General features: G+C 35.7%; 11 protein-coding genes and 1 long non-coding RNA gene across 15 annotated transcripts in view; 7 read left to right on the forward strand and 5 right to left on the reverse strand.

Annotated features, from left to right (window-relative positions):
• Positions 1 to 2085, forward strand: part of LOC132284663 (probable serine/threonine-protein kinase PBL7) — a 4107-nt gene extending 2022 nt beyond the window's left edge. Inside the window, exons 5-6 of the mRNA XM_059786786.1 lie at positions 1 to 39; positions 1455 to 2085. The exon at positions 1 to 39 is cut by the window's left edge and continues 109 nt beyond it. Of these exons, the coding sequence (XP_059642769.1) occupies positions 1 to 39; positions 1455 to 1799 (384 nt within the window). The 3' untranslated portion in view covers positions 1800 to 2085. The remainder of the gene's footprint in view (positions 40 to 1454) is intronic.
• Positions 2086 to 3772: 1687 nt separating this feature from the next.
• LOC132283181 (GDP-L-galactose phosphorylase 2-like) lies at positions 3773 to 15315 on the reverse strand. The gene is made up of 5 exons (XM_059785105.1): positions 14700 to 15315; positions 5315 to 5742; positions 5023 to 5208; positions 4653 to 4913; positions 3773 to 4439 (listed from the first exon to the last, which is right to left on the reverse strand). Exons 1-5 carry the CDS (start codon positions 14824 to 14826, stop codon positions 4107 to 4109), a joined length of 1335 nt encoding a protein of 444 aa, XP_059641088.1. The 5' UTR covers positions 14827 to 15315; the 3' UTR covers positions 3773 to 4106.
• An 8684-nt stretch (positions 15316 to 23999) lies between these two features.
• Positions 24000 to 25861, reverse strand: LOC132286072 (uncharacterized). Its single transcript, XR_009472665.1, has 2 exons — positions 24765 to 25861; positions 24000 to 24632 (listed from the first exon to the last, which is right to left on the reverse strand). It is a non-coding gene; the product is annotated as an uncharacterized LOC132286072 (long non-coding RNA).
• Positions 25862 to 29966: 4105 nt separating this feature from the next.
• LOC132284610 (double-stranded RNA-binding protein 4-like) lies at positions 29967 to 36921 on the forward strand. 3 transcript variants are annotated; one of them, XM_059786726.1, is made up of 7 exons: positions 29967 to 30190; positions 31986 to 32248; positions 34236 to 34455; positions 34556 to 34675; positions 34768 to 34975; positions 36528 to 36614; positions 36726 to 36921. In XM_059786726.1, the coding sequence occupies exons 1-6, from the start codon at positions 30103 to 30105 to the stop codon at positions 36583 to 36585; spliced, it is 957 nt and encodes a 318-aa protein (XP_059642709.1). In that variant the 5' UTR covers positions 29967 to 30102; the 3' UTR covers positions 36586 to 36614; positions 36726 to 36921. The 3 variants fall into 3 exon arrangements, with proteins under 3 accessions (XP_059642709.1, XP_059642708.1, XP_059642710.1); XM_059786725.1 differs by having other exon boundaries at positions 36528 to 36921; XM_059786727.1 differs by having other exon boundaries at positions 29968 to 30190; positions 34236 to 34332; positions 36528 to 36921.
• Positions 36922 to 39377: 2456 nt separating this feature from the next.
• On the forward strand, positions 39378 to 41002 carry LOC132282152 (transcription factor RHD6). Its single transcript, XM_059783774.1, has 5 exons — positions 39378 to 39878; positions 40044 to 40151; positions 40273 to 40338; positions 40455 to 40520; positions 40623 to 41002. Exons 1-5 carry the CDS (start codon positions 39378 to 39380, stop codon positions 40743 to 40745), a joined length of 864 nt encoding a protein of 287 aa, XP_059639757.1. The 3' UTR covers positions 40746 to 41002.
• Positions 41003 to 63866: 22864 nt separating this feature from the next.
• LOC132283959 (protease Do-like 7) lies at positions 63867 to 93266 on the forward strand. Its single transcript, XM_059786011.1, has 24 exons — positions 63867 to 64486; positions 64787 to 64857; positions 65869 to 66003; positions 67478 to 67536; positions 69412 to 69448; positions 70636 to 70761; positions 71087 to 71176; positions 72589 to 72654; positions 72758 to 72814; positions 72904 to 72969; positions 73817 to 73924; positions 74685 to 74765; positions 79002 to 79051; positions 79335 to 79500; positions 80979 to 81497; positions 84071 to 84253; positions 84325 to 84427; positions 89884 to 90054; positions 90260 to 90339; positions 90413 to 90640; positions 90888 to 91103; positions 91320 to 91477; positions 91916 to 92027; positions 92787 to 93266. Exons 1-24 carry the CDS (start codon positions 64201 to 64203, stop codon positions 92961 to 92963), a joined length of 3345 nt encoding a protein of 1114 aa, XP_059641994.1. The 5' UTR covers positions 63867 to 64200; the 3' UTR covers positions 92964 to 93266.
• Positions 93267 to 98711: 5445 nt separating this feature from the next.
• On the reverse strand, positions 98712 to 99608 carry LOC132283266 (uncharacterized). The gene has a single exon (XM_059785199.1). It carries the CDS (start codon positions 99335 to 99337, stop codon positions 98861 to 98863), a length of 477 nt encoding a protein of 158 aa, XP_059641182.1. The 5' UTR covers positions 99338 to 99608; the 3' UTR covers positions 98712 to 98860.
• A 2811-nt stretch (positions 99609 to 102419) lies between these two features.
• On the forward strand, positions 102420 to 102961 carry LOC132283182 (uncharacterized). The gene has a single exon (XM_059785106.1). The coding sequence runs from the start codon at positions 102572 to 102574 to the stop codon at positions 102794 to 102796; it is 225 nt and encodes a 74-aa protein (XP_059641089.1). The 5' UTR covers positions 102420 to 102571; the 3' UTR covers positions 102797 to 102961.
• A 4368-nt stretch (positions 102962 to 107329) lies between these two features.
• LOC132285897 (uncharacterized) lies at positions 107330 to 108366 on the forward strand. The gene has a single exon (XM_059788126.1). The coding sequence runs from the start codon at positions 107838 to 107840 to the stop codon at positions 108180 to 108182; it is 345 nt and encodes a 114-aa protein (XP_059644109.1). The 5' UTR covers positions 107330 to 107837; the 3' UTR covers positions 108183 to 108366.
• An 865-nt stretch (positions 108367 to 109231) lies between these two features.
• On the forward strand, positions 109232 to 113368 carry LOC132282154 (uncharacterized). Its single transcript, XM_059783775.1, has 2 exons — positions 109232 to 109295; positions 113055 to 113368. Exons 1-2 carry the CDS (start codon positions 109232 to 109234, stop codon positions 113366 to 113368), a joined length of 378 nt encoding a protein of 125 aa, XP_059639758.1.
• A 1205-nt stretch (positions 113369 to 114573) lies between these two features.
• LOC132282451 (uncharacterized protein At1g66480-like) lies at positions 114574 to 115373 on the reverse strand. Its single transcript, XM_059784142.1, has one exon. The coding sequence runs from the start codon at positions 115280 to 115282 to the stop codon at positions 114683 to 114685; it is 600 nt and encodes a 199-aa protein (XP_059640125.1). The 5' UTR covers positions 115283 to 115373; the 3' UTR covers positions 114574 to 114682.
• A 1099-nt stretch (positions 115374 to 116472) lies between these two features.
• Positions 116473 to 118461, reverse strand: LOC132282450 (MYB-like transcription factor 4). Of its 2 annotated transcripts, none has more exons than XM_059784141.1 (3): positions 118205 to 118461; positions 117895 to 118024; positions 116473 to 117084 (listed from the first exon to the last, which is right to left on the reverse strand). In XM_059784141.1, exons 1-3 carry the CDS (start codon positions 118302 to 118304, stop codon positions 116715 to 116717), a joined length of 600 nt encoding a protein of 199 aa, XP_059640124.1. In that variant the 5' UTR covers positions 118305 to 118461; the 3' UTR covers positions 116473 to 116714. The 2 variants fall into 2 exon arrangements, with proteins under 2 accessions (XP_059640124.1, XP_059640123.1); XM_059784140.1 differs by having other exon boundaries at positions 118175 to 118456.
• Between the last annotated feature and the right edge of the window lie 17177 nt (positions 118462 to 135638).

A 135638-nucleotide genomic window follows, 5' to 3' on the forward strand; every position in this document is an offset into this window, starting at 1 on the left:
GCAAAGAGAGGACCAGGGGAGGAGAACTTGGTTGTGTGGGTACGTAACTGTTTTAAATTTTAGTTAACTCTGCTTCAATTCCATTAACCTTCTGATAGTTGAATCAGTGGTCCTCCCAACCTTCAGAAAATAAAAATGTTAGTTCAACTCAGCTTCAATTTCATTAACTTTCAGAAAAGAAAAATATTCCCTTTATATACTCGATGATAACCAAAATGAAAGAAAACCAGTATTCTCAATCCCATTACATTTTTATCAGTGAATACTTTTCAAGGCAATGGGTTATACCCATCATTCCATAATAGCTAATAATATATGAAACATATACATCTCATTCAAAAAAAAAAAAAAAAATCTTCCTTCTTTTTTTTTTTTTTTTTTTGGTGATAACATTTCTAGCCTAAAGTTCACTAATGTATTTTTTTAGGATGAAGGGGAATAGATGGAAACGTGTGCATCAGTGTATTGTATATATCAGCATAGATTCGTTACTTAAATTCTAGACTTAACTATGTAAGTATTTTATTTATCAAAAAAAGAAAGAAAAACCCCTATGTAAGTATTTCTTAGAATTTGTGAACTTTTGAAACCATTTGGGAATGCAGCGTTAATAATGCACTATTGTTAACAAGAATTTAAATGAATTAATTTGGTTTTATTTTTATTTTTTTTGCTGTTGAAATAAATTTTAAAGACTCAAAAAATTACATTATTAGAATTTTATACTATCATTTTCAGTGATGATTCTTTTCCTATCTAACGTTTTTTTTACGTCAATGACTCTAATGGTGTGGATTTGTGCCTTCAAACAGTACAATGAACAATAGTTTCAATCATAATTTAGTTAAGAACTGACAGCTAGACCTGATTTTGTTATTTGACTTTAAGTAGATAATTGAGATAATACAGTGTTTGGCATAGGGAAAGCAATTCTCCAAGGTGAATGTGCCTTGATTTTATTTTTATTGAAGTAAATGAAGCCTTAAATTCGAGGTTGTTGTTTCCTTTTCTATGCTCCATGTGAAAAATAAGTGCCACCCAAGTAGTATTCACCAACGGTTAACACAAGGAGTTTGAACTAAATCTCTAAATTGAAGTCTTCTTAGTGCCAACCTCATCAAATAAAATCTTGACTGGAGGATTCAAATTATTGGTTCCAAATGTTGATTTGGAGAATTTCAAGATCTATAATGATGTGGGTAATAAAAGGTAGGAAAATCAAATGGTTTAGAGTGCATTGTTTTCTGTTGGTCAAATAGGACTGAGTGAACCAACAATGGCATAATTTTTGTTGTAACAGGATCACTGACTTTTTGTTAATTTGGGCTACAATATGACTGAAGGTGGCTAAGAGAGTATTGGAAAAGGATATCTAAATTTTTTTGGCCTGTGCTTCTGCCAAACATAGTTGTGGAAGTGAAAATACTAAACACAAAAGTTCCTTTCTTTTGCAGGCAAAGCCATTATTGCAGCAAGGAGAGATTGAAAGGTTGCTCGATTCACAGCTTAAATTCACGCCAAAAAACTCAAATCAGATAGCCCGGATGGTTCAAGCTGCATCTGCTTGCATAAATAGCGAAGAATCTCGAAGACCAGGAATTGATGAGATTATAGGAATACTGAGAGGAGAGGAACCTAATTGCTCTAACAGGAAGAAGTCCAGCTTTCCCGGTAGTGGTTTTGTTATAGATTGTTATCCTCAACTACAACGGACAAGAAGCGAGATGAGGAGTCATTTAGCTTTGGCCATGCTAGGTGTTTCAGAGTTTGAAGATGATGATCACCTTTATAGTCGTTGAAACACAAATACATTGAACTATTTTGATCTTTTTGCCTTACTCCTTTTAAATGTTGCTTTGCTTATAGAGAGTGGTGAACTGAAAAGAGTTTTGAAATTGTACAGAGAAAAAGGTTTCTGATGGGCAATTGCATATGTACATATTTCCATTTCTGTGTCCCTGCTTTTAGAGTGAATGGAAACATAGAATACATGTAGCCGACCCTAAGTAATTGGGAAGAAGGCTTTATTGTTGTGGTCGTCGTCCTGCTTTGGGAGTGAAGGATTGAAGTAGATTTTCATTTTTACTCTGATAATATTGCTGAATGTCTTTGATGGTGATCTTGTCAACTCATGTTCTTCTAGGTGACACAATAATGCGCATGGTTGCTCTGTATGTATTGCATGTTTGTATGGAAGCTACGCTGAATAAGGAAATGCAATGCAAATACATTAAATACTTATTTTGATTGATTGACACTCATTGTCTCCAATACATGTGTCTATGCACATATAAGTGATATGAATATGATTAAACATAAAATGAACCATATATTGCAATTTTAGATGCTAGTGCAAACATTTTGAATGTAACCAAAGCTCTGTTCTCTCTCAAATGAGGTTGTTGAACCATCATGGAATATAAGTATTATTTTACCTAATCCTATTCAAGTGGTACTATTTTAGTGACTTTATTTATTTATTTCATTTTTTTTTTTTTACTTTTATTGATTGGCTTTACAGTGGTCCAAAGGCAAATTCTCAAACTTGAAACGAAGAACGTGGTCTTCCCAGATCTTTCTAACTTTCTTTTAGTAATAAAATCAAGAGACCAATATTTATATTAAAAGAATGACCAACCAGACATATATTATGTTTGGAGCATAAATACATTGCTCATATAATGAATCAAGAGGCCAATATTTATATGATAAGAATGACCAACCAGACACAACTCCATGGTTGGGGCATAAATATTACAGAACAGGCAGATAACGTAGTAGTGAGAATTTTCAATGCAATCAGGGGTTGATGGTGACCATTTAGCAACCCTTGTGTTAACTGACAACAATTTCAAATACAGCAGACATATATGCATGCGTACATATATATATATATATATATATAAATGATATATGGAGATTACAGTTAAGCTGTCAAGCTTCTATTATGAGGGAAAAAGATTGACCCATATGACTTGTGGGCCTTAGATTTAACGTCAGACATAGACAGACCTCTTGGATTAAGTGATAGTGCTGAGCAGCAAACTTGATGAAACTATTTATTTTTTAATCACAATTAATAACCTAAAACATATTTTTTAGGTATGACAATTTATTAAAAAGCCCAAACCATCTTTTTTTCATTTAAAAATTATGAAACCAGTGAATGCACTCTCAAATGTGCTTTGGGCTGGATGGCTTATGATGGTGATGGTGATTTTACTTGGGATTTTGCTTGACCTGCTTCAATTGGTATTGCAAGATTTGTCTTCTAAAGGTTATTTGATATTCTTCTCAGCTGGTTTAAAATATCCTAAAGTTCTGTTTTTCAATATATATATATATTTATATATTTCACGAGGAAGGCCTTTATCATACAACAAACAATTACCGGGAAAATAAAAAATAAAAAATAAAATCAACAGAAAAATCCATGGACGGAATGGAATATAAGGGCATGAGAAATCAATTTTAGAAACCTGAAGGCTTTATAATATGGCTTTGTTAGTTTGGCAATGGTGCAGAATTAGGCACTCCACTGACATTAAATGTCGCTGATCTATTTAATTTCACAGCGGTTAAAAGACCCCAAGTTGGTCACATTATGACTGCCGTAGCTTCTGAGTGGACCATATGCCTGCCTAGAATGTGACATACAAAAAAATTGCATTTAATTTCTAAAATGTTTTTACATAAATATGACTACATATGAGATTTATAATGAGTGGAGAAAAAAGAACCGAGTAGTAGGAAACAGGATATACCAGTTGGGTTAGGGTTTCAAAAAGCTGCAATAACTGAACCAAACACCATTGGATCAATCACAAACAGTTGTAGACAAGATAGCTAGACATGGGAATTCAAACTAAGCTTAGGTTTCGACTTTCCAAAAACTTCAGCTCAGAATATTTGGCACTTACAGCTCTGATGCCAAATATAGATCATAATAAAACACAAATAGAGGTGCAACACCCGAGAGAAACAGATTTCAAACAACTGTTAACTGGAAGAAACAAGATCCCATTGCAACGACAAAATTGGTTTCTAATGAACTACACCAATACAGAGCATCACACAACTATCACCTTCTACGGTAGAAAACAAGCTCAGTGCAGAACCATGCAATCTTGAGGTAAATGTGAGGCAACTTGAGATGCGTGAGGATTGTGTAGAGATTCCTCCTCACTCATTCTGTTTTCCTCAGACCCCAACTCCTGCAAACCAGCTGCTTCCAAGATATAGGACTTCACCTCTTCAAACCTCGCCTCTGACAGAGAAACCTCAGCAAGAAGTCTCCACGCATACTCCTCTGATGCATCGTTGTAGTCCTTCCTTCTCTTTAGTACCATATGTCCACTGATCTCCCACACAGCAGGGTTCACCTGAGCATCCAAGAGTTCCTGGTTGATTTCTCCTAGAGCTTGTTTTTCCGCATAGCACTGTTCCATTCATCCAGAAGCAGTTGATCAATTTTCTTATGAGAAGGTGTAGCAAGAAAATATCAAATAACACACTTCCAAGAGAATATTAACAGTCCCCCTCCCTCACAAATGCATATTTGTAATTGTAAATTTTATAACAGCACTCCAAAGAAATGAGGGTGAGTGTGTCCATGTGTTTCTTACCTACCAAATAATAAAATAAAAATTTACCTGAGGGAACAAAAAGATTCTTTTCCCACAACCAGCAATGAGTACATTGAAAGGAATGTTTTTCTTTTGAAGGCAAATGCAAGAATTGGCAACAACTTCAGATAAATCTTGAATTGTATTTCCGCCCTCAAAAACAAGACCTTGCACAGGATAATCCAACAACCGTGAAATCTTAACTTCAATATCGGCTAGTCCATTGCCTGTCATTATTTTTTGAGTTGGAGCTTTCTCAACAGGAAAGGGCGCTGATAAATAATATGCCTGCAATCAATAATATAGAATTCAATTATGACTGATAACAAACAAAAATATCAGAAATCACTAATGCCATCAACCATATTGCAGAAGGAACTAGTGAGTTATAAACTACCTGAAAGTGGAGGTGATTAATAGTGGCAAAGCCACCCAAGCTATTATAACCCAATCTGAAGAAGGGATCTGCAGCTTCTTTAGCCATATGAAGGGCAAGCAAGAAGCTGGCATGATCAATCCTCTGAGGCAAGCAGTCAAGAACACGGGGAATCAAAAGCACGTGTCCATACTCAATTGGGCTCACCTGATAATAAAAATTAGAACACCTTAGCTACCAAATAAAATCCAAATATTGATGTGAGTGAGTGCAACAACCTCAGAGATCAAGGAAAAACATCAAATGGTCTTACATTAATAGCAACAACACTTGGCGAATTCACATCAGCATTTACTGGCATGCTGGTGAAGAAAAGGGAGTTGTTGGCTTCACTTGGTTCAAACCTAAAAAGCACTTCTTCCTGGCCAACTTTGGTAAAATTAAACTTGTTCTCATCAAAAGGTTGAAGAACCCTGTCGACCCGAAATTCAGTCGGTCTTTTCTTCAGGTGGCGCCCCTCGTTCAGCTGCGCAATAAATCCATATTTTCCAGCAAGAACCTTTGTCTCACAGGTGGTTACATCATATCGAAACAGCCCTCGGCTCACCCTGTCCTCCCACTGCCCCAATAAAAGATTGTTCAAGAAAGTTATCGGTGAACATCCATCAGAAGAACTCACAACATCGTAATCAACTGGCTTATCTTCATCTTTCTTGAATGCATATAAAGGAAGCTTCGACACTGAAACCATCAATACATACCATATAAGAAATAGTAAGAAAACAGGATATTTGGAGTGTAAATATATTTAAAAGGAGTGTCTAGGATTTGTGACCTGGCAAAGCTAGGAAAAAATACACTAAATAAAAATCCTAATTTAAAATTTCAAACAAAAATCATACACTCGATTTTTCAATTGTAAATCTATGGAGAGGAATAGAAGATCGTTTGATGGGGTAAAGACTCCTTGGGGGGTGTTTAGATATTCTATGCTTAGTTCTTATTTTTGTTGGGTTCCAGGTTCCCATTGTTAATCAATGGAGATTCTTTTTTCTTTTGTGGATAGCTTGAGGCTATGGTTTTTGTGCAGTTGTTTGGGCTGCATCCCCCTTTTGGGTGCTCTTCAATGAATTCTTATTTATAAAAAATAAAAATACACTTGATTTTTCAATCTCCAGACAACTCCATCCTAATACTAATAAATATATTTGGCTAGTGGATTGGTGTAACGGACCGGGTGCTTCGCGGTCCAACCCAAAAGCTTAAGCTATAAGGTGGTGCTAACGAATGATAGAATCGGGATTCTAAGTCAGATTGATGAGGGGTCCTGTAACGACCCAAAATTTTAAACATTAATGCTCCGTTTGTTTCGACGTAAAATATTTTATTTGAAAAATATTTTTCTTTTTCGGGTAAAATATTCTTTTATTTTTACTTTGTCAGTGTTTGGCAAATGTCTACGTCGAAGTTGAGGTCAAGTCCATCGGGCACGGTATGTAAAATAACTTGTCGAAAATTGATGAATAAATTATTTTTGTTAAATTTTAATTTTTTTTTTCTTCGTAAATATTTTACAACAACCAAACAGCAGAAAATAAAAAAAATAGTTTCTGAAAAATATTTTACGTCCAAACAAACAGAGCCTAATAATCCTCAATTACATCCAAAAATCTCCTAGGAGTCGGTACCATTGTGCTTTCACACAATTTGGTTGAAAAATGAATTTACCATGAATTTATGAAGTTGGAGTCATCTTGCATTTACTGTCTCATAATGCTCTGCATGTGTTTTCATTATCCAAATTCTAAAGTATATGATGGACAATTTTGATGCCCCCCCCTCCTTTTATGTGCTTACTCAATTAGCTCTGGGAGTTGTATTAGTCACTCCTTACCAAGCAAGTGGTCGCTCACCCCTTTTTAACAATTTCAGGAAATGGACCAATTGTGGAGGAGCTTGTGTTACAGATCTATTTTGCCACTTCAGAGATTATTTTGGACATGTATTTTTTTAGTGTTGATCTATGTATATTAAGGATATTTGATATGGTCCTAGGAGAATTTTGGATGTAATTGAGGATTATTAATGTTTAAATTTTTGGGTCGTTACAGGTCCATAGGATAGGAATCGTAGGATCGGACTGAGAATCATAAGATTCAATAAAACTATTAGAAAAGTAATTCAAACTAACTTTCTAAATCAAAAATTTTCGATATAAGTAAATAATAAAGCTAAATAACCAAATGAGACACTCTAGCAAAATCAACTAACATTAAAAGATACTAAGACACATGACAAACACTCAAAATTAATATCTTGATTTCAAAAAATAAAAATAAATAGCATAACAATAAAGCAAAATCTCAGAGAAGAAATTAAATCCAAGCCTAGCATATAGAGAAAGTACAATTTAGTTGCCTAATTGTCCAAGCAATTTGCTTGAAAAGTTTACTTTTTCGTTAGAAAAAAAGGGAACAAAACAGAGATAGAAAGAGCAATAGAAAAAATGAAAACTTTCTTTATATTTGTTTAAGCATTGACAAAGAATAATAGGTGGAAAAATAAAATTCTTTATGTTCCTTGCACTGAAAAGGAAAGAAAAGAGAAATTAAGAAGAATAAAACAAAATAAAGGAAATTTTTGAAATTTTAGACCATTCCTTTGAAATTCAGAGTTTGATAGTCCGTTTCTTTGTTTTTTTTTTTAACTTTAATTTTTTAATGTAATTAGGCTAAAGAATTGGACTTTATATTTAAAATGATTAAATTTATTAGTCCAAAACTAATTGTAGGCCCAAATAAATTCAGAAGAAGAACAAAATAACACAATTTAGTAGAATCGATAGAATCGTAAGATCCTATGAAATTGTATTATCCTACTTCCGATTCTATAGATTCTACTAAGATTTTACTTCCCAGAGATTTTAGATGGGATCGGGATCGGGATCGGGGTCGGGGTCGGGGTCGGGATCGGGATCGGTTTGGCAATTTGGGATTGTGAAATCGTAAGATTCTAATATCTAGAATCGGGATTTTAACAACTATAGTAAAGATCATGTATATAGCCATATATAAATACATGCACTTTTTCACACAATAATCATGTTTAAACAAGGGTGAAACAACAAATTACTTACAAGGATTACACAATTTAGACAAACCCTAGACCATACAAAGTGCACATAGTCCATAAAACACATGCTTCATTCACAATTAACCATGATTTTTTTTTTTTTTTTTTGATAAGTCACAATTAACCATGTATATCATCTTTGGTACAAGTATTCATCTAGAATTAGTAATACAACATGGAATTTGACACTTCAACAGTCAAACTCTCACATTTAGCATATCATCCATACTCCTCGCATGTAATATCGTGTTAAACATACAATTTATTCACTATAACTTACGAAAACGTGGGTGGGTTAAGCACCCCTACCTCAATTGGAATGAAAATACCAATTACCACCGAAATGATAACGCTCCAAATTTTCAGTCCGCAAAAACAGATTTTTCAGCTTGTTACCTTCAACTTTGACAATTCATAGCAAATTCAATTCTTAAGTAAATTGAATGATTTCAAAGGCCATTGAAAGCTTAAACACTATACTTTGAAAATATCAATTTAGTTTAACCAAATCCTTTCCCGATTGAAACAGTTTTGACACAAAAATTTGAAGAAAATTCTGCCCAGAAAACAGATTTTCAACACATAGCTTCCAACTTTGAAAATTCATGGAAAATTCAATTCTCATCCAAATTGGGTGAATCCAAAAGTCAATTGAAAGTTTAAAGACTATAGTTTAAAAATATAAATTTATTTTACCAAAATACCTTACCATTTAAAACAGTTTTGATGAGAAAGGTCGAAGAAATTCTGCCCCCTAAGCAGAATTTCCAGCAAGATGACTCCAACTTCCTAAATTCATTTTTCAACCAAATTGTGTAAAACCAAGTCTCAATGGAAGATAATTGACTATAATCATGCTGAAATTTTAGTTTGGCAAGATTCCTTACCAATTAAAACAGTTTTGATGAAAAAGGTTCAGAATAATTCAGTTCATAAAACAAAATTTCAGCAACTAGCTTCCAACTTAAAAAATTTATATCTAATTCATTTTAAATCCAAATTGCATGACACCAAAAACTAAATGGAAGTTAATTGACCATATTTTCTTACAATCAATTCATCTCAATAAGATTAATTTCGGATTTAAATGATTTTGGGCAGAATATAAGTCCTATTCTTAAAAAAAAATATTTAAGTATCCTTGACATCAAATAATCACATAAAAACACCTGGATAACATAGATCAAGAGGTTAGCATAATCATACCCAGACCAAAGTTCTCCAAATCCGAATTTTTCTTCTATAGGAATGGAGAGGGGAAGAAGGGGAACAAACTGCCCTTCTTTGGCTTCCTCCAAATCCTAACTTTACAAATCACCCGAAACTCCAAGTTACTCCAAATGCGAAATAAAAAGAGGGGTTTTGTTGCTCTTGTAGTCCCCGACGTTTTTCTCTTGTATGGTGAGTTGAAAATCACAAGGGAATGGGAAGGAAACCAAGCTTGAAAACTTGAAGGAGGAGGACAACAATGGAGGAAAGAGGAAGAAGGAGAGATCCGGCCAAACAGGGAGAGAAAATATGATTTTTCTCTCTCTCAACATATATATAATCTACCACAAAACTATGCCATAATTACGTCATTCAACCCAAATGTTTCTAAGTAATTACTCCCTTCCTCCGAGCAACTTTCACTTAAATACTCTAAGACAGGTGGTTACTCCGTTCAAAGAGTCATACTTTAGTGGCTGGATTTTGGGAACGAAATCCCTTTAAGGTGGGTGGGAAGGTTGTAGTGACCTGGGATATTTTTTTTAATATTAATATTACTGATTATTATTTTATTATTCTATTTAAATGACTTCGTTACGGGTGGGAGTTGATTTTTGTCATAAGGATTTGGTCCTTAAGTTTTTGGAGTTGTTATTTCCATGCCGAGTATTACCGGAGGTAATTCTTTTCTTAGTCCAGTTCATTTATCTTGGTTCGGGTCATTTGAGTCCGGGTTGACTCAAGTATTCCAGAATTTACGGGGACCTAATGAAGAGTCATTGAAAACTTAATTGATATATTTGCGATGGAATGTTGCCTTAGAGTATTTAAGTGAAAGTTGCTTGGAGGAAGGGAGTATTTACTTGGAAATATTTGGGTTGAATGACGTAATTATGGCATAGTTTTGTGGTAGATTATATATATGTTGAGAGAGAAAAATCATATTTTCTCCCTGTTTGACCGGATCTCTCCTTCTTCCTCTTTCCTCCATTGTTGTCTTCCTCCTTCAAGCTTTCAAGCTTGGTTTCCTTCCCCTTCCCTTGTGATTTTCAACTCACCATAGAATAGAAAAACGCCAGGGACTACAAGGGCAACAACTCTTTTTATTTCGCATTTCGAGTAATTTAGAGTTTCGGGTAATTTGTAAAGTTAAGATTTGGAGGAAGCCATAGAAGGGCAGCTTGTTCCCCTCCTTCCCCTCTTCATTCCTATGGAAGAAAATTTCGGATTTGGAGAACTTTGGTCCGGTGGGATTTGGGGGGATTTTACTCTTCTTAAGGTATGATTATGCTAATCCCTTGATCTATGTTATCCAAGTGTTTTTATGTGATTATTTAATGTCAAGTATACTTTAAAAATAAAATTAAAATTAAAATTAAAAAAATTAAGAATAGAAGGACTTATATTCTGCCCAAAATCATTTATATCTGAAATTAATCTTATTGGGGTGAATTGATTTTACGAAAATATGGTCAATTAGCTTCCATTTAGTTTTGGTTTCATGCAATTTGGATTTAAAATGAATTAGATATGAATTTTTGAAGTTGAAAGCAAGCTGCTGAAATTTTGTTTTGAGAACTGAATTATTCGAAACATTTTACATCAAAACTGTTTTAATTGATAAGGAGTCTTGCCAAACCAAAATTTCAACATGATTATATAGTCAATTATCTTCCATTGAGACTTGGTTTCACACAATTTGGTTGAAAATTGAATTTACTATGAATTTATGAAGTTGGAGTCATCTTGCATTTACCGTCTCATAATACATTGCATGCGTTTTCTTTATCCAAATTCTAAAGTATATGATGGAGAATTTTGATGTGTTTTGAAATTCCTTACCATGATCCCTCTTCATTCCTTTCCCCTCCTTTATGTGCTTACTCAATTAGCTCTAGGAGTTGTGTGTTAATCACTCCTTACTCCTTACTGAGCAAGTGGTCGCTCACCCCTTATTTAACAATTTCAGGAAAAGGACCGATTGTGGAGGAGCTTGTGTTGCAGATCTATTTTGCCTCTTTGGAGATTATTTTGGGCATGTATTTTTTTAGTGTTGATCTATGTATATTGAGGATGTTTGATGTAATTGATATGGTCCTGGGAGATTTTTGGATGTAATTGAGGATTATTAATGTTTAAATTTTTGGTTCGGTACAGGTCCATGGGATCGGATCGAGAATCGTAAGATTCTATAAAATTATTAGAAAAGTAATTCAAACTAACTTTCTAAATCAAATACTTTCGATATAAGTAGAGAATAAGACTAAATAACCAAATGAGACACTCTAGCAAAATCAACTAACATTAAAATATACTAAGACACATGACAAACACTTAAAATTAAAATCTCGATTTCAAAAAAAAAAAAAAAAAATAGCATAACAATTAAGCAAAATCTCATAGAAGAAATTAAAGCCAAGCCTAGCATATAGAGAAAAGTACAATTTAGTTGTCTAATTGTCGGTGCAATTTACTTGAAAAGTTTACTTTTTCGTTAAAAAAAAAAAAAGAAACAAAACAAAGATAGAAAGAACAACAGAAAAAATGAAGTCTTTCTTTATATTTGTTTCAGAATTGACAAAGAATAATAGGTGGAAAAATAAAACTCTTTATGTTCCTTGCACTGAAAAAGAAAGAAAAGATAAATTAAGAAGAATAAAACAAAATAAAGGAAATTTTAGACTATAACTTTGAAATTCAAAGTTTGATCGTCTATACATTTTTTTTTTTTAACTTTAATTTTTTAATGTAATTAGGCTAAAGAGTTGGACTTTATATTTAACATGATTAAATTTATTTGTCAAAAACTAATTGTAGACCCAAATAAATTCAAAAGAAGAACAAAATAACACAATTTAGTAGAATCGTAAGATCTTATGAGATTCTATGATCCTACTTCCGATTCTATAGATTCTACTAAGATTCTACTTCCCAGAGATTTTAGAGGGGATCGGGATCGATTTGGCAATTTGGGATTGTAGAATCGTAAGATTCTAAGATCTAGAATCGGGATTTAACAACTATGGTGCTAACACCCAACCCATATATACCCATTGCGCTTCCCATCCAGATCCGATGTGAGACACCTGTAATATTCTCCCCCATCCGAACTCGCAACGCCCCCATTGCTGTCAGGCCACCCTGCCTACCCAGGTGGAGACTCAGAACTCCTCCAAGCCGGGAGTTTGGTGTGATCAGTTTGGCAATTTGAGATTGTAGAATCGTAAGATTCTAAGATCTAAAATCAGGATTTTAACAACTATGATATTAACACCAACCCATATATACCCATTTCGCTTCCCATCCGGATCCAATGTGAGACACCTGTAACAATTTCCCTCGTCCGAACTCGCAATGCCCTCGTTACTGTCAGGCCACCCTGCCTACCCGGGTGGAGACTCAGAACTCCTCCGGGCCGGGAGTTTGGTGTGACACCGGATAAAGGACTGGGTTTGGCTCTGATACCAATTGTAACAGGCGGGTACTTCGCGGTCCGACCCAAAATCTTAAGCTATTAGGTGGTGCTAACATCCAATCCATAAATACCCATTTCACTTCCCATCCAAATCCGATGTGTGACACCTCTAACAATTAGCCTACTAAGAGGAGCTTTTTGAGGCCTTTAAACGGTCTTCCAAGCCCAAGAATCACTCGTATGATACGGGCATGTTGTGAATACTCGTATCAAGTAATCTTTGCTATTTTTGAGGAGTTAGATAGAGGAGGGATTATGGATTTGTAGAGTTTGTTGAGTGCTCTTCCATTTCTATTCACGTATCCTTCTCTAATTTCATGCAAGACCCATTGCTCATATAAAACTATAATCTGTAACAAACTGAAATTGATACACTAGCTACAAGCACGTGCTTTTGGTAGCACAAATGACACTACCTTGAGCAACATGATCTCTATTTGAAGGTTTTGAAGTAACTTGGCATTTTAGCATTAAAATTGCATATAGCAGAGGTTGATCTTTTCAGGCAAGGCTCATGGTTGCTTTCTCAATTATCACACAAGGATCATCATAAGTTCTCCGTGCTGATAATTAATAACTACAACGCTAAAGAACTTCTAATTCTCAAAGCTTCACAACTACTCTCTCTCAATTCATATCACAAAACGACATGTTAATCTTCTTATTCAGAGTCCAAAACTATATGAAACTTCTACTAAATGAAGTTATCTATGAGGATATCAACTACAATTTTCAAAGTACTTCAAAATCTTGAAGCATCACAACCAATTCTCATCTCTGTCAATTTCTTTCACATGAGAGCAAGTTTATTTCTCCATCTGCAAGTTCTTTAAACAATTTTGACGTTCTTTCAGCTCCTTTACCAGATTACACGCAAATCACTGTTTCAACTGGAGCTAATTTTTGTGTCCATCTGAAAAAAAGTTTCCGACTTTCACGTTCACAATGAACCAAGAAAATATTTAATTAGTGACTTCCATGTTCACAATGAACCATGAAAATTATGTGGTGATTATTTCCATATATATATTTTTTCCTTCTTATCTTCCATTGGTTGCAAGTAGAAGGCAAAACAAACAGTACAATAACTCTAAAATTTAATGTTCTTTAAAACTGTGCTCGACCAAATTGTCTGTATAAAAGCCTTTAAATTCACGTTTTGAAGTTTACATGGTACTTGATGCTTGGGATATGGCATCCAACTCCCTAAAATTATCATGGTCAATCTACAAATTCTTTATATTAAGTTTCAGCAAAAATACGTATTCATAGTTTCATACTCCTTCAGTGTGAATTGGGTTTGTACGGTTATATTTCTTTTCCAAGTTCAGTATTGAATTAAAGTATTCATAGGTTTATTTAGGGGTAAAAAAAAAAAAAAACTTAAGTTCTCATAAATATTATTTGTGTCATGTGCTATATATGTTTTCATGTTCACAATATATGATTGGAAACTAATTTATTTTTCTTCAAATAATATTGATATATTTATGTTTTATTTTATAAGTAATATATATTTATGGTCTTTGGGACTTGTTTTACATATTTATGTGTCTTCTTTTTATTAGTATAAAGGGTTCTGGCGTCATCTACATCATCAAATTAAATATGTTTAATAGGGTTTCCGCCTCAAAGATCTAAGCCGTAACCAACATGATAATGGTTGCCAAATTTTTCTTTTAAATGTGGATTTCTTCAAAAAAGCAAATTGAAGCCACACCAATAACAAAACCAGTGCTAATTATGAGTTTGTTTTCTTTTGCTCTGCATGTTTTCTATATGGTTAAATATAAATTTATTTGATCAAATCAAATGTAATGTAGGAAAATTTATTTGATCAAATCAAATTACATAATTCAAATATAAATGTAAATAAACGTACCAGGTAAGCAGCACTTGCCGAGACAATTGCGTCCACAACCCAAAGATCGAGTATGAGTTTGGATATCTTCTGAAACATCCTCTTGATAGTTGGAAACAACAGTAGCGACCCTTTTTATAGTCAACATATTCTCTTCTTTTGTATATATTAATATATGGAATCAAAAATGTTAAAAAATAATACTACGTAATATATATACAATTAGGGTTAAGAACAGAGGGAAAGGTGGTGGTGGTGGCCGCCGCCGCCGGCGAGGAAGAGGAGATCGGAAGGGCAACCGCCTTCGGAAGGAAGGGCACCCCTGCCGCCGTGGGGTGAAGGTGTCCGCAGTTTATCGGCCGCAATGTTAACTCTTTTCTCGACGTGTCTCAGGATTAGGGTTCTTGATGGCCTCGGTGGAAGATGATCCAGCAACATAAAGGATTCGATTTCAGTTGAAGCCGTGATTTGATATGAATGGAAATGGAAATCGGAAGAAATTGCTTCGATGTACACGCACAACCGACTTCTTCAATTGTACGTGTTTGATGTGTACTCTCTAATTAGGGTTTTCTATTCTCCGATTGCTTCACTCCTTCTCTGATTTGGTTTTTGACATGAATAGGCAAAAAAGAAAGGTTGGTTGAGGTTTAAATAGTTGTTTGACGGTCAATTACGAATAATCGTACTCAATAATTAACCCTGTATTGTTTGCAAGTTAATTAGTGGTGACGCGTGGCTTAGGAAGCACGCACAGTAAAGAAGGAATAACAGGTGAACATCATCATTATTATTATTATTATTTTTTTTAAAAAAAATTTATATAATTTGACAAGGAATTCATCCACATCGTTCTGTTACTTTGAAGACGACTCGGCACAACCACATGTCATCACATTTTTTTGTTTTTTTTTTTTTAATCGCCGAACATTTAAAATTTAGTATCAGATTTTTTTATCAATTTTTTTTTGGAGAACTATGATAGTTCAAGATTTTTTTGTTCTTATCACGTCACTTAATTAGGTAATTTTATGAATTATTTATTAATAAGTGGGTATCATTTGAAAATGTTGGATACATCAAAAAGATTTTTTTTTTTTTTTTACACTAAAATAAATTATATTTTCTTGGTAATAACAGGCATAATATATTATTAATAGCAGTACTCAATATAATGTATTAGTAATATATATTTATATTTTTTTTTTTAACTTTGGCCAGAAAATACACTCACACCTACTTATTCTGTATTGTTAAATTAAATAGAAAATATATCAAACACACACAACAATAAGGATTCACAAATTTTTATTAAGTTCACTCAAAAATTAGGGTTACATTACAAAAATTAGGGTTGTGTTGTTCAAGGGTTATAGGGATTTCATTATGATGATTGTTGAGGGTGAAATTCACGCGATTCGATACGACACCGTTTTCCTGCAAGGAAGAGAAGAGAAGAGAAGATCGATGAACCTTGATAGCACCGGTATGGTGCCTGCCAAGAGCTCTCCGACGATCAAGTTAGTCCCCGGAGGTCTAAAAAGAAGACAGGGATTTAATAATAGTTTTTTCATTGTAACTTATTCCCAAGTCGTCTTCTTATTTATCGTCACTTCCCTTATTCTTGATGAAGGAATCTCATAATCCTTATCACATGGAACTTATCACATGGAAATCTTATCCTTGATAAGATTTGTTATTATCCCATGAAATTTATCCAATGGAAATCGTTATCCTTCATAACGAAATATTATCTTTCGAAAGTAGAAGAGATTTGGCATCTGGTCAATACTTAGTTGCCTCTATCATTAGATCAAAATAGGTTAGGTTTATTTTTCCCTATCAGTTGCCCCCCATTCCCAAGTTTGCTCGTCTAGCTTTGGGATTTTTTTTTTTTTTGCCCTGGGAACAGTACCCACAGGTACTATTCCCGCGATACTGTTCAAATGAACAGTAAATACTTTTTCTTTTCTTTTTTTCCCTTGCCCTGGGAACAGTACCCGCGGGTACTGTTCACACGAACAGTAACTTCCTTTTTCTTTTCCTTTTTCTTGCCTTGGGAACAGTACCCTCAGGTACTATTCCCGCGGTACTATTCACATGAACAGTAACTTCCTTTTTTTCCCCTCCTTGCCTTGGGAACAGTACCCGCGGGTACTATTTTCGCATTACTGTTCATATGAAGAGTAACTTTTTTTTTTTTTCTTTTTTCCCTACCCTTGGGTATTTTTCCCTTGGGCACTCTTCCATTGGGTAATCTCCCCTCAGGTAGTCTTCCCTTGGGTACTAATTTTAGTACCCTTGGATAATCTTCCCTTGGGTACTAATTTTAGTATCCTTGGGTGACCGTCCCTTGAGTTCTATTTTTGGTACCCTTGGGTACTATTTTTAGTATCATTGGGTATCCTTCCCTTAGGTACTATTTTTGGTACCCTTGGGTAATCTTCCCTGGGGTACTATTTTTAGTATCCTTAGGTACTCTTCCCTTGGGTATTATTTTTAGTACCCTTGGATATTCTTCCCTTGGGTACTATTTTTGGCACCCTTGGGTAATCTTCCCTTGGTAAGGGAATAAATTGTACGAGTTTCACTCAGGTCGCCACTCCTTTAATAAGGGTATTAAATTTTACGAGCTTTACTCAGCTCGTCCCTTTAGTAAGGGATTTTTATTTACTACCCCTTATAGTAAGGGGATAATGATTACGAGATTCATTCAGCCTGGGTACTTGTAATACAGGACACTCATTTACTATCCCTTATAGTACGGGGATATGGATTACGGGATTCATGTAGCCCGGGTCCTTGTAATACAGGACACTTATTTACTATCCCTTATAGTACAGGGATATTGATTACGAGATTCACTCATCCCGGATCCTTATAATACAGGACACTTATTTATTATCCCTTATAGTACGGGAGGTAGTCGTCTTGTCTCTCTAGTAAATAAAGGAAGCTTTAATTATCTCACCTTTCTGTGCAGAAGGAGTAGTCGGCTTCTTGTCCCTTTAATAAGGGAATAATGTGTTGTTGGCCCTTTAAAAATATAAATAGATTATTTTGAGCTTGATATTACCACATAAGTATGTAACTGAAAACATAATATTTTATTGCGTAGAAATTAAGGGTGATCCATCTCATTGGTGATGGTGACTTTATTATAAAATGAAATAACATGTGAAATGATGAACTGAGATGCCCCCAGTCCTTATTTTGAATGACTTAATAAGGTTAATTCCAACTGTGAGACAATTGTTAGTCGGAATGCTTATCTGAGTCTTCCTCACTATATGTCCTATCGCTTTGGCTGAAGAATGATCTCTTATAACTGGTATCATTTTCATCCCTGGTGAGAAGGGCTGACCTCTTTTCGTCATTTCCTTCCTTTCTCTTCCGTGCATTCATGGCGTCTTCAGCGTTCATGTGTTTCTGAGCTCTGATCAACAACTCTGTCATGCTGGTGGGAGGTTGTTTAGATAAGGCGAACAAGAATCTGGAGGTTTGGAGCCAGCCTATGAAAGCGGTCAAAGCCACCTTGTCGTCCATCTCTTCTGCATGCAACATCTCTGTGTTGAATCGGGTGATGTATTCCCGGATCGACTCGCCCTTCTATTGGTTCACTGTAAACAGGCAGGTGGCCGGCCTCCTATGCCTCTGACCTGCAATGAAGTGGCTCACAAATTGTTTACTCAGTTCTTCGAAGGTGTTGATGGTTCCTAGCTTTAACTTATTGAACCAAACTCTTGCCGATCCCTTAAGTGTAGTGGGAAAAACTGGGCACATGATTGCATCTGGCACGGCATGCAAATGCATAAGAGCTAAAAAGGTTTCCAGGTGATCGAGGGGATCATTGGTCCCATCGAAGCTCTCAAACGAGGGCATTCTGAACTTGCTAGGCAATGGATATTTCATAATGACGGGGCTGAACGGTAAGTTGGTCCTTTGTACCAGGCCGTCTATGGCGGCAGGACCTTTTCCTTTCATAGCCCGCATTACATCTTCCATTTTCCCCTTAAGATCCTCGATCTGCAGGTCGAAATAGGTAACTTTCTTTGTCTTTTCCTTAAGACAAATATGGGTGGACCACCTCTTTATGTCGGTTTCCCACCTGGCTTTGTTCCACTTCGGTCTCATTTTAGGGAGGATGATTATCCTACTTTTCAAGATTCTCATTACCTCCGTTTAGATTTAAGAGATCTTGTCGTAGCAAGTTTTGTTGAACCGGTGGAACAAGATGTTGCAGGAGCGCTTCATTTTGCTGGATCAACTGGTCTATACCCTGACTCAGAGTTTGGACCTGCAGTTCCAACGCTGCAAGCCGTGTCTAGTCATTTGGGACGTCTAGGTTTTCACCCGACTGTACCCTTTGACCAGATCCTTACGACGATGTTCCTTCGGTAACCATACCGAATCGCAGACGTATATACCCAACTGAGTAATTAATTGATTCGAGAGAATCGTCGTTCCCACAAACGGCGCCAACTGTTGAGGGTGAAATTCACGCGGTCCGATACGACACCGTTTTCCTGCAAGGAAGAAAAGAAAAGATCAATGAACCTTGACAGCACCGGTGTGGTGCCTGCCAAGAGCTCTCCGACGATCAAGTTAGTCACTGGATGTCTAAAAAGAAGGCAGGGATTTAATAATAGTTTTTCGTCGTACCTTATCCCCGAATCGTCTTCCTATTTATCGTCACTTCCTTTATTCTTGATGAGGGAATCTCATAATCCTTATCCTATAGAACTTATCCCATGGAAATCTTATCCTTGATAAGATTTGTCATTATCCCATGGACTTTATCCAATAGAAATCGTTATCCTTGATAACGAAATATTATCTTTCGAAAGTAGAAGATATTTGACATCTGGTCAACACTTAGTTGCCTCTATCGTTAGGTCAAGATAGGTTAGGTTTATTTTTCCCTATCAATGATCAAAACAATATCAGATACCGAAAGTTCAGAATGAATAAATGTCCTCGCACTAGAGTAACATAACAAGTGTGAAAATTATCAAAATGCCCTCAAAGAATTTGTGAAGTGAACATTGGTATACAATATATATCAAGCAATTTTTTTATGAAAAATTGAGAACAACTATAAAGCACTATTTATAATTTCTTTTCATAAATAAAAATCATTCTCTATATATTTTTATATATACTTGCAAAAAGCTTAAAACTTTTTAGTTTAATTTAAAGGACGAATTGCAATAATAATAAATAAATAAATAAAAAAACCACTCTTAACTATTACCCATTTGCAAGAAACCCCTTGTGAATGTTTTTGGCAAGAAACCCCCCTCAACTATGAGGAGGGGGTGATTTAACGTACCTCCGTTTAACAATTTTGTAAGGTATTTTTTTTATACCAAATTATCCTTATATCTGAGTTAGTAGCTTTAGTTGCGTCTTCATCACGTGAGGAAAAAAAATAAAAAAAATTGGGTCTTCTCCCTCACTTTTTAAGAACTGTGTAAGAAAAGAGAGAACAATATATAAAAATATATATATACACATAGAGGTAGCTCAAAAAATCAACCAAATGGAGTGCAGTTCAATGACCTAGCTTAAAAAATCTTGAATGAAGAAATCCAACAATTCACTTGCTTATGTTAGGAAAATTACACCCACCCTAAAAACAAAAAACAAAAAAATGTGAAATACAGATTAACTAAAACTTATATTATGATTGCAATTGAATACAAATTTTGCTGACTAGTCCCCGGCGTTATAAAAGAATCATCTATTGAGATCATTTGTTTCCATCATTTAATAGCCACGTCTATTAAAACAAGAATAAATAAATAAACAAATACCTCTAACAAAGAACACTATTACTTGTACCGACTCAAGATGCTCTTCCAGACTATACAATATATATATATTATGACCAAAAATCATCAACAAAACTCCAGCGTTGAGTCGAGCACAATCAACAAAAACAATTAAAAAAACCTACCCACTTCCAGTAATTTATTTGACAATTGAAAGCTACCTGTGAAGAGAGATTTATGGTGCAGGAGGAAGCTTTCATCCTATTAATTTATTCCCCAATTAAAAGCACCTTCTTCTATGCTTTTCATTTATCTGTCTATCCCCTCATCATTCCTTGCTTCTTACCTCAATCAAGAACAACAATTGAAAGCCTACCCACAAAAATATCAAGAATTTCATCTTCTTCTACTCTAATAGTTCTCTTCTTCTTTTTTCATTTTTTATTTTTTTATATACTTAATATTGTTTTGGGTCAATGAAAAACAATCAGTTTCAGCAACTCTCATTATATTGATAGAGAGCAGAAGAAAGATGGAATTTTGAAGAATCAATGAAATAGTTTGGTCAGAACTTATTTTTATTTTTATTATTATTTTTTTTCAAGTGGTGTAGACCCAACTAAAGTTACTGACACAAGTGTAAGGGTAATTTGGTCAGAACAAATTGCCTCACAAAATTGTTAAATGGAGGTTAGTTAAATCACCCCCTTCTCATAATTGAGGGGGGTTTCTTGTCAAAAACATTCACAAAGGGGGTTTATTGCAAATGGGTAATAATCAAGAGGAGTTTTTTACAATTTGCCCTAATTTAAATAAAAGTCTACCAAAAATACCTATATCTAAAAAGTATTTTTTTAAATACTCTGTATTATACTAATTAACCCGTCCAAAAAGACAATTTTCAAAGAATAGAGGAGAATGATAAAAACCACTTAAAAAAAAAAAAAAAAAAAAAAAGGTAACAAATTGAGTCATTATTCGTGGTCATAACCCTTTACTTGATCATATTCCAAAAACTATATAATAAATTGGGTAGACTGGTTAGCTCCATATATATATATATATATATATATATATATATATATATATATATATATCAAACACTTAGTTTCTCATCGTAATTGATTGATTGTGATTACCACAAACGAACCATGACACAAATAGCTAACCTTGAAGTGAATGTAGAGATGAAGACCTCCCGAAATAAGTTTTATGGCTTCTTTTCTTTAGGAACAATATAAACTCTTGGTGCAGTTGAGCTCGCAGTGAAATATCTTGGAGTGCCACTCATTTCTACCTGCTTGAAAGCCTCACATTGCAGCCAACTCATCAATAAAATCACACACAGAATCACACACTGGTCATCAAGGTCTCTCTCTTATGCTGGCAGATTATAATTGATCAAGGCAGTGTTGGTTTCAACCTAAATCTATTGGAGCAGTATCTTTGTATTTTCAAAAGGTATAATTGATGAGCTAAATAAAATTTTCAAGTCATTCCTTTGGTCTGTAGCTGAGATGAAATTTACATGCTCCAAAATTGCTTGGCACAAGGTATGCAGACCTAAATAAGCTAGTGGTTTATGTATCCCTAATTTGGAGCAATCAAATAAAGCAGGCATTATGAGGTTCATTTGGGACATACAGTGTGGTGATATGGACAGAATTTGGATTAAATGGTGTCATACACATCTTATTAGAAACATCTAGACACTGAAGTATCCCACTCTTGTACTTGGAGTTGAAGGAAAATACTGCAGTTAAGGCATCCAACAAGGTTATTAATTAAGCATAAGGTTGGAAATGAAGCTGGTACCTCATCTTGGTAGGATGATTGGACTCCAGGAGGACCATTTTGCACCAAATTTTCCACATATGTGCTAAGTGTTGCAGGCATTAATGACAATACCAAACATCACTCAGTCATTGACAGCTCCTCTTGGTCTTTCCCTCAAACCATCACTGCTCAAATCCCATAATTAATGCCCATTCAGCCCCATGTCTAGCTATCATTGACAAGAAGGTTTGGACTGCATCTAATACTGGACACTACTGCTTCAAACAAACCGCTGCCCACTTAGCAGGACAATTTAGTAAGATTCCATGGTATAACTTGGTATGGAAATCCCCAATTATACCCCGCATGAAATTTAACTTGTGGTTGGCAGTTCAATCTAGACTGCTTACTCTTGACAGCAAATCTATGGCTAAACACCAGAATCTGTGTACACTGTGCTCCAACTCATCGGAATCACACGACCATCTCTTCTTCAACTGTCCTTTCATTTCACCATTATGGAGGTATATCAAGGTTAAATGCCACTTCTCAACTGTAATCACGAACTAGAGCAATTTGGTTATGCTTACCAGCCATTTGTGAAAGTCCAATTCTCCCCAAAACATGGTTAGAAAATTTTTCCTCTCCTAAGTGGTTTACCATACTTGGGAATAATGCAACAACTGAATTTTCAAGAAAAAGAATTGTTCACAAAGAATGGTGCTCACCAAGATCAATTCCTGTATCACATCAATTCTTCGACTTGGTTTCCTTAGAGATTGCGCTGCTTCGAGGAGGATACTTGTTGAATGGAATGTCCATCCATCTTGTTGTAAACCCCCTCTACGTCCGCCAGACTACCCAAGTTGCGAGATTGCAGTCCTTAATTTGGATACCAGAATTTGGTTCAGTTGAGCTCAATTAACGATTAATGGCAGTTATTGATTCTCATCTTTAGTTAATTTGGTTAGGCTTCTGCCCTACGTTGCCTTTTGGGCTTGTTTTGCACCGTGGGCTTTTACTTAAAGTTATGTATTGGGCTAAGGCCCCAACTTTATACATATTTAACTTTTTATATCAGTTGTTTTATTTTCCAAAAAAAAAAAAAAAAAAAAAAAAATGAACAGCTTGTCAACATTTTCCTGGGAAAAGTTGAGGGCGTGGAGCTACTTGAAGGAGAAGATAACAATGTAGGCTGCATTAAGCTGTGGAAATATGTACTTGGTCAATGATTACAATTTACATATTATATATATATATATATATATATATATATATATATATTTCATTCTTGGATAGATAAATAAAAGAAAAGACTTATCTACTCGGTCCAATTAATGAGCGGTGTTACACATTTGAATTTTAATTCGAGATTCTATTTTGAATTTAATGTGGCGATAAGTAAAAAGACCTGAACGCCCTCTATTTTAATACATATTACATTTTACTCTTTTATACATTTGTATTCATATTATAACAAATTAACAATTGAAAGAACATGGAAAAACTGATTTCTTTTTCCATTTATAATTTGAAATTATCATTTTAAAAGGTTTTAAGTGAATTATGTAAATTAATATTTTTATTTATGAGAAATAAATCACTTTTATATATATATAAAAAACCTGATCACCCATCACAGAATACAAATAATACCTCTTACAAGTTATACATGTATCACAGAATACAAATAATATCTCTTACAAGTTAAAACCTGATCACCCATCACAGAATACAAATAATATCTCTTACAAGTTATACATGTATCACAGAATACAAATAATATCTCTTACAAATTAAAACCTGATCACCCATCACAGAATACAAATAATATCTCTTACAAGTTATACATGTCTGCAAATTACGATCTATAAGAAATTTGGGTCAAATTGCGAGAGGAATTTTAGTTTCCTCGGTCGCGAAATGGATCTCGGAAGAGATAGCTCGATTCCGAGAGTAAAAGATTTCCAGATTCAGAGTTCTTGGATTCCAATTACTCCAGTGAAGCCCGATTCAACCAAGTCGGAGCCGATCTGCGCAGAAGCACACCGCCTTCTTAGTGAAAGAAGCTGATTCGACACAGAAAAATGCTCGGCTAATTTCCACAAGAAATTCGGACGAGTAGTGGGGTTGCATGTTGGAATTCGAACAACTGTGATGAAAAGAACAGTGATTTCTGCAACAGGGAAGAAGCTATAGCCGGAACATCTCTCGTTCCCGGTGATTTCTCTTTTTCCGATCTTCTGGCCAAACCTAGATATACAAACCTCTTTAGTTTCAAAACACACCTCTCACCTCATGCGGCCAGTTCCGAAGCCAACTCCGATCTCACCACCGCCGTTGATCACACGAAGCTCTGTTCCGGCAGAAATCACTGGCGTGGGCGATGAGGCTTTCTAGCTTTCTGCGGCGCGGAAAGAAAAAAATAAAATAAAAATATAAAGGCATTAGTGATATTTTACATTCATAAATTTTATATATTTTTTTAATAAATTAAAAACTAAAGGTTCATGTAATCTTAAAGAGAACATTTTACTTGTTTTTAATAATTATAGGGACAACTTGCTCCCAAAATAATTCGGGAGCAGAGGCATTACGTAACCATTGTATAGTTCAGGAGTTTTGTTTTTTGTTTTTTTTTTTTTTTTTTCCTAAAAACAATTATCCCTCCATCCTTTCACTCTCTCTCTCTCTATCTCTCCCTCTCTAAACCGTCTCTCTCCACTCTCTTTCTCACTCTACAACAGAGACAAACTTCCTTATTCTATTTGGTCTCCATCGACAACTGCATCGCACTCACGCCTTCAAGCCTACTCCGGTGAGCCGAACAATAAGTAACCGTGCAAGCCAATGAGACTTATCCCTTATCCTTTAACTCCTTTGATTTTAATTACGATTTCACTTTACAATCAACGTACTATAATCAAGTGAGGATTTAATCTTATCCAATCCCAGGGAACATTAAAGTTTCAATTGGGTCTTACTACCGTCATGATCGAATTTGACGTCCTCAAATTTGTGGACGACAACAACAAAAACACTAGCCGGAAATTGTAGCGGCAACTTGGGTCACTAAAATTTGGATTCCAACTTGGGCCACCAAAAAAACTTGGTCCAGAAATCACTGGAAATTGTACGTCATGATTGCTGCAAGTTTGAACAGAGAAACATGGAACCATAAGAGATGAGATTGAATAAATATTGAGGTGCATGGCCATGGCTCTAATAAAGCCAACAGATGGAGTTGCAATTGCAAACCAAGAGTTGTGGTTTGAAGCCGATGGCTGTGGTGGAAGGTGGTGGTAGCCATGATGAAAGGCGGTGGTTGCAACAAAGGAAGATGGTGTCGGTGGTTAAAGACAGTGGTGGTAGTAGTGGTGGGAGTAGGTGGTAGTAGTGGTGGAGGGTGAAGGTGGTTGTGGTGAAAAATAGTTGTGATTTTTGGGTGAGGATTTTTTGAGAAGTTCATTTTTTAAAAAAATTTATTTGGGATAGTCATTTTATAAGGTTAGTTATGAAATGAATTTTCATTATCATTCTATAAATTAATAGTTAAAATAAGCATTTTATTACTGCAAATCAAATAACAAAAGTGTTTTTTTTTTTTTTTCTTTCTTTTCAAAATAATAAATAAAAAATATTATATATGAATTATTAAAAAGATAATTATTAAATATGTTAAGTATTAAAAAGAGAAACGCATATATTGTACGGAGTAACTTTACTTTAACGTGAGCTTGTTATCGAAAAGATCAAATCTTGAAAATTCTCTTTTGGCCTAAGAGATATTGTGCTCGTCCTATGCACTAAAATATATCAATCTGGTGCTCGTGAACGGATGAACACAGAATTAGGACGGACCTATGTACAATTGGGGGTTGGGGTGGTGGAATTTTTATTTATTTTTTATTTTTTATTATTAATATGTCTTACTAAATTGTATTTTTTTTAATTATATATTCCTAAAATATTACTATTGTCCCTCTTTTGAAATTATTAAAAAAAGAGGTAATTTCACTGACACCTCTACTAGTTTGGCCAAATATCAATCTAAAATATCTTTTCAAAATAACTATCACTCACATTTGCTCCGTTTTTCACTCACACTCCAAAAGTTAGTTGACAGGGGTGTCAGACCACTTTTTATATGTAAAAAAGACATTCTTACCCTTTGATTTTGGTTTGACCCAGTTAATGACATATTTACCCTCATTTGACTAACTAAATTATTTTTTTAAGTATTCAAATGACATTTTTACCCCCCCCAACCCACACCCACATCCACACCCACCCACCCACACACACACACACACACACATTACACACAAGCACAGCACCACCACCAACACCGGCGAGGATTCCAATTTTCCTCATATATATATATATTATACACACAAGCAAATCCACTATTGCAGAATTCCAATTTTCACCACCACCAACACCGGTGAGGATTCCAATTTTCCTTATATATATACACACAAGCAAACCCACTATTGCAAAATTCCAATTTTCACCACCACCAACATCGGCGAGGATTCCAATTTTCCTCATCCCCTTGTCCATATAATAATTAGCCTCACTTGCGAGAGTGTTTCAGTTAACCGGAAAATCTGACACACAATAACAGGTGGCCGGAAATTGACCCAACGCCGGAGATAAGGAGAACAATTAAAGGAAGGTGAGATTGTGCGAGAGATACGAATACAGACCTTAGATCTGGCGGCGGAGGAGGGAATGGAGGACTAGTTGGACTTGTCGCAGCCGTTGCTGGGAGATGCGGTGGCGCCGCTCTGTGGGGCTGCATCTCGTGGAGTCGCGGTTTTTCTTCGCCGACGGCTTCGAAAGCTACTGGCGGTGTCCCCAACCGAGCGGCGGAAGCAGTAGTGGCGGAGGTGCGTAAGATTCCGATGAATGCTTCATCGATAACAACAGCTCTGCCACCACCGCATTGTCTGTCAGAGCCGCCGTCACCCAGTCGTCTGATGTCATCGAGTGGTCTTCGTGTTGGAAGGAGAGAGATAAAAGGGGAGGTGGTTAGTTGATTTCAATGGCAAAGAAGGGTAAATATGTCATCTGAATGAGGATAAATATGTCATTTCAATCATTAAATAGTAATTAGGTTATCTAATTCTTTGGAATAAATGTGATTAAAAAATTAGGGGCAAACATGTCTTTTCTCATGTTTTTAATGGAGGCAGTAACGGAAAAGTGAAAATGGACCTAAGTGATAGTTATTTTCGAAAGATATTTTAGACTGATATTTGGCTAAACTACTGGGGGTGTCAGTGAAATTAACCCTTAAAAAAATATCATTTTTATCCCTCACTTGATGTTCCAGTCCGTCCTTGCACAGAATCCCTATGCCCAGGGACTACTATGCCTCACTATTTTTGTCATTCTGATATAAATATTACTTTTGCCTCTCTGAAATTATTTAAAAAATTCAGTATTGCCCTCTTCCCTTAGTTTCTCTGTTGGTTCTGCCTATACCCATGATAAAAGCTAACAAGTAACTTAGTATTTAGATTTTAAGACTTTAAATGTATGCGTATGTATACGTATGTGTATGTGTGTGTGTGTGTATGAGGGGTTTTTATTATAATTAGTTAATTTGTGACAGGAAGTCCAATGGCAGTGAAACTGAAGATCGAAGCAATAGAAGATGAAAATAAATCAATAACCTTCAATGCCCTTGACGGGAATGTTATGAAGTTGTGCAAGAGTTTCAAGATCAAGCTTGAAGTTATTAAAGAAAATGATGGTGCTGGTTTTTTGAAATGGACCATTGAGTTTTGAGAAAGCATACGAGGAGGTCCCAAGTCCTCAAGTTATGGCCAGTTTGCAGCCATGTTATCCAAAGGCTAGCTTTAATTATTGCAGTCCTCTTGCCTACCTAGCTATTATTATAAAATAAGTTCTCTTGGTGGTGAAACTGGGAAGATATAAACATTAACTACCCATGATAAAAGTTGTGAACAAGTATGAAATGAGAAGCACAAATAAAGTTGTGTGTTAATATTTTTCCGTTTTTGCAAACCCGTTATTATTACTAGGGCTTTGAAGTACCAAAAAAATAAAAAATAAAAAGGGTTATAGAAGATACCTGGAACTAAACCATACGATTTGAATTAGTCCATTGGAATTAAAACTAAACCATATGATTATAATTAGTCTGGATCCAAAATTAATTATTTAAAGAGTTAATATATAATAAATTAAGATTTAAATAAAGCAAGTTGAAAAGAAAAAAATAATTATAATTTAAATATTATGTTTAATACATTTTTAAACCAACCATCCAAGTCAAACTCCACGGTCTCATTTCTGATTGGTTGAAATACCAATCATGGAAATCATAATTAATGTGTCTTTCCTATTTTTATTAAACTTTAAAACATAAACCAAATTACCTTTTAAAATTATTTCCTCTTTTCTATATATATAATGTTTATTCTTTCCTTTATAATTTTTTTTTTTTTCTTTCTTTTTTGTCTCTCTCCTCTCTAAATATTCGTGAATGATTTAGAAATAAGAAGAAAAAACAATGGGAGCTTTTCTTCAATTACTTTTTATTTACCTTTTTAAAAAAATAAAATGATAAGAAAGTCAATAAATTCATTAATACACCATCTCTCATTTTATAATATCATAACTACCATTTATACAACTTTTAACTTTTTTTTTACCTTCTTTACTTCATTCACTATATAGATATTTTTTTTAATCCTCTTTTTTTTGTATAAAATAATTTTATTCATTTTATTATTATTATTTTTTTGTCTTGTCAAAAGAAACTTAAAATATTAAACATTAGATATAAGGAGATGAAAGACAATTGTATTATTTGAAAAATAATAATCATTTACTTGTAAAGTTATAGTTAGAATCGACATTTTCATTTAAGATTGTAATGCAAATGTAGAAAAGTATAGTGCGAATATCACCTCCCAAAATAAAACCCTTTCATATGAAAAGATTATTCCCTTTCCTTTTTATTTTATTTTTTCGAATTGTTTCCTTTCATTTTTGTTTGTGTGCAGGGATTCCAACTATCCCTTCTCTCTTTCAAAGTTTCGCAAATTAACTAAAACTCAAATTCTACAATTTTAGTTCAACTAAAACTCAATCTCAGATTATTAACTTTGAAATAAAAAAAAAAAATCTCATATCATTACTTCAATTAAAACTTAAAATGATAAAAATTCAATCCATCAAACGAGTATATATTTATATATTTAAGACAATTGAATAAAAAAGAAATATTAGCCAATTGAAACAAAAAAATAATAATAATAAATAAAAAAATACAATAAAAAAATGAAGAAAAAAGGTTTTTTTTTTTTTTCATATAAATAAAGGGAAGAATCTATAATATGAATTTAGAGAGGAGAAAGAATAAAGATTATATTTATATTTGTATATACATGTACAGAAAAGAAATATAAAGAATTTTAAAAGATAATTTGATTCTAAAAATTTATGTTTTAAAATTTTATTAAAATAAAAATATACATTAATTAAGACTTTCATAATTCATATTTCAATCGATCAGAGATGGACTGCTGGCAGTCACACAACCAACCACTCCTCTTGAAAGTTTTCAATTCAAATTTAATTATAATCACAGTAAAAAAAAAAATACTGTAATTATTCAACTCATAAAAAATGGAGCTGGGTTCGGTTTGGTGGCCCACCCAAGTTCTACTCCCAAGTCCCAACCCTTGCATAAACAAAGATTACACCGTCTCCGGGTTACCACTCTGCACTTATCTTCCCTTTTTCATTTCCTTCTCGCCAAACGCTTAGTTGATAATTAAAAGTTCCCCTTAGGGTAAACAAACTTCTAAGACCCACATTTTCTCACACTTTCACTGATGTCTGAAGAGGGTGCAGGGTCGCAACAGCTCCAACCCTACACGGCTGAATCAGAGAATACAGAGCTTCTACCTCAATCCTCTTCCGGTAACCCCTTACCTACGCTCTCCTCTTTTTCCCGATCTGTTTGGTTGCTCAGAAAATGCAAGAAAAGAGAGAAAAATTGAATCTAATGCCTTGCGTTGTTTTGATTCCGGAGAAAAAAAAGTCAAGGAGGACTTAACTTTATGAACCGGAGTTCCGTAGAACAATGAAGCTAATGTGAACGACAGTAATAGATGCTCTTTCGGTGATTCATGTTACTTGATAGATAGTTTTTTTTTTTTTTTTTTTTTGGGTGAGATTTGCAGATTTCCTTGCTTGGACACCTTTGTCCAAGCAAAACTCTGATTTAGGGTTTCACCTTTTCATTCCTTGATGAGGGCGCTCACTCATCAGTTGGATTGAGCGACGAAACCTCAGGGAGGTCAGTGTAATTTACCCAAAATAAAATGACACAATTGTTCCTTCAAAAAGTAAAACCTAATAAACATGTGGAGAAACAACTGGAATGTATTTGGACTTTGTTTCTTCCAAAAAAAAAAAAGAGAAAAATGAAACTATTAATCTTTCAAAAGTCAAAATCTAATAAACATGTGGAGTATAACAGTACTGTTGAGTGTAACAGTCTTTGTGTTGAGAGTGATTTTTATGTCCATTGCACTATAAATATGTAAGCATGTACAATTATGTGGATATACACATCTTTGCGTCATTTCTTTGCTATTGGTATCCTTGTTGAATATATATGGCTCTGCTATTTCAATGTACAGATTTTGTATAATGCTTTTCTAAACAATTTTAGAAGCTCGAGCATATTTTAAGATATTCTTTTACGTTTTTGCAAAACTTGTTTTAACTTCTGCCCATATTATCTCCAGTGAAATTACTCATCTTTGCTCAATATATACTTTTCTGTAATTTTTCTTAAAAATGTTATTTGTTTCCCAGTGTTTCATAAAGTATAATTGACATATCAAAGTTAATCATCTTTATTCAGCATTATGCTTGTGTAACTCTTTTGAGAAATTTAAATCCTTCCCAATGTTTTATGTGGCCTTTTGAAATCTATACGACATAATTGACTTTTAGAAATTGATCTATTCTGTGTTGGATATGTGTTTTGACATTTAACTTCACGGGGATCCTCGACATGTGCACGACACTTCATGGAGGTGTTCATAACTTAAAAATAAGTTTCATTTTTCAGAAACTTAGCTGACACATCCTAAACACTTAGGCATCTCATATGCTATACAAGTTATCTATAACACAAACACATCCACGAGTTTGTCACATTCATACACTTGGAAACAGTATGAGAAAACCTGAAAGTGTCTGACCTTTTCTTCTTCAACAAAGTGACATAACAAGTCAAGCACGCGATGACACTTCTGTATCCATTTTGTGTCATATCCGTGTTGTTTAATGTCCGTAGTCCCCTATCCGTTTCTATCCTACTTAGGCATGGATGATGATTCTAATATTGTGTGTTTGTTCTTACACATTAAGCTTTTATTTCTTGATACTTTGCATGGGTTGAGTTGCCGATGCGTGAACAATACTATACTTTTTTGTTAATTGCCATTAGAAAACTAAGCAATTTGTATATCTGATGAGTTTACCTTTTAGCGATTCTAATTAATCTAATCTACATAAGAAATTGTCATGGTGTTTATATGTGATTAATCTTGTTACTTATACATGTCCATGTATAAGTATGCTGCTATTCTACACTATCATAGTTGACATTGCATAAGTTTAATGATATTGATTGCATCATTATGTCAGCAGTTTCTATAAATGCTTTATGTAATAATTTAATTGCTTTGATTTTTCTTAGATCTCCAAGAACACTCACGGTACAAGAATCGCTTACAAGAGTACACACAAAAATCTGCTATACAGCTCCCAGTATATCAAACGAATAATGAAGGATCTCAGCATTATCCGAGGTTTAGGTCCACTGTCAAAGTGGATGGATCAAGCTATACATCTCCTAGCACATTTTCTCATCGAAAGGCTGCCGAGCAAGATGTTGCCCGAGTTGCGTTGGAGGTCATATCAAAAAAGACAAAGGATGCACAATGCCCTCTTATTCATGAGGTTAGTCTCATGCATGGTTGTTAAGCTTCTTAAGACACACTGTGTTGTCATGGCATCCGGAAACCAATGTGCAAGACGCATGTGTAAAATAGCACAATACAAGTATATTGGGGGGCAAAGGAACTAGTCAAGATCAAAGTAACGGATTTTTCTGCATGTCAATTAGTGGATTAGCAAAATTAATATGCATCTATCTTTTCAATTTGCATATAAATTCTATTAAATCAATGTATAATAGAACAGTTCAAACTAGCTGTCTTTTTCTTTTTTCATTAATCAGGTGTTTGATTGCATCATTTTACATAAGCTTGTATTAATCAATCTCTATCTTTGCTCCATAAAGACCTACAGTTATTCGCTTTTTTTTTGCGCTTACTAATGCATTTTGTGTCTCTTTAGAATCAGCTCTTTAGAATCAGTGATAAGGTTTTCTAAAGGTTTTGCATGCGAGTACATTTCTTCTTCCTGTCCAATATATACAGATAGTCGGGTGATAAATGTTTCCATTTATCTACTACTCCCTTGACACAGTGCATGTATTCTTAGGTTATAAATTCTATTTAATCAATATATAATGGAACAATTTAAACTAGCTGTCTTTTTCTTTTTTCATTAATCAGGTGTTCGATTGCATCATTTTACATAAGCTTGTAGTAATCAATCTCTATCTTTGCTCCATAAAGACGTACAGTATTCTTTTTCAAGTTGGTATTGAATAAAATGTGACAAAGTGTTACAAAGATCTCCAGATTTAGTGTATTTTAGTTTTTTCTTTACTTATTCGCTTCTTTTTGGACTTACTAATGCATTTTGGTGTCTCTTTAGAGTCAGTGATAAGGTTTTCTAAAGGCTTTGCATCCGAGTACATTTTTTCTTCCTGTCCAATATATACAGAAAGTCGGGTGATATATGTTTCCATTTATCTACTACTCCCTTGACATGGTGCATGCATTCTTAGCTTCAAGTAATGAGGTCTACATGACTCCAAAGCTGTTGTTCACAATGTTTGGTACCCGTTGCATTTGTGTTTATTCCAGCGAAATTGACGAATCCTGTATGAAGTATGTTTATCTCTGTGTTTTTGGCTTGTTTTCCAATGGATTACTTAGCTGGAGTCAATGAACATATTTCCCTGCTTGAATTTGTTTCAGAAATACTGGGCTAACAATTTCCCCCCTCCCTTTGGTGACCATAAAGTTCATTGTGTTCAATCTCTTTCTTCTCTTTACAAACAATTCTTAGTTTTTGTTCTCCATATTCACCTAGTTTTGATTTATTATTTACTTTGAAGTGAATGATAACAAATGAACTATATTAGGAACTGAAAATGAACTTCTCTTGCAAAATAAAGGAAAAAGTGATACTTCTCTAGTTACAAATATTTTGTATGTGTTAAGTAAATACTCTAGTCACCTTTGAAGTGGTCAGAATAATGGTGAATGCTGTTCAATTATCCCAAAATACACATTTGACTCTTCACATTTTATCATTTGTTATCAATTCTCAAAATATCTACACTTGATTCCTTTTTTTAGTTTCCGAGGAAGTATTAGAATCAAATTATGTTTAATTTTTTATTCATTTTAATTATGTGGAAGACAGTTTGCTAAATCTTTCCATTGTTGTTTAAGAGACATAAGGATTGAATGCGAGTGTTCTCTTCCTTTTTTCTTTTTCTTTCTCCCCTTCCCTCCCCTTTTTTTTTTTTTTGGGGGGGGGGGGGGGGGGGGTTGTTGAGTGTATGTGAATTTTAGACATCACTATCCTGATATGACGAGAAATTATGGCAAGCAACCGAAAATACTAGTCATTGTTACTTATTATGTTATTATTGTTGTTTTGTTATTGTAACACTCATATTTTCACCTTTCTAATTCATTACGATGTATTGTATAAATGGATGTATAAGTAGTAATGCAAAAATGAGTTATATTTTCATTTTAGGAATACTGTTTGAGAAGGCTCAGTTATGTTTTATTTTTTGTAGCTTATCCAGGATCCAGTCTTCTGCAAGTCTATCCTAAATGAATATGCATCCAAGATGAAATTGGAGAAACCGACTTACAATACAATTCAACAGGCAGGTTTGCTTCCAGCTTTTGTATCTTCTTCTGTTTTCAATGGTGGTACGTATACTGGTAATACCGGCAAAAACAAGAAAGAGGCTGAACAGTTGGCTGCACGCACTGTAATCCTATCAATTTTGGGTATCCATTTCTTAATTCTTAGTTACAAATTACTACAAGATCTCTCTCTCTCTCTCTCTCTCTCTCTGGGTGTAATTGGCTTGCTGAAAATATTATGCAGATGATTCTAATTTGAGTATGGTTATTTCTGAAATCATAAAGTCTAAATACCGGCTTTATAATGCATTGCATAAAGTTGAGGACTCACACAATGCCTTCATGCCTTTGGTTGTAAAAAGAGGTAATAGTTTTGGGATTCCTTTAAGTAATTAGATAGATGTTGAAGTTGAAGTTCTTGGGGATATTGACAAATGCCTATTAATACAAATTCAGAGACCTGCTCAGGACTGCATCCCAGACCTGCAATCCCAGTTCATGAATTCAAGAAACCAAAACTAGAACCTGATACGTTGCCATTTAGTCCAATTTTATTTGTGCCTCCTGTCATGCCGCAGCCGCTTTATGTTGGTTCAACTTCTGCTACAAATCGGAACCGTAAAAACAAGAAGAAGGCTAAAAAGAAAGTGCGAGTTGATCCTGAGTAAGTACTATTTTACTCTTTATAATACTAATAAAGATGAAATAATGGTGATAATAATATTAATGAATTTATTATAATTATATCTCAAGTTCTGTTATGCTATGGTTTCATTGTTTGCTATTTGGTACTTTTTTCTGCCCTCATGCACAATTTATGTTAGTTTGTTTAAACTTTTATGTAAGCATGCATAAATTGTTTCTGTTCCTTTGAATAAAGAGACAAGTTCAGGTTTAGACTCGGTATGTGATCATCATCATCATCATCCTTGCTTTTGTTCCATTTGGATAGGGTCAACCACATGGATTCTCTTTTTCCATTCCTATTATAAACCATGTCTATTACAATATTTAGATTTTTAAAGTCATTTTTCATCCCATGCAAATTTTGGTCGGCCTCTTTGTCGCTTATCTTCTAGGCAAACAACCCTTCCTCTTCTAAGCATTGCATCTTTGCCACTACATTGTATATGACCATACCTCGTCTACTTTCTCTAATTTTATCACTAATAAAATATAGCTTACCTTTCACCCATTCATTACTAATCTTATCGCTTTTAGTTACTCCTATCATCCATTGTAGCATCCTCATTTTTCGCTACATGCATGCATTGTTCTCGCACGCGCAGCACTCTGCTCTATACCATGACTGACCTAATAACCGTCCTATAGAAAATTTATTTTATTTGATATTTGTTTGTCACATAGGATTCAACTAGTTTACATCACCATCTTTCTTCCCATCTTTTTGTAATATTGGCCCTAGATAGTGAATTTTTTAAATTTTAATTTGAAAAATTTGCTGGAGTGGTCTAGATTTTATGTTGCAAGATTCATGAATTTTGTCTTAGCTGATTTTTTATTTCTGGATGACATATAATTTAAACTAGAGTGTGTCGTTGGAGAAAATTTGATTGATGAATTCTCCCAAAAGAGAAATAAAGGACAACACAAAAAAAAAAAAAAAAAAAAAAATGGAAGATGATAATTGGAGTTACTGCGCACCAATATAATGGGAAAAAGTTATTTGTGGAGAAGGATACTAGAAGTGTTGTAGTTATAAGAAATTATGTTAATTCGCACAAGGAGAATTGGTTTCTTTGTCTTTCTTCCGGAACAAGAGTTTCAGATGTTGTTTTAGGTATTTGTGATTGAAACTTTGATAGTTTGTTAACTTGCAATTTTATTAACTTGATCTGAATGACTGGTGTTTGTTTTGCATATTTGAATTCTTTTTTTTTTTTTTTTTTCACTAATCATATTTGAATTCTTATTGCACAAGAGCACAATGTTAGCGTACCCTCCAGCCCCTTCTCTGTGTGTGTGCATGTGCTTGCGCGCTTGTGTGTTGGAATGGAAATAATGCTCTCATTTTTATGTTGTGTGTGTGACAGTGTAATGTGTTATTTATTTATTTATTTTTTTTATTTTTATTTTTTTTTGTGGTTATATTAGTTGGTTCTTTTAATTCCTTATTTAAAAACTTATTGAAGAGCATTTATTTTGCTTGACTAAACAAATTTACATTACTTGACTGAGCACTTTCTGAAGTGCAGGTTGCCAGTTGCTGTGCTACCTTCCAGCCATGTTCCTCCTTGTTCAGTAGCTCAATGAGAGGCACAAATCTCTCCATGTCCCTTTAGGTAGACCAGCCTCTAGTACTGCATTACTTTATATTGTATCGTTGTCTCTCTTTTAAGCTTTTCTTTTAGGATTATTTGTCTGGTCAGTAGATAAGTTCTGGGAAATTGCAGGTTCCAGTTTGCTGTGCTGCTATGAACAAAGCCATGCCCTTTTGGGCACTCCGTAGAAAGGCCCATATATTTGTTGTGTATATTTTTGTTAAAATGTGGCTCAAAACTTCCTTTTCTTGCTGGACTTGAACTTTTTATTGTGAAATAGAAGATATTCAGCATACCTTGGATATTTATAAACAGTATGTTTGTGGCTGTTTATTGTTAGTTTTGGATTTTAAATAGTATGGTCCGATTTCAAAACCGTTAAAAGTGCTTGGGCATCAATGAGTTCTTGCTTCAGAGCAATTGGGAAATATCTAATGTTTGAGGACTAGGCAATGCCCTTGTTTTGGAGGTTGACAACCCAACCTCGTCTTTGTAAGTTTGGATTAGGCTTGAGTTGAGTTGGGTTAATTAGAAACGATTCTCCAAAAACAACCTGAAGAGTCGTCATGATGAGTTTACTCGGGTTGGGTTTAGCTTATTTGACACCTCTCTTTAATCCTGATCGGGGTTGATGTTTGTTTTGAATTTTTCTAATATAAGCTCAGCCGGAGCAACAATACTTTGTGTCAAGCAATTGTTTTTAGAATACTTGTAGATAAAGCAGCAAACAATTAGTAGTTTTAATTGACTTTTTCTTTGGCTCTATGTAGAAAATAATGTTTGTTTCTTAAAATCTTTATATCCCTTTGAAAACACTTGATGAGACTAGGAGAAATGCGTCTTATTAAGATGAAACTAGACCTAATTAAGTTGCAACTTACAGAAAATTTAAAATTGGTGTCCTCGTTAAAGTGATTTTACTGTTGGGTAATGGGTTAGTGCCTCCACTCATAGGTTGAGCCAGGAAACCATTGGTGGCCACAATAGTAACTCAAATGGCTAACCAATGTCAACTTACTCTTTTAGTTCACCTGTTTTTCAATCTCATGAATTCATCCACGCCCATGTGCATGCTTACGAAAATGTGTGTGTGTGTGTGTGAGAGAGAGAGAGAGAGAGAGAGAGCGGTGCTGTTTGGGGGAAACTTCACTAAATGGTAATTAGGAACTTAAAACTTGTGATTATGAATAGTTAATTGGTTCAGTGTGTGGTCTGAGACAGAGCTATAGAGGTATATATGGATATAATTAATTAGTTAGTTTTGAAAGATAAGAGGAAGCTGGCTTTAAAATGAACACATGGGTTTGTGAGATTATGATCTGTTTCGATAAGGATTTCCAAATACAATACTTTGTGATCAGGAACAACACCACAAAATCTCCTTGAGACAAGGACTTGCGCTTCTTCCGATGCCAGCTTTGAATTTCTCATTGCCTTGTCCACAAAACAAAACACGTGGATGACGATCTTCATGGAGTTTGTGGAAGATATCTATATATTATTGATGGACAATCAACATAAAAAAATTAAATAATTAGTTAAAGTACTACGTATTTATTAGGGGTTATTATATTTTTTATATTAACAAGAGATACATTAACACACTCATAATTGCTCAACTTGAACTATATTATTCTTTAAAAAGTGAAGAAGTATCATTAGATTATGCTGCTTTTGATATGCTGGTTTAAATTTATGACAACAATCATTTTATACAAAGGAAATGAAATCCAAGCCTAAGACTGTACCGAACAACAAGCCAAATATCATTTCATACAAGGAAAATGAAACACAAGCCTAAGACTGTGCCAAAAGCAAAAATAAACATCATTTTGTGTCTTTAATTAATTAATCTGAATTAAACAAAGGAACATAAAGAGGTTTTTTGTACAAACTTGTACCAAAAAGTGTTCTTGAAGATTGAGTTAATTGCTTTAGTTCTAATTCAACAATTTAAATTCACAATAGTGGACCCTCGATAGATATGCTGTTTTGATATCTTATGCCAACTTATACTACTACATGTAATATAGTATATTGTTACTATTATTACTTTCTAGTGCAAATTTGGAAAAAGAAATAAAATATGCAAATCAGAATGTCAATAACTGACCAATCTATTCCAACCAGAAATTTGATTATATATTTGATATGGATTCACATCTAGTTTTTAAAATTTACTTAAAGTCAGAAAATGGGTTATGTTCATCAAAGTCAATTGTACAACTTCAAGGTATATGAATTCCATTTGACTTAAATTACCCACCTACACAGAATGTAGCATGCTGTGTGAAACCACGTGCTTATGAATTGAGATCACAAGGAAAGAAGCTAGGAAGGAAGGAGCATCAGAAAAGATGGTCCAGGTTCCTCAAACTCAGACTAACAATGGTGGGGAATCTCAGACGTGGGATGGCGAAAGATCCGCCGACCCTTTTGCTGCTTTGCCCTAATTTTTATCTTCTCTCCTCTTCTTCCATCTCTGCCAGCTAACAATCCCCATACAAACATAAACTTAATATAATGTATGTTCATTACATCTACACACACACACTAGTTTTTAAATATTTCTTGTTCCCATAAAAAAACAGGTCTACTTCATTTTCTTTTTCAAGTACTACCCTTTGAAGAATTTATGCAAATCCATCACCAATTAATATAAAAATCTTGGGTTAATTTGAATCTCTACAAATAGGCCTTCTTCAACATTTTGCCATAAACCATATTCCTCTCTGTGCTTGACCTAGCTTTTGTGCCTTAAATTCTAAAATTCTCTCTCTCTCAATGGCACTGGCCAAGGACAGAACAGTACCTCATGACTCACACACGGGCTTAATTCAAGCCTGTTCACAATATGGCAATCTGTTTGGAGCTAAAGTTTCTGATCTTTCTTCTTCGCATTCTAGTCCAAGCAGCACAAACTCTAGTGGATTTGTGTATCATCAGCCCACAAATTATCAACCTCATGAGGAAGCTCATTCTGTCATAAATTTCAAAGCCGGGTACGATCATTTCATGCATACTAGTGGATCCGTGCTTAGCTTTGAGCATAATGATGAACAAGTAATTAGTCACCACAATCAAGTTGATGATGACTACCCAATTTGGGAAGAGAATTCGAACCACATCTACCCACTTCAATTTAATCCAAGTAGCACCACCAGTCCACGCCTGTCCGGAAATTTCAACTGTCTCCAGACTGCCACCAGTTTTGGCTCTACCGCGGCCACTGAAACCATTCAGGAGCTTGGAACACAAGAAGCATTCCATAAGCGTCCCCATATGGTACGTTTTTTCTCTTTAGTTCCATCAATTGCAAGTCTATATATATTTTGAGCTTTAATTTGGAAAAAAGAAAAAAAGAAAAAAAAGAAAAAGTAGTGACTATATATGGTGATGATGAAGTTTAAATTGTAGTGATGATTTTATTGGGAATTATTGTTACTGCAGGAAGAGAGCATGCAAGCTTTGAAGAAGCAGTGCATCAGTGCAACAAAGAAGCCCAAATCCAAGTCAACTACTACTCCATCCAAGGACCCTCAAAGTATTGCAGCCAAGGTTTGCTTCTTCTTCTTAAAGTCAACCTATTTTAGATATTAATGATGATATAGAGCAATATTGGGTGAAAATTAAGCAAGCTCAAAATGGGAATTTAGTGAGAGAATGTTTGTATTTGCAGAATCGACGGGAACGGATTAGCGAGAGGCTGAAGATACTGCAGGAACTTGTACCCAATGGTACCAAGGTGCATGGACAAATTAATTAAACATTATTATTATTAGTTAATCATGGTGGCTTCAGGTACAAACCATGGTGAGACATGATTAATTTTTGTAACAAGTTTGTTTTCTTCATGTTCAGGTTGATTTGGTTACCATGTTAGAGAAAGCCATCAGCTATGTCAAGTTCCTTCAATTGCAAGTGAAGGTGAGATTTCAAATCAAAGTTTATTTATTTATTTATTTATTTTTATGTATATTTTAATTTTATTGATCCATTGAATATATATATATATATATATATATGCAGGTGTTGGCAACAGATGAATTTTGGCCAGTGCAAGGTGGAAAAGCTCCTGAGCTGTCTCAGGTAAAGGAAGCTATTGATGCCATTTTATTATCTCAAAGGGACAGAAACTCAGGTTCAAAGTGATGCCCAGAGAATCCAAGAAGAAGATGGAGACAAATAGTTATAAATATTATATGTTTAAAAAAGAAAAGAAATATCTTTTGCATTTTCATGAAGTAGTTAATGTAATGAGAACTGAGACTGCAAACCTTGTCCCAGTTTCAATCAAGTATAGAATCTATCTTTTTTGTTTTTTTCTCTTTTATTAATGTTAGGATTTGCAGGAAGGTTGCACCATTAGATTGTATCTGATTTAATTTCTCATGACTTTATGAATTATCTATTGGGAATCTCTTCTTCTTCTTCTTCTTCTTCTTGTTTCTTCTGTCTTGTTTCTTCTGTAAAACTTTGTCATATGGGACCTTATATTGTTGGAACAAATTAGCAAAACATAATTATGTAATCATCAACATGAGCAATCAATTAGCACTTGGGTTCAAAAGCTCGAGGTACTCTTGAATTCACAAGATTTTAATCATCAAATACTTTATTGAGTTGACCATTTTAATCCTTATATCAAATGATTGCTAAATATTAATTTTTATTCAATTCAGCCAAATAATTTAATAAAGCTGTTGAAAGTTGCACATAAATTGTGCAGCTTGAACAACCCTAACATATATTAACATGCATAATTTTCTTAGTAAAATCACCTGAAATTATTTGAGTTATAATTAACTATTCTTTCATGAAAAATGACTTTAGTTTGGCTTCCAACCTTCCTAGTCTATCATGCTGACTCTACTTTCAATTACGAATTTTGAAAAATTAAAAATGCATATAGAATCAGAAGCGGAGCCATATTGGGATCAGTGGGGGAAATTATGTTACAAAATTAAATAGAAAATACAAGAAATAGATTAAATACACACATAACAAGAATAATGTACACAGATTTACTTGGCTCGCCCAAAATTCAAGGTTATATCTAAAGGTTGTAGGAATTTCACTTTAATAATTAAAACAATGATGGTTTAGAATGAATAGCTATCTTCGCAATAGGGCAACATAACAAATGCATAATTTATTAAAATACCCTCCAAAAAATTCGGTATCTATCAGACTCTACACTACCCAGCAAATTACCCCATTGAAAATTTCTTTTATATTGTATTTTTTACACATGACTTTTGATAATTCTAAAAGTGTTCTCACTAAAATTTTAAAATATTCATAAAAGACCTTAATAAAAACTTACAAAAGTTAAAAAGATTCCTGATTTTGTAACTCATTTGCCCAACAAGATTTGCAAAACTCAGTAAAGAAACATGTTCAAGAATCAAAATTCATAAAAGACTCCTCATTTGTTATTAAATTTTCTGTTATTTGTATTTTCTACACACAAATTTTGATAATTAAAAGAATACCCCAATTGAACTGCTAAAAAAATCACAAAAGGCCGAAAGAAAAACATCCCTTATTCAATACTACCCTTCATTTTCTAATTCATTGCCCAAAAAAATTTTAAAATTCACAAAAGACCACATCTTTTCTCCTTTGGTGGGTCACACCAAATTTTTAAGAATCAAAATTAAAAAAAAAAAATTCATTTGCTATTTCTTAGTTTGGATCAATTTTTTTTTATAATTATTGTTAATGGTTGTCAGACTTAAATTTCTGACTCTGCCACTATATATAATGATGGGTCAAGTGTAAAAAGCACCCCTATAGTATGCTTACACTGCATATTGCACCTCTCTCGTGCAAAAAAACACCCCTAAACTATGAAATTTGTGCAAATAGGTCCTATTTATAAAAATTGAACTAAAATGCCCTTAGCAACACATTTTATAATATATGTAAAAATATATATATTTTGTGAAATGACTAAAAAGCCCTTCTTCTTCTTCTTCATCACCAACGTTTGCCGCCGTCCGCCTGCCTTACCATCACCAAAACCCAAACAACCAAGGGCGGAGCTAGCATAGGCCCAGGGGGGCCCATGTTGGCCCATTAGTTTTAATTACAAAATAGCCTATAATTTATAAAAGTTTTCAAAATGCCCCCCTGAAATAATTTTTTTCTAAAAAATGGCCATTAATTTTTATTACACATAGGCCAATAATTTATAAAAAAGTGAAAAATGCCCCACTGAAATAATTATTTACCCTTGGCCAATTAATTTTTATTGCAAATAGGCCTATAATTTATAAAATTTTACAAAAATGCCCACTAAAATAATTATTTTTTTAAAATATCTTTAATTTTTCATTTCTTTTCATTCTTACTCTTCCTCTTCTTCTTCTTCTTCTTCTTCTTTATATTCTCTTAAAAAAAAAGAATTTGCATTCTTTTATTCAAACTATTTTTTTTTCTCTTCAAAATTTAGTATTTAAATTGTTGCTAACATGACTTTTAAGGTGTATTTTATGTTTTTATTTTTTTTAAATAATTATTTTTCAAATTATTAAATGTTATTATTCCACCATTATTACAGTTCTATTTTTTGACTTATTGTCTTGCATCACTATTCGTTTGAAAAAAATATAATTTATCATCTTCAATAAGGCTCCCCTGAAACAAATTCCTGGCTCCGCCCCTGCAAACAACCCCACCTGATCTGAACCCCAATGAATAATATAGCAGATCCCCACTTGATCTGAACCCCACTTTATTTGACGTTGATCCGGTGGCGCCGCTAACGTGCGCCGACCTCCCGCTTCTCATCAGCCTCAACTACTGCGGCCGCCTCGATTGCATGCCTATTCAGATCAACGCCAACGCTGCCATCTTAGCGGCGTAAGAATCAGCCGAGTGAGGAATTGCGTCATAGTACGAGGCTATTTGGTGGACTCCTCCTTCGCCGCCCCTCCCTCATCCCTCACCTTTAAGCAACGACCACCCCGTCGCCGAAGATAGCTCTGTAAAAAAATAATAATAATAAAAAACCCATTTTGGTGAACTGCTCGACGAATAGCAAATCTGATCATGCCTGTAATTGTTTAAGATTGAGAGCATGCCTGTAATTTTTATAATTAAATTCATTTGATTCGTCTTGTCAAAGAATGAAAAAAATGGTGATGTATATATATATCATTAACCAGTCTAAATTGGCTTATGTAAAGAATTTGTGCACATGATTACTGATGGTGACGTTTTACATAGCTGAATTTCGAAATAGTCAATTTTTGAAATAGTGGAAACCATTTAGGTGCTTCTATATTCATCATCCTTAATAAATTTTCATCAACTGGGGTTAGGTTCAGAATTTCATGTACAAGTACAACTGGGAGGAAAGAAATGGTCTCTTTGATACACATCTTTTTGTCTTCTTTAGGGGATTTAATAGCAGAAATCTATCTCTGCAATTCTAGAAACTGCTCTTGATTTTAGTGTCGACATTTTCATCTTTGCTCACTGTAGTGCTTGCTGATTCATCACTGTCTGTCGTAGTTCATCTCCTTGCAAAGTTTTTGGGCCTGTCACCAAAATGGGTTTTTTGTTTATAGAGCTATCTTCGGCGACGAGGTGGTGTGTACTGTATATGTGATGGAAGAGGAAGTGTAATGTATATGTGATGGAAGAGGAAAGTAGCGGTGGCGACGGCGGGGTAATTAGAAGTAAAGTTTGGTAAGGATATTTTTAGAATAGTAAAAAGGGTAAAATGGATATTATATTAATTGAGGGGTATTTTTGCATAAATTAAAAAGAATAAGAGTATTGTTTACACACATTTTTAAATAAAGAGTAAAAATATTATGAAATATATATTTCAAAAGTGTTTTTTTTGCACTTACCCCTGTAATGATAGAACTTAGTTGCAATAATCACATATGACTTCAATATTTGAAGAGGAAAAAAGATAAAATAAAAAACCTAATCACATGCAACCTAAGAATAAAATAAATGGTATGGGAGAAGAAGCAACGAGATAGGAGTAATAAACACCTTTGTGACAGTCTAAGAGGAACATGTCTCAGAGAGAGATATAAGTATTATGAATTGGGAAGAATGACAGATTGACATGTCCAAATGATAGTAGGGACCACAGGGCACGTGTCAATTTTATGAAGGATCACATGCACATTCCCATATGCATTGGTACACTATATATTCTCTAAACAACTCTAAATTAACTCATCCTTCCAGATACATTAATGTTTGCTGGTATAACACCTTCTTTTTTTTTTTTTTTTTTCAGAAAATGACATAACTTGCTTTTGGTTTGTATTAAATTTATAATTTGAGGAAGTTTAGTTAAAAAAATTTATTAATTTTTTTTTAAAAATCTTAAATCTAAGTATCAATTTTGTGCCACTAAACACAATATTAAAGTATTTATCTCAATTTCTAATCAGAACTTCTATCAATTTTATGCTCAATTATCTCTGAAGGCGATCTCGATCCCTCTCATTTAATAAAATTATTTTCATTCCCTCCCTTGACTTTTAGTTATCTTTATATTTTATTGTTTGTAATCTGTTTGAATTTCAATGCAAGAATTAACAATAACTTTTTTTTTTTAGCATAAGAATTAACAATAATGAGATACAGGGATGTGTCCCCAAACAGCTCAAGGGCATTCAAATTCTCTTGTTTCCGAATTTGGTCTTCTTATTATTTTATTTCCAATCATCCCCAACACTTAATTAGGACAATTCTATCTGTTAAATAGGTTATTGAGATAATAATATTCTCTCAAATTTCATGTACCAAAATCAACCACAACACTTGGGACTAATTTGGTATTAGTTTTAATTTTATATACATTTAATTATTTTACATCACTTTATACTTTTTTTCACAAATTACGAAATATTGGAATGGGATGGAGATTTTAAAAAGAAAGAAAATAAAATGGAGAATTTAGGAAAACATTTAATTAATTTATTTATTTTTACCGGGAAGCCGTGTGTGTGTGTGTGTGTGTGTGTGTGTAATTGAGAGATTAATAAGACAAGCTGTTAACCATGTAAGTCCACATGAGTGACGCGGTGTATACATTGCATGAGTCAGTATTATAGAATGGCAAAGTTGATTTTGTTTATTATTTTATCAACTTAATTAGATTAAAAAGCAAAAAATAAATAAAGTCATACTTGATGAGTAATGCACGTGCGCGATCAAATTACATGGTAGATGTTACAGGGTCAAATCACACCTTCAATTTTTGCTTCCGTAATGGCACTTGGGTCCACCAAATCTCAGCCAATATACAACACAACACACATAATATAAAAATATAAGAAGACACATACAGTTTACCGGGACAAACCCCAACCTTTGCTTATATTAAACATACTACAAAGGAAACCAAACTCGTACAAGGAACCAAGGTTAAACACACACACTATGTCTCTCTCTCTAAACCATGCCCCCTGCATCCCAATATATAAACCCCTTAGAAAACTGCGCTATAACTGGCTGTATGTATCTGCATATATATACACACAGATAAGGTTGACATGTCCAACCTTTTAGTCAACTGACCCAATCAATCTCGTCCAACTCAGCATAACAGTTTCTTCCCTCAACTGCTTATCTGTGTCTGTCATACTCAGTTGGACAACCCCCAACTGCTAGGAACTGCCCAATAACTGCTATAAGGCATACAACATATTTGTATATCCTATCACAACCGAATATAAGCCACGAGACATCTCTGGAACAATTGAATATAAGCTATACAACATATCTCAACTGTTCCCCCATGCATCCATCTGATTGGATCCTTCCTTGATAAGCACACATGCTGCCCACCGAGTGATATGTAGATGCCATGGCCTTAGCCATGGTCCACGAGCCACATTAAGTCAAGTCCACAAGTCTGAACCCACATATAAATGTCTCTAAATGCACAACGTGCCAAGCCATGCATGCCCGTGTGTACGGCCATGTACGCGTTTTGATGCCCTTGTGCGCGCGCGTGCACTAATGCCTCTGTGCACGGGTTGTTGCGCCTGCACGCACGCTACTGCACGCATGTTTGCCCTCCGGTAGTTTGGGTACTCCCCTCTTGTGCAACTATCTTGGAGTGGTGCAACACGTGCCCATGCACGTTGGCTAAGCTCTCTAAACACGCTATGTCATAGCCTAACTGATGTGCTCCAACGACCCCTCCCTAGTATAGTCCTTGGGGAAATCAGCACTCTGATAGTAGTAAACAATATCTATGTTTGAGGAGTCATAATGGCCTTTCAGGCCTTTTCTGACATCCAAATTGAGTGCCGTCTGCGCCCACCATCTTCTATGGACTCGAGGTACCTCCCATAAAGTTGCCAAGTCAAAACCTCAAGCTTCACTTTTTGCCATATTTACAAAAATGCCACTGGGCACCCCCCAGTGCACGATGAGCCATTTTCTGAGCATCTTGTGTGCACGCTGAGCATCCTGTTCATGCTGACAACCCACTGAGCATCCTCGTGACTGTCTAACTAGAGCCAAGATGTTCCCAAGACATTGCATGGCCCTGAATGTCTTGGGAAGAACTGAATTGAGAGAATTCCTTTACCAATTAAATAAAAAGACTTATTGACTTAATTAATGACACTAGTATATATATATATATATGTGTGTGTGTGTGTGTGTACACACATATACTGCTCTCTCTCTCTCATACACACGCACACTTCCTTGTACGTAATATGTTTATTATTTTGGCCACTTTGGAACATGGGAAACAGACTGTTGTGGGGAACTAGCTTTGGCCATGAATTTCTAATAGAAATTGTGATGGGTGGGGACTTAATTAATTAATTAAGATATTTGAATTTAGAACTTGCATGCAATACATCATAAAGCCTCTTTAAATCACCCCCTTCAATAATAATGTTAAATAATAATAATTATACATTTTTAATTTATTAAATAATATCATATTAGCGTGATGTCTTTATAGCAACTCGATTTCATCTAATTAGTCAGTATTTGTATGTTTCTTTTTCCCAATAATAATATTGACTTTTACTGTATTAACTTACTTTAGCCAAAAACGAAAAACAACACAAAAAAAGAAAGAAAAAAAAACCTGTTGATGGACATATTATAGAGGAGATGACTATGCATGGCACGTATAAAGTGCATGAGCCCATGGAATTTTACACGTGTGTAGGTTGCGTGAGCTCCACACAGATCTTGAATTTGAAGGAATGTATTCGATGTGTGAATACACACACACACACACACACACACACACACACACACACACACACACACACACACACACACACACACACACTTATAGACTGTACACACACACACACTTATAGACTGTACACACACACACACTTATAGACTGTATAAAATAACACACACACACACACACTTATAGACTGTATAAAATAAGTTCAATCATTTGTGTAGAAGAATTAATTAGGAATAACCTCATGTGTTAGGTTGGACCACTTGTGTGGTCCACTTCACATACAAGAGGGTAGACATTTGCTTACCCACCTCGCATTTTCAATCCTGAAGTAAATTTAATTAGAATAATTTATCTAAATATATAATTATAATTATTAAATTTACTAGATCATTAAAAAAAAGAAAATTCTATATTTCTATATCATCAATTAAACGAGAAATAAAAATAAAAAGTGATGAGATAAGCAACTGTAATACCTCGTAGTTTAAAAAGGGCTTATTTAAATTAAATTAAATTATTTCTGTATATTTAATGTGATAGTTATTCATCTATTATTGTGTATGTTAATGTATTAAATTAAATTAATTTAATTGTGCATGTATTCATATTTTATATTTTTTATTGATTGGTAAGGTTTGTATTAAGCAGTATTAGTTACTTAAAGTAGTATATTCATATGGTAAAGTATGATTATGATTGTAATGTATTCTTATGTAAATATAAATAATAATAATAATAATAATAATAATAATAATAATAGTAATAATAATAATAATAGTTATAATAATAATAATAGTATTAAATCATAATGTCATGATGAAATTAGAGATTAGGATAGGATTTCATTAATGTTTATGGGTAGACTTGAAGCCATATGGTTAGGAATGTGGTTACATGACTTGAAGTCATATGGTTGGGAATGTGGTTAGTTAAATGTAAAATTAGATATTTGCAATATTTATATTATATAAATTGTATATAAATTAGTTAGCCTACCTTAGAAGGAATGGACGAGAGTTAGAAAAAGTTATAGCTTTCAGTGAGCCATTGTAAAAGTGTGGAAAGGAAGAGAGAGAAAGAAAGGAGCTTGGACCGGTGTAGGAGAAATTTACCCGATTACGCGCAACCGGCGGATTTATTTTAAATCCAAAAGGCAAGTTATTATCTATTTTTCCCCTTTGAATCCATAAATTAATTTTTTAAATTATTTAAATTATTATGGAGCCTTGAGAGCATGTTAGGAGTTAATAAATTATTATTTTTAGTTTATTTAATTAATAAAATGTTAATTATTTAGGATGGTAGATATTTAATTATTATCCTATATAATTAAATCTAGCTAAAAATAATTATTTAAGGCTTCAGGGATTTTTCTAGAATTTTCTGGTAATTTTATGCATTTTCCGGCGAGGCTCCGACGAGATTTCCGGTCGCCGGCAGCGGGGAAGAAGACCGGAGCAATCCGGTGTGTTGCGGCGCAAGGTAACCTGTGTGCGCATGGATCCATGACCGGTTGATGGGAAATTGATTAAAAGATGGATTCGGTGTAGCGCGGGCCACCATATGATGGTGCGCGCTAATCATCAGCCGCAGAATGAAAGGAACATAGGTGGATTGATCCGGTGTGGCGCGCATGTAGGAAAGATGATGCAGCCAACCAACCGGAGGACACCGCGTCAGCAAGAAGCCATCAACGCGCGCGTGGGAGCGCGTGCACGCGCGTGGAACTCTCCAGACGCGCGTGGGAGCGTGTGGGAGAGTGGGGAAGGTTGGGCTGCGCGTGGGGAAGCTTAGGGCGGCGCATGGGGGCGCGTGAAGGGCCCTTTTAGCTGCTGGAAATTACCAGACTACCCCTAGGGCCATTTTTGTGAATTTCAGAACCTTAAACTTTGATTTTTAGGGCCTGTGTTGGTATTTACGGGTTTGACGGGTCACGAAATTATTATTTTATTACCCGTTAATTATTATTATGGCCGATTAATCTTTTCTAAGCATTTATTGGTGAGGAGGCCCAGGACGACATGGGCCGGATCTGACTTGCAAGCACGACATCCGGTCCGTATAGCTGGGTCGGCCCATAAAAAGACACTGCCATATGGGCCGAACGCGAATAAGCCCATCAAAGGTGACCAGGACTTATGGAGGAATAGGCCCAGATCCAGCAATCCGTCAATATTTGTAAATATCTTGTAAATATCTATAATAGGAGAAGGAATGGAAAGAATGAGGGAGATCTTTTTGTTGAAATGTAAGAATTCTAGAGAGAGAAAGAGAGTATGAATTTCTTGCATCTTCAATTGGCGCCGTCTGTGGGAATCGCATGGAAGTTTGGTTGATCAATGAGGAATATCGAGTGGATTCAGACCAATTCGGTTGATCGAGACTCGATCTTTGGGATTTGGATCCAGATCTGAGCGATTGTGACCTACTCTGGAGGAATTACAGTTCTTGAAGCTTTGGCAGAAGTGGCTTCAGATCTACGCAACAACGAGTTGTTCGATTGTGGCAGGATCTGACGGATTTAGAGTTCAGACAATTCAGATCTCGTAAACGGTGAGCATAATTCGGAGAATTCGAAACCAGATCTGAAAAATTCCCACTCACGAAGCTCGGATCTACTCGCGAACTTGAGATTAATGCCTTTACTCCGTTCAGGAATAATGATAGGTGAAAGCTCCAATCCGATGGAGGCTGTCCAGCAAACAAAGCTTGAGGAGTTGATGAACTTGATTGAAGCTCTCAAAAAAGAGAATGCAGAATTGAAAGCTGGAATGCAACATCGGCAAATACCTGCGGTTTCGCATCCACTTCCGGTCGGTGAAGGAGGTGTTCAATCTAATATCGCGCGTCAAGGCGAGCAGGACGAGAACAATCAGTCAGCTCACCACCGTGATGAAAGGATGATGGACAATTTGCCGCCAAATGTTCGTCGAGTTGAGGATCACGAAGGATCGACTCACGTTGATCCGCGACATGAGCAGATTAGACGGAATGAAGCCATAACCTTCAATCCGCATCGGGAAAGGTTCGACCGAGAGGAAATGATAGAGGTTGATCGCCGTCGAGTAGCGTCGCCTTGGCAAAGAGAGTTCATAGAGGAACGGTCGTTCGATCCGTCTTACCGGCCCTCCATGGCTACTATCACTCATCGCGGTTCGGAGGGCAGAACCGTAACTCACAGAGCTACCGCTGGACTCCAGAGAGAGAATGAAGCTCTCCGATCCGCAGCTCGGACGGTTGATTCACCATTCACCGACGAGATCTTGAATGCCCCGCATCCAAGGAAGTTTGCTATGCCAGTCTTTATTCTATTTGACGGAACAACCGATCCGATCGATCATGTGTACCATATCCAGTTGAAAATGGCCCTGAATACGGAAAACGACTCTTTAATGTGCAAATGTTTCCCTACAAGCCTAGCCGGACCGGCGCTCAGCTGGTTCAAAAACTTGCCTAGGAGCTCCATTGGTAGCTTCAGAATCCTGTGCGATCGGTTCATAAGCCAGTACTATGGGAACAAGCGCCCGCCGAAGGACATCTCGAGCCTATTCACGATGAGGCAGCACAAAGATGAACGTCTCCAGGCTTTTCTTACCAGGTTTAATCTCACTAAGAGTATGGTGATCGAATGCCACCCTTCTACAGCAGTTCAAGCCTTCAAGTTAGCCATGACACGTGGAACTCCGTTTCACACCAGTCTGGTAGTGAACACGCCGACTACTATGGATGAACTCAATGAAAGAGCCGATGGCTTTGTGCGCCTAGAAGAAGAGGAGGCAGCTAATGCTCGGACAGCGTCGCTCGTGTCGACCGAGGAAAAGTCCAAGGCAAAGATCAGGCAGAAGCAGGCTCAGCCGCAACGTCAGACCTCTTGGAAGGCAGAAAAAAGGTCCAGGGAGGAAGAGCTGATTACTCCGCTAAAGGTCACTCTGGCGAGGCTGTATCAGGAGAACAAAGATAAGTTTCATCCACCACTGCCAATTAGGCAACCCCTCGAACAGAGGGATCAGACTAAACATTGTGCTTTCCATTCCGATTTCGGTCATCAGACTAACGAATACAGGAACCTGAGGAGGCAAGTGGAGATGTTGATAGCTAGAGGGAAGTTCGCGAGTTATGTTCAAGGCTCGGCGATAGAGCAGAATCGACCGGTGGAACAAATAAAAAGGAGTCATAAACAAAGCTCCCACAATTCACAACCAGTTCGTATAATCAATGCTATCCATGGTCGACCCGAGCCTAGTGAAGAGTCAGATGAGCTACTCCGGGCGCGCCTGCGGCAGGCGCAGATGAAGAAAAGGGTCAGCAGTGTGAATACTCTACACCAGCAGAGCCCGTCGATGCAGATAAAGTTCGACTGGACAGACCTGCAGCGTGTTCAACTGCCCCATGAAGACCCGTTGGTAGTCAGTTTGACAGTGGCGGACTGCTTGGTGCGCAGAGTTCTGATCGATCCTGGGAGCAGTGCGAATGTCATGCCGAGGGACACATTTGATAGGTTCGAGATTAAACCAGAGAGGCTCAAGCCCACTGGAAATCCCTTGTTAGGGTTCGATGGGAAGAGGGTGGAGCCCGTCGGGATGATGGAAGTAGAAGTTCAAGCTACAGAACGAGCTCTTATGGAAACTTTTGTGGTTGTAGAAATTCACCCCTCGTATAATCTCCTGATGGGAAGAGGATGGATTCACAGAGTCCAAGGTGTACCCTCAACTCTGCATCAGGTCATGAGGTGCCTCGGACCCGATGGAGATAAAGTGATAGACATTCGGGGAGATCAGGTTGCAGCCAAAGAGTGTTATTCCGTCACACTAAAGTATGCTGGGAAAGGGAAGGCGCCCGTCCGTTCGGTAAGCCCCAGATAGCAATTACAGGAACCTCCGCCCGAGCAGAACAGGGTGGAGGAGTCAGTCGACTTGACCGAGGAGCCCCTTCTGGATGTGCAGATCGATCAGTCCAGGTCAGAACGAACTACCAGAGTAGGTATAAGACTGACCAGAGAAGAGCTAGTGGATTTCTTGTCCCACAATGCCGACGTATTTGCATGGAGTCACCTAGACATGCCTGGAATTAGTCCCTCCGTATCCTGTCATTCCCTGAATGTCAATCCCAATTTCAAACCAGTGAAACAGAAGCAGCGAAGATTTGCTCCAGAACGTAATCAAATCATAGCGGAAGAAGTCGATAGGCTGCTTGATGCGGGATTTATCAGAGAAGTGCACTACCCTGATTGGTTGTCCAACGTCGTTGTCGTGCAGAAGAAGAATGGGAAATGGCGAGTATGCATTGATTTCACCAATTTGAACAAAGCCTGTCCGAAGGACAGCTTCCCGCTGCCTAAGATTGATCAAATGGTGGATGCCACCACCGGGTATGAGCGTTTAATCAGATCCCTATGGACCCTATGGACCCCGCAAATGAAGAAAAAACTTCTTTTGTCACCGAGCGAGGAACATACTGCTACAAAGTTATGCCTTTCGGACTAAAGAATGCGGGAGCAACTTATCAAAGACTTGTTAGCAAAATTTTTAAGAATCAAATGGGAAAGATTGTGGAAGCCTATATTGATGATATGGTGGTAAAGAGTAGGAAGAAGGATGATCATCTGAAGCATCTGCAAGATGTATTTGATGTACTGAAGCGATATGGGATGAGGCTCAATCTAACCAAGTGCTCGTTCGGTGTGAGTTCCGGACAGTTTCTGGGACACGTGGTCAACCGCAGAGGCATCGAAGTTAGCCCCGCTCAAGCAGAGGCTTTGATTAAGAATGCCGAGCCAAAGACGATCAGAGAGGTGCAAGCCCTCACAGGACGAATAGCTGCATTAAGTCGATTTATTTCAAAATTGTCAGATCACTGCAAGCCGTTCTTTGACACGATTCGGAGCCATGGAAGGCAGGTCTGGGGGGATGAGCAACGACAAGCATTGACTCATTTGAAGGAATATATGCAGAATCCACCAGTCCTGTCAGCCCCAGATCCGGAAGAAAAGTTATTTCTATATCTTGGAGTATCTGGTGTCGCGACAAGTGCCGTTCTGATTCGTTGCAAGGAAGGGGTGCAATACCCGGTATTTTATGTAAGCAAAACAATGACAGAGGCAGAACAAAGATACTCAAAGGCCGAACGGGTGATACTTGCACTTGTAAATGCAAAAAGAAAGTTGAGGCATTATTTCGAATCCCACCCCATAGCTGTTCTAACAACTTTTCCAATCAGAACGCTTATGCACAAGCCAGAGCTCTCGGGCAGAATGACAAAGTGGGCCATAGAGTTGAGTTCATTTGACATAACGTATGAGCCGAGAACAGCTGTCAAAGGGCAAGCGGTGGCCGATTTCCTGCTAGAATGTGATTCCGAGGATACGGAAGAAGACCTTAGATGCGGCTCTTGGAAACTTTTTGTGGATGGCTCCTCTAACCAGATGGGGGCTGGAATTGGGATCAAACTGCAAACCCCAGAGGGTACTTCCTTGAGTCAAGCACTTAGACTTGAGTTCCGAGCCACCAATAATGAAGCGGAATACGAGGCGTTGCTAAATGGGTTAAAGTTGGCCAGAGAGCTACAGATCAAAAGTTTGACTGTGTATAGTGACTCGCAGTTGATTGTTCGGCAGGTAAATGGTGAGTACGCGACCAAGGATGACACGATGGGGGCATATCGTTCTGCCGTTCTGCATAAAGCCAAGGACTTTGCAAAGATTGAATTCATACAGTTACCGAGGGAACAGAATGCAGATGCGGACCGGTTAGCATGTAGTGCTTCGAGTTCCGGTGAAACATTGGCGAGGGTGATTCCAGTAGGAATACTGACCCAACCATCTATTTTCGAAGAACCCTTGGACTCTGACCCTTGGCAAGTCAACGTCATGCCGTATGAACCAAGTTGGATTGACCCCATCATTACTTATATTCGAGATGGCGTTTTGCCTATGCAGAGGGATGAAGCTAGGAGACTCAAAAAGAATGCTGCAAAGTACGCCATCGTGCGTAACCAGCTGTACAGAAGGTCCTACTCTGGCCCATACTTGAAGTGTGTCACCCCCGCGGAGTCGCAGCAGGTATTGCGAGCTATTCATGAGGGTGTGTGTGGCAATCATTCTGGGGGGCGATCGTTAGCGCATAAAGCAATGACACAAGGGTATTTCTGGCCAAACATGTCAAGAGATGCGGAGGAGTTCTCTCGAAGGTGCGATAAATGCCAACGATATGGACCATTGATCCACCAACCACCTGAGGAATTGCACGTAATGGCCTCGCCATGGCCTTTCGCGCAATGGGGGATGGATGTGGTCGGTCCTCTACCAACTGCAAGAGCTCAGAACAAGTATGTGTTACTGGCCACAGATTACTTCACTAAATGAGTGGAAGCAGAACCATATCCTAGCGTGACTCAGACTCATGTGAGACGATTTATTTGGAACAATATTATCTGCCGTTTCGGCGTTCCAAGATTAATAGTCATGGACAATGGCACAAACCTCGACAGCAGGCAAGTAAGAGAGCTGCTGGAGGAGTATGGAATCAACCAGAAGTTGGCTGCAGTAAGTCATCCTCAGGCCAACGGACAAGCAGAAATCACAAACAGAACCATTTTCGCCTGCATTAAGAAGAAGCTGGAAGACCATAAAGGGAAGTGGTTGGATGAGCTCCCGAACGTTCTATGGGCTTACAGAACCACCCCAAGGCGGCCGACTGGGGAGAGCCCGTTTGCAATGGCATATAGTACTGAGGCAGTTATACCGGTTGAGCATTTGGTCCCCACTATCAGAAGCTTAGCATGGAGTCGAGATCAGAACGACAAGATGTTAAGATTGAACCTCGATATGATAGACGAAAGGAGGGACACAGCGGCTATAAGGTTAGCATCGTATCAGCAAGTATTGGCGAATAGTCACAACAAAAGAGTAAAACACAGGGATTTTGCCCCTGGCGATCTGGTTCTGAAAAGAAAGGTGGGGATGGTCAAAAAAATGATGCCACCCTGGGAAGGCCCATACAGAATTGCAGAAGTCATAGGCAAGGGAGCATATACGTTGGAAACCATGGCGGGAAGGTTGGTCAGCAAGCCCTGGAACGCCACGTCTCTGAAGAGGTACTACCAATAAAAGCTAAGTTTCGGCTTTAATTGGATGTTGTTTGTTGTCAATCAAATACGTATGAATGTGCAAGTTACTGAAGTTTAGAAAAAATAACTTTCTTTTCCAACGGCCTACTAAAAAATGAAAAGCCAAGTGGCAAGTGGCATTCTAGCCGAGCGCCAGGCACTTAAGCAAGATAAGTGGCAGCTGGCACCATAAGCCGAACGCCAGACACTTGCTAAAAAATTTAAAGCCAAGTGGCAAGTGGCATTCTAGCCGAGCGCCAGGCACTTAAGCAAGATAAGTGGCAGCTGGCACCATAAGCCGAACGCCAGACACTTGCTAAAAAATTTAAAGCCAAGTGGCAAGTGGCATTCTAGCCGAGCGCCAGGCACTTAAGCAAGATAAGTGGCAGCTGGCACCATAAGCCGAACGCCAGACACTTGCTAAAAATTTAAAGCCAAGTGGCAAGTGGCATTCTAGCCGAGCGCCAGGCACTTAAGCAAGATAAGTGGCAGCTGGCACCATAAGCCGAACGCCAGACACTTGCTAAAAATTTAAAGCCAAGTGGCAAGTGGCATTCTAGCCGAGCGCCAGGCACTTACAAGATAAGTGGCAGCTGGCACCATAAGCCGAACGCCAGACACTTGCTAAAAATTTAAAGCCAAGTGGCAAGTGGCATTCTAGCCGAGCGCCAGGCACTTAAGCAAGATAAGTGGCAGCTGGCGCCATAAGCCGAACGCCAGACACTTGCTAAAAATTTAAAGCCAAGTGGCAAGTGGCATTCTAGCCGAGCGCCAAGCACTTGCCATAAACAAACACACGGCAAAGCTAATATAAAAGAAAAGAGAGAAAAGGTATATATGTATTGAAAATAGGTTGAACAGAGCACAACACAAAGAGAAAAAGAGTTCTGTCATTTCATTGATATTAAGCATTGAGTTTACAAAAAGTGAGATGTCCATCGTTACAAAAAGGTATGGAATTGAAGAGTCCGGAGGAGCCCTAGCTAGATGCCTCAGTACCAACAACATCCTGGTTGTGCCGACCCGCCTCCTCGGTCCCATCAGCCGTCTCACCTTCACGAGGTGGGGAATCAAGATGAATGACTGAATCGTTCGGCTGGGGCTCAGCGTCAGCAGTGGCTATGGAAGGTACCACAGTTGACGATTGAGGAGCGGTCAGAGGCAGAGCGGTAGGAGGAGCTGTAATGATCCTTGAGGAAGCAATGTCCTGGCACTCATCGAATATGCGCTCCGCTTCGGTGGGTTCTGGGTCGACATAGACCCCTAGAGGTTCGATCCCTAAATCCTTGTCGACCTCATCTGGAGTGGAGCTGGTCTGTCCCTCATCCGGAACTCGGTCGGCGAAACCTTCTCGGAATCCTTGAGCATATCTAAGAGCACCGACCCTTGAGAACCGAGCGTGAAGAGCCAGCATCCCACCGCTCACTCTGCTGATCGCATCGATCAGAGCGGTACGCTCGTCCAGAGCTCTCTTCTCAAAAGCCATCCGAACAGACTGTTCATCAGCCAGAAGGCGCTGGAGCTCTGCCTTTTCGTCTCTGATTGAATCACGCTCAGTCTGCCAGACGCTCTTTTCAAGCTGGAGGGCATCCTTCTCATCCTGAAGAGAGTCATTCTCCTTCTTCAGGACATCTCTCTCTTGTTCAGTTTTTTCAAGCCGAGCCAGTACCTCGGTATTCTTGATGGCGAGAAGGTCGTTTTCTTTATTAGCCACCTCCAGGCTATCAGAAAACTTACGAGCCCTGGCGTTCCCCATCTCCACCTGCTTCTGCATAGCCATCATTCCGAACAATGTCTGCATAGATGTACATTAATAACGGTTAAGCCAATAGTCAGGTCGGGCGAAGGCAAGACCAAATAATATGAGAGAATTCATGAGTTGGAAAATAAAAGTCACCTCCATAGCAGATTGGGGAAAGCGGTTGAACACATCCTTCTGGGATAGGCCCTTTGCCGCCTCAAGGTCTTTCGGAGTCCACATGCTCCTATAGTACGCCATGGCGGTCTGGCCATCCTTCAGCATGGTCTCGTTCGGTTTCACGAACGTCCTATCCGTTCGGGTGTACCGAGGGGCCCATGGCGGTAAGGTGGGGATAGAAGGAGGGCCTGAAGCAGAAGCAGAGGCACCAGCTGCAGTAGGCCCGGAGGGAGCAGGAGCTCTGATCGCACGATGCAAGAGAGCACCCGGCCCGGAGACCCGGGTCCTTCTTATGAGAGGTTCCTCCTCAGGATCGACTCCACTGTCAGGATGAGGCCTTTTGCCTCGTTCTTTGTCCCGAACGCCCCCCGCGGCAGCAGGAGCTGTGGTAGTTTGGGGAGACGCGCTCGGGTTGGCAGCAGGGGTGCTGACAACGAAGTTAATAGCCACTGTGCTCGGGATAGTGTCAGAGATGGTGGCTGAGGAAGAGGCTGATGCTGGAGAGGAGGTCGCCCCAGCAGCAGGAGTGGCTGGGGGAGTATTTTTCTTCCTGCCAAAAGAAGGAATCTGAAGCCTGCTCATGTTGTAGCCGAGTGATGAGAGCGCTAAGAGGTTGTCTGAAGTGAGGAGATCTGAGCAGGAAGGAATATCGTTCAGAACGTATTTCTTCAAGTAATTATTCCTATCCCTGCAAACACTGTAGCTCAAGTCATCACAAGGTATTCCTAAGGAACGGCATAAGAAAGTACAAAAACGGGGAACGCATGTTTCGCAGGGGCAATCATGTTTAAGAGATTTGAATTTCTTATAGGAGGAAACAGAACAGACACCAAAGGCGCTCGGGATTGGGTAACCCTCTGCAGCCGGCGAAGACCAAGCCCCACTAATGCCCACGATGCTATCCCTCCAACCCTTTTCAGATTTTATTGTGTCCGTACATATGGACATCTTCTCGAACGGGTAGAGGTGGTAGAAGGGTTCGTTAGTACGGATCTTACTGACCTTATAACACAGAAGAAGATCTATGAGGTCAAGGTCCAGATTTCTGTCACGCATCAACAGGAGCATAACGGATATGATTCTAAAGAAATTGGGGTTTACCTGCAGGGAGGATATCCCCAATCTATTGAAGACATAACTAAAGAAAGGGTGCAGAGGGAACCTAACGACATTCAATTGAAGGTTCGTGAATAAGACTTCGCCGGGCAGGAGGCCGGTACCGGTCATAATGTTAACGTCCTTAGGGCAAACCCTAACTTCGATGTTGTCAGGAAGTCTAAGTCTCATACGAAGAACATCCAGATCTACAACCATGGTGGAAGTGCTTGAAGGATCTAAAAAGGGATAAATAGAAGCCTGCCGAAAGTAAAAAGGAACAAAACTAACCTCTGAGGACTGCAAGATCGCTGGAAGAATGACTCTTGAAGGATTTCACCAGAAAAAGCTTAGCACTGTTCTAAAAAGAGAGAGATTTGACTGATGATGGAGACGGTAAAAAGGCGTGAAGTGGTATTCTAGAGCCTTATAAAGGCGAGGGGGGCCCGAGGGCCGAAGCGTCAGGAAGGCGAGAAATTCATCGAGCCCCGGAACATTGATTCTGGATCTGACCGTCCGTTCCCCCACGTGGTTTTCTCGAGCCGTCAACGTCATGATGAGACGCCATCAATAATTACCCCCTTATTAAATAAGGGGCAATTATGGGAGCAGTTGAGGAGGCCTAGGACGACATGGGCCGGATCTGACTTGCAAGCACGACATCCGGTCCGTATAGCTGGGTCGGCCCATAAAAAGACACTGCCATATGGGCCGAACGCGAATAAGCCCATCAAAGGTGACCAGGACTTATGGAGGAACAGGCCCAGATCCAGCAATCCGTCAATATTTGTAAATATCTTGTAAATATCTATAAATAGGAAAAGGAATGGAAAGAATGAGGGAGATCTTTTTGTTGAAATGTAAGAATTCTAGAGAGAGAAAGAGAGTATGAATTTCTTGCATCTTCAATTGGCTCGTTTACAGTACGGATATGAATGTGATTTATTTAACGACATTGTTAAATATAAATAGTGTTATTATCTTATTAAATGGTATCAAACATTACTGTTAAATTAAATAATGCCATGGTTTTAGTCATATAAATTATTCATGATATCTTATAGGATGTTTATACTGTTAAATGATATATAAACCATGATTATTATGCTGTGTGTATTTCAGGAAATAAATGGACTGTTTAATTATGTCGCATTTATATTATATGGATGTGTTGCCATATAGAACCATGTGAGCTGGCTAATAAGTTTAGACTCATTTATACCTTATGCATTCGTTGCGATAGACAGATGTGTGGCTGTCGGGGTATGTGGTTTAATATTATTGGCATGTGTTGCCTAATTGATGTACTCAGTATATTTAGTAATATTATTGGCATGTGTTGCCTAATTTATATGCTCAGTATATTCATCAGTACTTTGAGAGGTGTTATCACTGTGTAGTTCGTTATAGTCTGTGTTGTCAGTACCGTGCACCATGTATAATAGCTGATTTCCCGGGTAGGGAAAGACGACACTTAACCACCTAGTGTGAGTTTAAGTGATCACCGTCTATTCTGGTTGAGGTCATATTATACATTGGGTAGTTCCCTTAGGATGTATACAGATATAGTACTCATCCAATTCATAATGATTAATTTATTTGATTCTCTGATTTGGGTCACAGTAGAGAGGACTTGCTCGTGGGGTTGACCCACCATTGTTGTTATTTCAGGATACGGTCAGTACCCGTTCCAAGGTTGAGGTTAGCAGTGTGGGACCACCATCCGAACTCATCTACTCTTACGATCCAGTGCAGGGTAGAAGTTTTATGTATTACTTCAGTTTCAATTTTTATTTACTTTTGACGTTGAACTCTCAGGTTTATATTTAGGGATCCTTGACATAGGATTTCCAAGTTGTAATGGAGTACTGTATTAAGTAAAGGATGGATGGATGTTGTATTATTTAGTGTTCCTTTCCTGTCTAAATTCTTTTATTATTATCATTTTGTATTCCATGCTTGTATGTTGCCAATTGTTTTTGATATCCCTCGTTTTTCGTGTATAAGCCTGATCAACTTATGCGTGGAAAATGTGGGGGTGTTACAGCAACACACTTCATGAAAAACTTATTCAAAGTCGGAGGACAACTTTTCATATAGTGAAATTATCAAGAACTAACATAATATAGTCCTAATGAAATTTATACAAATTACAATGTCATATTCTATATTGTGCATAGCGAACTTGGAGCCTCTTCCGTGCATTAGGAAGGTAAAGGTCATCCCATCGGGGGTGGAACCCCTTTATGCCTGCGGCATTCAAAATCCTTATGGGGTGATCTGCACCCTTCTCCCCAAGATTCAAATTCATAGGTAAGTGCTCTAAAAAAAAAAGTGCCCTATTGTTTGGGGTAATGGTATAATATCATTGATTTGAGGAAAGAATAATTGTGCAACAAGATCAAAATATACACATTTAACTAGTCTGATTGATAATAATAAAAAATAATAACAAAATAATAATAATAATTTCACTTGGGTGCTTAAAACTAAAATATACACACATGAATTCTTTAGGTTGTGTACGGTTTTATGGAATTAGAGTCTTGAAGTTAGAATTGGAGAAAATTTTGGTTCAATTTTATGAGTTATTTTTCTCTAATACATCAGTTTCAGTTCCATGTAACTGAACACAACCTAAATATATATTTTTTCTTTTTGTCTGGATTGAATGACGGAGTACATAACAAGTGTAGCCTGCCAGAACACAAACATCTTGAACTCATAAAAGCTCCCCAAGTATAAATAAACTTTAACAACTCATAGAACAAAAATTGTACCATAATTGCATAAAAACATGAGCAAAATCAATGAAGAATCAAATGAAAATAACAATTTTAGCAAATATTTTTTACATGTTAGGGTATCATATTACATTGTATAGTTTATTCTAAATAATAGTAACAGCAGAACACCTTAAGTGTAATTGCGGGCCAGATCAACAAGGCCCAAGGATTTTTCTTGGTCCTAAGTCAACCCACCCGAAGGCCCAGGAATACTATCGGTTCAGCCCATCCAATAACAGCCATTGCCAGGTCCAACTTGACCCGTACCCCATGCAGGCTTCACACCCATCGTGGCCCGAAAAGAGGAACCAATCCAGAGAAAGGCTCAAAATCAAGAGCCAGAAAGGTATTTTAGGGCAAATGTAAACTCCTATAAATAGAAGGGGAGATTGAATGGAAAAGCGGTGGTTGAAGTGTAAGGAAACTCTTTCCTAATATAGAGAACCAATTTTCTTGCATCTTCACATGCAAAAGAGAAAAAAAAAATAAAAAAAAGAAAGAAAATGTAATAAAATTTTACATTGGCGAGTTTTCCTTTTTAGAATTAGTGGACGAAACGTTCGTATGATGTGGGTCTATTGACTCTATATAGATAATTTTTTCTTCGTGAACAAGTGGTACCCCCCAGGGCCCATTTGGTTTGCTTAATATGGATCATTTTTGGACAAGGATACACGTTATTGATCAGCCCGCCAGTTCGAAGTGTTGTTTACGGCCCAAATAATGGGCCCCAATTCCATCTGATGTCCATCAGCTCTCACTCAATGATGAGCATCTGTTCTTCAAAAAAAAAAATTTTTATTTTATTTTTATTTTCTCTCGAAGACAAAACCCAAAATCTGTAAGACAAATTGATACTTCTAAAAAATTCATATATTGTATATGAACATTAATTAATTGCAAATGCAATACAACAAAAGCATGAAAAAACTTTTTGCAACATTACGATTCTTAACAGGTATATAATTTTTTTTTTTTTTTTTTACATAATTATAAACTCTAATCGATAAATTTTGAATGAATTTTCAAATATTCCATTCGATATTTGTATTTGTAGTTCTTAAAATTTTCATTTGATGGTGATTAATTAAATTCGAAAAGTTATTTAAGATTATCTTATTTATCTAGTTTTTGCTTGTATAAAATTTTTAAGCATAATTATATATGGCTGATGGAATTTATGTAGTATTTTTGTAACTCTTGAAGTTAAGTTGAAGGTATTAAAAAAATATATAGAAGAGTATATATATATATATATATGTGGGTGGGACTTTGGCTCTCATGGATTAGCCCGAAACTTAAGATTTTAATAGTTCGCGATAAGTCAAACTCATTGCTTTTTATTTCCTTTACGGATTATTCCAAATTTTATTAATTAAAAAAATAAAATATTAAAATATATAACTGCAAACACTAAACTCAAAAATCATTTAGTTGGAGGGGAATTCAAACCCCTCACATTCTGTATAAATTTGTGACCATAATCATTTGAATTGAAAAACACTATAGTAGTATAACTTTTTAAATATATATAAATATATAAATTGAGTCATCTACATATAATATCATGATTTTGCAAAGTATTAACAAATGATGCTCCATTCGTCACAAAATTACACAGGGTTGGTTGGAGTAAAATTGTTGGAAATATTTTGAGAAGTAAAATATACGTACTTTGTAACAATAATTTTCGTAAAAAACGAAATAAAAAATTATTCTAAAAAAGTAAAATAAAATTGGGACTGAAAGAGTCAATATATAAATTGAGTGAATTACGTAGTAATATATATTGAAAACTCTCTCAATTTATTAGGAGGGATTTGCAAATTGCAAGAAAATGAACTTGTGTTACCGGGAAGACATGTTTCATATTGAATATGGATGAAAAATAATATAAGTATAAATGGAAAGATATGTAATATTAAATAATAATTTGAGTTTATAAATAAATAAATAAGTGTTCATTCATTATAATTCATAAATCAAATTTAATTTTTTATTCGGTGTCATAATAAATACTCGACCGAAAAGGCGTATGGGTCTTCACCTCTTAAAGGCACAGTGATCGGACCTTTGAATAAACGAGCAATAGCCAATCTGTTACAACTTGCATTATTGAAAATCTGGAACCGACCATATAATTTAACCGTACTTGCCTCCAGACTTAAAAACGTGAACACTCACACGCACGCATTTGCGGACCTTTTTGACGGAAACAACTTCCTTTTACTTTCACCTCAATCAATCCCATAGATTCCTCGGAAAACCCCAAACCCCATCAAGAGAGAGAAAGAAAGAAAACCACTCATCCAGTCGCCGGAATATTCGCTAGCTGTCTTCAGATTCCGATACTAAGATCGCGTGTATCTCTGCATCTATGTCCTAAAACCCTAATCTCAAATAAAGGCAATCCAAATCAAGATATTTTAAACTTTATTTAACACACTGAAAATTAGGGTTCTGGAGAGTGATTTAGAGAGAGAAAGTTAGAGAATGGGTGATCAATTGGAGAGGTTGGGATCGGAGAGTGCGGCGACGCTGGAGTCGAGCATAAAGGAGGAACTTTCTATGGAGATTGATCCGCCGTTCAAAGAAAATCTTGCGACCGCCGAAGATTGGAGAAAGGCACTCAACAACGTCGTTCCAGCGGTGGTCGTGCTTCGGACCACCGCTTGTCGAGCTTTTGACACCGAATCCGCCGGTGCCAGCTACGCCACCGGTTTTATTGTCGATAAGCAGCGCGGAATTATACTCACTAATCGTCACGTGGTGAAAGCTGGTACTTTAATTTTTTAATCTTTGCATTTCTTGTTAATGGTTTTTTTGGCTGGCTATAAAGGGTTCGAAAATATCATTTTAATTCTCTAGTATGTTCTGTTTCCGAACAGGATTCTCTTTTAATCAACTTTTGTACTTAAAATCATTTTCTGGTATCCAAGGGAATGTAACACATTTAATTTCCCTCAATTATTGCAGAATCCAAATAAAGAGTTATATATACCTAGTGTAGCAATTGGATCTTTTATTTTCTTTTTCTTTTGAATTCTAATTACTTTGATGTTCTGTTTATTCTTTATAGGGCCTGTAGTTGCAGAAGCTATGTTTGTAAACCGCGAAGAAGTTCCTGTATATCCTATATACAGAGACCCGGTGAGTGGATTATTTTGGATTTCTTGTTTTCTTTTACTTTTGTACAGTTAATACGCTGATCATTGGTTTTGTTTCTTTATCATCCTGGTGTGGTTAGTTGTTACTCTCATTTTGGTTCGAAGGGGACATCAGATTCGTAAGTGACTGAAAAAATTGTATAAGAAACCGTGATAAATTGGATGTGATACATTGGCACTTATTTTGAAGGTGTTGATACCAAATCATATATGAGCTAAAGATATAAATTATAGAACATCTCCAATCTTACCGAAACTAGAGAGTTTCTACTCTCTTATCTGTAGAGGTAGTTGGAAAAAACCTATGGCACTTAGATTCATTAAATATGGTTTTATTTATTTATTTATTTCAATATATTTTCTCTCTCTCCATAATGTAGTTAGTAATGACTTATCATGTTGTTTTTGATTTTTTATTGTTTCCACTTTTGGGTTCTCTTCGCTAACGATAGAATCAGCGAGTTAATTCTCTCTTTTAAGTTGTTATTTTGGCTTTGTTGTTTATGCTAGCATACTATCTCTATTATGTAATGATGCATTCAAATTTCTTTTGAACTACCATGAATGCCATGTAACTGCTGTGTATTGGTGGAGAGTGTTGGGATAGGGAAATTTGCTTTATCCTTTTACAAGCTTTCTTTTCTATATATATATTTGCAATTTCTCAATTCTGTCTGTTTTGGTCAGTGGACTTGGTTTAGTTCAATGATGCAAACATTCAGCAAATTACTGTATATACTCTTGCTCTCTCTTTCCTTCCCTCTCTCCCTCTTCATTTTCTAATTCTATTTCTTTAAGTAGTTTTGCGAGTTTTCAACACCATTGCCATTTATAGAGGATTTTGTTACATGTTGTGTCCTGTTTCTGTAGCCTCTATGGGGCGTGCATTGACGTGTATTTAAATATACATACATGAATACACAGGTATTGCTAAGTCCATTTGTCTTTTTATTTGTATACCAGAATGAACTGACAGTACATGCAAATTTTATAGGTTCACGATTTTGGTTTCTTTCGCTATGACCCCAGTGCCATTCAATTTCTGAGCTACGAGGAGATTCCTCTTGCTCCTGAGGCTGCTTGTGTTGGACTTGAGATCAGGGTTGTTGGCAATGATAGTGGGGAGAAGGTATATCTATCACATTTGCTGCTTCATTTTATTTCAGGCTATTATCCTGTATTACTGAAATACATCCTTTTATGTCCACCCAGGAGGGGAATATTGTAATCAGTATTTGGATATTGTTCAAATATTTGCTGTTAATCAAATTTTCCTTATGAATATCAATCTATAACATTTTAGTAGAGAATATAGATGACTAATATGCATTATTTGTCTATTCAAGAGCGTAAAATCATATCTATTGAAAGTTCAGTAGGGGCCTAAGAAAAAAAAAAAATTGAAAAATGAAAAGGTATATTATCACTGTGGACTCTGGAGAAATCTTCCCTTTTTGAAGATGTTATATATTGTTAATTGAATGTCACAAAATCCTTTCATTTCCCTTTTAGTTGATGCTAATATTCTGCAGGAGTTTGAAAGGCTTAGACTGTATATGAACTCTGTGGTATATTTATTTATCTGAATGACTATTTTAGGCAGCTCAATTAGTATGAATCATTCGATGATATTTAAGATAATGAAGGTTTACATAATGAAGGTTTAATCTTCCATTATTTCTTACTAAAGAGAGACTTATCAAAAAAAAAAATTTCTTACTAAAGAGAGAGGATATCTTTTGCTTCTCAATAGAAGTTTTACTTCTTCAGTTATTGTGCCTAATATCTGAAACTATTAATTTATGATCTTTCCTACATCAAAGGGAGGGTAGTTGTGTAATTTGTATATCTATTTTTATTTTTATTTAATTTTTTTGCCCATTTTAAATTAAATTGGCAGATTTTAACTTTGTCAAGTTAGACTCTTTGAATCAATGGAGTGAAAGATCCTATAAAAAATGACTGTCAAAGGGAGGATAGTTGTATAATTGGTATTTGTGTTTTTTTTTTTCTTTCTAATTTCCACCTATTTTAAAGTGAATTAGCAGATTGCAACTTTGTCAAATTAGATGGATCAATGGAGTGAAAATCCTATAAAAAGTGACCGTCAACAAAGCGAAACAATATTATGTTAGAATCCAATTTGTGTATCTCTATACATACATTGGTGTTGCTTACCCAAAGCGATGAGTTCAAGGCCGCACTTGTGTTTAAATCTGCAATAACCTAACTTACGTGCTTGGTTTGACATTGATACCGGTAATGGATGATTGCAATTATTTGTCAAACTTTGGTAGATGGAAATTCTCCTGCTTCAAGATCTCGATTTGAATTGGCATAAAACTTAAATAACTAACAAAAACTAATTTACTGGTAGAATATGATTTTATTTAATTATTTTATGTATTTACTAATTTCTCTGCTATTTTTTTTTGTTAAATTACTGTTCTCACTCCTATCTACTAAAGTTGTATGGTTATTCTCTTAGGTTCTTTTTCCGTTGTTTGAACCATATAATATTACAGGAATTCAATCTAATGTAGTATGATTTGGCTTTTCTAATGGTAAAATGTTCTCTCTTTGATTTTTACTTGAAATTACAGGTGTCTATTTTGGCTGGTACCCTTGCTCGTTTGGATAGAGATGCTCCTCATTATAAAAAGTATGTTAATACATACATATATAAATGCATATACGCGTTTGTATATATATATTGACTTCTTGCTTATAAATCAAAATTTCATTTTGTGTCTCTATGATACTGCCTACTTGTTACTGTTTTATCATGTTGTAATTCCTTGATGTTGGGTTTACTTATAAAAACAAAAAAACAAAAAACAAAAAAGAAAAGAAAAAAAAAAGAATTTGGCTCATTTTGATTGAGTTCTTTCGACACTTCTATATACAATATTCTTTTTACTAGTTTTATTTTAGTTTCGGTACCATGCAACTTGTAGTTCTTAAAACTGATCATTTATGTTATGGCCCTTCTGTCTTCATCCAAAGATCTTGTTTAGTACCATCCATCAGAAGAGATACTGTTGCTCACACAAAGTAGTTATTGTCTCTGATCAATGACATTTAGGTCAAATTTGGATCTTGGGCCTCAATCTTTTGCTGCTTTGAAACTAAGCACTCTGTCTTAGGCTCATAGCTTCACCTCTGCCATTTCCACTCTTTTATATGAAGTGCTTTATTACCATTGCATATTCTCTACTTCTCTCTGCAGCACTGGCCTTTTACTGAGCCTCTACTATTCTGCAGTCTGGGTTTTGCAGTAAGTTTTTATTTTTTTTTATTTTATTTTATTTTTTTACGTGGACCATGCAGTGCCTAATGATCATCATCATCATCCTTGCCTATCTCCTGTACAAACAGGGTTTGCCACATGGGTCCTCTTTCTCCACTCTTTTTTATCATAAGCCATATCTCCTACTAGATTTAATTTCTTAAAATCGTTTCTTATCTGTTCATTCCATGTTAGTTTTGGTTGACCTCTTTGTCTCTTACCTTCTATGTTAATCACTCTTCCTCTCCTCACGGTGGTGCATCTATAGGTCGGCGTTGAATATCCCCATACCACCTAAGTCTACTCCCTCTTATTTTATAGCTAATAGGTGCCACACCTAATTTTTTTCCCAATCCTTTGACTATTAATTTCATCTCTCCTAGTTATTCCTAACATCCATCTTAACATCCGTATTTCCACCACATGAATGTGTTGCTTTTTAACGCCCAACAGCCCGCTCCATATAAAATAGCCGGTCTAAATGTCTAATGGCTGTTCTATATACTTTTCCTTTTCAATTATTTGGTATTCGTTTATCACATAAAGCCCAACTAGCGGTCCTCCACTTTGTCCAACCTATTCCAATTCTGCTATTTACATCATCATCAATCTCTCTATCATTTTGACAATTGATCGAAGTATCGGAAATAATTACTTTGAGTAATGCTTTGGTGTTGAATTTTTATTACTATATCATCATTTCCTATGGCACTAAATTTACATTCCATGTATTTCATTTTAGTTCTACTAATTTTAAACCTCTCGACTCTAGTGCCGTTCTCCAAGCCTCTAATTTTATTGCTACTGCTTCCTTAGCGCTATCCAATAGCACTATGTCATCCAAGGTTTTATATAGGATATATAAAACCTTTTGTAACTACGAAGCCTGTGGAGGAATGTGTTCCACTTGGATTCACTCAACTCAATTTTTTTTTGCTGCATCTTAAGACATCATTGATGTTACCTTTCAAACTACTGCAACCGTCCATCTATGCATAAATGCACTTATAGTTACACACAATTTCTCTGCAGTTGATAATTGGGAGCAGTGACTCTTTTTTTGATATTCTATTATCTTTGCTGTCCTAAAATTTAACGTAGTGGATTTAGTTTTTAACCATCTTGGTTCTATATATTTTTTCTTTTGATGTTTAGTATCTTTTTGCCTCTCTTTCTTGAACAAACCAGATTGCAAGCCTTTATTACTATTTATTTAAATGTTAACAGTTCTTTCAATATGTGGTGCAGGGATGGCTACAATGACTTCAATACATTCTACATGCAAGTAAGATTGTAATATTAAAGTGCTATTTATTGAACTAAAAAATTACTGAGTATATAACCTTTGTTTGAGTTGTTTTGATCACTAAAGTTGCTAAAAAAAATCTGGGTTGGTCTCATTAGTTTGATCTCCATTGATAATATGATTGTTGGTCACCATGTAGTTTCTTTTTGTATTTTTACTGTTGAAAGCTTGGTTTTACTAGTTTATTTATTTAATTTATTTTAGTTCTCACTGTGCATATAGACAATGTCTTCTTTTTGAATGATTATTAGTTGGATAAGAAGGGGAAATATGAGAGCGAAAAGGGAGGCAATTTTGTTTATGAAAGGTAAAATGGAAAGAAATACCTGCAAGTCTAAGGGACATGAGAATAACGCTTTATCCAAAAAACTACAATATGAAGAAATAATGTAGAGAAAAGTATAATAGTGCCATTGAAATCATTCCTTTGAATATTCTCCAGGTCCTCGGATCCATATCCTTGTCGTTTGACGGAGGGTGTAATTGAAAATGTTGTCAATGAGATGTGGATTTGGGATGTTGTGGGTTTTCTCTAATATAATTACACGCCATAATGCTTTTCTTACAATTAAACGTGTTAAGCAATAGCTCATTTAATATGCTTGCGATATGATTATATGTGATGAGGCATGTACTAACGCTCTTAAAAAATTAATTGGAGCTGAAGGTCATGAATACTGAAATGAACCAAATTGTAAATAAATTGGAAGTTAATCTTTGCAAACTTGAGTTGAAAATTGCCTTTTAACCATCCCTATCTGGATAATAATATCATAAAGGTAAATACAGAAACATCAGTTGAAACATATATCACTTAAACAATCAATCTGATTTACAGAGCCCTCTTAAAACAGTGGAGGTGGTTGTTCCCTTTGTAGAAGTAGTGGTGGCCATATGTCTGTAATTCCCTTGACATATGCATTCAAGGGGGCATAAGAATCTGTGCTTTTCCAGATCTTCTCTTTTGGTTCGGTATACAAGGTTATAGAAACTGAAGATGCTCAATTAAGTGTCAAAAAGCTGCTAATTTTTATGATAGTTCTGTTAAATCCTTCTTGAATTTTCTGTTAACTGCATTTTCATGTATCCTTGCAACCTATAAATGCCGGTTTAGATTTTTTTTTTTTCTCAAGCCAAGTATTTTTATTCCTTCTTCCTACTTACAGGCTGCATCTGGAACTAAAGGAGGTTCGAGTGGTTCCCCAGTAATCGATTGGCAAGGCAGGGCAGTTGCCTTGAATGCTGGGAGCAAGTCATCTAGTGCTTCGGCCTTTTTCTTACCTTTAGAACGGGCAAGTTTCTTTTTATTTTTTATTATTATTTGCTGCAACTTCTATGCCGTGCTTCCAGTGCTATCAAAGATTATCTCAGCTCTCTTTCTGAGCTATTGGGGATGCAACTCAGTTCTACTGTATACCTATGGCATACATTCTGTCCGAAGAATTGCCCAAATTTCAAAGTTGGAAAAGCGAAAATCAGTCTAAATGTGTTGGGATTATCTATATAATCTGCTTTGTATGTTAGATATTTGAAGCCTTAAAATTCATCTGAGCACTGGCATCACAACAAAATTTCATAGTTTTTGAGCTCTAAACCTTGTCATTATACAACTTGCAGGTTGTAAGGGCATTAAAATTCTTGCAGAAGGGAAGAGATTCATATCAAGATAAGTGGGAGGCCATTGCTATTCCTCGTGGTACTCTTCAGGTATTTATTATTGTCCTTGTAGGGATTCACTTTGAGTCTTGACTGATGTTCCCATTTACTTACTTTCTGTAAAAATTGCATTATCAGAGAATTCAACATATTTTTGGTGGATGATGAACCAAATCTTTAAAGCTTCTTTTGATATGCCTGATATATGATTCAAAAGTGGTGGCTTTTGTATGTTTCTTGGAATTGATTTGGGAATAAGCCTCCTTGTTTTGGGAATTGACGTACCCATCACCTCAAGTTTGTTCTATGGACACAATACTATACAAGCTAAGAAGCACAGAAACGGATACGGGACACGAACACAGTGACAGGGCAAATCCTAAAAAATAAGGGCACTGACATGGTGGGGACACAACGAATAATAATTATATATATAGGGGACACGACGAATAATAATTATATATATACACACATATATATTACTTATGAAAAAAATAATAATAATTATATACACGCGATGTTGTACTTTAAGAAATTAAGAGTAGTATTATTTTGTATCAACCTAATAATGAAAAAAATTGTGTTTTGCTAGGGGGAAAAAGGAATGATAGAAAGAGAGGAGAGGAAAAAAAAAAAAAAAACAACAACAACAAATAAACAAAGTGGGTTAGGGTTTTGTTAGGAAAAAGAATTAGGGCTAAGTTAAAAATAAAGGTAAAAATCCATAGAAGAGAAGAAGTTCATGGAAACAAGAGGAAAAAGGAAAAAAAGAGGTGCAAAAGAATTTTGTTGTGAAAGGGAAAAAAGAAGTATCTTGGACTTATAAAGAAGAAGAAAAAGAAAGAATAGAGGAGGACAAAGAAGAAGAGAGAAAAGAGGAGAAAGAGGAGAGAGAGACCATCCACCGGCAGCAAAGCTTCGTCGGTGGCTGAACAAGAGAGAGATGAAGATGATCTTGCAAGAGTTTGAACCTTTGAACTAAAACATAAGCATAAATATACGATTGTTTTAATATAAAATTGTCTTATATAAAACTCCTTTTAAGTAATTATGTAATGACCATCATATTACTGAAAGTTATTAAACAACTCCTTATATTTACACTTCAACCCAACTTTCTTTCTAAAACTTTTTAAGAATCCCCCAGAATGCCTTCAAAAAAAAAAAAAAATCCCCAAGAATGGGACACATATCCATGGCGTGTCCGAATATTAAAAAAAAATAGAAAAAAATTCAGATACGTCTTTTGACGTGTCCGACAAGCATTCTTTGCCCTTTTAGGTGTGTCTGTGCTTTCAAGTATACAAGAGAAAACAATAAATTTACTTATTTCTTCTTTGTCAAAAAAAAAAAAAAAGAAAACAAAAAAGGATTAGAGTGCTGTATATTTGTTTCTAATATGCATCGCTGTGGGAATCAGAATTTATTGTTTTATGATTTGGATTTAGTTATTCATGATATAGGTGACATTTCTTCACAAAGGATTTGATGAGACTCGTCGGCTTGGTCTCCGGAGTGATACAGAACAGGTGTTTAATTCTTTGTGAAAGACCGCATTTTTTTTTTTCCATGGTTTATTGATTTAATCATTCAGGATTTTGCGACAACTTATTTCGTTTTTGACTGTATTAGTTGGTGCGACATGCATCCCCGCTTGGTGAAACTGGAATGCTTGTTGTTGATTCTGTGGTGCGTATACTTTCTTTAAAGTTTTGAAAATTATTTTATATTATTTATCTTATACATTAACATTGGCTATCATGTGGGGCCTATTGCAGGTGCCAGGTGGGCCATCCCACAATCTTTTGGAGCCAGGTGATGTGCTTGTTCGCATGAATGGGGACGTAAGTTTTCTTTCAGTTCCATCCCATGATATAACTTTGATTGACGGGTTGTGTTTACTTCCTGAGTTATTGTCAGATGTTTTTTATTGTGGTCGTATAACCCTTCTTTTTTATTTATTTTTCGTGTTTCATTTGTAATTGTTTTTCTAATAAAATATGTTAAACAGATAGTTCTCTTTTCTCCTTTCCAATATGCTCATTGCCTTCTTGCTTCAATCATTGGTTTGCGAGCTCATTTAAATGATCACTGGCTGTTTGCATACGTAGTATCAGACTTGATGTTGAATTAGATTAATTTCAAATGTAAAATTATGCATCGGGATTTTGTCGCATTCATTACATAAAGCATTTAATTTTAATCACTGTTTTGACAGGTTCCTAGCAGACTCTAATATGACATGTTTAGAAATTAATATTAAAATTTTATTTGTGCATGCTTTTGAAAATTGCCTTCTTGGACTTATTTTATGGATGTTGAGAGAAAGTTTAATCTAGAAATGAAATATTTGGTTCAAACTTCTAAATTATAGTGAACCTTGACATTAAGAAGTGATATTAAAGGGAGGTCAGGGGTTCAAGTCTCAGAAGAGACAAGTGTGTGTGAGTACCAACTAGGATAAAAAAGAAGTGATATTAATTTGTGGACATTAGGAATTGAAATAAATGTGGAATGGATTCACTTATGTTGCAAAATTATGTCCCTGATTAAACTTTTTAATGGGCGTTTGTCTCAAGTAATCAATTCATGCTGATTTTTGGATGATGAAATTTCAATAGTAATTTTCATGGTGAAGTATTCAGACATTACCTGCATGTGTTGTCTTTAATATATAATATCCTAGTGCAGGTAATTACTCAGTTCCTGAAATTGGAGACTTTACTTGATGACGGTGTGGGACAGAAGATTGAACTACAGATTGAAAGGGGTGGGACTCCATTGACTGTGGACTTGGTGGTGAGTTTTATGTTAACTTCACTACTAGTTGATGTCTTCATCTTCTTTATGGGAGACCTCTATTTAGGTGTTGGTACACACATTATAACTTTATGGGGTTATGTAATAAAATTGCATGTGGTTTAAAAGTTAGGAGTTATTGAGTTGGCCTTTTTCTGTGGACTTTATGAGCTTATATTGGATATGCCCCATATTAAATGGCATCAAGGGTATTGTACGATTTGGATGTCAGTATCTTGTATTTTTAAATTTTAGATCTTGTATATGTTTCAGTTATGACTAAATCACATTCTACTTGATTATAAGGGAGGAATCTTTTTCAATATTCTATGCTTTTGTTATAGAATGGTATTTTCTTGCTGAATTTTTTCACATAGTACCACAATGTCTCCACATTCTTTTTCATGCTTGCTACGATGCTTTATAGAATAAACCTTTTTTTTTTAAAATAATTAGTTGGTACCTTAGAATATTCATGTGTTCTCTATGCTTCTCATTATCAATCCTACATGTATCTTGGTGTTTGTTTTTGGTGGAAGTACAGATGATTTAGTCTAGATGAGATATATGGAGGACCAATATGTGTGTGTGTTTGTGTGTGTATATTATGACATCATGTGTTTAAAGTTAAGTCTCCACTCTTGATGTGGAAATCATCACACTTAGTGAAGGTCCTTCTAAGCATCTATTTTGTGCCTTTTTTTGCTTTTAGCTTGTTATGATGTTGCAAATTTAACCTTTTTTCCCAATGCTGCTTCAGGTTCAAGATTTACATTCAATTACTCCTGACCACTTTTTGGAAGTAAGTGGTGCTGTGATACATCCACTTTCATATCAACAGGTTGGTTGGATATGTTGCTACTTTTGCCCAGTATGATGAATTATATGGTGAAGGTTACTTATGTTAATAAAAGCTTCAGCTGAGTATGTTTTATTGTGCAACTTGTGTTTGGCTATGTTTCATGGATGCTATAAAACATGTAAAGTAGCAATGCTAGAAGTACGTGAGTGTGGGATATGAATTTTATTACCTTTTCCATTGGAGGCTTGCCTAACTGGCTCGGTAAAGAGTTTTGGCAAGGAACACATTTTTAGTTCTCTTTGAATGCCCTTGTCATGGGACATGTATTATTATTTGATTTAGCATGTAGTTAATTCATCCATGTCCTAATACCTAAAATCTTAAAAACTGTAACCGAAGGAGCTGTATTATTGTGTAAATAATTATATGCGTTTTGCATGAACTTGACCTTTGCTCCAGGGAAGTAGCCTGCTATATAGGCATGTTGTGTATATATATATATATATTAAGTGTTGTTATAAATGTTACAGTTGACAGAAATTCCACCTCCTCCTTTTATAATCCCTTAGCTCTTTGATGAGCTCTTTGAGAGTAGTGGGATAGTCGTAGGCTCGTGACTTTTGAAAGTGAATATTGCTCGCAATGGCCACCCTGATAGTTGAAGCCTTCAACGGAAAATTTCGTATGCTAGCTCCAATGAGTAGTACAGGAAAGCTCAACCTCAGTGTGTCCCACTTTTGTTGTGTTTTAAGCCTATATGCATCATTGCTCTATCTACCATTCCTCACAATCCATTTCTGGTATGCCTGCTGCTTCGTTCACATTTACTGACATTTCATCCTATCTTTGTTGGGATCGTACCCCCTTGGACTTTCAATCCTTTTTATTTTCTGTATTGGGAAGAATTCCCTGGGCTTTCAATGGGGTCATACCTTGGATTTCAATCCAAGGTTATCCCTTGGGGTTAGTACATATAACATTTAATAAACTGATCAAACAGCAACTCAATTCAATTTAATATTGTCCCTTTGGTCTTTATTTGTGTATAAATAAATACATACATATATATATATTGCTTTTTTTTTTTTTTTTTTTTTGTTACATGCCGGATAAGATTTCTGTTTTTATTTTTATCTTAATTTATCTCTCTTCTTTCTTATCTCGCACATTATTTATATCAGTTCTTATTGGCATGGGCGCCATTGCATGTCATTGAAGAATTTTTGCGGATTTTTTTCATACTGTCTACATAAACTGTCACTTGGCAACATCTCATAAATTCATTTATTTATATTTCTCTTCCTTAATTAAATAAATATTGTTTTGTCCTCCGAAGATTCAAAATACTTACCGAGCATTAGCTAAAGTAACAATCCTTTTCCTACCATATGGAAGGTTGAGGATTTATCCCCCATGGGGACAATTATAAATGTGTGAGTTGGGTCTGTGTATCTTATCTACCAATAGATAAGCAGTTGTCGTGCTCCTCAGTTCTGGTCGTTGAGAATCTTCATATTTAATTATCCTTTGGTCATCAGCTTTTAGAAAATCTCAATCTTTAGTCTTGGTTTGAAGAAAAATTAGCTTCCATTTCTATTTTAGCCTTCCACTTCCAAAGATCTTGTCAAGTGGGAGCATTTATGCTTGTAGTTCTTAGTTCTAAGTTGGCATTTCCCTACTAAGTTATATATCAAGGAACCTTCTCTTTGTTATGTCGAATTGGTTGGTTAATAAATTTTGAGCACGTGGAGGATTATTTGGCTGGTAAACACAGAACAAAATATAGAGGATCTAAGAAAAAAAAAATGGTGGTATTCCTACTCAAAACTAAGATGGGATGCCACTTGCTAATAGAATTCATCTTTTTGCAGAAGTTCCAAAATGAAAAAAATGGTTTGGGCCAGAATGGACTAAGACCTATGTAAATGACTTGTAAGAGCTTTGAAATGTTTTTGGTTTTTGGCACCCATGGTGCTACAGTAAGAGGAAATGCAGGTATCTAGTGCTGAGGAAGTTTTGCAAGCTTTAGGGGCCTGCATGTCTAAAAGGCCATTATCTAGTTTTGTCTAGCCTATGGTGATTGTTGGGTTGATTGGATATAGCCCTAATCTTTGCATTATTTTGTGAAAAGTGGCTGTTCTTGGAATCCTATCTGTGATCATGCCAAGGAAGTGTGATGAATCAAATTTGGAGCTTATTATATTAGAAACTACTCATCTAGCATCCCTTGTCCCATATGGTAACTTTTACATGCTACATGAATGTATAATGCCTTCTCATGGTGTTGCTATGCTTGCCCTAACTTGAGTCGTTAGATTTTAGTCGGAGCCGTTGGGCTAAAAATGTGTAGAAGGCTGCGCCTTATGCCTTATATGGTGCATCTGGACCAGGAGGAATATGCTTAACTTTGAAATAATGGAGTTTCCATTGTTTAATATTGAAGCAGTTGATGCTGAACTCTCTTCAGTCTGGTTATCATGAATTTTCCAGAAGCAGTATATTATTTTGTAGGATATCTTCCTGAATGAGCTTAGTCCCCGTACCTCTCTCTACACACCACATGCAATAGGGTGTGCACCCCTGGATGCTTTCTCTAACATTTTTTTTTTGATAAGTAAAAATGTATAAAAGCACTCAAAAGGGGACCACATCCCAAGAGAACTACACAAGGCCCCACATCCCAAGAGAACTACACAAGGCCAAATAGGGCCTCTAGACATTCAAGGAACCCAAAAAATCGACCATCTCCTCTAAAGATCTATAACAGATCCCTACAACTGAACAAGAAAGAGTAGAAATAATTGAGAACATAAGCATAGAAATAGGATTCTCCTTTCCTTTGAAAGATCTCTTGTTCCTCTCGAGCCAAATACACCACCAAACACACAAAGGCGTAACCCTCCAAACATACCGGACTTGGGCCTGCACTATACAACCTCTCCAAGCCTCAATCAACCCTCTGGAGGATTTGGGCATGACCCACATAACTCCAAACAAACCAAGCATAAAATCCCAACAATCTCTAGCTATGGTGCAATGCAAAAGGAGGTGATCCACCGTCTCCTCATCACGAAGACACATGCAACAACAGTTGACCACAACCTGATTCCTTCTCAAATTATCCTGAGTCAAAATCTTCCCTAAAACAGAAGTCCAAGCAAAGAAGGCCACCTTAAGGGGAGCCCTAGATCGCCGAACAGCCTTCCACAGGAAAGCAGCCCCAGCCTCCTCTGTAAGACACCTATAGAAGGACTGAACATCAAGAAAAAAATGTGTATATATATCTGTATACTTCCTATTATGGCAATTACAGTTATTATTTACAATAGTAATAATTACTGCTGGCTATTAGCTTGAGCGGAATCTCCTGCTATCCTTAAAGGGGAGGTGCAGGGTTTATGGGGTGGCATTCTTTGTTTGAACTGTTGTATGGGGTAAGATACTGACGATTTATAATTTGAGGAAGCGGGGTAACTGTTTTGTTAATTGGTGTTGTCTATGCAAGCAAAATGGTGAGTCAGTTGACCATATCCTCATGCATTGTCCTGTGGCATATGATTGCTGGAATCTTATTCTTGGGTTGTTTGGTGTGCGTTGGGTAATGCCATGTTCTTCTAAGAATTTGATGCAAGCTTGGAGAGGATTTCGTGTGAGTAGAGGTGTATGCGATTATTGGAGAATTGTCCCACATTGCGTTTGGTGGTGCATCTGGAAGGAGAGGAATAATAGAATGTTCAAAGGAAAGGAGTCGTCCACGGCGACGCTAAAACTCCAAATTATTCATTCTCTCTTCAGTCATGTGAAGAGGAGCTCTTGTTCCTCTTCCGATGATTTATTTTTTTGGATTCTTTGGGGCCTTAGTCCCCCCGGTTCCACTTCTGTTTAAGGGACGCGATCCCCTCTTGAACGCCTTTTTATTTCATTATTACTTATCAAAAAAAAAAGGGGAGGTGCAGGGTTCAAGTCTTTGTTATGACATTTGTGCTGTTAGTTGATAGTTATCAAAAGCTAAAATCTAGGTTCATGGCACAATCTTTTGCTGTTGTCTGAGAATTTTATCTTAAATGTATTCAGGCATTTCATTTTACAGTTGTAATTTCATCTTCTCTTATTTGTTGTGGGAAAAGTTTTATAGTTATAGTCTTTTCTTTCAAAAGAATTCTTATCCATAATCAGTTTTGTTTTTTCTCATTTGTATTTTTTCTGCTGTTAGAACAATCTACACCTGCTAATCATGGTGAATGTCTTAACTTACACCTCTTTATTTTAACGCAGGCCAGAAATTTTTGTTTCCACTGTGGTCTTGTATATGTTACAGAACCTGGGTAAGTCTATTCTTGTCTTATCGTGCAAATTTAAATGGTTCTTGAACTTTCTTCTTATTGTTTTTTTTTTTTTGGTTATATATCGTGTCGGATGCTGCATTTATTATTTTTTCCCTAAATGATGTTGCATTTATATATAAGGTTATGTGACTTTTTTTATCCTAATCCATGTATTTGGTGCAAGAAAGGAGACTGTTGTCACTATTTGATATCTAAACCCAGAAAGTTCACCAAAATGTTTGTGATAATCTTTTAGTCAGATAGTTGTGCTTGCCAATTGCAGATATATGCTTGTTAGAGCTGGAGTCCCTCGCCATGCCATTATAAAGAAGTTTTCAGGTGAGGAGATATCACGACTCGAAGACCTAATCTCTGTCCTTTCTAAGCTGTCTAGGGGTGCTCGAGTGCCATTGGAATACATAAGCCATACGGATCGTCATCGGAGTAAGGTATTGTCAATTACATTTTGACTTGTTAAATCTATATAAAAATTACTCCTGTTAGATGATTTTTTGTCAAATTGATTTCTCTTAGCTAGTAGCTTTTTTTGGACCATCTCTACTTGCGCATACCAAGTCTTCAATTGGCATCAAGTTGTGCCCTTTCATTTGAAGCAGAAGTATCAATTTGAATGTGAGGGTTTGAGCCCATGTATCCTTTTGTTCTTTATCAGCTAATCCCTAAAAGTTAGCTGCTTTGTGGCCTATGTGGTATGTCCTTTGACCTTGTTTACGGTCAAGTATGTTTGAGTAACCAAGATGGTTTAGCTTTTTAGATCTTGAAGGTTGTACAACTCTTCTCTTTTCTTTGTGGGGGTACCTCTTTATATTTCCTTATTAGGCATGTTAATTCCCTAAGATCATGTTTGGTTGAAAGAATCAGTGGCAAAATGGTTAAAAAATTCCCCCATTCTTACATTGATTTGTTTTTACACTGTATCTGACTAAGCCAAATGTTAGAATGGGATGAAATATCCTTTTCAAGATATATTCTTGTACATTTCCATATTTGAAAGAATATTTGATTCCTCAGTATTTCCTGGGTATTCCATGTCTAGGTATGGACTGCTGATTCCTTGAGTCCCTTTCCTATCTTTTTAATTTTGTCCAACCAAATAACCTAGGTAAACAATTATTTTATGATTATTGGATTTTCATTTTTTTCATTGATTTGTTTTTACACTATATCTGACTAAGCCAAATGTTAGAATGGGATGAAATATCCTTTTCAAGATATATAACATTTCCATGTTTGAAAGAATATTTGATTCCTCAATATTTCCTGGGTATTCCATACCTGGGTATGGGATGCTGATTCCTTGAGTCCCTTTCCTGACAACCACACGCATCCAAAAGCTATGTTGGGCTCATTTTACCTCTTTGTTGTGAAAACTTAGAATAGCTTCTTTAATTGAATGTAATTCTTGAGCTGTGATTTACTATTTTATGTGGGCATGTGAAGTCCTACTTTTCTGTTAAGGCAAACTTTGAGCAGTTAACAGTATTGTACAAGTGCTAACTCGTTTCTGATAACGGACAGTGACATGCAACATCACCAATTTGAAGGGGATTCCTGAGTTTTGGTGTTTGAATTGTTATTTTTAGGTTATATGTCAGGTGGGCAAAAGTTGCTCCATGATGTAAAGTGTTTCAAGATACCCTATTCTTTAATGTTGACAGATGTTTTCCCTGCCCCTGTGGATCAAAATAGCTATTTGAATAATTAAGTTTTCATTGACGGTTCATTTGCTGGAACTCGTGTATATATATATAAATAGATGTATGTATGTATGCATGTTTGTGAATATCAATAAATATGCTTGTGTATGTGCCATAATTATATGCAAATTTGTATGTTTTTGTTTTGTTTTTATTTTTATTTGTTTTCTTAAGTTGGAGAATCATCATAATACTTCTTTTTGCTGCAGTCTGTCCTGGTCACCGTTGATCGCCATGAATGGTATGCCCCTCCTCGGATATACACTCGCGATGACAGTTCTGGTTTATGGACAGCAAAGCCTGCTCTGCCCCCGGACTCTCCACTATTGTCTTGTGGGATGAATTATATTGAACATGATCTTGTAAACCATATGGGTTTATCAGATCCTGGCGAGGCTAGTCTAATGGAGCATATGCATCAAGATATTAACCGGGAATTGACAGATGGCGTTACCATGATGGAAACTAGTTATGAACATGTTGCTGAGGAACCTCATTCTCGGGGTCAATCTGATGTTGGAGCAAAGAAGCGGCGAGTGGAAGGGGATTTATCTTCTGATGGTCTTGTTGTTGCTGACTGTTCTTTACGTGAGCCTGCAGAAGAAGTGTTGGAAGACTCGAGAAACTCAGAGAATGCAGTTTTGAGAGATTATCAAACTGCAGCAGCCACAGCAGCTAATGCTTCAGTAGCTGAGCGTGTGATAGAGCCTACTCTTGTAATGTTTGAGGTAATTTTATCGAGGATTCATCTGTTAGTTTTTTTTTTTTTTCATATCAATTGTCTCAGTTAAAGTATCGGTTGATTTGGAATAGAAGTATAAAACACATAGGCAAAGAATGGGAACATTGTCACAGGGTCGAATTTACTAAGTGGATGAGACGTGTTTGCCATAAAATAAATTTGCTATTTTCGCTGAAACTGATTTTATTTTGGTCTGTGATATTATCATGGATTAGCCATTTCTTCTTATATGGTAAAATTTTAAATTTTCAAGTGTGATGGCAGCCACTTTGTGCATAATACTGTGAAAAGTTAGATTTATGTCTAGTCCACCGGTCTTAGCACTCCATTATGTGGGGATAATTGCATTTGTCTAGTTATCATGGATCTCCTTCAATCTTGTAACAAGTTGCAACTGATTTCTGAATTATTGTTCTAGTCCCACTTTGTTTGTTTGTTTGTTTTTTTCCCAGCACTATAGGTGTAAACCATGTTTCAGTGTACTGAGAGGAGGGAATGGCAATTTTTAAAAAATTGCATATGGAAGAGGGAGATAGAAGCTTGGAACCATCTCTTGTTCACATTAGTACTTGCCTTTTAGACTTAGTTTACTATTCTATTGATTTGTCCGTGTCAAAAACCTACCTGATTCCAAGCTGACTCAGTTGAGTCAACACAGTCGTAGCAATCTTTTCCGTTACCAAATCGTATGACTAATATATCATGAGACAAGTTTGAATCGGCTTTGACATGGTCCCAGTCAGTTGAATTGGCTATTATTTTATTTTGATGTCCCCTGCCCTAGTCCTAATAGGTTCCTTAAAGACCCATCAACCAATCAATTGAAGGAAGCATACATTCGTTTTAATATGTTTTGAAAGAAAAAAAAAAATCAAATTTCAAATATTCTATGGAATGTAGATCATAATTTGTATAACCATAATTGTTTACAAGCAAGTCATGCAATTTGTCCAAACTATGTTAGATTAATGTTATTTTTTATTTTTATTTTTAGATTTTCAAATAAGTGAAGTACATAAAGCTAACTTTTATAGTCATGTATATTATATATTGCGAACCAGTAACAATATCAAATTAAATATGGGTTTCGTTTTCCAATATAAGCTAATTTAATGAATATTTATATTTTCAAACTTTTAATTGTATAGAATATTCTTCGTATAGATTGAATAAATAATCACAACCATAAGACATGTTGAAATAGTTATAAATTGCAAAAGAATCTCTATTTTGTCCAACAGCTTTTCAAGAAAATTTTAATTTTAATTATAAATACATTAACTAAAAAATTTCAATGAATTATGTAAAATATGAGAGATATAGAAATATTAATATAATGCAAGCAAATCCTATGTTCGTCACAAAACTTTATTACCAAAGATTCGCAGAGAATTTGAAAATTTGTTAGTTCCAAATGAAGTTATAGTTCACAATCCATATAATTTACATCGTTCATCTGCATTTAGTGCTCACAACAATAACAATAATATGGTTTAATGACATAGATGGGCATAATGAGGAAAGTTAAGGTTAGGATGGTGTCTGAGGTAAAGATAATGAGATTGATTTTAATGAGGACAATGGTGCTGAAGATGGGAATGTGATGTCATTTGATTGAACATTTATTGTTGTTATTACATATTATTTAATAGACTATTACACTAATGCTTATAATGATTTTTTAGACAATTTTATCTTTTATAATGCTCATGCATCCATTCTGTTATCTCATGCATCCATTGTTTCCCCAGTTTGTTGTTTTTTTGTGTTCTTTATATATGGATTTGGTGTTTATTACATATTCTTATTTATAGAGGAAAAAAACTACCCCCTCTGTCCAACTTTAGATGTCCACTTTTAAAATTCTAACTTTTTTAGAGATTGACTTTTAATATTTTTTATTGCTTTGGCATGAATGGATTTCCGAATTTAGCCTCTGTTATTTAATTCGTGGGGTCCAGAGTGATGTAAGTTTTGACTTTTATCCTTTCAATGCAATAAGGGTAAATTGGGAAGGTTAGAAAATATAGTCCATTGATTTTTGAAATGGGACAACTATTGCGGGACAACTAAAAATGGAAAGATGGACTATTAATATGGGATGGAGGGAATGATATTCATAGTTTTCACAATGAGAGAATGTTGATTTGCAGGGATAGTGGAGCGCTGCACTAATATTTATGTTTTCCTTGCATTTTCATCTGGAAACATATGGTTCTCTTTGATTTGCATGACTTTTTGACTTCTGTTTTACAGTTCATATTCTATGGCTTACTTAGTGTTGTTAAAGGTGCGCCTAGGCTCCAGGCTCGTACAAGCGCAACACTTGCGCTTTTTGTATGCTTTGCTGCGCCTTTGACAACATTTGCGCCTTTAATATGAAATATGAATATGCTTTAATAGTAATTTAATTTTTCAATTGTGCGCCTCGCCTTGCGCCTAGGCTCCAAAGGACCTCAAGCGCCTTAGTGCACCTTGGGCTTTTGATGATGAGCTTCTTGCTTTTTCTGATTAGAATGATATGATTAGGCGAAGTTAAGCTGATGTTCGAATTTTCAGGTTCATGTGCCACCATCTTGTATGCTTGATGGTGTCCACTCACAGCATTTTTTCGGAACTGGTGTTATTATATATCATTCACAAACCATGGGATTGGTTGCAGTTGACAAGAACACTGTTGCGATATCTGTGTCTGACGTAATGCTTTCTTTTGCTGCTTTTCCTATTGAAATTCCGGGGGAGGTAATTATTAAATTTTTAACAGTAATGGATTTTATCGAATGTTGTTATTGCCACTAAGTTTTCTTTTTCAGGTGGTGTTTCTCCATCCTGTTCATAATTATGCTCTTATTGCATATGATCCTTCTGCTCTTGGAGCTGGTGCCTCAGTGGTTCATGCTGCTGAACTTCTTCCTGGTAGGGCCAACTTTTTATAATAGATTCCCGAATGTCTGTTCTTGAATATTATCATGTTTCTGTTTTCTCTATAAGAATACCCCCGACTTTTTGCATGTTGTGTAATTTTTTCTTTGTAAATTTATATCACCTTCTATAATTGGAACTGCATGAGGGTATTTCTTATTGATGGTCATATGGAAGGAGTATGCCTTTCATGTACATCTTAAACTATGTCTGAGGACATTCAGAGCCATAAGACACACAAAAAAAACCTTGATGATTAGCAGAATGGGGGCCCGTCTTAAACCATTGCTTACACTAGGTTTTAGATCATTTCTCATCAATAGAGTTGAATGTAGCTCATAATCTTCGTAGATTTACTTAAATCAACAAGAATTTCAATTTGAATGCTATTAATTGTTTATATGCTAAATTTTTTTTAAAGATAACCATAGAACCCCTTTTGAAAGCAACAAAGCTTCTTCAAGATGATGATAGTCAACACCACCGACACCCTGGAGCGGCAACTGACATCCTAGATCAATGAAACCTCTCTCGCTCTCTCTCCTCCTCCTAGCCCCTGCCGTGAAACCCTATTTCATTGAAACACAATCCCCACCAAAACCCTAGATCGACTCTTCAACACCACCATATGTACATTTACAGTATACCGTGTAAATTGTATATATATTATAGCACTTGTAAGCCATTCATTTATGCTTTACATATATACATGTACATATAGGAATCCCTCTCTATTCCATTTCATACATATATTCTGCAAAGCTTCTAATCCTCTCTCTCTATATTCAATTGTATATTGGCAAAATTGAGTTGTTTGGGCATCTTCTTGATTACTTGATTTATATGTGCTGTGATTTTATTTGGGCACTGTGTGATTTTTGTTTACTTTATTTGGTTATTGATTTTCGTGTGTATATTCTTTGCCTTTATTATTTCTTATTTACAGGGCATAGTAGTAAATAAGCAAGAAATTAGCGGATTGGTGTCGTATTAATGAATAAGTAACAAATAGCTCAAATTAAGTTCATAATTTAAAACTTCATGTAAATATTACTTCTAGTGAAGAATTACGAGTAATGAACCTAATACAGGGATGACAAAAAGATCAATAATAGAGAAATATAAGAGCACTTAAAGAAGGCATCCTAACAAATTTATTCAATAAAATTTTAAAAGAGGAAATAATGCCTAATGAACGGTGAAAAGGTATGATAGTACCAACTTTACAAAAATAGATGTGATATAATAAATTGTTTTATGAATTGAGGATTTTATTAGAATTTTCGGGTCGTGACAGAATAGTATCTTAGCTTGTACCCAGCCGGAAGTGTGAGTGTAGTGATGATGTAGACCGGTGTGAGTGGGCGAGTGCGTAGTACTGGTTAGCTACCACTCGTAGCTGGGTGTGTGTGGGCGGATGGCGTTCACTGGCAGCTATTGGGATGGTTCGTTAGTGTGATTGGGCAGGTAGCCCGGGTTTGTTATTGTAATTAACGAGTCATACAATGAAATTATAGGAAAGGGTTATCGAACAAAGATTAAGAATTGAATCTACATTGTTTGAAAACCATTTTGAATTTGTGCCAGGAAGTTCTATTATGGAGATCATTTATTTAAGTAGACAGTTAATAGAATATTGTTAAAGCAAATAAAATTATCCGCATATGGTTTCATAGACTTTGAGAAGACATAGAATGCTAAGGAATATAATCTGGTGGTTTTTACAAAGAAAATGAGTCACTCTAAAACTTAAAGATTATTAAGGATATATATAACAAGGCAAAGATTAGAGTTTGTATGATATGTGAAGAAACTAATAATTTTTCCGTAATACAAGAAGAAAATCATAGTGATTGTTGTTTGCTGTTCTCACAGTGTTGTTAGATACTTTTAAGGAAATATTAGAAACAAAAGTATAAATATTAAAGAATGCATTAGAAATTGTTGAACGAAAAATAAAAGTTGAAGAGAGAAATTAAAACATTAACACAAGAATATAACGTGGTTCAGCAGCCACCAGGGCTTACATCCATGACACACAAATCCCAAAGGGATACGTCTCTTTCATTACATTCTCTCTTAATTTTGTTTACAATATCCACCTCTATTTTAGTTTATTTTGATAAGTAAGATTTTATAAAAGGCGCTTAAAAGGGAAGCGCTCCCAAGGAAGACAACAACCGTCCAAGACGACACTATAGCTTTAAGCTATCCACAAAATCCAAAAGACAATCCATTGAATTACAGTCCAGCCCATTTACCCAAAAGAATAAAAAAGTAAGAATACTGTATTTAATAGCCCAAATGGGAGACTCCTCTCCCTTAAAATATCTCTTATTTCTCCCGCGTCACAGACCCCACGAAAAATACAAAGGGGAGTGGCCCTTCAAGCATCTTTGACTCGGCTCTCCACTGTATACCCTTTCCAAGTCTCCAACACGTCTACCGTGGCTTCTGAGAACACCCATGGAAGACCAAACGCAACCAAAAACATAGACCAAACATCCCTAGCCACTGAGCAATGAATAAGAAAATGGTTGATGGATTCACCCGTCTTCTTGCACATATAGCACCTCTTAACAATAAGAAGATGGGCTTGTAACTAGAGAATAGAAATTTCTTGCTCCACAAATATTTTATAATAAAGGAATTACACAAAGTCAAATACGAATATGGTAACAACTTGTTGACCAATATAGCAACGTTAACATTCTGTCTAGGAGTGATTTGAGGGCTTAAATCACTCATACAGTTATTCTCCAACCCCCCAAATCACTCCTACAATTGTTTTCCAACTCTCCCCCCCCCCCCCCCCCCAAGTTGGTACACGGAGATTTAACGCAATTGTTCAACTTGCAATTAAATATGAAGTAGTCGAGAGTCTCAGACGAGTAAATTTGAGATGAGTTGATCAGACAAGTTGATTTGGATATCTAAGTTGATCCGGAGATATAAGGCGAGTTGATCCAAGAAGAGTATAGTACAAAGTAGAGTATGATAAACTTGCTCTGATACCATGTTGGAAAAAAAAATAAAAGTTGAAGAGAGAAATTAAAACATGAAGAACACAATAATATAACGTGGTTTAACCACTAGAGCTTACATCCATGACACACAAAGCCCAAAGGGCTACATCTCTTTCATTACATTCTCTTTTAATTTTGTTTACAATATCCACCTTTATTTATAAGTGAATTGGGCTTGTGACTAGAGAATTTCTTGCTCTACAAGTATTTTAGTATAATAAAGGAATTACACAAAGTCAAATACAAATATGGTAACAACTTGTTACCCAAGTATAGCAACCTTAACATTTCGTCACTTAAATCATTCCTATAATAATTTTCCAACAGAAATTAAAGGACTAGAAATTAGTAAGATTAAAATAGAATTTGTGGAATGTAAATTCAATAAAGTCCAGGAAAGTGATAATTTAACAATATTAATTTAAGGCCAAAGGATTACTCAGAATAATGATATTACTAGCAGTACTAGAGTAGGATGGACAAAATGGAGATATGCTAGAGGTATCATATGTGTTTAAAAGTACTAAATTGGTTAAAAGAAAATTTTATAGGACGGCTAGGAAGCCAACATATATACATGGGCAGAGTGTTGGCAGCTAAAAATGAAACAAGAATAATGCATTCATATAGTCATAGTTGTTAAAAGCTCAAGGCGCACTAAGGCGACGAGGCCTCCTGAGGCGCAAGGCGAGGCACACGCCCAACCGAAGTGAGGTGCAAGTTGAGAAAAAAAAAAATGGCACCCAAAACAATAGCATGTCAATTTCAAAGCAATACTTAGCTTGTCAATTTCGAGAGCATATAAAACTGAAAATCAGATTCTGGAGTGAGAACTGAAGTGAATAACAGAGTGAGATTCTGGAGTGAATAACAGAATTGAGAGATGTTTGTAATTCAATTGATAACTGAGAAACAGATTCTGGGGTGAAATACAGATTAAAAAAACAGATTAGTAAAACAAAAACAGATTCTGGGTGAAAAGGTTGCAGAAAAACAGATTAAAAAAAAAACAGAGACAATAGAATGAGATTCTGGAGTGAAGAACAGAATTGAGAGATGTTTGTAATTCAATTGAGAACTGAGAAACAGATTCTGGAGTGAAAAACAGAATCTGGAGTGTAAAGGTTGCAGAAAAACAGAAGTAATAAACAGAGATTTCAGCTTAGATTTTCAGTTCGAAGCCTAAAGTCTGAAGAAGAAGAAGAAGGAAACGAAGAAGAAGAGAGAGAATGGGAAGAAAGAGCTTTCAGTTTGAACAGGAGAGTAGAAGAAAAAGAAGAAGAAGAAGGGAGAAGAGAGAAGAAGAAAAGAGAGAGCTTACGGTGCTTACCTGAGTTGCTGAGACGCAGAAGAGAGAGAGCAGAGCTTTCAGTCCAATCGCACCAGAGCCCTGAGGTTTTGTAATCGCAAACCAATTTCAGACCCAAACCTTAGATTGCGGAACAAAGAGAGAGGAGCTTTCTTTTATATGTTTAATTTTTATCATTGATTTGGGTCAAGAGTCGAGACATCAACTGACCAAGTCCTTTTCTTTATGTTTTATTTTTTTTTTGTTAGTCCATCAATCAGATGGTTACAAGTAAAAAGGGCAGAGATAAAAAGTACACTAAAAAGAAGCTCGCCTCTGATGCGCCTAGGGCTCCGCCCCTATTTGTTGAAGGCGCGCCTGTTTAAAGACGCCTTGCCCTGGATATACCAAGGCGCAGTAGCTGCACCTTGAGGCGCATTGCGCTCTTTTAACAACTATGCATATAGTTGAAGTAAGAATGTTGAGATGAATGATAATATTGAATAGAAGAGACAGGTTTACTTATCAAAATGTGAGGGAGATAAAGAATAACACTTATTAGTGACAAAATAAGATAATCAAGCTTAGGTTGTATGGAAACAAACAATATGGACCCCCAGATACATTAGTAAGAAAAAGAAGATCAGTTTGCATAGCAGGTATGAGATAGAAAGGTCGACCAAAACTAACTTGGGATAAAGTAATTAGAAATGACTTTGAAAAATTAATTATAAAGAGGAGACATGGCGTGTAATAGAATAGAATGGAAAAAGAGAATTCATGTAGCCGACCCCATCCTGACCAAAGGGAGACCTGGGATTTACCGGCTAGTTGTGTCTTGGCTCTAATTTGAGCTGCAGATTGTACTCTGGAAACGGAGATACCCACATTAATAGCAAGGATGATGATGATGTTGATTAAATGTTTTTATTGCAAATAAATGCACTTCGACTCTGAGTGGTTCTATGTTTTGGTCATGTTCATGGGAGGAAGGATAAATTCTGATTCTGAAACTATTCTCTCCTGAACTGACCATGTCTCTCTTATCAACATTTTTCAAAATGAACTTATGTGATGTTATACCCCAAGTTATTTTTCTTTTCTCAAGGGATAATTGATTGTAAGCTCTGTGACAGAACCTACACTGCGTCGTGGAGATCCAGTCTATCTTGTGGGGTTAAGTAGGAGCCTGCAGGCAACATCAAGGAAATCTGTTGTTACCAATCCTTATGCTGCTCTGAATATTGGTTCGGCTGATTGTCCTCGTTATAGAGCAACCAATATGGAAGTTATTGAGCTTGATACTGGTAAATTGTATTCCACCCCTTGTTTTTTTTATTTATTTATTTTTTTGTTTTTTTAAAAATTTTAAATTTTTATTTTTTTAAGATCTGTTTTTTAGAAGTGTACTCTTTGGTTTGGTTCTGAATCATCCAAGTATTGATTATTGTTTAGTTATACTTTTTTTTTCCCTGATATATTTGTCATGGTATTATCTCTTGGCTTTTTTAGATTTTGGTAGTACTTTCTCGGGTGTGCTAACTGATGAGCATGGAAGGGTTCAAGCAATCTGGGGAAGCTTTTCAACCCAGGTTTGTACAGTTCACTGCTTGTGAGTTGCTTAGTTATCGAAACATGTTCTGATGTCTGTATTCCTAATTGCAGCTAAAATATGGTTGTAACTCATCAGAAGATCATCAATTTGTACGAGGTATGCCAATTTATACAATCAGTCAAGTCCTTGACAAAATCATATCTGGTGCAAAGGGACCACCTCTTCTCATAAATGGCATCAAAAGGCCAATGCCGCTCATCAGGATTTTAGAGGTTGAACTTTATCCTACTTTGCTTTCCAAGGCCCGGAGTTTTGGATTGAGTGATGAATGGATCCAGGTACACTTGCTTAACTGAAATTTCCTTTTCAATGCTCTTCCACACATTCAATGATTATGTTTGCTTTTTTACCGAAGTTCTCCAAAATGCTGACAAGATTATGTTTCTCCAGTTCACATTATTTGGGTACCTTATTTTAGTAGTTGCTCCAGAGAATCTTGAAACGTCTGATGATGATTTCCCACTACTTTTGGAAATTGGTAAATAGCATTGTTTTTTCAATTAATCACTGATTTGTCTGTTGTAGGCTCTTGTCAAGAAAGATCCTGTTAGACGACAAGTCTTACGTGTTAAGGGTTGTTTGGCTGGTTCAAAAGCTGAGAATCTATTAGAACAAGGTGACATGGTCTTGGCAATTAATGGAGAGCCTGTTACATGCTTCCATGACATTGAAAATGCTTGTCAGGCGCTAGATCAAAGTGATGACAATGATGGGAGTCTTAACTTGACTATTTTCCGTCAGGTAAGCAAAAAGCAATACCCGTTGCCTCCCCCCCCACCTTTCCTTCCTTCCTTCCTCTTTTCTCCCTCTTTTTTCATTTGACTTATTTGGTAAAAGATATCTGATAATTTTATTTCAGTTATTTAATTTATATTGGTAAAGACCATTTGCTTGTATAAAATAAGGAAAGTTCTATAGCCGAAGTCTGTCTTTACGCATGACCTCCATCTCTGGCAGGGACGTGAAATCAAACTTCTTGTGGGAACAGATGTGAGGGATGGAAATGGAACAACACGGGTGATAAATTGGTGTGGATCTGTTGTCCAGGATCCTCACCCAGCGGTGCGTGCTCTTGGATTTCTTCCACAACAAGGCCATGGTGTATATGTGGCAAGGTAAGGGTTTTGCTCTTTCTGAGACCCGTTCAGTTTGAGATGACAGCAAGTATGGAATGTTGGCAGTAACATGTCGGAATTTTCTATTATTGGGTGCCTGTTTGATAATCCAAATTAACTTCACCTATAAGTAAGTGGAAATTATTTTCCAAATCACTCTGAGCTGGGTTGCTAGGGCTTGTCTCAGTTCCAAAAGAAGTCTATTGTTGGATCATGCTGGATGGTCTTGGAAGCTGGCAGCCAAGCTGCTCAAACTTGTTTATTTAGACACCATCGTGCTCTAAAATAATGTCAACCTTTAAGTGGGAGGCCATCCCTAGCCAATTCCTACCAATAACCATTTCTAGAATTTACATCAGCTTGCTACTTATTTAAGTGCTTCTTGCATCTCTTTTTTAATATACTGCGGTTGAAAATTTATAAAAATAAAATTTTCAGGTGGTGTCATGGGAGTCCAGTGCATAGATATGGACTTTATGCTCTTCAGTGGATTGTTGAAGTTAATGGGAAATCAACTCCTGATCTAGATGCCTTCATCAATGTAACAAAGGTATGTCTACCTTCTGTATTATTCAAGACATACTTTGAGACTAAGATTTATTTTATTTTATATTTCTGAATTTGAAAATCTTGTTGCTACTAGTCTCTTACTGTTTAAAATAATGCACAACACAAATGAAGTTCCCTTTCAAGGCCGACCACATAAATGTTGATAACAACATATTGAATATAAAGTATTCTCTAAAATGTTTGTAGTATCAATTCAATAAAGAGAATACTATCCGAAAGGCGACTGGGGCATGGGTGGGCATGTGTGTTGGTGGTCCTTCATAGTCTGTGGTGCATGAGTTGTGAATTTGGACGGCTGATGTTTTGCGTTGTTTCACAATTTTTACTATTTCCGATCCTCAAGCAGAGGCATGTCTAAACAATCTAAGTTTAGGTCACCACCTTATCCAAAGGTAGCGCCTTGCTATCTTTTGTAAACACGAGTGATTTTTCGGTTATTGTTTTTATGGTTTATATTAATTGGATTATTTTGTCATTGAATCAAATTGGTGTATTATTTGTTATTCTGTATATTATGGAAGAATTTAACACAAGTAGATTCACATACCTAGCCGCTTGAACACGTGATTTTGCATGATACGAGGTTTAAATTTCTGCCTATGTGAAGCCATTTAAAATTCGCCTTTCCAATAATTTTAAGTCAACTAGATGTCGTAATGTCACTGATTCATCGCATGGAAAGTAGACCATCCTTGGATCATGTATGTTTATCCGTTATAATCCTTCTAAATAATTGCAGGAATTAGAAGACAGGGAGTTTGTTCGTGTCAAGACTGTCCACTTGAATGGGAAGCCTCGGGTAATGACATTGAAGCAGGATTTGCACTACTGGCCTACGTGGGAGCTTAGATTTGATCCCAACACTGCAATGTGGCGCCGCCAGACAATAAAAGCATTAACCTGCGGGATTGCATGAACCCACCCTTCTGTATTTCATAGACTCCCCCGGGAAGAGAGGAGAAAATATAGATCAGAAATATGTCAGAATTTTATTTATTGAACCCTTTGGGGTTACTATGCTGTTGTATTGAGATATGAACTGTAATAATACTACTAGTGTTAGTTATACTAGGAAGATCTTATAAGTCTGGTTCTTGCATATTGCGATTAGCAATTGTCTGGGAGAGGATCAAGTACCACAAAAATATTTATTCTGTGCCGGTATAACTATTATATTTATTATTGTAAAATTATAATAAATTTTCAGCTTTTGCCTTCATTTTTCTTTCCTCGAGTTTCAGGCCACCCCTCGTTTTTGATATATCATTTTGCTGTCTGCGTGTGTTTTAATTATACGATTACCATTATTTTCTGTTTACTTATCATTTGATTTGTGGTTAGCAATTAATGAATTTCTGTTTTATAGTTACCGTTGATTTATGGTTAATATAAAGGACATCAGAATATTGTAAATCTGACTTGTCAACTCTCTTTTGTGAGTTTGCACAAATCATCTTTTTCAAGTAAAATATTTATTTTTTATTTTTGCTTTGTCCGTTTTTGTAGGTCCACAGTGTAAAATTATTTATGGTGGGCCAGCTATTTTTGTTAAGTTTTAATATATTTAAACATCAAAGAGTTTAAAAAAATATTTAATATTTTATAGACCCTAAATTAGTGCAAGATCTAATGTAAATATTGAAATTAGTGCAAGTAGAAGTAGAAGTAGAAGAAAATCAAACTAGCTTAAATTAGTGCAACATCGAAGAAAACCAAACTAGAAGTAGGTTTTTGAACAAGTAAATATAAGCAAGTTTTTGAACAAGTAAATATAAGCAAGTTTTTGAACAAGTAAATAGATATTTATTATTTCGTAAATATTTTAGAACCACCAAAATGTAGATATTGGAATTAAGGCACAAGTATAAGAAAATCAAACTAGAAGTATGTTTCTGAACCAGTAAAGAAAACCAAACTAGAAGCAAGTTACCAAATATCAGATATTTTACATCCACCAAACATCGCCTAAATGAGTGCAAGATGGAATGTAAATATTGGAATTAAGGCAAGTAGAAGAAACTAAACTAGCATAAATTAGTGCTAAGATCAAATATAAATATTGGAATTAAGGCACAAGTAGAAGAAAACCAAACTAGAAGCAAGTTTGTGAACAAGTAAATAGATATTTCCTATTTCGTAAATATTTTAGAATTGGTAAAAAAATATTTAATATTTTGCATCCAATCAAACTGAGCCTAAATTAGAATGTAAATATTGGAATTAAGGCACAAGTAGAAGAGAATCAAACTAAAAAAAGGCTTCCTATAATTTTCTTCTTCTTCACGTCATGAACTTGCTACACCTTCTGCAACATGGACATAACGAACGTACTCTTGATCATGATGAGTTGAATTACTAATAATACAAGAAAGAGAATGAAAAGTAGACTAGTAAAATCATGATTGGTGTAAGGAATGTTGATTGCACAAGACTTGTTGCCGATGAAGGTCGAGGAGGAACCCTGTAATACCAAGGTAAAAAAGGGAACATAGGATTCGGAGGAGGAGGTGGAGTGTTGCCTGTGTACACCATCGGAGGATAAACTCCAGGAGGAGGTGGAGTGTAGCCTGTGTACTCCATTGGAGGATAAACTTCAGGAGGAAGAGGTGGAGTGTAGCCTGTGTACTCCATTGGAGGATAAACTTCAGGAGGAGGAGGTGGAGTGTAGCCTCCTGTGTACTCCATTGGAGGATAAACTTCAGGAGGAGGAGGTGGAGTGTAGCCTGTGTACTCCATTGGAGGATAAACTTCAGCACGAGGATGCGCTACAAAGTTTGATATTACTGCGGCTACAAGTATGGTATGGACTAGTTTGGTGAAGTAACTCGCCATGGAATGAGGTTGTGGGCTTTGAAGATGCGTGGTTGGTGGTCTGAGAGAGCTGTTAGGGTTTTGTTTTGGCACACACACACACACACACACTATATATATATATATATACTCTGCAAAATTTTAGTAAGGAAAGATTTGATCATTAATTCTCCACATCACTTATTTTTATTTGAAGTGTACGTATGGCAACTTCCATTATAGGATTGTTGTTTTTTGGTAAGCAGATACTATTTAAGATAGGAGTCCATATTGAATTTTCCTTTTTAAAAGGAAAATTTTAATCCTCAAGCAATATGATCTTTTGTCCCCCATTGTCTCTTTGCCTCAGTAAGTCAGTATGAATGTTGAATTATTTATCTACATATTGTATCATATAAAATAAAATAAAAAATTAAAAAAAAAAAAGTAAAAGGAAAGGAAGAGATCATATTGGGCCAAAATAACTTACTGGACTTGGGGACAAACGATACAGATGACAACATGCAAATCTATTGGGCTTTATTGGCCGGGCTGGGTTAACGCAAATTGGTATCCAACATGCATGCTAAGCCTGCTTAGTCCTTGCTTCTTAACCTAGTTAAGTTTCCTTCTGTGATTTTATCATATGTTTGGAAGCAAGCTTTCTGCTCAGTTTGGTAGCTAGGAAGGAAGAGGGGTGGAGAGAAGACAGGAAGGAAAAAGCGAACTTCATTCGTTTGGTAAAAAGGAGAAAAGGAGAAAAGGTGATGGATGAGTCATCATTCCTCTTCTTCCGAACCAAAAAAGAAAGATAATGTTATAATAATTGTATAGATATACATAATATATACAGAGAAAAACACAATTCAACTACATACTTTTTAGTTTATAGATTAACTTTTGCATTTCCCCGTCTACTCATTTATCCTAAACAAAGGGCAGGAAGAGTCGGTATTGAAATTAACAAGTGGAAAAGCTTTAGATTGCTGCGGTTGCGATTGTGGTAAGCTGAGTCATGCATGTATGTGATGAGTTTGCTTCACTTAAATACTCATCTTGTTGAATTGACCATTCAGTCCTCACAACTAAAAAACTACTACAATGTTGCTGTAACACATAAATATGCTCAGTTATACATCAGTATAATAAACAAACATGTGAGAAGTAGTCAATATGAACAATTCAGAGCATGATTTGATGTTCACAACATCAACTGATTCTCACATTATGGCCAACTGAGATCATGTCTATTCCTGATTTAGGACAACAAAAGATATCACTAAATGGAGAATCAATCAACAAATTTCATGGTGAAGAATATTAAGAAAGAATGCCAAGAAAGATTAATATTCTTCCAAATATAGATATATATATATATATATATATATATATATATATATAAGAAATAATGCAATAGTACACTTTGAAAGAGTAAATGCTGAGGTAATTAGGGTAGCTCAAGTGGATGGTGTGTCAACCTCATACATCGTTGCCATAACTACACGTTATATATGGTCCCAAAAATTTAATGCACTTAAAATATTAACATGTTATTATTGCCTTATAATTTACATATTAATCTCTTATTAGTGACCTTCGCAGAGATTTGTTCAAATAACTCCTAACTAAAATTATTATCAAAATAGTCTTGACACATTGAAGACACGTTGAAGTTTGTTCAACTTTCTCTAACTACCGCGACGTCAAGGGCCAACGTTTGGTTTGGGGGACCAAAATTAATTACATGAATATAAAAATAAAAATATAATATTTTTTTTTTTCACTATAGAGCAAAAATCAAAACTCATATTCACATAATTATCACAATACAATAAGTATTGTCAAAAAAAAAAAAAAAATCAAAATCAAAATCAAACAAAAAATATAGAACAAAAATCACATCAACAATATATGGCTAGCTCAGTTAAAAGAAAATAAAATGAAAATAAGAAAAAATCATATCCATGTTTGATCAGATAATCTTGCTAATGATGTTGGAGATGAATGTGCTTCTACAAAATTTGAAATCTGTATTTGGTTCCGTAATTTTTCCTACATTTCTCAAGCATTTCAAATAGTGGTACTTCAAGTACCTATTTCGTAATGACTAGTTTGTAAAATTGTGATGACCTTATAGATGGGTGTAAGAGGTATTGGCAGACTATCATACTGGGCGAGTTACAGGTACACAATTTCACAGTATCTGGATGCGAAAAGGAAAGTGATATATATATAGGTGTGTCACTCCAATTGGTACGAGGTCGTTTAGAATAAAATCTAAGAGAAAAACCATGCAGACTCGGGCACAAAACGGACAATATCATACCATGTGGTGGAGTGTGTCGTTACAAATGGTATTAGAGTCTAACCCAATCAAAAGTGTGGCCAACAAGCGCCTGAGTGCGGAAAGGGGGAGTATTATATTTGTAGGTGTGTCACTCCAATTAATATGAGGCTTTTTGGAATAAAATTCAAGAGTAAAATTGTAAGGACTCAAACCCAAAACAGACAATATCATACCATGTAGTGGAGTGAGTTGTTACAAAAATGGCTGAACAAAATTATTTTAATTTATGACCAGTGTGTAAAATAATTCAATAAAATAGACATTGGCTAATAATAATTCATCATTTGATTTATCAACAAGCCACTTGTTAATATATATATATATATATATATATATATATATATTGTCTTCAACTGCTCACAAAAAATTATTTTCAACTTTGCAAAAACAATCCAAAAGGGTAGATATAAGAAAGTGTAGTTTTGTCCAATTAAATTTGATTGAAATTGGTTATTGGGTATTTTAATAAGGTCCTTTGAGTCATTTTCTCTCACTTACGGATAGTTTGGGTATTTAAAAAATATTCCATTGATTAATGTTATAAGTAATAAGAGTACTTGTGCAAACCTCAACACGGTTTTAGAGATTATTTTGACAAACCTCAGAAGATATTAAAAGATTATTTTGACAATAATTTTAATTGAATAATATTTGAACAAAGAGGTCAAAGACTATTTTGACAATCGTGCGTAAAAATAAAGGAAGGTAAGAGTATTTCACCTTACTACAATGCTCTTGTTGAAAAAAAGCAAGAAGCTGGAGGGCAAATTAAGCAATGTATATATTGCATCCGTCACATCGCATCACTTCCCTACCAGTACCAGAGCTCTAAGCATTGTATGAACTCTACTGGAAATTAATATTTTTTTATGCTTCATTAGGAAAATTAGCTAATTGTGTCAATATATTAATTAATATTTGACATACTGAAACATAGAATTTGAATCTATTATTATATATTTTGGATTTGGATGTTGACTGCCAGTATTAATTAATTTGCTTTTAGATATCAATTTAATTAGTGTGTGCTCCATATTGAAAATGATGTGTGATTGAACATGTTTTAGTATAATTTATTAAGTGTATGTGTATGTTGTAATACATGCATCAGGACTAGGGTTAAGATAAACCATGTCAGAAAAATAATGACGTTTTTTTCCCAATCAAATTTAAAGTATTCTGCGAATATTTGTTTGGGATCGGAAGAACTTCCTCCAAATCACTGGTATGCACAATAATACATAGAATTACACGTGGTTTTTTCTTAAAATTATTATTATTATTATATATAAGAGAGAAATTTAATATTTTTCTCATAGTTTTCTTTTCATATATTTTTAATTTAAGAAAGGATATGTAATTAACTTTTCATTTTATCAGTGATTGCACTTCGCACTATTTGTAGTTGTGTATAGCATGGTAGGCTGAAGATGCATGTTGGCGGTGAAAGTATCTTCTTGATTTAAAAAAACCATAATTAATTAATGAGTGCACACTTGTGGAGAGAGAGAGAGAGAGAGAGCAATATTCAATAAAAAAGATTGTTATTGAGATGAACAAACATGTCAATAGAAATCAAGAACAACAGGGCGCTCATCATCAAATTAACAACACCACCATCAGTCTTTTACAAACTGAATCAATAATATCGCATTAATTAGCTTACAATCCATTAATCATGACAAAAACGCCAATAATTCAAACACTCCACATCCCATCAAAACCACCAAAACTAGAACAAACCTATCCCGGCCAGCACCGGAGTAGAAATACGACCAATCATTGAGATTGGGATCAGTAGGATACAAATTCGCAGCAGGATACAAATCCCCCGGCTGCCCCGTCACATAAATGAACCTTGGTGGTGGCGGTGTTTGTGTTTGTGTTTCGGGAGTACCGCAATACTGAACCTTTGGAGGAGGTGGTGGCGGCGGCGGCGGCGGCGGCGGTGGTGGAGGAAACTGCTGCTGGCTGCATGGATTCGCACAGGAGCAGGACATGCACTTTATATCTGAATCGGGTACCAGGGGCACCACTGTTTCGTCTACTTTTTCCGAGGATTTAGCACTAACGTGAACCTGCGGGAGATCAGAGATGAACAGAAGCAGCAGAATGACAAGTACATGAATGCATTGATGAGTTGAAAACCACATTTTTTCTAGTTGTAGCTAGTCACGCACTTGATTGATTGTTGCCTTATTTATGGATGGAGAATAAAATGAAGAGAGAGAGAGAGAGAGTAATTTATATATATATATATATATATATATATGAATACAAGAGTTATGGGTATAAGAAGTACTGATCGATTTGGGGAATTTTTCCTTACGTTAGGTGGTGCATGCACAGTTGTGTACAAATGCTATGACGATTGGGTTAAGTAATTTTGGTCATTTTTGGGAAAAAGACTTGGCATTATGAATTTATGAGCCTCTTTATATGGTTATGTGATGTGGTCATGAAAGCGAATTGCATGTGGACGTTGTAAATGTATGTCACCCACCTCTCTCCCTCTCTCTCTCTCTCTCTAGATATATATATATATATATTCTCTCTCCATATATTCTCTGTTACATTCACACACATCAATTCCCAGAATCCCAATCAAGAAGCATATATATGTAACTTACACTAAGTCATGTTCTAAACATCGTTATCTCTAGTGCATGTTTCTCTAAAATCATATGTCAAATTAGTTGGAGAAAATTTTATGGCCTGCACTTTATCAAACATGACATACGATTTTAGAGAAACATGTATTAAATAAGTAGTCACACTCGGGGATAAAAGACTTTTTCAATGACATAAAATTAAATAAAGATGTCTTAATTGAATTGGCTCCTGAGATTTTGACATGAGGGAGTCCATTAATTAATTCAGTGGTCTTGCATAAACAAAATTTGAAGTAGAGTAGCACAATTAATTAATTAGTATTTTGAAATAGAAGAGGCTAGCTTGATGTACAAGTCGACCTCTCATTGCCACTCTTTTAACTAGAGAAATGCTTCAGACAGGCTGCAAAAAGTGAGAGGCTGGCATTATTCCTCCCATTAGTGGATGGCTGAATGCATATGACACACACACACACACACACACACACATATATATATATATATTTAGTCATATACTAGTATACATATATTTAAGATAAGGGCACCTACTACAGCCGTGGATAATTTTGGGTATGATGCAATCAGAAAGTAAAGTGAAAATCCTGACCGTCAACTGTGTGGACTTTCTACCCAATTGTGCGTTGTACATGAAACTCTGGCTTGATGATCATAATATTTTAAGGATCACAAGCTTTTGGCGGATAAAGATGGAAGAGTCCTAAAAGCAGGTCTAAACAATTTCTTTTTGTATATATAGAATGTATATAGGAATAGAAGGGGAATCATATGCCCAGCAAAAGATGATGGAAGGAATTACTTTTTCCTCTTTCTTTCTTGAAAGTTAGGAACAATTCTTCTTTTCAACCAAGGGAATTGATTGCATTTGCTCTAAAGTCATCAACCAATATATTATCGATGCTTTACATTTTTCAAATTAAGCAAATAAGGGGGTTAAAGTGCCAAAAAAAAATAAATAAAATAAAATAAAATAAAAACTACATTTTTCAAATTAAGCAAATAAAGGGTTAAAAAAGATATATATATATATATCTCTACATTTTTCAAATTGAGCAAATAAGGTTATTTTATAAATTTGAAGATTGAAATACCTAAAATGCCCTTATATTTGAAAAAAATATTGATTATTAAAGGTATTTTAGAATTTTGATAAAAAAATTGGTCAAAATTGAACGTTGGAAATTTGCACTATTTTAAATGTTGGGAATTTATATGTACTACTTACCTTTTTTACTCCTTTTTTTTACATTATAGATATATATATATACTGTCAAAATATGCCATGATCAATGTGATTTCACATTTGAGCTCCAGAACCTCTAACCATTACAAATTGGTAGGATAACAAGTAGTTGAGCCCTATGTGTGAGAACAAATTCAGGAGGGGTGAAAACAGTAAAGTCTAAATTACACATAGTAAAAATAGGAGTAAGATTGCACACAAAACGTTAGAGTAACACACGTTGACAAAATTTATGTAACTTAAGTTGAACCTAAAGTTACACCTAAGCATAACCTAAATAGAGAGATTGTTATAGTTGGTTGATGGTTGATGGAATTACAGAGCGTGTGAGTTGGACCAATTTAATGCGAATGAAATGGTCTTGGCCTGGAATTCACAGATCAGTGTTTCAGATTGGGCTTTGTGAATAGATGATGAGCCATGTGTGTGATTGGGCCAAGAGGTGAACTTATTTTTATTCCACACAGACACAGATAGGTGCCGTCCCTGTTGGACCTATGTCTCCACCTACGAAGTACGAGCTGAACCTCCTATGAAAAAAGAAAATAAATAAAAAATAATATGGAAGAAAAGAATAAAAGATATTACTAAAATTAAATAGTCAGTGGCCACCCTTTTTTGCCTTTTCTTAGAGAACTCAGTGATCACTTTTTTTCTTTTCTTGATTTTTCTAATAAAGAAAGAGAATTGTGGATATTTTAGTCGACATCTCTTTAAAAGGAACAAATTGGTGTGGTCCCATCACGTTCGTTGCAAATCTTATTCATCCTGTCCAAGTTATTTAACTAGTCAAAAATACTAAAATAAGTATAGACTATAGAGATGCTTTCACATTAATATTAAAAGAATTTCATGATTAAATAATTTGGTCAAAATTTTATGTAATTTATTATAAATGAATTTTAAGAGAAGATTCAGTTGGTATAGTAACTTGTAAGTAAAGTAAAGGCTTCAGATAAAATTTAGTTCTAGACTCGAAATTCTTATTGAAGACAACACGCTTCTCGACTTAACTTATCCACAAATTATTGTATCATGTTCAAAAGAGGAATATCAGCCTTAACAAACTTTGGAAAAGCATCCAATTATTCGAACCTAACATTATTTGAAACGGTTGGACTCTTGGGCCTTCATTTTTAAAAAAATTACCATAAAACCAGGGGAACAAAAAAAGAATATGAATAAATCAAAGGTAGTCGGTACAAGTGTCCCATCCTCTTCTTACTGTGTCAACACGGGTCCCGCTCATATAATGCCACGAAGCAACCGAGGTCGGTACAAGGGTCCCATCCTCTTCTTACTGTGTCAACACGTGTCCCACCTCTTACAAACCTTCTTTATAAAAAGTGAAGAACTGCTATCCCCAGAATAACCCATCTGTCCATTTGTTCTCTTAACTCCTTCAGAAATATCTACTACTACGTACACAAATATCTCTCTTCACACACGCACACGCATATATATATATATATATAGAGAGAGAGAGAGAGAGGGGCATTAATTGAAATATAGAGATGACGAACTTTCCGACATGCATCCAGTGCGGTACGAGAAGTAACCCTTGCCGGTGCAAGGTATTTGGGCCCACACTTGGGTTCTTGGCGTTTGTGGCCACGGCGGTGGTGGAATGGCCGGTGGGCGCTCTCGTCTACATCTTCCGCCACTCGAAGGGCCGCCGCATCATGGCTCATCCGGCCACCGTTGTTTACCCTAAGGTGTCCAGAGCCATTCCCATTTGAGCATCTCTCTCAATTGGATGATGTTGCCTAAAAAGAGATATGTTAGGGGGCTTTTTTTGTTTTTTTTTTTTTTTTTTTTTGTGCGCTATTATAGTATATGCTGAACTACTTATGTTGAAATTTTCTGTACTTACATTTGAATAAATAAGAGAGTAATTTTCAATATGTAACCGTGTTGTTTCTCATTTTGGGAATAATATTTATTCCAAATTGTTTTATTTTTTTTCTTTTTTTCTGTTCCAAAGATAACCCACATAGCTTTTGGTTGACTACCCGAACAATCAACCGAATTGTCTAAAGTTCTTTTTGCCTACACAAATGATGCAATTTTATTTTTATTAAAATAATGAAATTGCACAATTATTAAAATAAATTTACTAAACAAATAAAATTGCCATTTAAACCATCACTAATAAATATTACAATCTTTGATTCACTCCAGTGAGATCTTCACAGTATATATATGTATATAAATAAATAATAAAATAGAAAGAAAATTTCATTGAGAACAGAGAGATCTTCACAGTATATATATGTATGTAAATAAATAATAAAATAGAAAAAAAAAATTCCATTGAGAACTGATTATAATAAAGAAAATCAACAGAAAAGTGGGTTTACATGGATAATGGAGTAGCATCTTTCACGACTATGGCTTCCATTATTTTCTGTATGAGTAAAGACCATATAGATCTGTATGGTGCGTGCACACATCATTATACATGCCAAATTAGGTTCATTTTCCCATTTTATTTTCTTCTTTATTAGTTTCTTTCTATTTATTATCCTCTTGCAATAATAATAGTCAAAAGCCTCATTGCTGTAGCCTACTAGCCTGTACTTCGCTTCTCTTCAACTACAATTCTCGTCTACTAAAGAATTCAAGAGACGAGTGGGCAGATAAAGTTTTCTAGCGGATTGGAAGATTTGGGACTTAATTGAAGGAGAATAATATATTGGCTGAGCTGTCATTGGTATACTATCTTATATACCATTTTGAATACTGTATCCGAATAAGGAGGAGTACTAATTATAATTGCACAGTCGGGATTAGAATTAGTTAGTTTTAAATACATTAATGTTTATTTTTATTTTTAGAAGACTTTACATAAATTACTTTTTTAGATAAAAATATCTATTTAAATTATCTACTCTTTCTTCTCCTCTCTTATTTTAATTTATGCATATAAGGATGTGATCATGTGTGCGTATATATATAACTAGTGTTATGTGAATGGTTTCTGAAAAAAGAAAAAAATATAGATGGATTCTGGAAAAAAAAAATATAAATAGGATAATTCATTCACAAAAGATGGATGAATTCTTTATATATTTCTTCCTACACCTACCCTTGAGTAAATAAATCCTTTTTTTTTTTTGTTTTTTTTGTTTATCTATATATATATATAAATAAGGATAATTCTATAAAAATGGAATTTTGAAAGTCAAATAACAAAATAATGGAGTCAAAATTAAAATTTCTATATTAATGGAATTTTCTCAAAACCTGACGTGGACATGGAAATTTAATATACATTGCATATTTATTTCCAAAATACCCTTCTATTGTTGTTATGAAATTCTGTTATTACCCATCATATCTAGAGAGAGAAACCCATATATGACAACCATTCTTTCCAAACGAACAACCAATAAACTTGAAAAATTCATCCAAAACTTCTGGTCATTTGCACTTTTCTAATGATTAAATGGACTTGCTATTTTTTTTAATTTTTAAATGGGTAGTTAGGTAGGTGAAAGAAATAGATGAAATAGGTTTTATTATTTATTTTATTATTATTATTTTTTTTTTAATGTTGCTCGGGAACAATTGAGACTCCATTAAAAGTTATTCCACTACATGGAGAGAGGGCCTTTCATCCAAAGAAAAGAAAAAAGCTCGAGGCATTCAAGCACAGGCGATGCAGAGGCAGAGATCCATAACAGTAATAGAAGGGTATTTTGGAAATAAAAAGATGATATAAATTAAATTTTCATGTCCACCTCATATTTTGAGAAAATTCCATTAATTTAGAAAACTTAATTTTGACTACATTCTTTTGTCTTTTGACTCACAAAACTCCATTTTTATGGAATTATCCCTTATATAAATGTGTGTGTTTCTTTTTTATTTTTACAACTATCCTTGTAGAAATTGATTTTTTTTTTTTTAAAAAAAAAAAAAAGAAATAAAAGAAAAGAAATGAATACTTATATAAAAATAATTTTGTATTTTTAAAAAAAAATTCTCAGAATCTATCTTGTATATGGACTATTTTCTTGCTCTCTTTCGTTTTTGTTTGTATTTTTTTTTTTCGTAATCCATCTATTGTGAATGGATTATCCTATCTAACCTTTTTTTTTTTTTTTTTTTCCTTTTTTAGCATCCATTCACATAACATTAGTTATTATATATACACACACATCCTCATATGGATTGATTAAAAGAGAAGATAAGAAGAAAGGCTAGATAATTTAAAAGAATATTTTTATCTAAAAAAAGTAATGTTTGTAGAACCCCATAAAAATAGAAACTCAAGTAATTAATGCATTTAAAACTAACCAATAATAACAATAACTGTGAAAGGACAATCACTTGAGCGACTGCAATTAGCACTCCCGAATAAGATAGTAGATACAGAAGGATTCCCCACACGTGTGTTTAAGGGCATTTTCATGTATTACTAATTTTGCGTTCAAATGAAAATTTTAAAAGAGGTAGGAGATAAAATGTAAAAACGAATTAATATTATCAAAGGATGAAATATATACACTCTACTTAGGGGTGGCAAAAGTTGATGCGACCCGCCAACACGATACGAGTTAAACGGTTTTTGGTTAATTTTAATTGGGTTCGGATCATAAACGGGTCAACACGATTAATCCGTTTAATTAATCGTGTCGTGTTTGGGTTGAGAGGTTCAACCCGTATAACCCGTTTATACACATTTAACTATATGTTGTAAATAAATTTTTATTTAAGTTCTAAAATTATTATATAAACTTGTGTCTTATAATTTAATCTTTTGTAAACTATAAATTATTTAGTAATTTGGTTGATTAAAATTTATAATTTTTTTAGTAGGTATTATTTTATTGAGTATTATTAATAATTTAAATAATATACTTTTTCTTTTCTTTTTTTTTGTAAATAAGTCATTAAACGAGCTACTGTGACCCGTTTAATAAACAGGTCGGGTTAGTGTTGATAGTTTCTGACACGATTATTAAACGAGTCGTGTTCGGGTTGAGCTATTTAGTATAATATCCTTAAGTTTACACGACACGATTACGATGCGCGAATATTAATTGTCACTCCTAACTCTACCAAATGAGTAATATATCAACGGGTACAAGAGGTTGGGTGCGCAAGCCTCCATCAAGGTATATGGGCATGTAATGGGTGATGCTATGGGGCAAATTAAATCCCCTTATAACAAATTAAATCTCCTTATAACATTCTACCTTACCAAATTTCGCAATGCTTTCATTGCGGTTCAGGCCACCCTGTCTACCTGGAAAAAAGACCTGGACACCCTCCGGGCCGGACCCTTGGCGTGACACCAGATTAAAGATCAAGTCTAGTTCTGATACCAACTGAAATGGGTATGCACTTGCAACAGTGTGTGTTTGATTATTCCTTTACAAAAAATACATATATTTAATAAAGTGTGTGTATATATATATATATATATATATATAAATGAATATAATTATTTCAGTCCATTTCTTTCTCTCTTTTTTTGGTCAGGTAAATTCAGCCCATTTCAGTAGTTAACGGAAGTAAAAGAAGGTTTTAATAGTATCCCCCTATTTTTCATCTCACATAGAATTATCGTTTGGTGCAAAACATCTGGAATAACAAAATGACCATGACTATAAATAAATATTTAAGAGATTAAAATTACTAATATATATATGGTCTTTGCTTAGAAGCCTCTCCGTCTTCTTTCTTCATGCTCAAAACAAGCAAACCAATGCATAAAATAAGAATCACAACACAAGATTAATTATGCTCCAGAACCGAGTTGAGCTTTGGGTTCACCCACTAAAACAAATGGGCCAGTCATTTGGGCCATCTGGATTACTCCGTTACTGTTTTAACCATGACAATCAAACTTGTCAAAGTCAACACCAGGTCCACTAGTCAAGTCAACATAACTGGTAAAACACGGTGAGTCCCACTTGACGTGTGAGCATCAATCAGTGCAACGTCCACGTGTCTCTTTTTTATTGGATACGCCTTTACTTCCCTATGGACCACAAGTGATTGTGTTTTTTTATTTGTTCACTGTGAAAATGGTCATAGTCTGTACTTCCAAGCTTAGTTTTCTCCATAGCCATGGCAAGGTCTCTACCAACCATTTCCATGCAAAAGCTTTCATTTATACCACTATCCATTAATTTCTTCATCATCTTCATTGCAGTCTTCTCTGTATTTTCAATTGTCACCTTCTTATGTGCTTCTCATATCTTGTGTGCTTCTCATAAAGCCAAGAAACTACAGAGCCATAAAAAGGAGGCCTCAGCACAGTTTGGAGAGAAGAAGCTCGTTTCGATATTGCATGAAAACATAAGCAGAAAGGCTCTTTTGATGGTGAAGATGATTAATTTCTTGGAGAAAGGGTGAAGGAGACGAAGAAGAGTTTAAGGATGAAGATGAAGCTGTGTGGAAGAGGACCATCATCATGGGAGAGCGGTGTCGCCCGTTGGATTTTTCCGGGAAAATTGTTTATGATTCTCAAGGAAATCTTCTGCCCAATTGATCATCATCCCAGTCAAAAAGTTCACCTTGCTTCTTTTAAAAAATTGTCGGTGCTTTTTCATGTATGGAATGGAATGGCTACTTCTGAATAAGGAAGATCGAGCAGCTACAGGATATTCGATTTGAAGCGGTTGGACACTTGGGCCTTCATTTTTAAAACAATTACCATAAAACTAGGGAAAAAAATAATATCAATAAATAAATAAAAGGTCGTCGACACAAGTTCCCATCCTCTTCGTATTGTGTCAACACGTGTCCCACTTCTTCACCCATATAATGCCACGTAGCAAGCTCGCTTCCTTTTTCAAATCTTACAAACCTCATAAATATCTACTACATACACAAATATCTCACACACGCACGCATATATATAGAGAACGAGAGGGGGTCATTAATTGGAATCTCGAGATGATATGCATCGAGTGCGGTACGAGAAGTAACCCTTGCCGGTGCAAGGTATTTGGGCCCACACTTGGGTTCTTGGCGTTTGTGGCCACGGCGGTGGTGGAATGGCCGGTGGGCGCCCTCGTCTTCTGCTTCCGCCACTCGACGGGCCGCCGCATCATGGCTCACCCGGCCACCGTTGTTTACCCTTCCGTGTCCGGGGCCATTCCCATTTGAGTCTCTCTTAATTGGATGTTGTTGCCTAATAAAAGATATGTTAGGGCTTTTTTTTTTCTTTTCTTTTTTTTTTTCTTTTCTTTTTTTTTTTGTGGTATTATTATATGCTAAAACTACTTATGTTGAATTTTATTTTATTTTTCTGTACCTATTTTTGAATAAATAAAAGAGTAATTTTCCATAAGTAACCGTGTCGATTCTGATTTTGGAAATAATATTTATTCCAAATAGTTTTATTTTCTTTTCTGTTTTTCTCTTCCAAAGATCATCCACGTAGCTTTTGGGGAGACTACTCGAACAACCAACCGAATTGTCAAAAGTTCTTTTTGCGTACACAAATGATGCAATTTTTTTTTTATTAAAATAATAAAGTTTCACAATTATTAAAATAAATTTACTAAATAAATAAAATTACCATTTAAACCGACATTAATAAATGTCACGTTTGATGTGCAAAAATGGAATGGAATGTAAGTGGGAATGAAATGAGAATGCGAATGGAATGGAATAGTCATTCTCATTCTATTGTTTGGTTGTAAATATAAAATATATAGAAAATGGTCATTCTCATTCTAGTGTTTGGTTGGACTAATTTAAAATTTAAAGTGGAATAAATTTCTAATTGAATTCTCCAAAATATCCCTCTTATTAATAAATGAATTAATTTAACAAAATGATATTCTCAAATAATTTTTCAAAAATAAATGGTGGCAGTGATAGGTGGTGGATGGTGGAAAGCGGTAGTAGTGTAGGTGTTAGAAGGCGGCGGTGGTGGCAATGGTGGAAATTGGTAGCAGCAGTGGTGGTGGAAGGCGGCAGTAGTGTTGGTGGAAGGCGATGGCAGTGGTGTGGTGGTTGTGGTGGAAGGAGATAGTAATGTAACTATGGTGGTGGCAGTGGAAGTAGCGGTGGTGGTGGTGGAAGGCGGCGGCGATGGTGGTGGCGATGGTGGTGGTGGTGGTGAAATGTGGTGGCGATGGCGCTGGTGGAAGGTGGTGGTGGTGGTGGTGATGGAAGGTGGTAGAAGGCGATGACGGTGGTAGAAGGCGATGGCGGTGGCATTGGTGGTTGTTGAAGGCGGCGATGGTGGTGAAATGTGGCTGTGGCAGCGGGGTAAGGCGGCGACGGTGGTGTAGGGTTGTGGCAGTGTCGGCGGTGGAAGGTGGTGGTAGTAGTGAAAGGCGGTAGCAGTGGTGATGGTGAAAGGTGGTGGCAGTGGTGAAAGGCGGTGGCGGCGGTAGTGATGAAAGGCAATGGCATTGGTGGTGGCAGTAGCGGTTGTAGCGGCGGTAGCGGTGGTGGTGGAAAGTGGTGGGCAATGGTGAAAGTCGGTGGTGGTGGAAGGCAGTGACAGTGGTGGTGGTGAAAGGTGGAGATGATTGTGGTGGAAAGTAATGGTGATTTTTGGACTTGAAATATAAGGGTGTTTTGGGAAGTCGATTTTTTAAAATAAATTACTTGGGAATAGAATGGCCATTCCATAGATTTAGTTGTGGAATGGATTTTCATTCCAATAGAATGGTCATTCCCACTTTAAGTTGCATACCAAACAAATGAATGGTTGGAATGGGCATTTCATTCCATTCCTTCACACCAAACGTAGCATAATATTGAGAACTGATTCACTCTATTCTCTCTCCCTACCACTGCCAAATTCAAGATCTTCACGGTGTATATATATATATATATAATAAATAAAATAGAAAGAAAATCATATTGAGAATTGATGATTTATAAACCCACGGGTAATAGCAGCTTTCACGACTATGGCTTCCATTATTTTCTGTATGAATAAGACCATATTGATCTGTATGGTGCTTCACACAAATCATTATACAGGCCAAATTAAGTTCATTTTCCATTTTCTTTTCTTTTTTCCTATTTATTAACCTCTCGCAATAATAATAGTCCAAAAGCCTCATTGTAAGCCAATTGAAATTAATGGGCCTCGCTTCTCTTCCACTACAATTCTCCTCGAATAAAGAATTCTCACCGGACATAGACTGATTTAAGAGGAATCCTCTAATTTAAATAATAAGATTTTAAAATCAATCTAGTTAAGATTTTTTTTAATTCAAAAAATCTTAATTCAAGATTTTTTGGTTAGATGTATGGAATTGGGCTAAGCATTTTATTCGAACAAATATAAAACCAGAATGGATGGTCTTCTGTCTATTATCAGTTCTTCCTCTCGAGTTGTGACCGATCATTCAAATAGATAGGAGTAAACTAACGAGCTCGGATGTTATGAACTGTACATTCATGAATTCGAAGTCAGCAGTCAATGGTTAATGGTTCAAATTTGTCATGAATTTTGGTTTTTGGGACTAAAAATCCACATTTGTTTTTTTTTAATAGAAGGGGGTTTTTAGGCATGTGTGTTTTAAGATTCAATACAATTAATGGAAGGGGTGAATCAAATCTAATTAAAAAAAAGGAAGGATTTTTTTAGTAAGGGAATAAGAAAAAGGACTTCAAGACGCAAGTAAAAAAGAAAAAGAAAAAAAGGAAAGACGTTTAGTAATCCAAACCAAAAGGGAGAAATTTTCATCTATTTTGTATAGTTTTGGCGCCAACTCTCAGAGACTTTTTTTCCTTTTGGAAGATGTAGGAGCGAAACAATCAACTTGTTGATACTGCACCATTTTGAATTAAGAAAAATTCACCATACTCTCATGAACATTTAACGTTTTTATCTTTCCTTTATCTTTTTCAAAAAATCGTATATGAAATTAAGATGGACGAATATGTAACCATGTTGATATAAGAAAAATTTATTGCACCATTTTAAATTAAGAAAAATTTACATACTCTAATGACATTTAATATCAAACTTTTTTTATTTTTTTTAAATTAGTTGACGTGATTTAATACATAAATAAATTTTAAATGTAAATCTATAATGAATTCAACTTATAATAAATTAAAAAATATTTAATTTAGAAGAACCAAATCCATTGAAGAGACAAGTGGGGGATAAAGCTTTCTACGAGTTGGCAGATAAAGTTCTCTAGTGGATTGGATAATTTGGGACTAATTGAAGGAGAATAATAATATATTGGGTGAGCTGTCGTTGGTATACTATCTTGAATTCTATATCCGAATAAGAATTTTTAAAAATAAAAATAAAAATAAAAAATTTAAGCAACTTTCATAGATAATAGGAATATACAAATGGTAGGCCTTAGGCCCAAAAAGGGAAATTACAAGCCCATAGGCGGCAAGGACAATGCCCATGTATTGGACAAAGCCGAAACATAAGTTAAATAATAACTACCAATAACGGCAAGAAGCCGTTAATGGAGGATCATCAATTCAGTTTGATGACAACATTGAAGCGCCGCCTTAACTCGATCCGGTGGGGGTGGACGTGGGGCTGTCTGCAACAAGACGGAGAGATATTTTATTTCACGAGAATCGATTTTGATGAAGAGCAATCTTTGGAACATCTCAGTTTCAAAATTGCAGCAATAGTAAGAACAATCTTAACATATACGACCCTCTGCGAAGCCTTCTTACCTCTATAAATTTGTACATTTCTTTCTTTCTAGGTATGATACACCAATGCAGATAAGCACAATTTCTTGTGTAGATTAGTAGGGGTATTTGCTTTCCACTAGTTGCTGACCCACGGTACCAGATTATCCAAATTCTTAATTTTTATACAGATGTTGCATTTGTATATGATAAAACACCATAGAGGTAATATGAAGGTGCAATTAAAGAATAGGTGGTCATGAGACTCAATTGACATGTTGCATAGAGAACATATGTGGTGCTTGGCCCTTAATTTGCTGTCAAGGGTTGGCAAATTGGATGACAGCCAACCAAATATATCCGAATAAGATGGTAGACACAGAGGCATTCCACAAACGTGTGTCTAGGGGCATTTACCTGCATCACTGAATTTTGTGTGAAAATTTTAGAAGATGTAGGAGAGAAAATATAAATATCAAGGGCCAAATATCAATACCCCTACATAAATTCCCGAGGCTGGCCGTGGAGGCATACGAGTATGTGTTTCAATATATATATATATACACACTTTTAAAAATATATATAAATGAATATTATTATTTCAGTCCGTTTCTTTCTTTTATTTTTTTGGTTAGGTTAATTCAGGCCATTTCACTATAGAATCGAAGTAAAAGAAGGTTTTGATAGTAAAAAGACCCCTGTTCTTCACCTCAATTCAAATGGACTTGTTTATGGTTTGGTGCAAAACATCTAGAATAACACAATGACTAGAAATAAATATATAAGAGATTAAAATTACTAATGTATATTTGGTCTTTGCTTAGAAGCCTCTCCACCTTCTTTCTTCATGCCCAAAACAAGCAAACCAATGCATAAAATAAGAATCACAACACAAGATTAATTATTCTCCAGAACCAAGTTAAGCTTAATTTAAGTTCCAAAGCTACTGATCTTTTTGGGACTGGGGGTGGGGTTCACCCACTAACACAATGAGCTAGTCATTTGGGGCCATATGGGTTACTGTTTTAACCATGACAATCAAACTTGTCAAAGTCAACACCAGGTCCACTAGTCAAGTCAGCATAACTGGTAAAACACGGTTCAATCCAGTGCAACGTCCACGTGTCTCTTTTTTATTGGATATGCCTTTAATTCCACCATGGACCACAAGTGATTGTGTTTTTTTCTTTGTTCACTGAGAAAATGGTCCTAGTCTGTCTTCTTATAATTAAGACCAAGGACCATAGTGTTTCAACAATTCTCATAATCTCTTCTTCCTAGCTCTTCCAAGCTTAGTTATCTCCATAGCCATGGCAAGGTCTCTACCAAGCATTTCCATGCAAAAGCCTTCAGTTTTACCACTACCCATTAATTTCTTCATCATCTTCATTGCAGTCTTCTCTGTATTTTCAATTGTCACCTTCTTATGTGCTTCTCATAAAGCCAAGAAACTACAGAGCCATAAAAAGGAGGCCTCGGCACAGTTTGGCGAGAAGAAGCTCGTTTCGAAATTGCAAGAAAACATAAGCAGCAAAGCTCTTTTGATGGTGAAGATGATTTCTTGGAGAAAGGGTGAAGGAGAGGAAGAGTTTAAGGATGAGGATGAAGCTGTGTGGAAGAGGACCATCATCATGGGAGAGCGGTGTCGCCCGTTGGATTTTTCCGGGAAAATTGTTTATGATTCTCAAGGAAATCTTCTGCCCAATTGATCATCATCCCAGTCAAAAACTAACCTTGTTTCTTTTGAAAAATTGTGAGTACTTTTTCATGTATGGAATGGCTACTTCTCGATAAGGAAGATCTAGTTAATCCAGGTTTGGTCAGTTTATGGCAACTTTGAATTATTTTTTCTGTATTTCATTTATTAACTTGAAACTAGTGAGTTGATGGAGGCACAAAATTTTGGTTTGTGATTGGATATTATCTGTGTGTGTGTGTGTGGTGGTGGAAACTAAACTGTAAAGTTTTAGACAACTTCAGTATTTTTCAGATCCTATTTCCAAATCCATTGAATTTGTACATGTTTCATGGGATTTCAGAAAATATTAATTTGTGCTTTCAAGTTCCATCCAAACCAATATTGCTGCTTTAAGTTCCATTTGCTCAAAATAATGGAATTCAGGGCCAACTTAGGCACCTTGACTCCAAAAACTTGAAAGCAATCCAACAGAAACTGTGTTTGGTTCATGAGAAATTAAGAAAGCTGAAATTGCATATATATATATATATACATCCTTGTCAATCACTGTTTTGAAACCATAAACCAGCGAGACACGGGAATTCAAGTTATAAGTCCACTCACCTAATCAAAAGAAGCCTCATGAATTGAGCTCACCTAATAAAAAACTACTGTACTGAAATTTTTTCCCAATTCAGTTTGATAAAAACTCATGAAATTTAATAGATTACCTCGTCCTCATGAATTGCGACCCAATTGTGCCACCATGACCATATCAGACCATCTTGGAAGCTAGGTTTGGGTCCCACATAGTAAACAATTTAAGTAAAAGAGCGTAAGAAAAATTTTGGTACAACTTCTTGTCCTCTGTTGTCTACCTCATCGTTAGGCTAATCAGTAACTTAAAAGAGTTCCCATCTGCACACTTCACCATCTAACAATGAAAAGAAACAGTCCACCTCTGTATGATGAACCTATCTAGCATATTCACAAGTCACAAATTTTGTAAAATAAAGAAATTATTGATTTAGAATATTTAAATTCATTTTTGTTACCAATTTTGTGCATCAAAAGCCACTATGGGGCTTTCAAGCTTTCAAATTTCAGTTTCATGGCTGCAAGAACTTTGTCTTTTATCGATATGGCTCAGATAGATAAAATAAACGCAATTTAAGGTGGCTGATTAATAGTGAATACTAAAATAGAGTTCATATACTCAATAATGCTAGGTTTGGATTATAAAACTAAAGGCCAATTTCATTTTGGTGCTCATTGACCTATTTCACACTTCTGAGAACCTACATTATAGAGGATTTGAAGAAACATAGCATTACAAATTGGTACTTCACGAAAGAGATACCTCATGTGCCTTGAAACTTTCTCTAATGCTACCAAGACCAGGCTTCCATTGATCTTTGTCCAAGGCCGCGCTTTCAACTTTGCCGGCATTCTCCATATAAAGATCAATGATCTTACTAGTCACCTCTGCTTCATCTCTGCTTTCTTCAACCAACTTAGCCACTGCAGCCCTTGGCAGCCTCATTTTAACCCTCAGGGGACCCGAACTCATACCCTGCCCACCAGACAGAGGATTTGGCTGTCTAACAACACTAAGATCTGAATTTGATCTTCGCGATAACATTAGGCACTCAAGCCGCTCCTCTGCACTCATTTGTACACCGGATTTTACACGCCTTGGCATCTTATCTTCGGATACTTTTGGCAGCTCTACTAGGAAATATATTTTATTGGGCTTCAATTCTTGTTGTGGTTGCAATGGCTTAGCTCTAATGCCAAGTTGCTTCACTGCCTCGGATTCCAGTAATACATGACCGGGGTAGTCAGTTACTACTTCCCGGGCTTGTATTGGAGTCCTTAACATGAAGGTTTCGCCGTTGATCTTCATCACCTTTGCTTTCTTTCTTCCTCCTATGTTGTTCCCCATCTGTCTGAAGTGCTAGCTATGTCACATTATAGATGCATATCTCTGGCTTGTATATATGTGTTGCTTTGCCTTATGAATGATTGTGGTGTGAAAATGTGAAAAATCACTTGATTTTACAGTTCATTATAACGAGTCTGATAGTGAAGTGGGAAAGCTCAATTAGATCACGACAAAGTTTCTGTTTGGATTAAAGCAAAATTTGGTCCAGACAATTAACTTTCCCATCACCTTTATATATTCACATCAAGAAAAGTAATGGTTTTCATATTGTATATTCTTTTCTTGGGAAAGTTAAAGCTAGACTGTGGGACTATGGCGCGGGCAATTGTGTATCCTAATTAGAAAATTTATATATAGATCACTGATTATTGTAAAAGGGTTCTTGCTTTCACATAGTTGTCTTATACAGTTTCACCTGCATATTTCACATATTTGTCATTTCAAATGTGTATCCTAGTTAGAAAACTTGATATAGATCACTATTCACTGATTAATGTAAAAGGTTCTTTGATATATATATATATATATATATAATGATTTGAACAATGGAATATCAAATCAGCTTCAAAAATATAAAAATGGAACTCCTTCACTTTGAAGTCCCATTTTCTTTATTTTCAGAGAACAACAAAGATTCCTTCAAATGCTGTTATTAGTCTAGGTGATCAAATGCATAAAAACATCCTTTATTTGATTTAATAAGGGAGTAAAGGGGAAGGAAATAGACTTCTCTCTTCTTGTGTTTAATTTTTAATAATTAGATGTATTAATTTTCTAATTTTCCATTCACTTCGTCTCCATGAACATGTAGAAACAATAATTACTTTTCCATTGGTTCTCCTTTCAAGTAAGGAGCCAAACACAAGTGTAATTCCTAGGGTTTTGATCTATTTGGGGAAAAAAAAAAAACAAGGGTTTGATCTTAATTGAGTCGCACACTGAATCTTGATATATAAATTTGGATATATTGACAACTTTGCTTCTGTAGGGGCCGTAGAGCCCTTAATTTTTTAAATTTCCCCAGGCTTTTACCACGCCCTTAAATTCTTCAATTTAGTTTATACCTTCTGTCAACACTCTTTCTAGCTATATTTATCTCACATCTTCGTGATATTCTTTAACAGTAAGCTATTAAAGCCCGTCTGATAGACTCGACCGATCTAGAACTTTGCTAAACACCAAAAAAAAAATAATAATAATAAAAAGAATATTTTATCTTAAAAATAAAAATACATCAAAACAAACAGGGCTAAATTCAAAATGATTACATAAACAGCCTCAATCCCTCAGGAGTTTGGTATGAAGTCTCTGGCAGTGTCATTCTAATTAATTAATACACCAAAATTTGATTAATTATGTTATCTTTCAGCAAAAGCCAACCTTCTACTCTCTGTGATTTTGCCATATATACACTTGAAAATCACTCTCAATTTCAACTAAGAGCTCGTTCTATTGCTTTTCTTTTTCCTCCCACAAGAGAAGTCGACGAAGAAGGAACTGCAATAGTGAGGTCAAGGTTCAAGTCATGTGAACATGTTGAATCATCTTCAAGGTAACTTGCAGCATCTGACATCTGATCATTATCGGCGGCAGAGGTTTTCAATGGCTTAGATGTGTAATTTTTCGAAGCTGCAGAATAAGCGCAGTAGTACTGGTTTGGAGGTGGAGGAAGATGGTGGCTCAACCGATGATTATTTGGGTCAATACCCATACTCATTAGCTTTTTCCTTATATGAGTTTTCCAGTAGTTCTTTACCTCGTTGTCTGTTCGCCCCGGTAACCTTCCGGCTATCAGAGACCACCTAACAGTACATAATAAACATTCATTAACAAATCAGATACTATGTTGAGCATTATCTAATATATATACACTACCAAATAGCAATAATGGTTGGGGGCATCTTTGTGGGCCATTAGAGATTAGTTGGGGTAAAAGCTTTTGTTCACTCTCCAGCGTAACCATTTTGAGAGAAGATTATCGTACCAATCAATCAAATTTTTATATTCTTACAAAGATTATACATGCTGTTGAAATTTCGTATCAAAATTTATTTATAATATATCGCATTAATTATTCAAAATTTTGTCTTCTTACATATAACTAAATTGAACTAGTATATTTGAACTTTATATTTTTGAAATGATATTAGACTTATTTGTCAAAGTGACATAATTAAAGAAAAATTATTACATAATTGGGACCATTGGTCTCGGGCCATTCACCAATTGTGTAAGCTTTATATCAGTTTTATTTTGCTTTTTGCGTACATGTTAATTGATGATTGACCGGAAGTAAGAGTCCGAAATCATGTAATAATTGCGAGAAATTATTAAATTGTTCTGGTCTATTTAACATTTAGTGGACTAATTCAATGAAAACCCTTTAATTTATTAATACACTCTCGTTGGGTCATTTTTTCAATCCAAGAGTCTGTATTTAACTAGTCCACCAAGTGTTAATAGATCTAAACCATATGATAATTTCTCCATAATTAAGGACATTGATTTGTGTTGATTATTTCAATTTAATAAATTGGTCCAACTAGTCAGCCTATCATGACTCGTTTAAAAAATAAGGCGTGTAGCGACACACGAAGAGGGAGTGATTGTACCGGTTGCCGAGGAGAGCATGGAGCCTGATGATGAGGTCCTCTTCATCTTGAGCAAAGTTGCCCCGTTTGATGTCTGGCTTTAGATAGTTTATCCATCTCAGCCTGCAACTGTTACCACAGCGATACAAACCTAATCCACATGAAACAAACATAGACCACATTAATATATATATATAATAGAAAAAATGATTGATAAAAACAAGCAGAAGAGAAGCACATGTCCAAGTGATCAAATTTGATAAGAAACACACACATATATATATATATATATAAAATCAACCTGCAGCCTTAGGGAGGGTGCGCCAACAACCTTCACCGTGAGTCCGAACGTAATTGGAGAGCTTCTGGTCTTCTAGCTCCGTCCAAGCTCCCCTTTTGGTGTCTTCTTTATCACAGCAAGGCTTCCTCATTCTTATCCTCTTCCAAAACTCAATAGCAATGCAGAGAGGCTGAGAGAGGCCACAATATATAATTGGGAGAAGTAGAATTAATACATTGTGAGCGAAGAATAGAGGGTTGACTTGGACTGGCAGTTTTGAATATTGTTCAGGTAGTTAGGTCACACAGTTAAGCTAGAGCATGAACAACGGCACTGAACATTATATTTTATTGTGAATATATATATATGTGTGTGAATGCTAGTTTTGTTTAGTTGTTTGTATTGTTAAGTATATGTCTCTTTCTTTCATTGTTCATTGGATATTTTCCACATATATATACACTTATCTCTATGTGTTCATTTTTGTTCAACCATATATTCTAAGATTTTCTAGGAGTCAATGGATGGTCTATTTGTCCCATTCCTAACCGTCGGTCCTACAGTGGAAGGGTCTTGGTTCATGGAGATGCGAGAAAACTTTCATTGGAAAGGCAAATTAACCAATGTCTTGGACTCTCCGGGGAGAAGACCTACTCTTCATGCATTATATATGTCTTATAAAATATTATATAATTGACCAAAAATAAAAAAAAATGCCAAAATTACCACTATATCACCACTATATTACTATAGTGTCTTGTCATCATGTTGGATTTTATCACTAATAAAGAGTGTATACTTAACTAGGGCCTATGGGAAAAAAAAAGTGTGTATACTTGGTTATTGATTAAGATATATATGAAGATAGGGAAACTGAACATTTTTATTATTACTACAAAAATATACTCTCTATAACTTTGCTCGCTAAATTAATTTATTTGAGTTCATTAAATATACATATATATATATAATAAAGATATATATTTTTCCATGCTTAATTTTTGTTGTTGCATTTTGCATGGGAGCTAGCTGCATGCAAGACAGATGGGAATGGAGGTTAGACGCGCATTCCATGATATTAAAGTACCTCATGATCTGCTACACTCCAGTCCTAGGGAATGGAAGCACCTCAAAAACAGATACTCCACTATAAAGCTCACCTACCAATTTAAATATAATATAAATATACTGTATGTAGATTTTAACATGTTCTGATAAAAGAGGGAAAAAAAGGGATATATCATATAGCAAACCTAGTAATCATAGATCGATGATCCATGCTGTACACAGAGCATTCAAAATCAAGGTACCAGGAAGACAAGAACCAACATATTCAGCAGAAAATAAGCACATCCTATTTAAAAATGGGTGATCATAGGATTTTAAATTGCATTTCATTAATTTAGTTTAACATCTAACACATATTTTACTAAACATGTGACGCATGTGACAATAATGAGAAATTTTTTAATTTTCAACCAAATTTGTCCCAAAGAAAACAACTAAAACCATCTAATATAAGAAACCGTGGGTGACAATAATGAGAAAAATTTTAATTTTCAAACAAATTATTCTGATGCAAGTCAATTAGGGTTTGACCAGCAGGTGGGTGTTGAACAGTATATTGTCTGTCTTCTTAATAGAAAAGTACTCCACTCCTATCATTAATGGAATGCATAAGAATTAATGGTTTTGTGAACAGCTTCCAAGAATAATACAGATCATTCATGCATAAAAAATATGGTTTGTAAAATACTCCGCTAGCTTCTTGGTTGGTTCATTTAATTTGACAAACCAATCTCAAATCGTACTATTAAAGATTTTAAATTACAATGATAACTAAGCATGCATATGCTTAATTAATGATTTCACACAATATGCATATTTATTTATCCACCCATAGCAAAGGTAAGTACATACACCTTTTCGCATTATGATTTCCTCATACCTCAGATCCTACATAATTCTTGGAAATTCGAAACTCGGAGGATGATCTCATGGGATTTGTTGGTATCTGTTTTAAAATATATGGTTATTTTTATAAAAGATTTTTAAATATATTAGTTTTTTATTTTATAACACAAATAACAAGTTATCTAGTTGGTAGATGGAGATTAAGAATTTTCATTTTGTATAATCATCAGCAGTGATCATTTCCCTTGATCGGTTACATGATCAATCGATCATAGCCGTCGAATGTCACAAAACTTTTTATTGGACGAAATCAAGGAGTTCATAACAGTCCAATCTTTTAGGCATTTAGTTGTTTAGTTTTTGAATCAATTTGTTTCTTTTAGTTATTGATGGATGATTTCAAAAGTCCACAACAGTCCAATAGTTTAGGCTTTAGTTACTGTAACAGAGTTGTTAGTTTCCTATTTTTATGTATATTTGAATCTTGTAAACCTGCCTATATATATTACACGGCAAGTGAATGAAATACACGTTCACAATACATTTTCCTCCTCTCTTTATCGAGTTCACCTTAAACAATATCAATTTTTTTTTCTATTCCTTCACAATGTCTGATGAAAATATTGCCACCAACACCACACCATCATTAACACCATCATCAACACCAATCAAAACAGCTCCTTATGTCATTCATCACTCAGATAGCCCCTCTACTATTCTTGTTACACCTCTATTGTCAGGAGACAATTATGGATCATGGAGTCGTGCAATAACAATGGCATTTCGTGCAAAAAACAAACTTGGTTTTGTTGATGGGTCACTCCTAATTCCAAAGGAGAAAGATGATATTTCCAATTGCGAACGATGTAATGATTTGGTTGGAAGTTGGATTCTAAATTCCGTCTCACCTGAAATCCATCCAAGTATCCTGTATGCTGAAACTGGAGCACAAATCTGGACAGATCTGAAGGACCTTTTTCTTAATCAAATGCTCCTAAAATCTATCAATTGAAACAATCAATTTCTGCCCTCAAACAGGAAGGTGTGTCTATTTCATTATATTTCACACAACTTAAATCTTTATGGGATGAACTCAGTTCCATTGTCTCCGTCACTCCATGTATTTGTGGTAATGCTAAAAGCATTATTGATCAACAAAATCAAGATCATGCCATAGAGTTTCTTCAAGGACTCCATGATCGTTTTTCAGTTATTCACAGCCAAATCCTTTTGATGGAGCTGCTTCCTTCAATTCAATGTATCTATAATTTGGTACGTCAAGAAGAAAAACAACAAGAGATTCACATTCGAACCATTCCCACCGTTGATTCGGCAGCGCTTCAGGCGTCTAAACCACCATCTCGGCCTTCTGGAAAGCGCCAATGTCCTTTCTGTGAACATTATAATAAGCATGGCCATACGCTTGCTATATGTTACCAAATCCATGGCTTCCCAGATAAGCAGATGAAGAAATCAGGGCCACCATTATCTACTTCCGTTACTTTTGCTAGTGAGTTGACATCTGAACAATACAACAAGCTCCTCGCACTTCTGGCGCTAAAGAGGAATCTGGTGGATCATTTGCCCATTTGGCAGGTACAACTCTTACTTGTTTATCCTCTTGTTGGATTATCAATTCAAGTGCTTCTAATCATATGTATACATTTCTTTCATTTTTTTCTTCATATTCTATTGTTCATAAAAATATTATGTATGTAAATTAAATAAATCTCTCAATGGCTTTAAATAGGCTTCTCGTTAATGGTTCTCAAAATTCTCCACCAGTCTCATTCGCCGAGGTTTTCATCAATCTATTTCAGACTATAGTCTTTTTACCTATATTCGTGATCAGACTTCTGATGAGCGTTGAATATTGCATATTCGAGCTCCTAAATATACGTATGTTAAGACCTAAAGTGATAGTTATATCCATTGTTAGACTGATTTATGTTTATTGTGTGTTTGTAGGTATTTTCCCAAAGAAACGGTTAAAACCGAGACTTTATGATGAAAATACTGATATCGGAGCTTACAGAGTCATTGCCGGTCATTCAAAGCAAGCCGAGAGTCAAAATGGTGAAGTTTGGAGTAATTCAAGTACCAAGGCTCGAGCCTCAATTCTAGGGCTCGAGCTCCACAGGAAAACAAGAAAATTCAACTAAGGCATCAAAGCTCGAGCTTTGATCCTCAAAGCTCGAGCTCTACTTAAGGGTGTTCAAGTCTTACCTCAGGGTGTTCAAGCCTTTGCCTAAAAGCTCGAGCTTGAGGCATCGAAATTTGAAGAGTTAATTTCAGAGAAAGCCATACTCCCAGGACCTCATGCCAGACCTCACGGGATCGAACACTGTCACTCAAAGCTCGAGCCCTGAGCCAAAAGCTCGAGTTTTACACCTAAAGCTTGAGCACCATGAAGAGAAGATCGAGCACTGTTAAAAGGAAGAAAACCCAAAAACATTGTAAGTGTTGATGGAAAAAACGCTTCGGAAAATAGTTAAAGAAATTTGGCTAAGTACAAAAGTGAAGATTGAGCACCATTCTATGAATAAGCTCGAGCCATGTTTAAGAAAACTCGAGCCCGTGCCAAATAGCTTGAGCCATCCATGACAGATTGGAATTATAAGTTACAAGATTTATCCTATTTAAGTCTAATTTCATTCAAGATGGGCCAGAAGACCTAAAAGTTCGCCAGAACCTTAATTCTTCTATAAAAGAAGACACAAGGCCACAGAAGAATTGTCCTTTTTCTCTCGTATTTTTTTAGAGTTCTCATATTGTAGTGATGGCTTTTAGGGTTTCCATAACCCTAGAAGGTGAAGATCCTGAGAAGATAAGTGATGTCCGTGACGATGAAATCCACAACAATACAGTTGATATTCTGCGTCGTCATGAGTAACTAATTTCTCTCTTAGAGCACTAATGTAACCTGATCTAAGTACTATGGTTTGATTGTTTTAACTTTGGGAATTTCAATGAATTGTATATTTTTTTGATTGCATGATTCTGAGCAATTGAGTCAACGTAATTGGATTTTAATGTTTTACATAGTTTTTGAATATTTAATACCTTATATTAGATTTAGGCATTTATTAATTATTCTCAACCCATTCTTCTTGGACGATATCTGGTAGAGACCTATCGGACATAGGAATGGAGATCATGCAATGGTGTTCCAATATTTTTTATAAACCAATGTTTTCATAGTTTATGCTTAGAAAAGATGGATTATGCCGCAAAATTAGTTAAAGTAGTTAGAAGTAGGTAGGTGGATAATCCGTGGTAACCGCAGATAGGTTATGATTAATTGAAATTTATAAAACATCTTTCTTTAAAATCTGAATTAAACGAACATTTTTGAGTTTAATTTATTTAAAATATAAATTGTTGAAATCCCAGAGTTAAATGATTAACTATAGTACAAGGTTTGTGATGAAGTCAAAGCCCTAAGACCTTCTCTCTCTGATCTCCTTATTTTAATTTCAGTTTAATTTTACTTTATATTCGTGACAACCAATCAATCAAATTGAATCAGTTACCTATAAACCAAAAGAATTGGATTAGTTAGAAATAAAACAAAGAACATTCATCTCCGTGTGGGATCGACACCCTTTATATAGTCCTATCCTACAAAAATTCGTACTATTGCGAGTGGTAACACTGAGCATGCATCAACTTCTATTTTTGTTCTTTTCTACGTTGATTGATGATATTATTATCACTGGAAACAATGATGATGCCATCTTTGATATCAAACAATTTCTTGCTAAATCTTTCTCCATAAAAGATCTTGGCAATCTTCAGTATTTTTTAGGTATTGAAATATCTCACTCTAAACAAGAAATTTTTGTGTCAACGAAAATATACTCTTGACATCTTATCTGATTCTGGTATGACTGGTTCTCGACCATCTAATTTTCCTATTGAACAACGTCTTCGTTTACAACCAAAAGATGGTACTCCCCCTCCCGATCCGGCAATCTATCGTCGACTCGTGGGTTGTCTTTTATATTTTACTGTAACACGACCTGATATTCAATACACTGTAAACACCCTCAGTCAATTCATGCAATCTCCACATTCCTCCCATCTTGATGCTGCCAACCGGGTTCTTCGTTATCTTAAAGATACTGTTGGTAAAGGTTTATTCCTTTCTGCATCTAGTTCTCTTAGTTTAGTCGGATATGCTGACTTTGATTGGGCCAGTTGTCCTACTACTGGTTGCTCCACCACTGGTTATTTCACCATATTAGGTTCTAGTCCTCTTTCTTGGCAAACCAAGAAACAACCAACAGTTTCTCGTTCTTCTGTAGAAGCAGAATATCGTTCCTTCGTTGCACTTACTTCTAAGTTGCAATGGTTAAAATATCTTCTCTCGGATCTTGGTTTCAATCATCCACAACCAATTCCAGTTAATTATGATAGCCAAGTTGTTATTCACATCGTCGAAAACCCTGTCTTCCACGAACGCACTAAACATATTGAAATTGATTGTCATTTTGTTCGAGAAAAAATTCAAACAGATCTTCTTTCTCCTTCCTATCTACGATCTAGCGACCAATTGGCGGACATTTTTACCAAACCACTTGGAGGTGACGCTTATCGACAACTACTTTGCAAGTTGGGTGTTCTTGACATTTCAATCCCATCTCTAACTTGAGGGGGGGTATTGGACGAAATCAAGGAGTTCATAACAGTCCAATCTTTTAGGCATTTAATTGTTTAGTTTCTGAATCAATTTGTTTCTTTTAGTTATTGATGGACGAATTCAAAAGTCCACAACAGTCTAATAATTTAGGTTTTAGTTACTGTAACAGAATTGTTAGTTTCCTATTTTTATGTATATTTGAATATTGTAAACCTGCCTATATATATTACACGGCAAATGAATGAAATACACGTTCACAATACATTTTCCTCCTCTCTTTATTGAGCTCACCTTTTAACACTTTTGGATTGCTTAAGAGGTTACAATATCAAGCAATCTGGGCCCTCCAACACAAGATAGTGGCAAATGGAGCGATCTTAGCCGTCCAACATAGAAAAGTGGTAGACTTATGAATTAATGACTATATTTAACCTATAAATTAATATGCATGTCGTGAACCTATTCTTATTTCTTAGTATACTATTTAGACTTATTTATTAAGTTGAAGGTAGTTCATATAAAAGTTAAATTTATGGGTAGTAATTTCCTCTGCCCCAGTAGATTTTCACCGTGCTCCAAATGAAATAGATTTGGTAGACTGCTAAATGGAGTGATGCGGATAGCCGGATATGGTAATAAAAATTAATCCCGGGTTTGGAGCAGGGCGCATTTAATGTTTAACCCACTTCGCTCCCAACCCGATTATATATGTGTGTGTGTGTGTGTGTGTGTTTTAATTTTTTTATTTATTTACATGTTATATGTGTTTATTTGTTCATTATTTTATAGTTTTGTGTCTCTCAATACTTTTTTGCATCTCTCAATCAAGTATTGATTTTTATTTTTTGCTGCAAATTTTACTTATGATTTTATTAATAAGCCATTCGATCATCTCAATTTATTTACCATAATTTAATTTATTGTACTAAGTTAAATGGAAGAAGCAAGACGGAGTCGGTACCCCGTCTGCCCTGCGGAGGCGAAAATGATATTCGAATTAAAAACACATCCCATAATAATTAAGGGCATAATTGATATAGATGATTTCCCCACAAGACGAGATAGGTTTAACCAACTCCATTCCAAACCCGCCCCATTACCGTCCCTAGTTAAATCTTATTCACCCCTTTAAAGGAATAGACACTAATTTGACTACATAACATTTGGTTAGCATCTAGTAACCATAAAGGAAAATAACGAAAATATTTAAACTTTTTGGAAGTTTGGTTAGAGGGAAAATAAAAGTTGTGCACTTTATATGTTATTTTCCTATTATACCCATGTTAGTTGTCATTCTTATTCTTCACTTAACTATATAGACTTCCTTGAAAATGAGAGTTTTTTTCTTTTGTAAATTACTTTTTTATACAATCATAAATTACTAATTTAATTGTTTGTATCTTTTTTATGTGTGCATCCAAAATTAATTAATTTTTTCCTTTTATTATTCAATTTTTATTATTTAATTTTTCAAAATGTCTTAAATAAGTAAGATATTTTTTTTTTCTATAATTGAAAATGATTAAGAGTTATTATTATATATATGTAACTATTTTTTGATAGCAAGAATGTTAGGTGAAAACTAGTCTACATTATTTAGGGGGGAAAAAAAAGAAAAAGAAAACTAGTATACATTATCTTAACACAATTTGTTTCGTACCTAACATCAAACATTATCTTGAAATAAATAATAATCCGTCCATGACTTTTAATTTTCTCAGCCCCTAGCATCCAATTACATAATTTACAAATAAATAATAAAAATAAAACTAACATAAAGAGAAAATAAAGACTTGCTTGGTTTGTAACTCTTAAAACATTTTTCAATAATTCAGAGAAATTAAAAAAAAAAACAGTTTTCAGAGAATAATAAAAGACAGTTATTTTGAAAACGGGCCTTTTTATAACTGAATTTTCAGAAAACTAAATTAAGCAGAGTTTTTTGTACATTTTTTCTATTTTCAGTTTTCTGATAACAGAAAACTGTTCTAGTTACAAACCAAGCAAGGCCTAAATACTTGTATTTTGATTATCTATTTTACCAAAAGCTTATTTATTTATTTTAAATAAAAGATCAAGAATTTAAGTATACACGGGAACCAGTGAATATAGAAAAAGAGAGGAGAAAACAAAAAAAAAAAAGAAAATTGTATTATGATATCACATACTATTCTATTCCATATTTCACTATTTTCTTTCTAAAATAAATAATTAAGTATAAATAATATTCACCTAATATAATTTTTTTTTTTTTTACTATTTAAAATTATAAGAGTATTTTCGGTAAGTAGAATCATTTTCTTTTCCTTTTTATGCTATCCAAACTAACAATATAATATTTTCTCGATAAAACTAAGCGCATCCATGATCAGAGCTAAGCCACCAAATCACCTAAAACCACCCTTCCATCCCAGCCCAACCCACTGTAAACCACCACTACCCCGCCCTCCAGCATCTTCTACGCGCTCTCCTGGTTCAATCCCACACAAGTTACCTACACACAAAAACTCCATCCATCCAGAGAAAACCCCTGTTTTCCCAACAAAACTTGGAGTAAATAAAGCACAAATTAACCGCCCACATGAAGATGATACTGCAGACACACAACTGGCATTGGATAATCAAACCACCCCTCCCCCAACTATAAGTTTTCTCAAGCCTAGGCCCCCATCTATCACTGGCTTTACTAAGTCAAAAGTCCTGAATGCACTTAAACAAGATAAATTATGTAATCCTTCCAACAAATCCATTGAGGACATTGTCTATCTCCCAGATGGCATTGATGCCTCTATTATGGAAACCTCCAAGTTTGAGCTCATTGAGGAGGTAGCAAAGCTGAAGGAGAAAATTGCATGCTTGGAGGTGGAGCTGTATGAAGTAAAATCCAGGTTCTCTCTTTTCTCTTCACTCTCAACTAACATGGTTACTCTTAGAGACATTTTATCTAGATGGGATGCTGCTCTTGGTCATGCACCACTGCCGAAGGCTGCTGTTAATGGGCTGAAGATAGACCACGCGCCACCAGAGCACCGCAATTGTATAAAGCACTCTAAGTCAATGGATCAAAATTCAAATTCAAAAGAAAGGTCAGCTTCTTTCCCTATTTTGGGGGATTTGACCCGAGCTTTTCCTGCCATGACAGAGCACCAAAACCAAAGTACTGATACATCTAATCCACCTAACACTCCATCCCCCTCATCCCATCTCAACCAGACAAGTCCCATACCTCAAGACAATACGGAATAACCAACCCTTCCCACACAACCAAACCAAGTGGACCCTGTCCGAACCACCCAAAACACAACTCAACCAAATACCACCTCTAACCCCAATACAATATCAAATAGCCACCCAATTACAAATGCAACTGTATCTACAGAATCCCAACCCCTACCCCTTCTTCAACTTGAACCGACACTTAATCCAAATAATCAATCCCCTCACCCTAACCACATTACCTCAACTCCTTCATGGGCCTCCATTGTCAATAAACCAAATAGAACACCACTGCATTTTATTAAGCAAACTGCCAGCTTAAACTTTATCATCTCCCCTCCTCCTGACATCGAGAATGCTGGACTCCAATAAATACGAACTAGTCTTCTGGGGTACTTTGTTCATAAATGTCTTCCCTTTGGGATGGTAAAGGAGCTATGCACAGACCTTTGGGCAGAGAAAGGTTTTAACAAAGTTACAAGCTCAGTAAAAGGCCTCTTTGAGTTCCACTTCTCCTCCATTGATCAATGCAATCAAATTCTTGCTGAGGGGCCATGGCTTCTCTTGAACAAGCACTTGTTCCTCAATACTTGGGAACCAAATTTTCAAAAGTGCCAACATTCCTCCATTCCAATTTGGGTCAAGCTGCATGGTCTGCCACTACATTATTGGACAGGTGATGGTTTAAGTTACATTGCAAGCAATATTTACCAACCCCTCTTTGTTGATTCTTACACTGAATCAAAGCAAAAAACAAAATTTGCAAAAGTGTGCGTCAAAGTCAAGACCACTGATGACTTCCCCTCCACTCTTAATCTGCACATGAGTAGTGGAAAGATGGCAAATGTTAATGTGGAATACATTAATTGCCCAGTAATCTGCTTTACTTGCTTAAAATTTGGCCACACTTCAAAAACCTGTCACAACTCTAAACAGCAGGCTTATCCTTCCAAAGTAAAAAATCCATCCCCAAGTAAGGACTGGCAAATCATACCACACAAGAAAACCACTAAATCCACTCAAGACCTCTCCCCCAAATCAACCCCTCCATCCCCTCTTCCCAAATTTCCTCTCCACTCAGGCAAGAATGTCATCACTCATTACTTCAAGCCAAATGACAACTTCACTATTGATCTTAACCCTTACAAACCTGTACTATTGGACATCCCCGAACCCTCAGGAGCAAAGTCATCACCTACTTCTCCAACCAAGCTTAACTGCCCCATCACAGCCTACCACCTCCACGCAGTCGAACCTGAGAGTTCAGTATCTGAAACAGAATCATCCAAAAGCCTACCAGTTGACCTTAATAAAGTCAAGTCAAAGATTGGCAATAAGGGCAAAGGTAAGAAGAAAGCTTTAACCAAAAAGCCTGTTGGCCCTCAGAAAGGTAGCCTTCCCCCTAGAGGCAATTTCTTCAATACCATCAAATGGCATCAATAGCCATCTGGAACATAAGGGGTTTAATTGACCCCTTGAAGCAAGCTGAAGTAAATAAACTTCTTCGTGATCAGTGGGTGGACATTTGTAATATCCCTAATTTCAAAAGGATAGTCCTGGTCTTTAATTTATGTTTTAATTGACTTTTTAATTATTTGACTTACTTGACTTATTTTTATTATTTGAATTAATTATTTGGTTTATTTGTTTTCTTTGATTTAATTAATTATTTGAATTATTTACATTAATTGTGATTATTTGAGTTAATTGTTTTAATTATTTATTTGGCTTTAATTTTCTTTAAATTGTATTTTATTTTTCTGTTTTACGTTAACTTGGAATTTTATTGTTTTCTTTAATTGAATTAATAATTAAATGTTTTAATTAATGACTAGGTATAAAAGTGTGGTTAGGGTTTTAATTCTGTTTAGGTTTAATTTAATGAGCCGACAGGGTTTATAAACTAGGTTGTGTTTATGGGCCGAGTTTCAAACTTTGGATATAATTGGACTTAGGTTTTTGGTTGCCTATAAATATATAAGATAAGTCTGCTTAGGGTTTTAAGAAAAACAAAACCCAAAACACGTCTGTGGAAATAGAGACGAGGAACAGAGGAAGTTGCAGTAGGAATTGCCGGAGATTGTAGAAGACAACGTGGAGATTTTTAACAAAAATCTCAAAAGGCAAGTTCTATCCTTACTCTCTCCCTTAGGCTTCGTGTTCTTTACATTCCTAAACTGTTCCAGGATTAATTGTAACTTAAAAAGTTTCTCTGTTCGTGCTTAAGTTTGATACACACCAGTATGTGTTGCATGGTTATTAAACTGTTAAAACTTGATAGTTATGTGCATAATTCTTGATTTAAGTTCATGATTAATAATGGTATAAGGACTTAAACATGGACTGGGAACACACTAGGGTTAGGTTACAGGATTTGGAAGTTATAACAGTGAGGCGTAGAGGCTGCAGAGTCCATCGGAGGAGGGAACGACGAAGCAGAGAGGGAGGGAGCCGGCTCTCCTTTGGAGGGAGTCGGCTCCCCTTAATGTGGAGGCGGCTCCAAGAAACTGGAGCCGGCTCCAATGTTTAAAGGAGGCAGCTCCAATTTTTGGAGACGTTTCCTTGCTCAGTTTTTGGGATTTTCTTCGTTTCTAGTCAGTTTTGCATGCAATGGTTGATTTTGGAGTTGTCAATTAAGTGCAGAATTGAATATGGAAGGTCTAAGTAATGTATAGAGATAAATTAAGGCTTCAGAGGTGGTGTTAACTAAGTCTGCTTGTGTGGAAAAGTTTGGACAGTAGGGTTTTAAACAAGTAGTTCCATAGTGTTAAATTATGTGATGCACTGTGTTTAATTCTGAAATCTTTTGAGACGAATGATATAATTGGAACATGTATAATTCTATATCATGAGTATGTATCTGAGTTACACTTGTGTAGAAGATGGTAGTGTTGAAGAATAATAATTCTTAAATAAACACTAATGGGATTTTGTAAAACAACCTAAACTAAGTAGGTATATATACATACTGTAATTCTGTCTTGATACTTGCATTAATACTATTAGTATCAACTGTTGGAGGAATGGACTTTGTTAATGGTTACTTTAAATGTCTGTAATATCAACTGCTGAGTATTGAATGATAATTTGAAATAATCTTATCATTATATCTGTTTGAATGAAACAATCTAAACTGAGTAAGTTTGTGTTTATACAGTAACTATAATTCTTGATACTTACATTATGTCTGTTAGTATCAGTGTTGGATATAAAACTGAATCTGTTTATGTATATATCTGATTCTTTTTATTGATGCTTACACCATGCCTGTTAGTATCAGTAATGGAAATATGGATTTAGCTGATGTTTACTTTAATTGTTAATGTTATCAACTGCTGGATGATTAGATAGTATACACCGATATGGGACGGTGGTATGCTAGGGATGGTTTGGTTTCAAAATACCAAAACCTACCTACTCTGGATTAAGAATTGGATTAACTAAAGGTTAAGTCCTATTAATTGTAATGTCATGGCAACGACTAGTTAAGCAGCACTACTAGGATTCGGGATGGACTTTAAATATATTGTTATAGTACCTCGATATGTGCTTGAGTCTCAGGATCGACGATTAGGAAGCGTATATGCATTGGGATGCATAGCTGGATACGATGGTTAGAGGTATACCCTGTTTAGGTATAGGTACATATGCCCACTTCGTGTGCGTTTTAGCATGTTACCTCTATTCAGGTTGAGACCGGCCTGTAGTCCAGTGAGAGTCATTTACTATATATATATATTTACGGACTATTAGCTATTGTTGAATTGTTTAGGATGTACATGCGTATCGGGCCTCTGTTTGGATTGTAGTAGTGTAGAACTTGCGCGTAGGCCTGACCCACTTCTATTTTTCAGGTACACGACAGTTCCAGGCTTAGACGTGTTCGTGCTGAGCAGAGGTCTTTATTCACTCTTCCGACGATGTAGGGCTCTCTCTATAGTTTTATTTCTGGATGTTTATTACAGTTGTTTTATTTTCCGTTTGGATGTTTAATAGGGGTCCACTAGAGATGAATTCCCGAGTTGTAAACTGATGGAGTTTTGGAGTTTGGGTTTGATGGATTTTAATAATTATAATATTTTGCGGATTCTATTTTTAGTTCCTTTCAGCTTTAATTTCATTTCTTAATTCATTTTGTATTCCGTATTCATTATAAAATATTAATTGTTAGATATTCCCTCGGGTTTGGGCCTGGGCCTGATCAACCCGTGTCTCGGATCCGAGGGGTATCACAACATTACTGCCATCATTGAGACTAAAATCCAGTCTAGTAACATTGAATTGGTGCGTAGGGCTATTACAAGCAATTGGAACCTTGCACATAATTATCAGTTCTCTCAGTTGGGTAGGATTTGGGTTTTATGGAATCCCAACTCAATCAACCTGCAAGTTTTACAGTGCTCGGGACAAGCAATGCACTGTTATGTTACCATTCTCAGCTGTAAAACCATTTTTTATGCATCTTTTGTTTATGGAGCAAATGAGGCTAACCAAAGAGTGAATCTTTGGAATGATATTGAGAATCATTCTTCTTCTATTTCAAACTCACCATGGATTATTGGGGAAGACTTCAATGTCATTAAATTTGCAACTGAAAACTCAGGAGGCTCAAGGAAAACCACAAAAGCCATGGTGGAATTCAGGAAATGTCTTCACCAAGCAAACCTTGATGATCTTAACTACTCAGAGGTGTTCCACTCTTGGATAAATAAGAGTCATGGGGTGTCAAACATTTCAAAGAAGCTTGATAGGGTCTTGATTAATGATACTTGGACCCATACTTTCCCACTGTACCTTCTTCCCACAAGGCATCTCAGACCATTCCCCTATGATCACAAAGCTTGGTAACCCAAAGCCAATGAGGAAAATTCCATTCAGATTCTTAAATTGCTGGGCTGATAATGATGAGTTTCTTCCCCTTGTTCACTCATTCTGGAGCTAACCTGTGGAGGGTTGCACCATGTACCAAGTGGTTACCAAATTAAAATCTCTAAAACATATCCTGAAGGAAAGCTTCTCTAAGGATTTTAGATCAATTAATGTTGAAGTTCAAAATGCAAAGGATCTCCTGGACAAATGTCAACTTGCTCTGGATGCAAAACCTAATGACAGTTCATTGAGGCTTCAAGAGAAGCAACTGAGCTCCAACTACACCAAACTTTGTGCAGCTGAGGAGAAATCTTATAGACAAAAGTCTCGAATCCAATGGCTCAAAGATGGTGATTCTAATTCTTCATTCTTCTTCAAATCAATTGCCTCAAGATAAAACAGAAACAAGATCACATCCCTCATTTCTTCATCTAGTGCGCTGCTGGACACTGAGAATCTTGTCAAAACTGAACTCATCAACCACTTCACAAAAGCACTGGGAATGCATCCTTATCCCTATCCAGGTATGGAGCAGCTATCCCCATTTATACAACAAACTCTGCCAGCTCATTTCCTACCATCCCTTTGTTCTATTCTTTCTGAGGATGAGATTAAACAGTGCATGTTCTCATTGAACAATGACAAGGACCCATGGCCTGATGGCTTTAATGCCCTTTTCTTCAAGAAAAGCTGGCCAATCATTGGTCATGAGGTCACCAAAGCAATTAAAGAGTTTTTCACTAAAGGCAAAATTATTAAAGAAATTAATACAACCTATATTGCATTGGTCCCTAAATCATCCAATTCATCTAGTGCAAATGACTTCAGGCCTATCTCATGTTACTCAACATTATACAAGTGCATATCCACCCTCCTTGCTAATAAGCTAAAACCCACACTGCCTTTCATCATTGGACCTGCTCAGTCGGCCTTTATTCAAGGCAGACACATTGATGACTCCATTCTCCTTGCACAAGAACTCCTCAATGGCTACCACAAACAATCCTCTTCTCCAAGATGTGCCATCAAGATTGATATCAAAAAAGCCTTTGATACTGTATGCTGGGAATTTCTCCTTAATTGCCTTAAGCTGATTGGATTTCCCCCTCCCTTCCTGTTATGGATTAAATCATGTGTCTCTACTCCCTCATTCTCTATATCAATCAATGGTGAACTGTGTGGACACTTCAGGAGTGTTAAAGGTCTTAGACAGGGTGACCCCCTCTCTTTATTTCTTTTTACCATTGTCATGCAATGTTTCTCCTCAATTGTTTCCAAGCTCATCTCTAAAATGACCTTCAAATATCATTGGAGGTGTAAGGAACTTGGACTGTCCCACCTCATTTTTGCAAATGATCTCATACTATTTTCACATGGTAGCATCCTATCTCTGCACACATTATTAACTGCTATTGAAAAATTTCACACTTTGTCTGGGTTACAAATTAACCACAGCAAGAGTCAGGTTTTCTTATCTGGTCTAACCTCTCAAAGGGAGTCTGCCATCCTTGATTTTCTTGGTTTTGAAAAAGGAAACCTTCCTGTGAGGTACCTTGGAGTACCACTGGTTACTAAAATGCTCAAAGCAAATGACCGCAGGACCTTAATTGATAAGGTAACATCTAGAATTGCACACTAGACAAGCAAAAATCTCTCCTTTGCAGGTAGATTACAACTTATAAGGGTTGTTCTCTTCTCAACTCAGAGGTATTAGAGCTCCAAATTCATCTTACCAATGAGCATTACACATGAACTTGAGAGTATATTTAGTGCTTTCTTGTGGTCTAGTCCAGCATTGAAAAGGACATGTGCTAAAGTTGCATGGAACAAATGCTGCTTTCCCAAAAGGGCAGGGGGTCTTGGGATACCAAATTTGCAAACTTGGAATGAGAATGCTATTATGAAACATTTCTGGCACATTTACAGCTCAAAGGACATGCTTTGGGTCAAATAGATTCACACATATCTACTTAAAGGTAGAAGTATTTGGGATACCAAATTCCAGGACAGTGTTCATGGAGTTGGAAAAGACTTCTTGGCCTCAGAGATGCAATTTCCCCCCTTGTCAAGGTAGAAATTGGTGATGGAATCTCAACCAATTTCTGGTTTGACAATTGGAGTTTTCTTGGACCACTCCACCACCTTGTACAACCTCAACAGTTGGCTAGAATGGAGTTTGGAAGCATGACAAAATGCAGCTCATTCATCAAATCAAACACCTGGTCTTTCCCTACAACCATCCTCAACCTCCTTCCACAACTACAAAGCATTGGCTCATTACCTAACCCAAAACCCAACAGCAAAGATAAATTTATTTGGCTCCCATCCAATTCTAACCAATTTTCTATCTCAAAGACAATGAAACACTTTAACCAGCAGCACCCTACCCTACCTTGGCCACATCTAATCTGGTCCAAACCTTCCATACCAAAACACTCTTTCACTCTTTGGGTTGCCATCCAACACAAACTGCCAACACTCAATAGGAGGTGCACAGCACACATCAACTCATCATTGTGTATTATATGCAACACTGAAGATGAATCCCATGATCATCTATTCTTTTCTTGTTTATTTGTCAAACCCTTGTGGAGTTTTCTGCAAGCACGATGTGGTTTCTACACTCAGTCATCCACTTAGGCAGAATTTATTATTTGGGCATCACATCATTGGAGGGAAAATTCAAGAATCAACAGCAATGCAATTTCCAAGCTGGGTCTAGCAACCCTTGTCTACCATATTTGGACTGAGAGGAACAACAGAATCTTCAAAAAGAGATCACTCAGTGCTAATTCAATACTTCATCAATTCTTGGAGATAGTTCGAGCAAAACTTCTTACCTCT

The sequence above is a fragment of the Cornus florida genome, unplaced genomic scaffold (genome assembly GCF_030987335.1).
Source record: "Cornus florida cultivar Cherokee Brave unplaced genomic scaffold, ASM3098733v1 CherokeeBrave_3.0.0_Hap2_Chr11, whole genome shotgun sequence".
NCBI classification, from domain to species: domain Eukaryota; kingdom Viridiplantae; phylum Streptophyta; class Magnoliopsida; order Cornales; family Cornaceae; genus Cornus; species Cornus florida.

What these genes read in the sequence shown, in the direction of transcription:
- LOC132282451 (XM_059784142.1), bottom strand. Translation starts at nt 115,282, where the DNA reads ATGGGGAACAACATAGGAGGAAGAAAGAAAGCAAAGGTGATGAAGATC.
- LOC132283181 (XM_059785105.1), bottom strand. Translation starts at nt 14,826, where the DNA reads ATGTTGACTATAAAAAGGGTCGCTACTGTTGTTTCCAACTATCAAGAG. An exon ending in CGGCAAGTGCTGCTTACCTG is followed by an intron (nt 5,743 to 14,699) that starts GTACGTTTATTT and finishes TGATGGTTTCAG; the next exon opens with TGTCGAAGCTTCCTTTATAT. An exon ending in GAATCTTTTTGTTCCCTCAG is followed by an intron (nt 4,440 to 4,652) that starts GTAAATTTTTAT and finishes TGAATGGAACAG; the next exon opens with TGCTATGCGGAAAAACAAGC.
- LOC132284610 (XM_059786725.1), top strand. Translation starts at nt 30,103, where the DNA reads ATGTCTGAAGAGGGTGCAGGGTCGCAACAGCTCCAACCCTACACGGCT. An exon ending in TCTACCTCAATCCTCTTCCG is followed by an intron (nt 30,191 to 31,985) that starts GTAACCCCTTAC and finishes GATTTTTCTTAG; the next exon opens with ATCTCCAAGAACACTCACGG. An exon ending in AATGCCCTCTTATTCATGAG is followed by an intron (nt 32,249 to 34,235) that starts GTTAGTCTCATG and finishes TATTTTTTGTAG; the next exon opens with CTTATCCAGGATCCAGTCTT.
- LOC132282152 (XM_059783774.1), top strand. Translation starts at nt 39,378, where the DNA reads ATGGCACTGGCCAAGGACAGAACAGTACCTCATGACTCACACACGGGC. An exon ending in TCCATAAGCGTCCCCATATG is followed by an intron (nt 39,879 to 40,043) that starts GTACGTTTTTTC and finishes TTGTTACTGCAG; the next exon opens with GAAGAGAGCATGCAAGCTTT. An exon ending in TTGTACCCAATGGTACCAAG is followed by an intron (nt 40,339 to 40,454) that starts GTGCATGGACAA and finishes CTTCATGTTCAG; the next exon opens with GTTGATTTGGTTACCATGTT.
- LOC132282154 (XM_059783775.1), top strand. Translation starts at nt 109,232, where the DNA reads ATGGCGGTGGCATTGGTGGTTGTTGAAGGCGGCGATGGTGGTGAAATG. An exon ending in AATGTGGCTGTGGCAGCGGG is followed by an intron (nt 109,296 to 113,054) that starts GTAAGGCGGCGA and finishes TCTTCATTGCAG; the next exon opens with TCTTCTCTGTATTTTCAATT.
- LOC132283266 (XM_059785199.1), bottom strand. Translation starts at nt 99,337, where the DNA reads ATGTGGTTTTCAACTCATCAATGCATTCATGTACTTGTCATTCTGCTG.
- LOC132283959 (XM_059786011.1), top strand. Translation starts at nt 64,201, where the DNA reads ATGGGTGATCAATTGGAGAGGTTGGGATCGGAGAGTGCGGCGACGCTG. An exon ending in TCAATACATTCTACATGCAA is followed by an intron (nt 69,449 to 70,635) that starts GTAAGATTGTAA and finishes TCCTACTTACAG; the next exon opens with GCTGCATCTGGAACTAAAGG. An exon ending in CTACTCTTGTAATGTTTGAG is followed by an intron (nt 81,498 to 84,070) that starts GTAATTTTATCG and finishes TCGAATTTTCAG; the next exon opens with GTTCATGTGCCACCATCTTG.
- LOC132283182 (XM_059785106.1), top strand. Translation starts at nt 102,572, where the DNA reads ATGACGAACTTTCCGACATGCATCCAGTGCGGTACGAGAAGTAACCCT.
- LOC132282450 (XM_059784140.1), bottom strand. Translation starts at nt 118,304, where the DNA reads ATGAGGAAGCCTTGCTGTGATAAAGAAGACACCAAAAGGGGAGCTTGG. An exon ending in CACCCTCCCTAAGGCTGCAG is followed by an intron (nt 118,025 to 118,174) that starts GTTGATTTTATA and finishes CATGTGGATTAG; the next exon opens with GTTTGTATCGCTGTGGTAAC. An exon ending in CATGCTCTCCTCGGCAACCG is followed by an intron (nt 117,085 to 117,894) that starts GTACAATCACTC and finishes ATGTACTGTTAG; the next exon opens with GTGGTCTCTGATAGCCGGAA.
- LOC132285897 (XM_059788126.1), top strand. Translation starts at nt 107,838, where the DNA reads ATGCCACGTAGCAAGCTCGCTTCCTTTTTCAAATCTTACAAACCTCAT.